Here is a 126,536-nt window from a genome sequence, read left to right as displayed (position 1 = left end):
ACATGCTAATGGCACTTTGTGTAAACAGATGCCTCCTCCGGCATCTGATCCGCTGCTGCATCTGAGGATGCAACATCAGATCCATACACATCAACCATCTCAGTAAGCTTGTAGTGAAGCCTGCACAGAAAAACAGGGGTGACATTCTCCATTTGCTGGAACACAGAGCGTTACCACCCCTGCTCTGCTCAGGGCAACCGAGAGGGGGGGAGCGGGTACAGTTTACCCGGGCCCAGGCCTGTCAGGGGGGCCCGGGTCCGGACACACACAGTTTTTTAAAAATTTGGTGGCGAGTGCTCTGGATCTGAGTGCGCCGGAGCTTAGTAATGGCGGCAGAGGGTCACGAACTTGGGCAGGCTGGGGGGACGGTAACATCATATTGTCCTTCTGAGCGCCATTCTGCTCCCTGATGAGATCCTGCCACGTGACTCGGGAGTTTACCATGGCTCAGCAACAGGAGGATACTTGAATACTTCGCATATGTATTCCCTGGGTGCCGGGAGGAGCTTGGACAGAGAGAGGCAACCTTTCATGGGAGTACCGCCCACTCCATAGCATCCGGCCTGCCTCGCCCCGCTCCGCACATTCTCATCCCAGCCGCCACCAGCTGCAGCTGGTGCAGGTGCCATGTTTCCAGCCCAGCAGTCCCAGACCTGGTTCCCCACCCATGTCCAGGTCACTGTGTTCCAAGGTGGAAGGTGGGTGGCTGGGTGCTCTGTGTCTGCTGCCTCCCTGCATGCTGCTCGGGCTGAGTTCCAACTCTGGAAGTCAGCATGTACCTTTGATAAAGTTACCTGTGGGTAACGAAACGCGTCAGACAAGGTGCTACAGCTCTGATTTATTTGGGACTCCAGACAGAGATTACCTCACTTGGACCAATTCTCCCTTGATCCCCCTCCCAAGTGATCCCCCTTGGGACATTTACAACTGGACACCACAAAGGGACACCACCACCTGAGAATCACCGGAACTTCCAAATCAAGGACTGAGACCAGTGTTCCTACCAAAAATCAGGATCAGGCTCTACTCTTCTCCGGTCAGGTTTATGGACACCCGCCATTCCAGTTCTCCCCACAACAACTGGGAGCATACCCCCCTTTTTCCCTCTGGGAGTCAACTTCTGGAACAAGTGAGAAAAATTGTCTAATGCTATACTGATATTCCCATTTTTACGCAATATATCAGGCTGTACACCATTATTGATTATTCGTGTTTATTATATTGGGCTGAGTATCAGCCATATTAATGTGTTTATTATATGCAATTGCTTTTTTATGTGAAACATCACAGTCTTTTATCAGTAATAAATAATTTGTAATACCCAATTGGTCATATTGTTCTATCTGAGCGCTCCACCATTTTATATATTGATCATAAAGTTAACATAGTCCCACTACAGGAAAACATTTAAATTCATTTCTTCATTTAAGCCCCCCGGGCAATCAGCATGTAAACCCCTGGCAATGGGCATGTAACTCACGGGCAAGGAGCATGTAACCATCTGTTAACAAGCAAAAAAACACTGGCAGTGAATAAGAAACCCCTAACAAAGAGCATGTAACCCCTGGCAAGGCGCATGAAATCCCTGGCAAGGAGCATTCAACCCCTGACAAGGAGCATGTAACTCCTGTCAATGGGCATAAAATCCCTAGCATTTAAGTAAAAAAGTTATAATGTTTGGGGGGGGCAGCACAATAAAAAAAATTTTGGACGAGGGGGAGGAAAATTTCTAGTTACGCCACTTTCTCCGCTCCCAAACTACATGCTACTGATTGAGGTCACTGCATTAGATTTCGCTAAATTAAATCTGCACATGCGCAGTTCTGCATCTGAATGAAGCTCACGGAGCTCAATGGTTGGATGTAAAGCCGTCCGAGTTCAGTGGCCGCACAGGATGCCGGACAAACTTTTTTTTTTCAGAATTAATCCCTTACAAGGCATGATTTTGCCTTGTAGGTAATTGCCCCTTTAAAAAAATCCGCGTTCGGCTGGTATCCCATCCACCCACGGAACCCGGGTGATTTTACATCCGCTGCAAATATTTCTTTTGCGGACGTGTTTTTTCAATTCTGTCTCCAGAAGCAACGAGCATGTTTTGTGAATGATGTTCTGAAATGCAGAGTTCACAATGATTCGTAACCCCTGCTTTTTTTTTAGTACATAAGAGATGAGAATATAGATTGTACAGGGAATGTGTTCTGCTTCACACACTTCTGACCTTTGCTTGCACTGAGGAATTTTATAGCTTGCCAGCAGCACAGTGCAGGGTTACCTCCCTGTAGTAAAGTCTTGACTAGTTTTCCAATGGAACAATACTATTTATTTATTTATTAACAGTCTCTTATATAGCGCATACATATTCCGCAGCGCTTTACAGAGAATAATAGAACTTTCACATCAGTCCCTGCCACAGTGGATATTCCCTACCACATGTACACATACAGACATTCTAGGGTTAATTTTGTGTGATGCAGTTTAAATCCTGGCGTGGCAAGCACAGCGAACCCGCAAGGGGGGGGGGGGGGGTGATCCACGTCCCCCCCTTGTCGGGATTTCGGCGTTTGGGATTCCGGCGTCGGGATTTTGAACGCCGGGATCCCGACAGCCGGCTTTTCATGCCGAATCCAATTTTGTTGGGAGCAAATTGACCTATCAGTATATGTTTGGATTGTGGGAGGAAACCAGAGTACCCAGAGAAAACCCATGCAAGCATGGGGAGAATAGCTAAAGCTAACAGCACCTCCTGTTAGCTTTAGCCCAGTGGCGCTTTAACAGCCTCCTCTGTTTGGGCCCCCTCCTCTCTGCCTGCCAGCACCGCTCTAGTGCACAGCGTAATAGGGTCTGAGCACTAGAGGGCTCAGACTCTACTGCACATAAGTAGAACTTCCCAAAAAAATGTCCACCACGTACAATTTTTGGGTGATTACAGCAGTGCTGCTGCCTTCATAACAGGACTCCGGAGAAGTATGTATTAAAAAAGTGTGTGACTGAGGCCTGTGTGCAGTGCGCACTTTGCACCCATTATAAATATGACACTGCTTTGGCCAGGATCCAAGTGCTGCCTCTGAGGAGACGATTTGCGATGGTTACAGGCAGTAGATAAGGCACACTTTTTCTTCAAACTAATTGGTTTTGACAGGTCCACGCCCCTTTTATACAGTTTGTCCACGCCCCCATTTATACCAATTTGATATCAAACTTGATAAGCCCGTATCACGTTTGATATCAAAGTGGTATAAATAATATTAACCCCCTGTATTAAAATATAATTGGTTTGATACTGTAACTTCATACACTGATATTGGTTATGTGAAATAACACATATATAAAGTACGCTTAATGTTATCTTAATCAGCTGGTAGAATTTCTAAACATAATGCTAAAAAAAAAAAAAGTTGTTAGAAAAATATGGTATACAACAGATATATAATTCGTAGAAATGTAGATCTTGTTTTATATCAAATTTGATTTGTGTAGGATGTCGCGCAACGCCGATCATCAAAACAGCCGGCTGAAAGCCAGGTATTATAACGTATTAAAGCCGGGGAGTCGGATTTGATAAACATTATAAAGCTTTGAAAAATAAATTTAAAAGGGCAATGTGATTTGGTATAGCTCATAGATCTTTCACAGTGAATAATACAGGCAGTTCATTACCAACTATAATAACACTTACCTTAGAACGAGCCAAAAGCGCTACAACGATGTGGCTGACCAAACGTGTATCAAAAATAAATAAAATAAAAATAAAAAGTTATATCCCAACACGATAAAGCATCTAAGGTCCTTCTTGCTTTTAAAATAAATGAAATATCCGCGTACATAACAAAGAGGTCTGGGTATACATATGTTATGCATTTAAAGATACAGAGCCATTCAGTCTGGGGCCTGACATGTTGTAGGCATTTAAATTTAAAGACACACAGCGTGAGAAGTATAGTGTTACTTTTAGAAAGACATCAGATATGACGGATGATTGTAATTTTCAAAAGTGATTTTAAACACCGGATTCCATAGTCTTTGAAGACGTTGACATTTACGTATGACGCAATTAGCGTAGACAGCACAGCAGGGCTGGTAACAATTATATTCATTAGAAAGCACATACCTCTGAAAAAAACATTTTCACACGGCTAACCGTTTAATTAGGTTAGACAGAACAAAGAAAGGCCATGAAATCTTTGCAACAGAGCATGAGTGGCATCTAGTGGCCATGTATTGCAGTTGCAATCAAGTTCCAGACGGAGCTAGAGACTACAGAATTAACTTATATATATATATATAGCTATATACAGAATTAACTTATATATATATATATAGCTATATACAGTATATATATATATATATATATATATATATGTGTGTGTGTAATGTGATGGTATCATTATATTATGTGATGAATAAAATATGGTTAATATGCTATATTAATTTAAATCAAAAATATATTTTAGAAATAAAAAAAAAAAAAAAAAAATAATAATGTCTACCACAACCACGTCACTAATATTCAATATACAATCACAGCTGTGCCGTCAACGTAGTATATATTTTAAATTAAAAAGCATACACATGTATATATAGATCTTATGTAGTCTGTTGATGTTGAAACATATCTGTCATCTATTTAATAATAAGGATAAGTATTTTATACATCACATTTTTGGTTTTATTTTATCAAGCAATATATCCTGAAAACAGCTGTGTTTCGGGTAATATGCTATATATTTGTTATGCCAGTCTTTAACTTTGGGACACAACTCATGAATATTCAAATGAGACAAATGCAACACAGATGTGTTAACTGACTGAAACATATAAATATGTTCTCCATGAGACCAGACAACTACCAGGCATCTGCCACACATTGAGGTTGAAGGTCTTCACACACACACACTATTCAAGACAGAGAACTTGAAGTTTTGACTTGAAGTTTTGTTCCAGAACAGTGGGTAAGTCTAATTTAATTTTCTAAATAAATAAATATATATATATATATATATATATATATACACAATATTTCTAAATAGCATAGTTTTAATATTTTATAATATACATAGCAAAATGTATTATTTAGCGGCATTGTGGGAGTGTTTAGTACGCTTTTAAACAATCTTAAAATATACTTTGGTGCTGTATGCTAGTTATTAAGGGGTGCCTAGGCTGTATAGAGACTTACGCTGGTTTAGTATGTTGTGGAATTACAAACCCCGGCATGGCTGGCCTCAATTTTGTTATTAGGAGTTGTTAATACAAAGGCAATGCATGCGGGTGTTTGTAGTTGATAACCGGCCATTTGTATGTGTAGTTCTGTGATTAGTGTGTTGTATATAACGATTTAAAAATTTATTATTTAGCGACATGGTGGGAGTGTTTAGTACTCTTTTAAACAATCTTAAAATATAGTTTGGTGCTGTATGCTAGTTATTAAGGGCGGCCTAGGCTGTATAGAGACTTACGCTGGTTTAGTATATTGTGGAATTACAAACCCCGGCATGGCTGGCCTCAATTTTGTTATTAGGAGTTGTTAATACAATGGCAATGCATGCGGGGTGTTTGTAGTTGATAACCGGCCATTTGTATGTGTAGTTCTGTGATTAGTGTGTTGTATATAGCGATTTAAAATGTATTATTTAGCGGCATGTTGGGAGTGTTTAGTACGCTTTTAAACAATCTTAAAATATAGTTTGGTGCTGTATGCTAGTTATTAAGGGCGGCCTAGGCTGTATAGAGACTTACGCTGGTTTAGTATGTTGTGGAATTACAAACCCCGGCATGGCTGGCCTCAATTTTGTTATTAGGAGTTGTTAATACAATGGCAATGCATGCGGGGGTGTTTGTAGTTGATAACCGGCCATTTGTATGTGTAGTTCTGTGATTAGTGTGTTGTATATAGCGATTTAAAATGTATTATTTAGCGGCATGTTGGGAGTGTTTAGTACGCTTTTAAACAATCTTAAAATATAGTTTGGTGCTGTATGCTAGTTATTAAGGGCGGCCTAGGCTGTATAGAGACTTACGCTGGTTTAGTATGTTGTGGAATTACAAAACCCGGCATGACTGGCCTCAATTTTGTTATTAGGAGTTGTTAATACAATGGCAATGCATGCGGGGTGTTTGTAGTTGATAACCGGCCATTTGTATGTGTAGTTCTGTGATTAGTGTGTTGTATATAGCGATTTAAAATGTATTATTTAGCGGCATGGTGGGAGTGTTTAGTACGCTTTTAAACAACCTTAAAATATAGTTTGCTGCGGCATTCATTGTATTGTAATGTATTGTGTGTGTGCATGCTGGCATACTGGCGGCTTGTGATGTGCGGTCTGCTGACCACGCATGGATATGATGGGGTGCGGCAGTAGCTTTGTCGGATCACCTGTAATTAATTTTTATTGGCTGAACTATAGAATACAATGTCAGGAGGTATTCATAGATCAGGTCTTTGTGAGAGCGTTAATAGTTTTATGTGATTTTGTGCACGCAAATTTCGTTATGGAAACTTATCGTGTTATCTTTTATTATCAACAGTGTCATCTAGTGGTTGTTGCAGAAAACACCTTTGAACTTAAGCTATCAACAAAACGCCAACATGCAGGTGTGTATATGATATTTACAATAGTTTAACAATAGCTTATTGTATTGTTATTTCAACTTATTATTATTATTTATTACAGAGAAAGGAATACAAAACCATTAATGCAAATAAAATAAGTCTCAGAGACTTTCAAGATTTACCCAGCTTTCAACAGCCGTCAAATGAGCAGACAAATACGTGTAAGTTTACAGATCAAAGACACATTGTTGTTGGTGGTTATAAATGTTACTCTGTTGGTGTTAATTATCAAGCGCCCTATTGGTATTAATGTTACACGTGTTGATTGTATTTTTCGTTCTACAAAATTGTTGTGTTAATTTTTATTTTATTTTTATGTATATATTATTTTTTATTAAATTGTTAATCCCATAAATCAGTTTCAGATGTCACAAATGACGCATCTGAAGTTGGATCATATGGTTCGGATTTCACAGTCGGGCCGGATCTGACGACATTCGAAAACCCATACGCAGCATACTCTGATTTGTCCGAATCACAAAAATGTAGGTGATCATAAGCCGTCAAAAAAAAAAAAAAAAAAAATGTGATGTATGTTAAAAAAATGTGATATATTATTATTTCCAAAAATATGTCGCACTCTCTCTCTCTCTCTCTCTCTCTCTCTCTCTCTCACGCTATCTCGCGCGAACTCTCACGTTCTCACTCATATATATATATATATCCTGTTATATTCATTTTTATACAGCCTGTGATATTAATGTGTTATTTGTTCTCTGTTAGTATCGCCGATTATGTCGAAATCTGATGCAGAACACATAATGGATGATCTCTGGAATTTACCATCGGCAAAACACTATAAACAGCTATACCAGACCCCGGCTATACAAGGTGAATTTTGACGAATGGCTGGTGATGTTTTTATAATGTGTTTTTGTGTTAAATGTTACATATCGTCGCAAAATCATGAATAGTGTCCACAGGAGTTGTTGTTATCATGACTTAAATGACGTTTTTTTTTTTTTTTTTTTTTTTTCTCAAGTCGGCGAATATGTCGTTAATTGATAATATATGTATTACAGATGACATAGCTAGCCGGTATGAACCTACGGTACCTAGGGCCGATACGTGTGAAGCGGGACCATCCGGATACAGAGAACCGACATCGAGTGTTGGATCAAACGCCAAACAACCCAACAGCACATTGGCTAAAGAAGCAAAAAGAACACAGATCAGCGATCAAGCTTTCTGGTCATTGTTTAAAGGAACCATGCCGGCGCAAACCTTTGACAAATACCCGTGTATGTTTATTTATTTGGTTTCTTATATAGCACAACATTTACCACTGTTCTTTACAAATGGAAACCACAGGTATTAAACAGACTGTGTAGATGAAAACCGACAAGGAAGGTGGGGGTTGGGAGGTCTGAAGTTGTTATAAAGCGACTGTCTTTGTGGCCGCGTATGTGTAACTAAAACGGTGTGATTTTTATTACAGTAGGAACCACGCCGATGGAAAGATCTGGCAAATATTCAGGTGTGTGATGTAATGTTTATTTATTTAGTTTCTTATATAGGACCGCGTTCATCATTGTTCTTTACAAATGGAAACCACAGGTGTTAAACAGACTGTGTAGATGCAAACCGACATGGATGGGGTGGGTGTTTTGGGAGGTGGGTCTGAAGGTGTTATAAAGCGGTTGTCTTAGTGTCCGCGAATGTGTAACTAAAACGTTGTTATTTTTTATTTACAGCGGATCCGCGACGATTCGCAAAAATGATAGCAGCGGCCGGGGTTGCTCAACCACTCAATGCTGAAATGGATGGGGGTGAATCAGCTAAAACGGTGATCGACCCACAACTTCAAGAAGATGTATCAAGGGCCGAGATCATGGCCGCCGAGCGCGATGATTTCAAGCCAAGCAAGCGGAGAATTACAAAAAGTCGAGTCGGTCAAGAAAACAAGGCCGATTTATCAGACCTTAAAAGAAGATTGAAATATTCGGAAGGTAGACCCGTGAGAAAAAGAATTGCATTACAAACAGTGCCAACCGTGAGTAATGTGGATTACCCGCACGCATTTACAACACCTGCAACACCTACTGAATCCGACATTGACATTGCCGGTAATACAAAGACTGTGAAGACTCGTAAAACTTTACGACTGTCAAGAGAGAGATACACGCCGCTGACGGATGATGATGTCATCGTAATTTCAGACACGCAGGAACATCATACTACAGAAACGCAAAGCGTGGTCAGTAACACGCCTGCAGATACATTATCCGCTAATGATGAGGACTTAAATGGTCAAACATTTTTTATCACCCCTAGTGAAGAGTCAGTCTCAGATACACCACAGAATGATGATGAGGCTGTAACATCTGTAGCCGGAATCCCTGATAAAGTAATGGGTGATGATTACACAAAACTGCCCAGTGTTTTTACCACGGTCGGCGAGGCAACCGCATCGGGCGGTGTGGATGCCCCGCCGACCGTGGTATCGACAGACATAGTTGATGGGGGTCAGAATGTGGAACAATTAGGACAAGATGCGGAAATACAATACTACGCGGTCATGGGGAGGATGCGTGAGCATATAGGGTACATGCGTAGAAATGTCAATACCATGTTGAACCGTATAAAAGATGAGCTTTATGGTTCAAAAAAGAAGCCAGAGATCATTAAAGAACTTGTAGAAATGTACATGAATGTAACATCAAACCATATAGCAGAGACCGTGAGGACTAGGGATTTTATTAAAGCGAACATGTATCATTTTGCAGAGATAATTGAAACGGATCCGTGACTAGGCATGGTGGGTTATGGATTGAAACGTAATTTACATGTGTGTAAAAAAGTCCCAAGAATTAAAGCAAATGTACCGTGCAAAATCTCACACTTATTTCGCCGTTCAAAAATAAAACAGGCTTTAAAATGCATATACAGGCTGAGAAAGCGTAAACAACACAGGGGGCGATGCACAACCCCAACCCCAGGTGCACAGGCTGACAAATCACCGGACCAACCATTACCGGGTGACGCTGCGTCACCTGACAATGTTGAACACCCCGCAACGCCCATGCATAATGACATAGATGGGGGTGCGCCACCCGGTAATGGTGAAGGTCGGCGAGATGTGTACTTAGAAGCTGTTAACAGGTATGAGCGACACCATCCTAATTTCAGAGCTATTGAGTATCATAATCATTTTCAATTTGTTAATTTGGAAAGAGTTACATCATTTGCAGAGGGTGTTGAAGCCGTACACAACGCTATACAGGTTATGATTGATGAATTCATGGTTGGTGTTGACCCTAATGATCGTGTACAGTTAAGATTGGAGGGGGGTGGTTTACACAACGCCATCTACTCACACCGAAAGCCGCAAGAATCATTAGACGCTGTCAGTTTCTTGAATCAAATTACAAACACTCTTCAAAGTAACGCTGAATTCTTATTAGGCACGGGTTTAAGGTTTGTGATCACTGTTTTTAGAAATAGAGCGGGTGGGGCCCTAACTGGTCGCGGCCTTAGACGCATTCCATACAGCTTAATTATAGAAAGGCGCAGAAGACACCTGTACGATTTCAACAATACGCACAATTATTTGTGCTTTGCGGCATCGATCTGCAAACTTCTGGATAAAGGTAATGCCACAGACGCTGAAATACACGATCGGGCGCTTCAAATTCATAAGGATTTGAACCTACCGATCGATAAAGCAGTCAGCTTTACCGACGTTGTTGTTTTTGAAAAACACTTAAAAACAAAAATTACAATATTATATCATAATAATCGTTCTTGGCATTACTATTCTTCAGATACGCGCTACGGTGATACCCTGTATGTATTATATCACGATTCACACTATTATGGACTGATTAATATCTGCGCATTTCTCGGATCGAGATTTTTCTGTTCCTTATGTAATCGAACTTATGAGCGCAAAAATAGCCACGATTGTCTTTTCTTTTGTAAGGCTTGTCACAGACAAGCGTGCGCTGATGATGGGGCTTCCGCATTAAGATGTTCGGTTTGTAGGGTGTTTTGCAGATCGCGTGAATGTTTAGAGGAGCACAAATCCTTAGCTTTAGATCGCAAAATATCCTGTCTTGAACATGTTTATTGCGACAGGTGTTGTCTCTACCGTCGCAGGTCTCATGAGTGTCAGGGGCTAAAGTGCTCTACTTGCAAGGCATATGTTGATGGGTTTGCGGATCATTTGTGTTACATACAGCCCATCAAAGCGGAAGAACCCACCACCAAATACATCTTTTTTGATTTCGAATGCATGCAGGAGACAGGTATACATATACCAAACTACTGTTACGCTCTCACATTAATGGGTGAGAAATCCTGGGAGTTTAAGGGCAAAGGTTGTATCGATGATTTTGTAAAGACGTTCATGAAACCAAAATTTGCGCATTACACATTCATAGCCCATAACGCTGGGCGGTATGATTCGTATTTTGTATTGAACAAGATCATCAAAGAGCGGTATACAGTATCCCTCATCTCTAATGGCGGAAACATAATGTGTATCACAATAAAAGATCTGAAGATTAGGTTTATAGACTCTCTCAATTTTCTCCCCATGAAATTGAGCAGATTTCCAAAGGCCATGGGATTTGATGGCGTTAAAGGTCATTTCCCGCATTTTTTTAACACAACCGATAACCAAAATTACATAGGGGTCATGCCCTCAATAGAATATTTTGGCCTACAACACATGATGCCTGAGGAGGCCGCTGATGTTACAGAGTGGTACGAAAAAAACAAACACAAGGCGTTTAATTTTCAAAAAGAATTAATACGATATTGTAAAGAGGATGTCAGAATATTGCAAAAAGGGTGCGCAGCTTTCAGATCAGCCGTTATAGCCATGACAGAACAGGAGTTTGTAATAGCGGCAGAGAAAAAAGATGTAGTCGTTAAACGTCACGTTGATCCATTCCAACTGACGACTTTAGCGTCGGTTTGTATGGCTATGTATCGTTGTAAATATTTACAGGCAAACACATTGGCTCTTGTACCGGGTGATAACTATCACAAGACCCAGAAGCGTTACTCAACACCAGCCATACAGTGGTTAATGTACATAGAACACAAAGAAGGTGTGAGTATAAGACACGCTTTACAAGGTGGTGAGAAGAAAGTCGGTAGATACAGTCTGGATGGTTACGCCGTGATTAACGGCGTGCCAACAGCTTTTGAATTCCAGGGGTGTTTTTATCACGGTTGTGACAACTGTTACAAAACCGATGATGAAAACAATCTGACTAAAACAACCTACGGTCAACTGCGGCACAAGACACAGTTAAGGATACAATACCTTAAACGGTGTGGATTTCAGATAAGGGAGATGTGGGGTTGTGAGTGGAAGAAAATGAGGGAGACTGATGAGGAGCTTCAGGTTTTTCTGAAAGGTTTGGAAATCCCTGAACCCTTGGATCCTCGTGATGGTCTTTATGGCGGCCGCACTAACGCCATAAAACTTTATCACAAGACAGAGTGCGATGAAAAAATACACTATTTTGACTTTACTAGCCTATACCCATTTGTCAACAAGACCAAAACATATCCTATACGTCACCCACGCATCATTTATAAGGACTTTGATGATGTCACAAAGTATTTCGGTTTTGTTAAATTAAAAATTAATCCTCCGCGAGGCCTTTTCTTTCCAGTTTTACCGGTTAAAATGAATGGTAAGTTAATGTTTCCGCTGTGCCGCACATGCGCCGAATCTGGACAGTGTGAGCCGTGTGTTCATGACTCAGAAAACCGCGCCCTAACCGGTACATGGTGCACAGTGGAGATAAATCTTGCTATAGAAAAGGGGTACAAAGTGTGTAAAATCTATGAGGTGTGGCATTTTGATGAGAGATCTGATGATCTGTTTTCAGGTTACATTAAAACACACCTCAGAGATAAACAGGAGGCTTCTGGTTACCCCGATTGGTGTACAGACTCTGTGAAACAACAAGAGTACATAGACGCGTATCAAAAAAATGAGGGCATAGCTTTAAGACACGAACACATAAATGTCAACCCCGCCAAAAGACAAATTTCTAAATTGTTTTTAAACTCATTATGGGGTAAATTTGGTCAACGTAGCAACATGCCCAATACTTGTCTAGTGACAGATCCTGATAAGCTTTTTGAATATGCCTTTCAACCACACTATGAGGTGTCTGCTTTAGACTTCATAGACTCAGAAACTGTTATGGTCAACTGGAAATACGCCAAAGACCATTATACCAGGTCTTCAACAACAAATATATTTATAGCAGCATTTACCACAGCGCACGCCCGCGTCGAGTTGTACAACCTATTGGATAGATTACAAGATAGATGTCTGTATCACGATACAGATTCTGTAATTTTTGTCAGCAGGCCCGGTGACTGGAATCCGCCATTAGGCGATTATCTAGGGGAGTTGACCAGCGAACTACCATCTGGTACGCATATAACAGAGTTTGTTTCAGCCGGCCCCAAGTCATACGGCTATAGACTAAGCAACGGCAAGACGAGCCTCAAGGTCAAAGGTATAACGTTGAATGTTTGTAATGAGCAGCACGTTAACTTTGACAGTCTGAAAGAACTGGTCTTAGATTATCCTTTAAACCCCAAAGGCGAGGATCAGAAAAAAATTGTGACCAGGCAGCCCGGTATAGTACGTGTGAAAAAGTACTGGCAGATTGAAACCCGTATGCTGCAGAAAACGCAAAAGTGCGTTTACACTAAACGTAACCTCACGGATAATTTTACAACCCTACCATTTGGTTATTAAGATGGATATCCGTTTTCAACACCCCTTCTCCTGTATTTTAGCCGGACCCTCCAATTCGGGGAAAAGTTATTTTGTGAAAACGCTAATACAACACGCATCCACACATATGACGCATGTACCTGATAATATTGTTTGGTTTTACACCTGTTGGCAACCGATATATGACCAACTTCTGAGTGCTCACCCTGGTATGCGTTTTATAGAGGGGTTGCCCGAGTCATTTAGCGACGACCAGCTTTTTCCCCCTGATAAGATTAATTTAACGGTGATAGATGACTTGATGGATGCTGCGAGTAATAATTCTGAGGTTGAGAAAGCGTTCACAAAGTATGTGCACCATCGTAATCTCAGTGTCATGTACCTTGTGCAAAACATATTTTGTCAAGGTAGAAAGAGCAGGACTATACATTTAAACACAAAATATATGGTCCTGTTTAAAAACCCCAGGGATAAAATGCAGGTTAGCATTCTGGCTAGACAAATGTACCCATCAAAATATCGTTTTTTTCTTGAAGCCTATGAGTCCGCTACGGAGCCTCCATACGGTTATTTACTGGTTGATTTAAGAAACAATGCCCTTGATGATTATCGTTTACGAAGCGGTTTATTTCCCCCCGACACACCAGTAGCTTATGTTGTTAAGAAGCGGGGTTCTAAATAGCTATAACCGCGCATCCTATAGTCATTCATTACCACTTCTAACAGCTGTGAACATGTCGACCAGGATAAGGCGTAATTGGGCCCTTTTAAAAACCCTCATTAAAGCCAAACCGGCCCAAAGAAACGCTATATTATCCAACGCTTCAAACGATTTGGTGACAGCCATATGTGAGATTGCTCTCAATACGCTTAAAGGTAAAATACCCCTGTCACAGCGCCAGTTGAACTACCTTAAAAAGAAGAGGTCCCTTATAAAATCGCTTTGTAATAAGAAATGCGCCATTGGGAAAAAGAAGAGGTTGGTGAAACAGTCGGGTGGGTTCATCGGATCGTTGCTAGGATTTGCCATTCCATTAATTACCGGACTACTGTCTAATCGGTGATGGAATACTCTGAGAAAATGTATCTGGTCCCCCAGCAACAGATAGACCGTTTAAACAACAAACCAACCGGCGATGATATACGCAAAACAGCCACGCAAAGCCTAGATGCTGAGATCATAAGTATACTACATAATAATGCTTTATCAGAGTATGAAAAGGCAAAACGCTACACAGCTGTGTTACAGAGATACCTGGTGTTGAGTAAACAAACTGATAGAGAAATGTCAACTTTAACGCTTTTATCACCCGGTGCAAATGCTGTTGAGGATACAACTAACCCAACACAAGACGATGCTACCGACGCTGTTTACCACGATGTCTTGAACAGTGTTAATGCGCGGTATAAAAAGAACTGTGAAATACTAATGAGTAAAATGGTTCGCTCTAAAGACATTGCGAATTGGGACCGCAAGGGTGTGTTTATGTATAAAGGTGTCACAGTGCCAGGATCCAATGTGTTAGACTTGATAAGGGGTATCACGCAAAACCACAGCGTGACGAGTCATAAAATGCCTAACGGATGGATTGAATTTATGCGCGCTATGGCTGAGTTGAATATCCCGTCCACTGTAGTTGGTAATGCATCAAACAGATTACAGTTAGATCGCTTAAAAGCTGAAATCTACGATGATGAAATTGGCAATGTAAATATAGCCTCCCCAATACACAACATTAAAAAAAGTCGTATAAATGTTTTAAATTCCCCCGGGTTAACAACGCCACACGGATACTTACTACCGAGGAAAAGATCCGTAAATCTGTTTCAGGATTCGCAGTGGTTGAACCTTTAACATATAACTATTTTATAATGTTTTTATACGATGTATTTTTTTTTTTTGTTTGTTTAATTTGTACGATGACGTTTAATTTGTATTGTATCATGTATTTAGTGTATTGTTTTAACTGTAAAGTTTATCGTGTTATTCGTGATTATTTTGCTGTAAATACATTTTTTCTGTACCAATAAAATATGATTATGATTTATAAAATGATGTTTTGTTCTTTGATTCTAACCAGTTTGTCTGCAAAAATATGCAATCACACGGTATAAAGTTCAATAAGCAAGATTTTTTAATAGAAAGTAACCATAAGCAATGTACATACAGCGCTTCAATCACAACATTAGTTACAAGTTACACAAACAATTTTGTATTACACATTATTTTTATCAAACACCTGTTGGTTACTGGTGACACAGGACTGTATACAGTTACCCGTATATCGACTCAAACAATGACTTCTAGGGAGACGTCTTACAAAGTTTGATACATAGCGATCATTACGTTTTGTATCAAAACTAAAACGGCCCAACACATCTGTATATTTGTAATTTTTACACATGAAAAATATAAAGTATATACAATATTGTCCACAAACGGTACTGTTAAAACCTTGCAACTGCTTATTTTGGTGATAAATTCTTTTTGAATTTGAGTTTAAAAAATTTATTATGGCCTTTGGGAATAGGGGGTTGTCAGGTTCTAAACCGTAAGAGTCCAAAAAGTAACACTCGCGCTGGTTGTTAAAATAAACGGCCAACCAATGCTCCCCCGGTTGGGCGCTGGTGTGTGTGTTGATTACAAACGCGCAGGGGTATTGCGATAGTTTACCGCTCGGAAGCATATCACACGGGTAGGTCCCTTTAAAAAACAGGCGCGTCACCGGATTAGCGTACAGTATACAATTTATCTGCAATGTGTTCATATCGCTGCTTGGGGTGATGAATATTGGTAAATATACGATAAATATAAAAATTATTTATTTCATTTATAGATAATCATACAGCACATCGCGCCTCTGGTTGATCTCGATGATATTATCAAATAATGCGTATATTATTATGTTGACTGTCCGGTCTAGTGCTCCTGCAAACCGGAATTCAGCTCGTAGATTACCGGTTCTGATTAGAGACAGATGCTCCGCGCATTCCTGTTCAGGCGACAGATCAAAAGCAAATAGTGTGTAGCCGTTGAGGTACTCTTCACGGTCAATTAGTATACCCGAATCTGATTTCTGCTTATTTGTGATCTGAATGAGCGACATATACTCGCGAACCGCGTTACCGTGTTCAAAGTCTGGTTGAAATGGTTTGGCAGGATGCGGTGTTCCATCCAGGTATAGGGATGCGAAGTTTACATTTTTATGTTCAAACCGTAGAGGGTTTTTGTCATAGGCTCCTGAAAACGCTTCATTATCTACAAAAGCGGCTATAACGGTTTTTGGTACCTGGCCTAAAAACAGGTTTTCTAAATTAAATACGCGGCTCCCCGTCGGTATACTATAGATCTTCATGCCCACTCTATCGATCGCGTATTTGGCGTTGGTGGCCAGTAAGGCCTGGGCGTGTCCAATCCGGACTGCGGGTGAGACCTGAACTCTTTTCACAAACAGGGACGCTGCAACAATCTGAATTTTAAAGGCCTCCGCTTCAGCAGACATTAAGCAGAAAGCATCTTTGTTTCTGATGAGTTTTATCTTCAAGTCCACGGCGTTCAATATTAGTTTATGTTGATGAAAAAGGTCACAGTGTAGCGGCCCCAATAATTCAACCGTTCGACTTTGTGCCGTTGTTCTTGCCCTTTTTATAAACCCTGTGTTTACACCATCCAGGGTTCTTGTGTTGTGTTCTCCAGCCACATCTTTGTAGAATAATCCAGTTGTGTGTTTTGTGGATAACGCATCTGAGCTATAATTCAGTATGGTCTCTATGTAGGCCCTATAAGCGTAAAGATTATTGGACTGCGATATGAGCCTATCGCCCAAAGTGACATCAACCTGGCTAAATAAAGTTGCTATGGGGTAATTAATAAGAGCGACCTTGGCGTCTTGAGCTATAGCAGTGTTATCAGGCCGTACGATCTTGCAGGTCACGTACAGCAACGTGTTGTTCAGATCGTAGTAGTGTTCCCCGCTGGCCGCTATGTAGAATTCAAGCGGCGCGGTCTCGGATAATGCCGCCAAAGGTTGAACTTCGACGTAGAGGCTTTTCTCTACGCTGGTCTGCGTCGGTGGTACGTCAAAAAGGTCAAGTTCAGATTTTGCGCATTCCATGGATTCATTGTGTATGAAAGACATGCTTAAAAAATATCACCGACCCTTCGCTTCGGTTTCCTTTTTTTAATTAAGCCGCGTCTGCTCCGTTTTTTGTTTAAAAGGGGTCTGCACCATGTCGGAAGTCGTATTGCCCGCTTCCGTTTATTTTTAGCCGCCCCTTTCCTGGCATAGATTAAACCTGATCCATCTTGCTTCGCTTGATTTGCGTCGTGTATTTTGCTCACAACCGCCGCTGTGGCTTGTCCGATGACGTCTTTCGCGATGTTGCGTGCTGCATTCTTCACGTGGGGCTTTGCTATCGCCAGTCCTCTTCGGAAAAGCGGTACCGCTTTTCTGAACAGGCTTCGAAAAATTCCACCTAAACCGCACCCGTACATATACGCGCTGCCGTGAAAACCGGGTAATCCATTACCGGCCTGTGTTTTATAATATTGCGCGTAGAGCCCCGGGTCCCCATAATTTTTAACGGCCACCATTGTCTTTAATAAAATTCGGATTTGCGGCGTCTGAAATGTAGTTTCACGTTCGCTTTCCCAAACTTGAATGACATGTTTTCGTTCTGATCATTCTTTATCTCTATGGCTATAGTGTCAAAATGCGTCTTGCACAACGGAACATAATCGGGCTTCTCATACCGTATAGTGACCATCTCGTTGTTACGCCCCTTTATTTCAACGGTGCGCAACAACGGGACATAACTATCACCGACCCTCTGATGTTCGATAATATCTGTGTACACGAAGAGCGTATATTGCCCTCCGCTGATGTCGGCGCACGGTTTTAAAAACTTAGTTTTCGGGTATAACCCCAGTATTCTCGACAATTTAGGACCGGCTGTGATGTTGTACATCGCCTTGTTGTCGATGATTATCTCTCGTTCAAGCGGATCGTACAATAGTTTTAAACCATCCAGTTTATGTCGTTCAATTTCAGCGTTGAAAGAAAACAGTAACGCCCCGATGGTTTCATAAAACCCCGGTTTAACGCAAACCCTCGTTGATGTACCGCTCGTCCCATCCCACTTTGTTATTTTCAACACACAATCACGCACATCGATTGTATTCCAGGTGTGTGGGTATTGTATTTCTGTAAGAGCTACTTCCCAATCTCCACTTAAGTCTATCGGCCTTGCTAACTTTGTGGTATAGTCAGAAATCTTATTTTGTGGAAATGTATCGGCTGAGGCGTTACTCGGCAATGTTATGTAGAAGGGTTTGTCATCCATCTTCCTCTTTGTTTATATATCTTTTATCTCCGATGCAGCGACCCAACTGTTAAATTTTGTGGGGTATCCACGCCACTTGACTAATACGTGTTTCCTCCCTCTAACCGTCTTATTTTTTAAAATCTTCTCCACTTTGTAAATCCTATTATAGTTTTTCGGTATACTTTGAAGTTCTTCGGGGTAAAAACTACCCGTTATAGCCTCCCCGTAGAGATCCTCCAACATGTAAAGCGGCTTAAGTCCTTTAGTGTTCACGCCGCGTATTACAAATATTTCCTCAGAAAAACTCTGTTCGTAACCTTTCTGAAATATATCCTTATATTTTGAGATACGAACGTGGTCCCCGACCGCTAAACAAGCCTTTGTTTTCTTACTTCTAAAGTAATCGCCATATATCGTCTTGAAGACATCCAGCGCATTAGAGCCATCAACCTCATTCGGAGCTCGCTTAATCGTTCTATGGTATGTGTTATTATAACTGGTAATGAACGCTTGTAAAACGTCTATATATCGGTATGTATTATTCGCCGTGAAATATCGCCACATTCGTGTTTTTAAAGTCCTATTGAAGCGTTCTATAACGGCGGCTTTCACATCATTATTGGTTGTGAAATGTTGTATACCGTATTTTTCTAACAACTTTTTTAGGACTTTGTTTAGAAACTCTTTACCATTATCGGTTTGTAGTTTCCTCGGTACGTCCCCCTGTTGGAATAATTTTTCAAAAGCCTTAGCGACAGTCGTCGCGCTCTTAGCAGTCAGACTTTCAGCCCAGGCCCTCTTACTGAATATATCGATGACGGTTAGTATATATTTTACGCCGTCGTTGTGCTTTGCCAGATCTATGAGCGATACCAAATCACATTGCCACTGTTGGTTTATATCCGATACGCATATCATATTCCTTTTATAGTTTTTTCTAGCCGGTTTGTGCAATGTGTACGCGTCTTGCTCTTGTAACCATTTTCTCACATCGGATCTTTTAAATTTATTTTTCAAAGCTTTATAATATTTATCAAAACCGCAAAAACTCCCCGGCTTTAATACGTTATAATACCTGGCTTTCAGCCGGCTGTTTTGATGATCGGCGTTGCGCGACATCCTACACAAATCAAATTTGATATAAAACAAGATCTACATTTCTACGAATTATATATCTGTTGTATACCATATTTTTCTAACAACTTTTTTAGCATTATGTTTAGAAATTCTACCAGCTGATTAAGATAACATTAAGCGTACTTTATATATGTGTTATTTCACATAACCAATATCAGTGTATGAAGTTACAGTATCAAACCAATTATATTTTAATACAGGGGGGTTAATATTATTTATACCACTTTGATATCAAACGTGATACGGGCTTATCAAGTTTGATATCAAATTGGTATAAATGGGGGCGTGGACAAACTGTATAAAAGGGGCGTGGACCTGTCAAAACCAATTAGTTTGAAGAAAAAGTGTGCCTTATCTACTACAGGCCACAGGCCATCTTGCATAGGCTGAAGTTGCAACTAGCTCAGGCTGGTGGCTGGATCCAGATAGCGTGGTCCAGAAAGACTGTACCTGACAATGCAGACCCTGGTCCTGTCTCTTCTTCAAAATGCTGTCAGCAAAACCGAAGCCACAAAGAGCATGAGGTATCCACCTAGAAAGTGGCAACCAGCCCTAACCTATATGAGCCTTATAGCAAGGAAAATTGTCACGTGATATCCCGCCACCATAGTGCCAAACTGGTCCGTGGCCACTTAGCACGCATCTGCCTCCCCCTAGGAAAAAGCAGGTCCTTGCTGAGAACGCTGGTGCTCTTTCCACACACCTGGGAGTGGGTGCGCGGTAACACAAGTGGTAATAATATGTACTGTGTTCCATGGGTAATATAACCAGGATCAGACGCAGGCCCTCGGTTACGTCAGATAACAATTACAATGTGATTTGGTATTTCAGTCTGCTGTACACATACTTTCTCCTAAATCACAAAGCAAATATGTCTCTTGCTTTTCACATAATCATTGACTGACGTCTCACAGGAGAATGTGCACCCGAGCCCCACTAACAACACCTGTAACTACACAATGCACATTGTGGCATCATATTCACTCTATAATACCCCTTTCAGACCGTAAATGCTGGGTCGCACCCAGGTCCATCCCAGGAGCGACCCGGAATTTGCGGTCGGAAAGCTCTGCGTCCGACCTAGCTGAGCAGCGGCACGTCATTGGGGGGCTGGGGAGAAGGCAGCGCTTGGAGCCAACAGCGCTGCCTCCTCCATTCTGTTAACATGGGTTCAGAGCTGTGCTCCACCCTGGTCTTGACTCGGGAGTTTACCATGGCTCGGCAACAGGAGGATACTTAAATACTTTGCATATGTATTCCCTGGGTGCTGGGAGGAGCTTGGACAGAGAGAGGCCACCTTCCATGGGAGTACCACCCACTCCATAGCATCCGGCCTGCCTCGCCCCGCTCCGCACATTCCCATCCCAGCGCCGCCAGCTGCAGCTGGTGCAAGTGCCATGTCTCCAGGACAGCAGTCCCAGACCTGGTTCTCCACCCATGTCCAGGTCACTGTGTTCCAAGGTGGAAGGTGGGTGGCTGGGTGCTCTGTGTCTGCTGCCTCCCTGCATGCTGCAGGGCTGAGATCCAACTCTGGAAGTCAGCATGTAACCCCTGGCAGAGCATGTACTGTAACTCCATGACAACGAGCATGTAACCCCTGGCAGAGCACATATCCCCTGGCAGAGCATGTAACTCCATGGCAACAAGCATGTTAACCCCTGCCAAAGCATGTAACCCATGGCAGAGCATGTAACTCCATGGCAACAAGCATGTTAACCTCGGGCAGAGCATATATCCCCTGGCAGAGCAGTTTAACCCCATGGCAATGAGCATGTTAACCCCTGGCAGAGAATGTTAACCCCTGGCAGAGAATGTTAACCCCTGGCAGAGCATGTAACCCCTGGCAGAGAATGTTAACTCCTGGCAGAGCATGTAACCCCTGGCAGAGAATGTTAACTCCTGGCAGAGCATGTAACTCTGGGCAGAGCATGTAAACCCATAGCAACAAGCATGTTAACCCCTGGCAGAGCATGCTACCCCTGGCATCAAGTATGAAACCCATAGCAATGAGCTTTTAGGTAAGTGGAACATATGTGACATAAAATGTGTGGTATTATATGTACAGTAATAGGCATTAAAGTGTGTTGCATAATATGTAATGAGCATTATGGTGCATGGAATAACATGTAATGGGCATTATTGCATGTGGTAAAATATGTCATAGGTATTACGGGGTGTGGCATAACATGTAATGGGCATTATGGCATGTAGTATAATATGTAATGGGTGTGTGACGTGTAATAGGCATGTAAATTTTTGGTGCGCGCCTTTGGCACGCACTGTCCTTGTATACGCCTTAGAAGCAGCAGCATAACAACAGGTCCGCAGACCCCGCGACTGCTTGCGAAAGCAGTGCCGAAAGAGTGTGTGAGGAGGCCCAGGGCCCAGGATTTCTCTTGGCGGCCCTGCATATGACAGATTTCCATGAGTCCCTGTAATAGTTATAGAAGGTTCTAGGCAATTGTATTGTCTGCTTCCAGCAAGGAGATGAAACCGATGGACAAGTAGTTCATGTTTCAGGCACAGGACCAAATGCACTAAGCAACAAAAGTGATAAAATGGAGAGTGATAAACAGCCAGCCAATCAGCTCCTGCCTGACATTTTTCAAACACAGTCTGTGACATGGCAGGAAGGAGCTGATTGGCTGGCTGTTTATCACTCTCTATTTTATCACTTTTAAAGCTTAGTGCATCTGGCCCACAGTATGAAATTGGTTTTAATTCCACAATTTTCCTTTGGGTTCGGTACCAATATGAGCACGCGGCACAGAGATGATAACTTGTTAACCTAAAGTAAATTGCTGTGAAATCTATGGAAACCTTGCTAGCATTGGATACCACCTGCCAAACGCGGCTTTAATTACTTGATAATGTTAAACATTAAGTGGACAACGTGCTGATAGTGAAGATAAAGCCACCTTATCAAAGAAAAACTCAATTTTTATCTAGAATCCATCTGGAATGAGCCAATAAAACAGGGACCTTTATGAAACTAGTGTTAGACTGACCGGGCAAAGTCAGGTGGCAGACTGCAGGCTCCACGTTCTAGGTCTCTGCTAACCTGGAAAATATCTTCTCACACATAATAACATTTCTATGGGGCATATTTATTTAAATAATAATAATGTGAAAATGAGCATTTTCTTTTCACTTTATTAGGGGTACTGTATACTGTATTTACTGAAGCTTCTAAAATTGAAAAGAGGTGATGTTGCCCATAGCAACCAATAAGATTATGTCTTTCATTATACAAAATGCAATAGAAAAATTAAAGACAGAATCGGATTGGCTGCTTTTTTTCGTTTTTAGAACCTTTAATACATTTTACCCTTATAGAATTAGAGAAATGAAAGATCAGTTGGAGAAAAATTTGCTAAATTCTCCGAACTGATCATTTACACACAATTTTTGTTTAAGTAGTCAGATCACATTTCCCAGATCTGTTCAAATTTAGTAAAAAAAAAAAAATTGTAGGGAGTTCTATGATACTAAAGTCATCTTCAGATGACATTATTACAGCTCTCCTCTGGTACCCCTACTTTTTCTCCGAACCAGGACCTGTAACCGGCCATGTACTGTATGTCTAACTAGAGAGCTTTGCATGAAATATCTATTGGATTTAATTGGTCCCCTGCAAGTTCGCATGGGGGACCGATTTTTAGCATCTGCGCATGCGCAGTTTTGCGCATGTGCAAACGCTTGGTGCGAGCGGACAAAGAGAACTGCATGTTGGGGGGTACAGCCCATGGGAACGCCCAGCTTTTCCTGGGCATTCGCATGAAAACACTGGGCGTTCCCATGATGATGACCCGGTGACACGGGTAAAGGAGCCGGGCAACTGACATCAGTGGATGCCTGCCCACTTCCCGCACAGGGTGCTCGGAGATCTGAGACACCACAGAGGTGTCTCAGATCTGCGAGTGCTGGAGAAATCAATCGATGGTCGCCGACCATCGAATGATTGCTCTCCGCACCCAAGGCTGCAAATGGATGATTATGCAAAGCTGTGTGGATCGCGGCGTGCAAGGGGGCCGAGCAGTCGTGCGGGCGGCATCTGGAGGACTTGCAAGACTGTGAAATTCACAGCCTTGCGAGTCAACCAGAATAAGGGCCTTGGTTCAGTGCACACAATGTGAGAGCAATTAGAGGCGATTTGCATTCACATCGGCATCCACCCCATAGTGCGCCAATGCAAAGACAAGCCTCCGATTTAAATGTAATATTGCACAGATTTCTTTCATGTGTTTAAATATCAGTTAATGAATAAAATATATATTCTCAGGGTGCAAAACGCAAGTGCTGACGTACATCACAGACTCTGCAAAAGGACAGTGAGCAAATAAATTAGATATTAGAAGGAATGAACAAGCAACAGGTGATGGGAGATGACATTTAAGCACATTACATTGTGATCCGCACACACAAAGAAGCAGTCAGCTCAGCGGTCCTACAGGAAACTGAGAATTGGGTAAACGGGCTAATTAAAGCTGGTTGTAGGCTAAGGTAATAATCTGGGGCTAAGGCTGGACCTGCTGCGCCAAGATTAACTGTTGCAATTTGACATTTTGCCTCCCCATTCAGCAGATGTACCAATGTATTATTAATGGGCTATTTTAAGTGTGTGGCTTTGCAGGGTGTCATTGTCTATGTGCGAGTTTAAATATCATGCTAAGCTGGCCTGTGGAATAAATGAATGAGTCTATCTCAGGAAAGAAAGAAGCACCGTGAGGACAGAACAGATGTACTAAATTGGGTATTTTTCTGACAATGGTTATTAAAATATATATCAGACAGATTCATTTACAGCTTTATAATCATTAAGCTTTCACAGAATACCAATGTGGGAGTCAGTTTGCCTTTGAACTTGCTGATAGAGTATGTGACAATATGACTGTTGGAACTGGCAGCCATGCAACCCTGGGGCAAGTGACCTCCGGTACTGTAACCTCTATATAACAGCAAGCACATCAGTGTTTTATTAAATATTGCATGTTCCAATATTTTTGCAATGTTAAAGTCATAGATGAGAAAGCATCACATGGAGTCACTGGCAAACGCAGGATTTTTAGATGGAAGTTTCCAAATGTAATCCAAAATCTCCCACTCTGCAGGGCATCGGAGTAAGTACAGGAGTCTGTTTTTTATACACTGCATACTGCATGGAATACAGTTTAATATTTAACAGTACAGATGGTCTATAGTATAGGCTGTTTTTAATATTTAAATAAGATAAGTGGTCAGGAAAAGGTTAAAAATATTGGTTCTTGTGCAATAGCACAGCGCCCGCTATGCTACGTTTTCAGCGTAGACTAAGCTACACTATCAGCGTAGCCCAACAGCTGCCTAGCGTAGTTAGCGCAGTGACTCCGCGGCAGGCCAACGGCTGCCTAGCGTACTTAGCGTAGTGACTCCGCGGCAGCCCGGCTCTGTCCCCGGCGTCCATGGCTCTGTCCCCGGCATTCATGGCTCTGTCCCCGGCATTCATGGCTCTGTCCCCGGCGTCCATGGCTCTGTCCCCAGCATCCATGGCAAGCCTAGTGAGCGCCTCTCACATATGTCCGGTAACCGTCAGATCACCTGCGCTGCTGGACGCCGGCGGAGAGGGGATCATGCAGGCGCTGGCGGAGAGGCGCTCCAGCTGTCTGTGACGCAGGCACGTCTCAGACACTCCTGCGTCTCAAACAGCTCCTGCGTCTCAAAAATTATTGTGGCAGGGTACGGCAACCCTGCCCATGTCCGCTTCAGGGAGACGGGGTTAGGGGGTTCGGTAGTATGTGCGTCTCGTGCACAAAGGGGGTATGCGGGCGCAAGTGCGTCTTATGCACAATAAAGGAGGCATTTGCCAGTGCTCCATGTTACATACTGGCACAAACACCTCCTTTTAAAAACCCCACTATCCATGCCAGCCCGAAGCCTGGCAAGTGCAGCGAGCCCCATGAGGGGACGCATTACGTGTCCCCCGACCTGTTCATACCCCCACTATCCACATCGGCGTGGAGTTGATTCGAGCCCGAAGCGTGACAAGTACAGCGAGCGATGGGATGTGGAATACATGTACAGTAATTTGTGTCCCCTCGTGGAGCGCGCTCGCCAAGCTTCGGGCTTGGTGGCTCGCTGCGCTTGCCACACTTTAAAAACTCCACACCGATGTGGATAGTGGGATTATGAACAGGTCGTGGGGGCGTGTAACACTTTATAAAATCCACGCTGACGTGGATAGTGGGATTATGAACAGGTGTGGGGGGCGCGTAACGCGCGCGCTCGCCACGCGTGTTTAAGGAACACATTCACACCTGTCATGTCATCCATCTGAGACAGTAATGACAACATGTGTTAACTGGTAACTGGATTTTAGTTAATAATAAAGAAGAAAAAAGCAACTTAAAGTACAATAATACCAAAGAAAATAATTAAACAGTTATTCTTCTCATTCTGCATTTACAGAAACTGCAGCTGAAGTTGATGCAGTTGTGTCTGTATCTGTATCGTCTGCTTTGTCAGCCTTTGGGAGCAGAGTAAGGGCATAAAGAATACGCTGGAAAGCGTTTTCTGCCCCGACAGTTTTTCACCAAATTCCTGGAGATAGGAGTCCAAATTCTGGGGCGCAGTGCCCCTTTGCCTTTTGATATGCCACTTACACGATCCCCAAAGGCGTTCAATGTTTTGGGTATGAACCCAGTGTCCGGATCAACTAAATTATAGCGGTGGTTCACCCGTGCATGGTGGTACCCTGCCTGCTCCAGCTGGCCGACATCAGTGTGCTGGCGCCACGTCTTTCCACAGGCGTTATGAAACAGTCACCGGTGTCTCTGGAAATGCCCCCAAACACCCACTGTTAGGCAGCACGCGTCCGACATGACTTTTCCTCTGTACAAACAGACTCTCATCCACCTCCACTAGTTTACCCGGACCACCAATCCGGCATTGGGGCTGCGACATTAAGTCCACAGTACAGGCCTACTGCATAAGGTTATTGTACAGCACGGTGGTTTTATTCGACAACTTTAGTTGTCACTCACAAAAACATATGCTTGTGAGCGCCTCCGCCCATGAATAAATAAAACGGATGAGGGTAAGAAATGGTATATGACACCCCGGGAACCAATGGGCCTCACGGAGACTGACCATACGGTAGGTTTTAATGTGGCTGTGCCACATGCACTTCTTCATACTCAAGCACATGGGGTGTCCATTAACACAGGTTTGTGTCAGTGGCAGTAAATGGTGCTGCTGAAAAAAGCCATCGACTCCTCCTCTGTCTGCGGCAGGTTAAACATGCTGAGAGGTTCTGCAGCCATTCCTAATTAACAGAGTCAGAAATAATGCAGTCACTTCACGTTCACCTCTGGCTGAATACGGTAACTGCGTAACGCTGACTGACTACGCTGGTCGCGGGAACACTATGCTGAATCTGACAGGGACGCAGACTATGCTGGCCGCAAAAACACTACGCTACTTCTGACTGACTACGCTAACTACGCTGGCTGCGCGAACACTACGCTGATTCTGACAGGGACGCTACGCTAACTATGTAACGAGTGCCGTGCTATTACACAAGTACCAAACTATCTTAATAAATAAATACACAAACATAATAGATACAGTACTGCACTTTCTAAGCTCACAGTCTCCCACTTCATGGTAAGGCTCCTGTCTCTTACTCCTGGCAGCTGCTCTCTGGTCAATTGCAATGTTTGAGGGCTCAGATCCACATATACAGCAAATGTGGTAGAAGAAGCTGGTACACTAGGCATGTGCAGCAGCTTTGCTCTGTCTGTTATGCTCCAGGGTCCTGTCCGGGTCCAGGGGGCCCCGTCCTCTGTGGCATCAGGGTGCATGTGGTCGGGGTGTGCCTTTGGCCAGGCGAAAGTCCCAGGTCACCTGGCAACGATTTTCATCGCCCGGCTTCACTTAGGCGCTCAGCATGCCAGAGGACGTGTGCGTCTGATGTCACAGCTCCGGCTGACTCCTGATTGGGCGGTCTAACTTTAAGTTAGCCAGGCGTCTTCTGTCAGTTGACTGTTATACTTTATGCCTCAGGTGTCTATTGTTCAGCCACTGGAGGGTTCCTTGTATCCCGGAGATATCATGCTTTCCAGTCCTGTCAGAGTTCAGTATCTTGGTCCCGGCCTAGTAGATCCCCTCATTCCAGTCATGGAGATAAGTTATCTTTCTGCTATTTCTTGATTCTTCCACAGTCACATGTGCAGTATAATCTGTGTGGAGTTATATTGTCTCTCTTTCATGCATAGTGTTTCTATCAGCACTGCGTAGGTTGTTTTTTCTTATTATGAATATCTTCATGCATTGTTGCATCCATGTGCCTAGTTTATAGGAATTACTGATATTTTTAACACCTTCATGCATTGTTGCATTTACAATAGTTTGGTAGGAAATTGTATCACTGTTTTTTACTTTACTACCTTCCTTAGTAGACCTGCTTAGGGGTCATCAGTCCAGTAATATTGTACGTTGGACTGCTGGAGGATCCTTTGCCGTGGGGGACAGCTGCACCACATTTTGTTTAGTATGGATTTTAGTTAGTCTTCCTCTTGTCCGTTCTGGAGATGTTGGGCACCTTGTCTCGCTGTAAGGCCTGGTGGCACCGGAGTTGGGGCAGACCTAATTTGCCCCTTCAAACATGGCTATTATAGAGGAAGTATTAGCCCTGCAGGTGCCTATAATCTCTGGAGAGATTAACAGAGTCAGGGTTGGGATTGTGGCCTGTCCTCACCGGTAACCTTGCTTGGGTATCTCCCAGAATCGTAACACTGTCCCTTACACTGCATGATGTGGTGGCAGCTCTATTGATCATATTATATACCAGTGCTATTGTTGTCATAATTTAAGGCACTTGCCAAGAGGAGGAGGGTTTCGGGCAACCAGAAGCCCCCCTGCGTTTGCCTATGGGAGTAAAGAGATAAAGAAAAGAGATGATGGGATGAAGAGAACTGTGCATTTGCTAGCACTAGAATTTGCAAGAGAACTAGCATTTGCAAGAGAGCTAGACACTGTTTAGTTACAATCTGCCTGTTATAAGTAGGCATGTACAGTTTGTAAATAGGCGTTCACACGGTGTACATGCAGCAACAAACTGGTTTCTCTGCAAACGGGAACCTCTGAAGACATTGATGCATTATCAGTCATATTCACTATTCATGTACGAGATCCCAAAGACAACTGCATAGGAATACAACCAATGTCATCATCATCATCATATAGACACCGAGAATTTGGTGGAGGGAGACAAGGTAATTGCAGATCATCTAAATAATTACTTTTGCTCCGCATTCACTATAGAAGGTTAAGTTGCAAGGACAGCCATAAAAATAAGGTAGATTGAAGTACATTTATTAGGGAGAAAGTCCTAACAGAACTTTCAAGACTGAAAGTGGATAAATCAATGGGGCCAGACGGAGTGCATCCAAGGATACTAAAAGAACTAAAAGATGTGTTTATAGCGCCATTAACAGATTTATTCAACCAGTCACTAGATACAGGTGCAGTTCCAGAGGACTTGAGAAGAGCAAATGTAGTTCCACTGCACAAAAGCGGAAGCAAAGAAAAAGCAAGTAACTACAGACCAGTGAGCCTTACATCTGTAGTAGGGAAATTAATGAAAACACTATTAAAAGAAAGAATAGTGGAATATCTTAAATTAAACAATTTACAGGATCCAAAACAACATGGTTTTATTGCAGGGAGATCATGCCAAACATGTCTCATTGACTTTTTTGACTCCGTGAGCAAAATACTAGCTCAAGGGGGGGCTGTAGATGTGGCATATCTAGACTTTAGTAAAGCATTTGACACTGTCCCACATCGCAGGCTGCTAAATAAACTTGAAAGTGTGGGATTGGATTATAAAACAATTAAATGGATAAGAACCTGGTTGCAGGATAGGAAACAGACAGTTGTAGTAAATGGAGTGCATTCTATGGAGAGACATGTTACCAGTGGAGTACCCCAGGGATCTGTAATTGGACCAGTGCTCTTTAATATCTTTGTTAGTGACATTGCAAATGGTATTGAAGGGAAATTATGCCTTTTTGCAGATGACACAAAGATATGCACACCACACCAGGAGGGGGAAATCAAATGACTGATGATCTAGGTAAACTTGAGAATTGGTTAAGAGCATGGCAACTACAGTTTAATGCTAAAAAATGCAAAATTATGCACTTGGGACTCAAAAATCCAAAGGCTCAATATAGTATCAAGGGTACTATAATGGAAACTACTGAGGAGGAAAGAGATCTAGGAGTCACTATTTAAAATGACTTAAAGGCAGGAAAGCAATGTAGCAAAGCAATGAGGAAGGCTAGTCAGATGCTTGGTTGCATAGGAAGAGGAATCAGCAGCAGAAAAAAAGACGTAATAATGCCACTTTATAGGTCATTGGTACGGCCTCATCTGGAATACTGTGTCCAGTTCTGGAGACCATATCTTCAGAAGGATATAAATACATTAGAGACTGTACAAAGAAGGGCAACTAAAATGGTGCATGGCCTACATCACAAAACTTACCTGGATAGACTAAAAGATCTTAACATGTATAATTTGGAGCAGAGAAGGGAAAGGGGGGACATGATAGAAATCGTCAAATATATCAAGGGTTTTAACATAGTACAGGAGGGAAATCTTCTTCAAAGGAAAATAAGTAATAGAACACGAGGACATGCACTGAAACTGGAGGGAGGTAGGTTCAGGGGAAATGTTAGAAAGAATTACTTCACAGAAAGGGTAGTGGATAAGTGGAATAGCCTCCCATCAGAGGTGGTAAAGGCTAAGACAGTAGAACAATTTAAACATGCTTGGGATAGGCATATGAATATCCTTACAAAGAAATAAGGATTAAAAAGGGTTGAGATTACCTGAAGGGTAAAAAAAAGGGGCAGACTAGATGGGCCAAATGGTTCTTATCTGTCGTCAAATTCAAATTATATATAGGGGTTCAGCCAGACAATAAGTCATTGTGCAGTGACACACTAGTGTGTCTTGAGCTGTTCTTAAGTGTGCCCCAGAGCTAGAGATGTCTGCACCAGTTTACAGTCACCACCACCAGTTCAACTGTTATTCACTGGTCTCTCTCTGGGCATATGAGAACCCCCCTTTCCGATGTCAGTGAGTCCAAATGTGGCCCCTCCTCCTCTTGTCATCCGCTAATCACCATTGCTGCTCCCTCTCTCACATTGATGGTGTCAGTGTCAGTTCCGGTGTCCCGCCTCATGGGCTTCTTGCCTATGAAGCTGCCTGTAGACTGCATAGGATATGAATAGGATTTCGAGAAGATGCATCTCAGGGAGCCAGGTGAGGAGCTGCTCCGGTGTCCTGCTGTTATAATGTCACCACTAGCTCCCTAGCAGAACACAGTGGCAGCTAGACAGTGACTCCTATGGTGTTCACATGAGGGCATTTTTAACTCTACCCGGTAGTGCACTACACACTGAGAACAACTGGTATTGGCATAAGGTCTCTCCTGTGTTCTTCAAGCAGATTAGTTTGGCACAGACTGTACTGTACTCATCTGGGGGTCAATGTGTTTTTCTTTTGTGTTCTATGGGGGACAGTTCAATTATTATTATTTTTTGAGGAGACCAATGTAATATTTGTTTTTCTGTATTTATTCAATTTTTCGGTACTTGTTTCCTATCTGGGCGCCCGTCGCGGGCATCGCGGGTACATTTATGCCTGCCCGCGACGCGACCGACGCGATGCCCGCGATTTTCCCATTGAAAACCATGTTAAACCTGAAAAATCGCGTCGGTCGCGTCGCGGCCGGCCATAAACGTACCCGCGATGCCCGCGACGCGATGCTCACGATTTCCCATAGGGAACAATGTTAAAAGTCGCGATGGACCCGATTTTAGTGTTAAATGGCTCAATCAACCCGATTTTGCCATAGGAATCAATGTTAAATGGGCCACAGAGCCCATTAACCCTTAAATGTCCCCCCCAATTTTTGACGCCACCCCACGATCGACGCCAACCCGAAGCGTGGCGAGCGCAGCGAGCCCGCGAGGGGCGGCGGTACGCGTCCTCCGACCTTTTCATGCCCTACTATCCACGTCGGCGTGGTGTGAGAATATAATAGTGTGGCGAGCGCAGCGAGCCACCGAGCCCGAAGCGTGGCGAGCGCAGCGAGCCCCGCGAGGGGACGCGGATACCTTCACAGTTATGCGCGTCCCCTCGCGGGCTTCACAGGTGTCCGTGGCGACCCGGACACCTGTGAAGCCCGCGAGGGGACGCGTCTACCTGTGAAGGTATCCGCGTCCCCTCGCGGGGCTCGCTGCGCTCGCCACGCTTCGGGCTCGGTGGCTCGCTGCGCTCGCCACACTATTATATTCCCACACCACGCCGACGTGGATAGTAGGGCATGAAAAGGTCGGAGGACGCGTACCGCCGCCCCTCGCGGGCTCGCTGCGCTCGCCACGCTTCGGGTTGGCGTGGATCGTGGGGTGGCGTTAAAAATTGTTGGGGACATTTAAGGGTTAATTGGGCCTAATTCAGGGTTAATATGGCGAAATCGGGTCAATTGAGCCATTTAACAGTGAAATCGCGGTCAATCAGCCTTTTTAACATTGTTCCCTATGGGAAAATCGCGGTGATCGCGGTCATCGCGGGCATCGCGACCAACCAATTTTACCCGCGATGCCCGCGATGACCGCGATCACCGCGATTTTTACCCCCGATGACCGCGATTTTGATCGTGGGCGCCCAGATAGGAAACAAGTACCAATTTTTCTTTCCTGTGGGAACCACTGTGACAGGTTTTTTTTTTCATATTAAGACCAATGGGGTTTTTTTTGTTTTTTTCTGTGGGGGCCAATGTGTTTTTCCCTGTGGGGTTCTGAGGGTGTGCCTTGGCCATTTTAAAATCTTTTTTTTTGGTGTGCCGCAAGTTGAAAAAGTTGAAAATCACTAGGCCAGGGATTTCTGGGAATTCTTGGGGCTGTGCTATGCTGGTGCTATATATAATGTTTTTGGAGGAGTGCCCACATCTAGAAAATATGGTCCAGGTAACGGGCAATGGCCCTTATTCTGGTTCAGTCGCAAAGGCAAATTCCTTCTCTAAAGGACAAAACCATGTGCACTGCAGGTGGGGCTGATGTAACTTGTGCAGAGAGAATTAGATGTGGGTGAGTTATTTTGTTTCTGTGCAGGGTAAATTATGGCTGCTTTATTTTTTGCACTGCAATATAGATCTCACTTTGAAGTAAAACCCCACCCAAATCTAACTCTCTCTGCACAAGTTGCATCTGCCCCATCTGCAGTGCACATGGTTTTGTCCATTTGAGAAGGAATTTGCCTTTGTGAGTGAACCATAATAAGTGCCAATCTTCTGAGTATATGCCGAGATAATAGAAAATAATGTCTAGTTCAGGCATGTCCAACGTTGGCCCTCCAGATGTCGTGAAACTACACATCCCAGCATGCTTTGCCACAGTTTTGCTATTAGAGAATGCTAAAACTATTGCAAAGCATGCTGGGATGTGTAGTTTCAAAACATCTGGAGGGCCAACGTTGGACATGCCTGGTCTAGTTAATACTTTCAAGAGTATTGAACTCAATAGAATCCAAATCACTGCTCTGGATCAGGGCATACATAGTGAAGCAGGCCAAGAATCAGCAAGTTTGTCCACAAACCTTGGTACTGTCAGAAGCAAAATCGGCAGGTCTATAAAACTCTTGAAAAAACTGACAGCCAGTCCTTGACATTTATTTTATTGGAAAGTATGACATAATGTGATGCGAGGAAATAGCACAAAAAGAACATAGCAGAAATAGAAGACAAGATATAGGGGTGGCTCCCCTAGTTGAATTTTGGACCATGCTGCAACCCCACACAGTAGTATTAAGTTACTATTCAGTTCAATTAGAGTTGTGATTTATATATCAGCAGTGCTGCATCTTTCATAACTGCCACTGCACTCAGCTTCTAGCCCCTGTGTAACTAGCCAATGGGAGACTGGGGGTGGGCTTATACAAGAAGGAGAACTGAATGTGAGTGCTGCATTCTGAGAGCATCGGCGGCTATGATCCACATATTACATGTAATCCCAGGGCTCAGACGGTCATCACACATATTACATGTAACAATATAAGTATGATTATATGTCTAACCCCCCCACCCCCAAATGCGCTGCAACCCAAGGGGTAGATCTAAGGGAAATCCAATAGAAGTCCCATCTTGAGAGTTTGCCAAGGGCCTTTAAGCCTTTAGTCACACCACTGGTTACAGATAGGGATCTAAAATCTTCATTTACACTGCTTAGAGAACCAAGTTTTATGATCTGCAAATATACAATTCACACACAATCATAAGCATTGAGTTAAATGTGCCACAACTGCATTCACTTGCACTCGTGAGTATTCCGCCCTCCTTTAGGTACGAGCTTATGGTTCGCAGCAGTTGCCAGAAATGCCGGCCTTACTAGAGTCTGCAAACTGAAATGGGTCCCCGATAATGTCCTGTAAGAGACAAACAACAATTTACTTTAGAAACTTGTGCCAACTAACGGTGAACTCCACCAAAGCTTCAGTTCTGAAAGACATTTATTAAATTAAAAATATAATGCTGATTATTTAAGTTCCTCCTGATCCAGTTGGCCTTCATTTCTGCAAGACTCCATCTATGTACTACTAACTTCAACAAACCTTAATTCAAACCGACAGTAGGTTGTCAGTGCCCCTCCTCCATGAACCTACTGCACACGTGAATGTTCACAAAGGCGGGGCATCAACCAGTGGTTTAACTATGCCACCACAGCCCAAGCGTTACCGGTAAGAGTAGATGCAGGAGGGGTGCGGGGCCTCTGTCTACAGATTCCATGTGGGCTGGGTGTCCACATGGAAGCTGCTTAAATTGTCCCTCCAAAAATGGCCACCGCCTTGGAGAAGACAGATGCTAGTGGTTCTACTGCACTTCTAGCATCTGTTAGGGGAGCGCAGTGCATACAGCATTTTCTGGAAGTGCCAGATTCTGGGAGCACTGGGGCAGGTATGACCACCAAACCCCTGCCAACGGGCATGTAACCCCTTTAATGAGAATATAACCCCCAAGCAATGAGCCAGAAACCTTCTGGCAAAAAGCAAGAAACCACTGGCAAGGAGCATGTAACCCCCTGGCAAGGAGCAAGAAACCCCTGGTAATGAGCATGGAACACCTGGCAAAGAGCAAGAAACCCCTATCAATGAGCAGTTTTACCCTAGCAACGACCATGTAACCCCTGCAACGAGCAAGAATACTCCACAACTCTGCGACAGATACAGGCTGATCGAGGCCGAAGCTGACGGCACACACCCTCCCTGAATCACTTGGGAACGCCTGCATTTTTCCTGACACTCCCATAAAATGGCAAGTTGCCACCCACAATCGCTGGCTTCCTGTCAGTCAAATTGGGAGGGGATTGCTATTAGATTATTTGTAGGTTTTTGTCACGGTTTGGCCTTGCACACGTGTACTGTGATCCGTACGCATGCGCATTCGATTATCACACAAAACAGCGATCAGCTCCAAATAACCCCATGTCAGAATCTCATCATGCAAGACTTAGAGGCACTGCTCAACGGTGTCTGGGACTAGGGGTAATTCAGACCTGATAGCAAGGCTGCAAATTCACAGTGGCCAGCATTTAATTGGACACCGTCCCACATTAGTCAAATCCTGCCTTGCAAATTAATGTGCCGAATGGATGTGTATGGCTGCAAATTTATGCATAGCCGTGTAAATATCTTCAAAAGCCGCTCACCATCTAATGATTTTTTCACTGGGCACCAGTCATTGGTGACTATTGATTGAATATTATAAACACAATTACAGAATTACATAGAAAACACTATAAAATTGACACTGTTGATGAATCCTACCCTTTTATAGACTACAGGTGTGGTATTGGGATTACGACAGTCAATAGACCGACATCAGAATCCCGGTATTCCAACAGCAGGGCTAGCGCAAAGAAGCCCCATGTGGGCTCACTGCGCTCACCACGCTGCAGGCTCGGTCGCTCGCCACAGGTTCTATTTTCCCTCTATGGGGGCCACAGACCCCAATGAAGGAGAATAGCGCCTGTAAGTCGGATCCCGACTGTTGGGCATTTAGCCGTCGGGATTCTGATCCCAGTCTACTCGACAAAGATACAGCCGCATCCAGTATCTCATAGACTGGAAGGGATATGGTCCTGAGAAGAGAAGTTGGGTCAATGATGAATATGTACATGCCCCTCGCTTAATTGCTCAGTTCCATTAGGAAAATCCGGCCTCCCAGGCCATCAACATCACTCTTGGCTCCCAGGCCATCTACATCCCTTTCCGGCTCCCACAGGCCATCAACATCTCTCTCCAGCTCCCAGGCAGTCAACATCTCTCTCCGGCTCCTAAGCCAATGCAGTCCCCGGCTCCCAGGCCGACACTATCAACAGTTCCCAAGACAAATGAAGGGAAAGGTAAGTATCAGAGATACCAATTGAATCAATCCCACCACCAGCGCTGTTCAAAATATCTACCATACGTCCCTTAGGAGTAATAGGCATCTCCTCTTCTCCTGAATGGAATGCTCAATGGATATATCCTTGAGAAAGACACTGGAAGGTGTCTGAAACGCGTTGGAGGGCTGGACTGAAGTCACGGGATAAAGGGTGGACTCTCATCTAGCATTACTAGTGGAACAATCCCGGGACTTTAACATCTATTTCCACTCCATGCTTGATTGAGAGCCTGTTTTACCTGGTTCTCCACCTATGTGGTAAACTCCACCCCTTTTCTTGTGGGACATCAATTGTTTTATGTCTATTAATTCACCATTGATGTGTTTTTGTAAATAAAACGGTGTTACACTATTTCTCCTCACATTTCATATACCGCTCCTCCCACCATGTGGAATTGATCATCCATACTGAGGTAGCAACATATATGAAAGTTTCCAGATGGGATAATATCCATAGAGAATTCCATTCAGGAGAAAAGGAGACGTCCATTACACAGAAGGGACGTATGGTAGATATTTTTAAAAGTGGTGGTGGTGGTGGGATTGATTTGATCGGTATCTCTGATACTTACCTTTCCATTCATTTGTCTTTCGGCATGGGGATGCTGTATGTTCTGGATTGAACTTTCCACTAGCTGCTAAAGAACCTTTTTGTGCAGGACTTTCACAGTTGATTACCCTATATTTTGAGTTCCCAAGACTACTCAGTCCATGGCTTCCAAGCCAAGAGTAAACACCAGTCTCAAATTCACCAGCACTCAGCCATCACTACCCATCCCTAAGTGATTGGCCAGTTAGGTGTGGGAACTCTGTCAGAGGGCCGCGACCTGTCCACCAAACGCACTGAAGTCCAAACCTCCTTGCGGTGAAAACCGTCGGTGGTTTTAGACTCTGCGCCTCTGTTCAGAGTCACGTCAACTCCCCCACCTAGCTGTGTCCTCAGTGCCCAGTGTTCTATGAACTGTCCTTACCTCAAACCTCCTGTGTTCCAGTTCTCTGACCCTTCCAATGGCTCACTGCTTCCACAGGCAGGGACACCAGATACCCGAGCCCAGACAACTGCCCTTCAAGCCCATACGTAAAGACAGCCCTGGGCGGAACCTGGCAAGATTCTGTCTTTCGTAATCCCGCTGTTAGTTTTCTGACTATTGGGATCATGACTGCCGGGATTTTGACTGCATTCCTGCCACCCACTTCCTAATGAAGTGAGCAGGATGGGGAGATAATACAAAGAATCGTGGGTCTGTAAAGTATCTTGTCATTTAACTCCACCCCTCTCCCTTATCCACAAGTCATAGCATATTTCTGCGATGGTGATGGAGTTTAATGGCGTGAAAGCATATACTGGTGCACCTTTAATATAATGACCACATGATCCCTTAGGCTCATATGTGTGTGCAGCTCTGATACAAGCCAGTGCCTCCCCAGTCATTGACCTCACCGCGTGTCGCTGCTATAACTTGCCAGGAGTGTCTGAGTTACCTCTAGCTCTCTGCTCCTGCTTCCTGATTACCAGCATTAGCCTCCTAGTCTCTGTACTCACCGAGGGGTAGATTTAATATCTGGCGTTGTGGGGCATCTGCGCTATCCACCTGCGCTAAAGCAGGGGATAGCACTTCACTGCATCTATCAACCCCACTGTGCGGGTACATTAACGGCGGCGATGTGTGGGCGGCGACGTAGCGCATGTACTATTTGAAGTACAGCGCTTAACTGTCATACCTAATTTATGAACGGTCAGCATCGCTGACCGTTCCACCGCCTGCAGCTATCGACAGCTGCAGGCGGCGATGCCCTATGCCCACAGCAGGGACAGCGCTGTCCCTGCTGCTGGCTCTGAGCTGTGCTGGGGATCTCGCATGAGTAGCGAGATCCCGAGCATGCGCAGTCGAGCCGGCCGGGGAGAAGCAGACAGCGCGTCAGTGTTAACTGATGCGCTGTCAGCTGGAGGAGGCATCGCCGGAGGGGGGAGTTAGCGCTCCCCCGCTTCGGCCGGCAAGATCTTAGTCAATCTTGTCGCTCTCCCCTCCTGCTTCGCCTCGCTACTGAGGAGCTTTTAGCGCCGCTATAATAAATCTACCCCTGAGTTTCTACATTGAATCCATATTTCCTGCATACTTCCCAACCATACCTTCGGACTTCATGTTTTTTTTTACTAAGATGTGAGTTCTTCTGAAGATGTGGTGTCACCCATAGCAACCAATTAGAATGTATTTCTTATTTACTTAGAACCTTCTTGGTGGAATCTGATTGGTTGCCCATAGCAACATCTCTTCAGCAATAAAACTCCCATCTTAGTAAATAAACCCTTATGGCTACTCCTTCTTGGAGGGATCAGACAGGTGGCAAAATAGGGGATGTGGTTCTGGAATATGGGACGGTCTGAATTTGTGGAGACGCGATCATGTTATCGAGGCCCCGGTCCCCACTTTGCATTCCAAGTGAATAGTCAAATATAATCCCTGCTGCTCTGAGTCCTATTCTTATGGGAGGATTTGGTGAGCACACACCAGTGCTCTGCATATTCCCCTAGGGCACAGGTTTGGGGACTCATCTTGCGGTGTTCAGCATACTGCGCATGTGCCATAGAAGAACATGGAGGACTGCACATTGGACACGTGCACTCAGACTGGGCGGAATGATTGGATCACTGTCTGTGAAATGGAAGTTTCAGGGTGGTGACCATATGGATGCATAGAACTGTTCAATCCACTGGTACCCCTTCTGAAATTACCCAGGTCCAGCAACCCGGCATTCTGACCTGAGTTAAAAGAAGGGTTAATACCGGGTTGGACCCGGGTTGCTGTGCAGTGTGAATGGGTAAACCGGGTCAAGCTGGGTCGCATTCACATAATAGGAAGGAAGCAGAGTTAGCTTCAAGTGCTGCTTCCTCCCTCATCCCCCAATGACGTGCCCTCGCTCCGCCCTGCCCCCTTTCTGATGTCAGCAACCCGGATCGCTGTGGGGTGCTCATCTCCCAAATGCCGGGTGATGCTTCGGGATGGACCTGTGTCCAAATCTCGGGTGCAAATTTGGCATTTGGAATGTGAAAGGGGTATGGGAGTGTTGTGGGTGTGTAAGCCAGCGTGAGTAGCCTGCGGGCGGAGTCAGTGTGAGCAGCCTGCGGGCGGAGTCAGCGCAAGCACCCTGCGGACGGAGCCAGCGCGAGCAGCCTGCGGACGGAGCTAGTGCGAACAGCCTGCGAACGGAGTCAGAGCGAGCAGCCTGCAGACGGAGCCAGCGCGAGTAGCCTGCGCACGGAGTCAGCGCGAGCAGCCTGCGGACGGAGCCAGCGCGAGCAGTCTGCGGACAGAGCCAGCACGAGCAGCCTGCGGACGGAGCCAGCGCGAGCAGTCTGTGGACGGAGCCAGCGCGAGCAGTCTGCGGACAGAGCCAGTGTGAGCAGCCTGCGGACGGAGCCAGTGCGAGTAGCCTGCGGACGGAGCCAGTGCGAGTAGCCTGTGGACGGAGTCAGCGCGAGCAGCCTGCGGATGGAGCCAGCGCGAGTAGCGTGCACACAAGCAGTTGGCTATACATATTGTGCAAGGGCTTTGCTGTATAATTTACCAGTTTAATTATTTCATGCCGTAGTACCGTATGTTGGATGGAGTAGCAGCTAAATCAATCACATCTTGTGACCTTAGAAGGACCAGTATTTATTAACCTGCTACAAATTGGAATTCACACCTCAACCATAGTCAGGAGATGCAATTGTCAGAATGGCTGTAATGTAAATGTGTACGATGAAATTTTCCTGCACTGCAGGTGCAAGGAACTAATATATTTTGTTATTAATTACTAGAAATGTTTAACGAAACCTGACTCAGTCTCTGGATAAAACTAGTACTTTTACTAGAGTATAGCTGGGGGTTGGAGGTAAACTAGTGAACTTTTGACACGGGCCAGTATTTAAGTCACTTTAATCTATCGGAATTGTTAGAGGGATAACATTTGACATTCTATAGCTCTGCGTAACACTAGGTTGCACACATCTTGGAACATTAAAGGAAAGAAAGCGTAAACTAAAAAAAAAATTAATTTATTCAAATTCAGAAAGTGGGTTGTAAGATTTGCACCTTTCGTACAAGAAGTATCGGCATTTCCTGGCCCTTTACAGTATTTCTGTTTAAATACCACCCATTAATTATAAAATGAAAACTCATTTAATGGTGATATTAAAATAAGTGGACAGAAAACAAACTCAGTAGCAATTTATTTTTAGTATATAGATAGATAGATATGTATATACTAGTTAAAAGCCCATCAAAAACAAGGCTTCTGCAATGTACTTCCACTTTGAGCTGTGACAGTTTTTACTTTCACTTTGAGCTGTGACAATTTTTAGTCCACAAACTATCCACCCCACTCCCAGTACCTATCTGCTCCTACCTCTGATCTCTACATATCCAGCAAGTTTGAAACAGATCAGTGTCCCTGCAACAACAAAAATCACTTTCTATCATGACATCTTTAAGCATACAAAGGAGTCATTTGGCTCGTCGAGTGGCCTCTAGTGGCCCCTGGTGGTACTTCACCTCATAGAGGTATTTATATATAAATGTATTTAAACAGATGGGGCGAGCCTAAGCATTGCAGCCAGTCCGCCATCCTCAGGTTTCTGGTGGATGGCGATCTGGCGGCAGGGGACAGTACACGGAGTGTCTCAAACGTTCGCACGTCCATTGCCGAGAATGGGGCACGCAAAGGCCTCGACATGCACGGACCCCATTCTGGTGCAGGGTGTCGCACGGCGGATAGCTCGATGGTAGCTGCTCTGATGACAATGGCTCCATCTTTACATACTGTACTTACATACATATATACACAAAATAAAATATAATACACAATATAAAGATTAGAAACTACCCTTCTTTCATCAGTCAAGGGTTCCCAAATATCCCAAAAACAAAGTTACAGAAAAAAGTCCCTGGGAGAGCTTATTATAATGTCCAGCGGTGCTCCCCACTCATTCAAAATATGCAGGTTTCCGAATAAGCATGGAATTAGGTTTTCCTCTTGTGAAATAGAACGCTCGCACCAAGATCATCCAACAGATAATATTCAGCGCTAATATTTAAGTTTGGTGGAATCAATAAAATTATTTAAAAGTAAACGATTTAAATGACATCAATAGTAATTTGGCTTTCTGCTTAAAATTGCGTTACGTCCATATTTTGACTTCATCGGGGGCGTTTTACTACCTCTAACTTTTTTAGCAGTGCGGAGGCTGTATGCCTTGTGTATCACCATAATGCTTTTATGATCTTGATGACCCTTGTTTTCCAACAGCCACAAATATATCGCTAATCCCCATGAATATGTTTCATTACAGTCCATAAACATGGAACATTAGATAGATAGATAGATAGATAGATAGATAGATAGATAGATAGATAGATAGATAGATAGATAGATGACCATCTGTAGCAGCAGCTTCATGAACTAAAACAATGTACGGGATGCAGTTAAAATCCCGGCGGTCGGGATCCCGGCGTTCAGAATCCCGACGCCGGAATCCCCACCGCCGAAATGCCGACACATTCTCCCTCCTGGGGTGTCCACGACACCCCTGGAGAGAGAATAAATTAGTGTGCCCGCTGCGTGGCGAGCGCAGCGAGCCCGCAAGGGGGGGCGATCCACGTCCCCCCCTTGTCGGCATTTCGGCTGTCGGGATTCCGGCGTCGGGATTCTGAACGCCGGGATCCCGACCGCCGGGATTCAATACTGAATCCCAATGTACAGTGGACTAACAATAATATCTGTATAATTACCCCAACACCACCTAAAAATAATGGGATTAGCCCATTTAGTACTATCAGCATGGGAGGAGGGGGAATGCTGCATTTCTGCAGTGTCCGGGGTATATGTATTAAGCCTGGTAAAGTAATAAAGTGGTGATAAAGCAGTGATAAAGTGAAAGGTGATCACACACCAGCCAATCAATACCTAGCTGTCATTTTTCAAACACAGCTGATTGGTTGGTGCGTTATCACCTTCGACTTTATCACTTCACCAGGATTAATACATCTGCCTAACTGTTCCTTAGGGAAATGTTCAATATACACTAAATAGCCAGCCATCATCACAATCAAGATGGCCTATCTTGTTGTGATTTGAAAAATATCTTGTATCTTCAAGTGCTGTCTACCAACATACAGGGCGGCCGGTGCAAGAATGTTGGGCACCCTAGGCATATAAACCCAAATGCGCCCCCCCCCCTTGGCGCCCAGGAAGGGGGTGGGGGGTGGGCAGGCAGCAGGCACCGCGCTCCAGGGGGTGGTGGTGCGGGTGCTAACCGCAAATTGCTGCTGTGGTTGACCAGCGGGGGGGCTAGCGTGCGCCAGCCGCCTTTTACCGCTGGATGGGGGTGGCAAGCTGTGAGCGCCGTGCTCCATGGGGGGTGCGGGCGCAGATTGCCGCTGTCCGTTGGGGGGGGTGTGTGTGTGTGCAGCAGCCGCGGCAACCAAGCAGGGTGGGGGCAGCGGCGGGTGCCACCCACAGATTAACTCCAGGGGTAACCCGCCGAACAGGAGCTGCCGCTGACCAGGGGAAGGGGGGGCAGCAGCAACCAAGCAGGGTGGGGGGCATCTGAGTAGATTAATTCCAGGGGGGCGGGGTACGCTCACGCGCTCGCTCTTGGCCTGGTACTTTCCTTCCGGGAGGTGCTGCTGCTCGCATGTTGAAGGCCGCATGCAGCTCACTACCGGCCTCCAGTGGTGGCGCCGGCCCTGCCAACATAGGACCCACATAGCTAAAATGGCCGCTGTGGCAGTGACGGGGTTAACTAAAGTGCTGAGGTGCCATTTTTTAAAGAATAAATTGGCGATAGGCCTCAGTTTCAGATTTTAACATCAAATGTGTTCTTAGTGCCAGGCACCAATTTTAATTGAACGGCGCTAGCTGCCATTTCAAACCCCCGAGGAGAGGGTGGCATCTGAGGGGAAGGGCTATTCTGCTGGATGTTCAGGATAATCCGCATGAGATTCATGACAGTCTCCGAATTCCGAGAGAGCAGGGAAGATGCTTATGACGATCTAGAAATAAATTGTGTTTTGCGCCATACACTGTAAATACACTGTACAGAAATGTGAACGTACAAAATGCAGTGTCTGGGTGGCTTTGTGGTGCACCCAGGGTAAGGGAAGGAGAACATAATATGCTGCCATAGAGAAGATACTTACACCAACCTTTTCAGAACCAGTTCCAAGTGAGGAACATGAAAAATGATCCTTAAATCTGGAATTCTTTAAAATCCCACCTAGTTCTCCATCCACTTCCACAGCTTCACCCACCTTTAAAAAAAAAATAACAATGCAATAAAGTTATTTAAAATCACACATTGGGCCTAATTCAGACCTGATCACTCATCTGCACAGTTGCTGATGACTGCGAGTACATAGCCTCTGCCCAGACAGAAAGAAAACCGGGCCGTGCAAATCTGCGAGAGAATTGTGAATGGATCGCTATTCACTGGTATCTTCAAATCCATATGCAATTCACTCACCATTGAATGATTTTCGCAGATAACCCCCCCCCCCCTCAAAGCAGTTTCGCCTGCACAGGCTGCGAATGGATGTTTACCATAAACATCAATTCGTATGCCTGCGGGTAACCTCCCACATCTTTCGATGGTGCGTACACCCGGCGAACGGAAAGTCTGCACATTCGCAGAAACTCGCCTGCGCATGTCCAGATGCGCAACATCGGTCCTGCGTTCGAATGCACGCAGGACCAAACAAACACACAGCCATTCTAGGGTTATTTTTTGTTGGAAGCTAATTGACCTACCAGTATATTTTTGGAATGTGGGAGGAAAACGGATTACCCGGAGTAAACCTAGCAAGCACAGGGAGAATATACAAACTCTGCACAGTTAGGGCCATGGTGGGTATTGAACCCATGACCTCAGCGCTGTGAGGCAGTAATGCTAACCATTACACCGTCCGTGCTGCAGGGTGAGTGGGACTGGAGGCAACAGAGTGGGGTGCAGTGCTGATTGGTGAGTGGGACTGGAGGGGGCAGAGTGGGGTGCAGTGATGCAGGGTGAGTGGGACTGGAGGGAGCAGAGTACAGGGCTAAATTGGTGAGTGGAACTGGAGGGGACAGAGTGGGATGCAGTAATGCAGGGTGAGTGGGACTGGAGGGAGCAGAGTGGGATGCAGTAATGCAGGGTGAGTGGGACTGGAGGGAGCAGAGTGGGATGCAGTGCAGATTGGTGAGTGGGACTGGAGGGAGCAGAGTGGGGTGCAGTGCTGATTGGTGAGTGGGACTAGGGGGAGCATTAAGTCTCATCCGCTTGGCTTAATGGACTCATGAACTACTCTGTATGTACTTAAATCAATTGAAAATCGGCAGATGCATGCTACAAAAGATAAGTATTTGGGGTCTCTATGTGGCATACTGAGGGCACTGTGTGATATACTGTGGGGCAGTGTGGCATAATGTTAATCTGGGGGCACTGTGTGGCATACTGGGGGGCACTGGGATACAATATTAATATATGTATACTGGGGAGACTGTGGGGCATACTATTAATGCTGGGAGTACTATATAATCTATATGTAATGTATGGCATAATGCCTATACTGGGGGCACTGTGTGCAGGGGCAAACGCAGGATTTTCAGAAGGGGGTTTCCAGAGAGGGGCGGAGGAAAGCATGGAGATGAAAACTTAGGTGACTCAGTATATGCCGGGGAAGCTAAAGTGTTATAGATAGACCAAATGTATATAAATAATAATAATAATAATAATAATATACACACATATATATATATATATATATATATATATATATATATATATATATATATATACACACACACACACATAACAGCAGTGTAGACCCCTGGGCATAGCAGTGTATTGGAGCCCCTACCTATCCTCCAGTGGTAGTGGTAGGGGGTATTATATCAACCGCTCAGCATGTAGGGCCTGTATCAGTAATTTCCACTAATTACCCCTTTACTGCACAGATGGTGGGAGATGGGGTGGGAGAAGGGGGCATTGGACTGAATGAAGGGGCCCTGATACATATTTTCCAGGATGGTAGAGGATGTTTAATACGCAGAGGAGGGGTGTATAGTGGAATGGGCTTATTATTCATAATTTTCTGGTGGGAGGAGAGCTTGCTTCACTGCAGATATCTCAAGTTTCCGGAACTAGGTATGGACTAGGATCAGGGCTGGCCAACCTGTGGCTCTCCAGATGTTGTGAAACTACAAATCCCATCATGCCTTGCCACAGTTTTGCTATAAGGGAGTGTTAAAACTGTGGCAAGGCATGCTGGGATTTGTAGTTTCACAACATCTGGAGAGCCACAGGTTGGCCTGTCCTGGACTAGGTGATCAGAGTTCAGGAGGCAGAGCAATCCACCAACGAGAATATAAAACTACATACCAGGTGTGTGGAGCTGGAGCAGTAACCAGCTGCTGGAAGGCTGATATCTCCGGTTCTGGGCACAGTAGAGACAAGCTGCTAGTGTCCATCAAAGGGGGAGAGTCCCAGCTTTTGGAATATACTCTCAAAAAAACTCTAAGTCAGAGAGAACCTAAAATATCTGACTGGGAATAGCAATTAACAGGCTTGGATGGGGGCCACTGCTTTGAAGTCCGATATCTCCGGTTCCCCAGGGCCAATTTTTAAAATGATTGTACCCATGGAAAGAGGGGACCCTCAGCTTTCAGTCTAAGGCCCTTAGATTCCAGGTGGGGTTTCTGGGTACTCAGAATCCCCCCCCTGCGTGCGCCACTGGTGTGGCATTATTGAATTTTGAATTAGCTTTCTTTAGGCTCCCACAAACCTTCTTATGGCCTGGATCAAATGTATCGCTGCTAAACCATGGTTGCAAACAAAGAGTAAACACCAAGTTAATGGAGCAAGTAAAGGTGTGAAATGTTATTTTATGCCCATAAGTAGGAGTGGCTTATGTGGACAGCAGCCATGTTTTGGATGGCAGCCTTTATGTTTTACATGAGTGGATGGTTGTACCTTGAAAGTGAAGTTTGCGTCAAACTGTATCTCCGTTTCGCAGCCTGTAACTCCACCCTTGTAAATAACCCGGCACTTCTCCTTTACAGCATCCCGTGGGAGTTTGAACAGGCGGAAGGTAGCAGAGACAAGCTTGTAGTCACCTTCTATAGACAAATACATACCAGTTAATGCATGTTTTAACTCAACCACTAAATTGTAAGGGGTTTATTTACTAAGATACAGTAGGAGTTCTATTGAAGATAGGATGTTGCACATAGAAATGAATCAGAATCTACTTGTGATTTATTGATGATTATTATGATTATTCTAGAAGATTATAGATAGTATCTTATTGGTTGCCTATAGCATCATCAAAATCTGCAATCTTAGGAAACTTCCAATCCCCCTGTTAAATGTAGACATTTTTTAACAATTGTTGATAAATGTATCTTTTGGCAATACAATTCCCAATGCACACTACAATATACAGTATTAAAGTGGTAATAAAACGATAGTGTTAACAATATTCCTTAGGGTAAAAATGCGGTACTTATGAGTTATCTGGGCGCCCGATTTTTTGATTGTATGCCTTAAGTTAAGGCATACAATCAGATGCGATGCGATGCGATATCGCATCGCATCGCATGCGACCATCGGATGCGATGACCCGATTTTTTCATAGGAATCAATGTTAAAATGGACAGAGTCCATTTTAACATGGAATTCAATGGGAAAAAGGGGTCCTCTTCATACCCCTACTATCCAAGTGGGCATGGAGTTGGATATAAACCTGTGGCGAGCGTAGCGAGCCACCGAGCCCGAAGCGTGGCGAGCGAAGCGAGCCCCGCGAGGGGACGGTATTCTATGTCCCCTCGCGGGGCTCGCTACGCTCGCCACGCTTCGGGCTCGGTGGCTCGCTACGCTCGCCACAGGTTTATATCCAACTCCATGCCCACTTGGATAGTAGGGGTATGAAAAGGACCCCTTTTTCCCATTGAATTCCATGTTAAAATGGACTCTGTCCATTTTAACATTGATTCCTATGAAAAAATCGGGTCATCGCATCGCATCGCATCGCATCGCATCCGATGGTCGCATGCGATGCGATGTGCCCGATCCGACCCGATTTAGAAATCGGGCGCCCGGATAACTCATAAGTACCAAAAATGCTTTTGAAACCCATCAAATTAACTCATTGTAGCTATTGTTGCTTATTTATAAGGTGGCACCCTGGACCTGTGTTTGCTACATTGGACCACCACCTGCTTATTCGTCTGATAATCTGACCCCACTTATTGGATTCCCTGGCTATATTTATCGGGAGAACTGCTCGCAGAAATTGTTGAGGTTTAAGATTGGTCCTGACCAACATCTTCCAGGACCTATCCCTCAAGCGACACCCGGAAATTTGCTTGCCTTTGGACTTTATCCTATTGGGACTACCACTATTGGATCAGTGCAGGTTACTATTTTATATTCAAAAAAACGAGGGAGGATGACAGAGAGACCCCCAGATGCCCAGTACAATCAGTACCATCATCCCAACAGGTACGAAACCCTCACAAGAACACCAAAAAGGGCAAGAGATTTAGACCAAGAGGCAAACGGGGAGGAAAAAGGAAATCTCAGCAAAAATCAAAGATTCCGTTAGAACCCATAGGAGTATTCAATCTCTCGTCAAAAGATCTTTCTGATGTAGAATTGGGGATTCTGTCTAAAGGCATGAAATTTGCCCCAACATCAGCACCCAATTATTTTGAGCTCTTTATTGAGCTCAATCGCTTTGTAAGGGCACTTTGCCGAACTCGATATTTTGCTATCAACAAAAATATAAATACAAACAATCAAAGTACCGAGGGGGATATTGAGCTAGATACCAATGACGAAATAGGGGTTCAGATGTTAAATGACCTATTATCTGAAAGTCTGAGCAACATCCCTGCAGACGCTATGTCTGAGACTCAAATTTATAATCCAAACAGACAAATATTTAAGAAGAAATCCCAATTCTTCCCGATCCAACACAAATCCAGTGCTATAGACACTTTTTATCAAACTACCCTGGATGAATTCAAAAACTTATGTGATACTAAAACACACCCACGGCAATTTAACCTGGGTATAGAAGAGAGACAAGCCCTCAAAAGATTATCCAGTGACCCCACCCTTGTCATTAAGCCGGCTGACAAGGGTGGGGGAGTTGTAGTTCAGGATTTTGAGGATTATGTTAAAGAGGCCAAGCGGCAGCTGGCTGATGAGGCCTTCTATAAGACCCTTCTAAAGGATCCCACACCCACGTTTAAAGGGGAACTATTAGAGCTCTTACAGGGAGCACTAGAGGAAAAGGCTATAAATAAATATGAGTTTGATTTTCTGCACACACCTTACCCAGTCACCCCTATCTTTTATCACCTCCCCAAGATTCATAAAACACTGCACGATCCACCAGGGAGACCTATTATTTCGGGGATTGGGGGGTTAACTTCTAATTTGTCACAGTTTGTGGATAGTTTTCTTCAGTCACACGCCTCTTCCCTGAGATCCCACATACGGGATACCACTGGATTTATCCAGTTGGTTGAAGGCCTCCAATGGGATCCTGGATATCATTTTGTGACCTGTGATGTCCAGGCACTTTATACCAATATCCCACACCAAAAAGGTGTAGAGGTAGTTTCTAAATTCCTTGCTACAGATGGGGATATCTCAGGGGAGAGGCGTAAATTTATACTAGATTCCATAAGTTTTATTCTTACTCACAATTATTTCTTGTTTGAGCACTGTCACTACCTACAGGTCCTCGGTACAGCGATGGGGACCAGGTTCGCCCCTAGTTTTGCAAATTTATACATGGGGGCATTCGAAGAAAAATTTGTGTGGGAGGGGGACTATGCGGCGAACCTGGTCCTCTATGGTCGCTATATCGACGACCTGTTCTTTATTTGGCACGGTGATCCTTTAACTATTTTAGATTTTGTTTCTTACTTGAACACTAATGATTTTGGTTTATCCTTCACATGTACACACCATCCAACACAAATTAATTTTCTTGATATTTTGGTGGAGGTGGTGGAAGGTAAAGTTACGGTTGCTAGTTATAAAAAACCGGTAGACGTGTGCAGCTTTATTCCTTATTCCAGCAACCACAAAAAAAGCTGGCTCAATAATGTGCCAAAGAGCCAACTGCACAGAATCCGTAGGAACTGTACCTCAGATGCTCAGTTTATAGAACAAGCTACATCTCTATTGGGCGAATTTAAAAACCGTGGATATCCACAAGAAATTTTAGAAGAAGCCTCCGTTTATTCTAGAAATCTTAAAAGGGAAGAATTGCTTAAAAAGGACAAAAATAAGACTAAAAATAAAAATAAGAAGGTACCAACAAGCTTTGAAAATAAAACCCCCTTTTTTGTGTCTACACACAATATAGCAGCGGGTAAAATTGCATCAATCCTTAAAAGGAACTACAAATTACTCAGCACTGATCCCATATTAAGAACTAATCTTGAAGCACAACCCCCTATCATTTTTAAAAAAGCCCGGAGCCTCAAAAACATCCTTGCCCCGAGTATGCTTAAAAATAGGGATCAGGATAAAGGTATATCTAAACAAAGAACTTTAGTGGGACCAGAAGTGGTGGGTACCTTTAGATGCAATCATGCCAGATGCCTCACGTGTGAATTTGTTTGTAATAAGAGACAGACCGTTGAGGCCTCAGTTACAAGAAAATCCTTTGCTATAGAATCGTTTATCAACTGTGCTACAAGCTATGTGGTGTACCTCTTAATATGCCCATGCCAAAAGTATTATGTTGGAAGGACTACACGCCAACTAAAAACTAGAGTAACAGAGCATAGGAGAAATATCCTTAATAAACAAATGAATCATAGCGTGCCTAGACACTATTTAGAAATGCATAATAGTAACCCAAAGGGAATGCAGGTGATCGGACTTGAGCAGGTCAAAGTAACAAATCGGGGTGGGGACCGTTTTAGGATTCTGTGCAGACAAGAGGCAGCATGGATCCTAAAACTGCAGTCACTTAAACCTCAGGGCCTGAACGATAATATAGATTTAGAATTTATCTAGGATAGGCAATTGGTACTATTACATCTTTCAACTTATCCCTTAGTTACACACCCCGCATCGCAGAGTGCACCTGGAGTTGGATCTGTCCAATCTAGATGCATCCTCCCTTTTCTTTCTCTTTTTCCCTCTTCATTTTTTCATTTTTTCTTTTCTAATTTTTTCTTTTATTTTTCATTTCATTGTATTATTTTAATGGGGAAACTTTTCATGCGACTAATAAGCTCAAATAGACCTAATAGAGTCTTTAGTATATGTGATGTGTTCCCATGGGAAACCCTATCATACCCCTATTCCCAGTGTGACACAAAGATCTCTATATATGAGAATAGAAGTACAGCTTCTCCTGTGCAGATATGCACAAACAATTTTATTTAAATTGAAAATTTCCTTTCCTGAGGATTCCACTTACCCCCTAATGTTCTATGTGATGAACAGCAATATAATTGAGGATCCGGATACTATGTATAGATATCATTCAGTATCCACTATAGACCAATGACTAATTATACACACATTTGTGTGAAATAATCGTTGTATTGGAAACTAATGATATTGCTGTAAATACTAATTTCTAGAAGTCTAAATGGCCCTGTAGCCAATTAACTAAGCATCTGGTTTGCTTTGTTATGCATGTTTATTTATTGATTTTGATTATTTATTTATTTATTATTCTTTTGGATGTTTATTAATTATCATTGAACTGATAGATAACTGTGTATCTATCACTTTTCAATGGATGTTTACTGAACCGCTTCCCCTTTAAATCTCCTGATCAAGTACCACTGTTATTATTTGCACTGCGGGGTCTTTTTCCAAGTGTCTTGTGGCGATGGTAATTGTTTACTTGTCCCCTGCTACCCGCCACTTGGTTAAATCACTATAAATTTTCATGTTTAGGAACCCAATGATTTCGTTATGGATGTGAAGATAAAGTGTATAATTATACCAAAAATACTAAAAACGCTATGACTATGAAAATAGAATTAGCGACACACACTCCCTATATAAATGTTTGATAGATGTTGTAGTTGTGTTGACTAATTATGACAAACATGCCTACTTAGCGCTTAGTCTGAAATTTTGCCTGTAACCTGTCTACCCACTCGCAGGTCGACTATACTATAGTTGAGTTCATTTGAGAAATTCCCTTATTTAGCGCATCATCTGAAAACAAGCTTGTAACCTGTCCACTCACTTACATGTTGACCCTATTGTGTATAGAAACCAGCTAGTGTGAAGTCTATCCGCTATAACAATATTATTAATATTATTTATATTTATTTATATTCTTTTTTATTCTTTTTCTTTATATTATTTATGTTTTTATAAAAATTGAATATATGTAGCCATTAGGCTTTTTATTATTATTATATATACCACACTTTATTTCAAAACATATAATGTTTAAAGAAATTGAAACTGAATTATAAGAGTAGCTCACATTTCTATTAAATGAGAAACTACAAGTGAGACCCATAAGGCTATACAGGTGCCTAATTAATGAGGAACACCTGGTTGTACTAATGAGACCAGCATTTAAGGAAGGTCAGGGAGGATGTCTCCATACCCTGGTTGAGAAAGCCGCCCTGTGTGCGGAGAAACGCGTTCCCCTAAAGGACTCCAAAAAAGTACTCCCCGGCTGTCGACTGACGTCTTCCTGCAGAGCTGATCCTTCCCTAATCAAAAGCTGCAGACACACATTGCCCGCACGGACGCAGCTACAGAGCGCCGTGGAAGGTATCCAGCCTGACGTTTGCAAATAAAAGGAAGCAGCTGCTGCCGGGGTAATCCCCTAACACTGTCCGTGTGATTTCAGCGGAGACAGTCCAGCGACATCAGAGGGGTGAGCTAGCGCTGAGGCGCACACATTTCCAACATTGACTGTGCTTATTGTATTGTGCCGTGCAACCAGCATCCAGTGGAGGCAGGACGGACACTGTCACTCAGTCACCTGGCAGAAGTCCTTGCCCTCCACGTGCACGGGCACCAACAGAACAGCGCCAATTGACACTGGTCCTTTATCTACCTCATGGTTCTGATCTGGGAACTTTAAAACAAATCTGGACATGTGCTACTTTATGCAGTAATCATACTGGGACTCAAATACCTCAATTTTGAGGAACCAATTCATAATCTCTGGCCATGAATACTCTCCAGAGTTTAATCTAATGGTGCACCATTTGTGTGGTTCTAAATGAATTGTATGGTTGTTTTGTTGCTATTTTAATATTGTGTTTTGTTTGTTTTTTAATAAATTGTTCATTTCTTGTTCACCCTTGAGCGCCCTGCAATCTTTTTTGTGTATCTTGCCTTTTAGAGGGTGGCAATCCTCTCTTGCGGTGGCTGCAGGGGAACAAGATACAGCACCTGGTTCCTAGCGCCAAAGACCATATCTTCTTTGTCTACTATTTTATATTGGTGGATATACCATTCTTGGTCCATATACTACTCTTGCCATTTTATTATATATATATTTTTATTGTGTATTAAATGTTACTTTGGTACTCTTTACCTAGCACGGCGCCCATCGCGGCCATCGCGGGCATTAAATGCACTTAAAAAATCGGGTGCGACGCGACCGACGCGATGCCCGCGATTTCCCATAGGGAACAATGTTAAATTTCTCAATTGACCCGATTTTTCTGTTCAATGCCTCAATTGACCCGATTTTTCCATAGGAAACAATGTTAAATGGCCCACAGAGGCCAAATAGGCACCCTAAAGTGTGAAATGGCCCCCACAATTGTTAACGCCACCCCACGATCAACGTGAACCCGAAGCGTGGCGAGCGCAGCGAGCCCACGAGGGGCGCGGTACGCGTCCTACGACCTTTTCATACCCCCACTATCCACGTCGGCGTGGAGTTGAGAATAGAATAGTGTGGCGAGCGCAGCAAGCCACCGAGCCCGAAGCGTGGCGAGCGCAGCGGATACCTGTGAAGCCCGCGAAGGGACGTGTTTACCTGTGAAGGTATCCGCGTCCGCTCGCCACGCTTCGGGCTCGGTGGCTCGCACAGTGGCGGCTATTAGGGACTGTCACGCAAAAATGTAGACAGTTGGGAGGTACGTAATGGTGACAACAGAGTACCTATGAACGGAACAGGTTACATTATGTGAGGAGTTGCGATCTGTTATGGTATTGCCTTCGGATAATATCTGCTATGCGGATGTAATGGTAATACCACAATCCTTGGCAGTGATTGCTACTGTCTGCCCAGTGTTTAGTGAATCATATGCTACTACTTGCGGGAAGTCACTTAAGAGGCAAATAAATTAGCTCCTGCGAATCATTTCCAGCATAAGGCTTACTGATATTCCGCGTGCAATACATTCATGTATAAAGCTTACTGTATAACATGCTGTTATTGCAAATCTAATGCAACCTTACAGTATTAGCTTATTTTAATGAAATGTTCTGAAAACCAGCAAGCAATATATTACAGCAAGACTATGGGCCCTACACATGTAGCGACTCTGCTGAGCATTCTACGCAATGCTAGACCGCTCAGAACACTCAGCAAGATCGCTCAGCACACAGCGATATGTCAGCGATGTGTCAGCGCTGTGTGCTGAGATATCTGTCAGGGCCAGGGCCTGATCGGCGATTAACTGGATTTATCCAGCATGCTGGTTCTTAAACACCGGGAGATAGTGACACGCGGGCCGCACATTGCTATCATTATGGCCCCTACACACACACAGCAATGTAGTGCCATTTTCGGAGCGATGTAGTTAAATGAAGTAAAACTGCCCAGAAAATACCTGTATATTGCTACGTGTGTAGACCCCATAACGGTGTGGAAGATTGTTTTAGATTAGACGTAGTATGTATCATTTTGGTAACAATGTAAACCATAAGGAACTTTTATAACCGCACCTGACGCTAAGTCTAAAGCTGTGCACATGGATAAAGCTTGAGATGCCTCTGACTAGGCTTACGCGTGGCACATGTCTTAACCTATGTATGTTCAAGGAGAAAGATGTCCAGCTCAGTAACAGTAGCACACGCAGGGGGGGTTCTGAGTACCCAGAAACCTCCCAGGAGTCTAATGGCCCTGGACTGAAAGCTGATGGTCCCCTCTTTCCTTGGGTACAAGAATTTTAAAAATCGGCCCTTGGGAACCGGAGATATCTGACTTCAAAGCAGTGGTCCCCATCCAAGCCTGTTAATTGCTCTTCCCAGTCAGATGTTTCAGGTTCTGTCTGACTTAGAGTTTTTCTGAGGGTATATTCCAAAAGCTGGGACTCTCCCACTTTGATGGACACTAGCAGCTTGTCTCTACTGTTCCCAAAACCAGAGATATCAGCCTTCCAGCAGCTGGTTACTGCTCCAGCTCCACACACCTGGTATGTAGTTTTATATTCTCGTTGGCAGATTGCTCTGCCTCCTGAACTCTGATCCCCTAGTCCCTAATATCATTTGGTAGGTGGGATTCTCTAGTTTTTAATTCCATTAATATCTAAGAAATCTATTTCTGGGAACTGGAGATATCTGCAGTCAAGCAAGCTGTCCTCCCACCAGAAAATTATGAATAATAAGCCCACTCTACTATACACCCCTCCTCTGCATATTAAACATCCTCTACCACCCTGGAAGTTATGTATCAGGGCCCCTTCATTCAGCCCAATGCCCCCTTCTCCCACCGCATCTACCACCCCATCTCCCACCATCTGTGCAGTAAAGGGATAATTAGTGGAAATTACTGATCCAGGCCCTACATGCTGAGGTTGATATAATACCCCCTACCACCTGCAGGATATCAAAGCTCCCCCCACACCTTTACCGGTGGAGGATCGGTAGGTGCCCCAATATATTGCCATGCCCAGGGGTCTACACTGCTGTTGACACCTTTGTATGTATGTATGTGTATATATATGTGTGTGTGTGTATGTATGTATGTATATATATATATATTTTTTTTTATTATTATTATTATTATTATTATTTATATACATTTGGTCTATCTATAATACTTTAACTGACCCGGCATATACTGGGTCACCTAAGTGTCCATCTCCGTGCTTTGCTCCGCCCCTCTGGAAACCCCCTTCTGAAAATCCTGCGTTTGCCCCTGAGTAAACATAACTTATGTTTTTGTCATTAGCATAACATGAACTAATATGGAGTATTATATCTTATATAATAAAATCATCTTCATTACAACTTACTTAAAATATCTTCCAGTTCCTTGTTATAGATGATATACCTAGAAGTGACCAATCGTGGGCAACAGAACCCAATCTCCGTAGCAATCTGTGATAGGTCCTCCCACAGCAGCGCTCCTCCGATGCCTTCCCCTGCGGCACAGAAAATCATCAGTCACTCAACGGTAGATGCTAAAACAGATTGAAATATTGGAAAAGAAGCATTATACGTGCTTTCCCTGGCTTCCTGTCGCCAGCAGAATAGAACCCGTTTTCGTTACTTCATCTCGGAGGTGGAAGAAAGGAAGCGGCAGCCTATCAAATCACTAGCACTCTCCAGGGAAACTATGTATGGGAAAATCCCCTAATAACCTATTCAAATGTACAACAGGGAGATGATATCCACTATCCACATGAACACTTACACCGAAATCCACAAGCCAGGCAATGGGGAGCATTCCAAATACAGACAGACAACATTGCACAAAATTATATGCTCTGCATGGCTATATATTTTGTAACCTATAATGAATTCATGACGAAGGTTCCGCTCACACATCTCCTGTTCCTCAAGGTGAAGCTATCCACCAATCAGAAGTGCCAACAGACATTCAATGTATGAAAACATGTGTAGAGATGGTGCAGGACCCATGAATGGGTGAGCAGGGGCCTTAATGTACTGCTTTGCCCACGACCTACAATGCTGTTGACTCGCCCTTATACTTACCCCACAGCATTTTGTCTTTCTTCAATTCTTCAGAAAGTTTTTTGTTAATATACATGTCACTGAAGAACATTTCACCCCCATCCTGAGGAACAGAAGATACACTGCTTTAATGGTTACCTATAAATGCAATAATGTTACAGCACTTATCTATAAACTGACTTAGTGATGTGAGATGATGATACAACATACAGGGCTATTTATTCATATAGATTTTTCACCTCCGGTCGATGAAAAATTACTTTTTTCTGTTTTTTTTTTTTTTTTATAGGGCAAAATAGGGATTTGCCCTATTCAATTGGAGGGCCGAATTTTCACCTAGGTGAAAAATTCTGAAGTGGCGAAAAACACCCGGATTGGTGAATTAGCTGCCCGCCAATCCATGTGTTTTCGCTATTTTGCCAGTGAATTTGTGTATGTCACCACTTTTTGAAGCATATTTAGCCAATGTCATTCTGCTGGAAAACTAAGTGAAAAGGGATTGGCGTAAATGTCTTCAGTAACATTGAAAACGCCACAATTGAATTGTTCTGTTTTTCCGCTTACGCGAAAATTTTTAATTAATTGAATACCCCTAGAGTATTTTAGAGGTGTTGGAAAAGTCTAGAAGAATACCCCTAGAGTATTTTAGAGGTGTTGGGACAGTCGATGTGCTCAGTGGCGTAACTAAAAGTTTTGAGCCCCCCCGCCAAAATTTTGGCAGCGCCCCCACAGTTAACCCCCCCGCACAGTAAAGTTAAACCCCCTTCCCCCCCACCTTACCCCATCCAAAAGCCGATGTAGCAGGTTCATTTCCCGCACCTTGTCTGCGGTCCCGGCTCCCCTGTCCGCTCCTGGCTCCAGCATCATACTGCGGTCCCGGCTCCCCTGTCCACTCCTGGCTCCAGCATCATATGGGAACGCCCAGTGTTCCATGGGCGTTCCCATGAGAACGCTGGGCTTTCTCATGGTAATGAGGGCATGACAGACAGGCGGGGGGCAGGCAACTGACATCACTGGATGTCAGCTGCCTGCCTACTTCCCCCCGAGTGGACACACATATGTAAGGTTGCTGAGAGCAACCTTATATATATGCATGTGCCTTCGCCATCATTCGATGGTTGGTGACCATCGAATGATGGGGGTGGGTTCCCAGAACCTGCAAATGGATGTTTATGTTAAACATTGAATTCACAGCCAGTGGGGGCGAACCCGCGCTGCAAGGGGGGGCAGGCGGCCCGGAGTTTGCCAGGTGGGGTTTGGTGGACTTGCAAGGTTGTGAATTCAGAGTTCGAAAGTTCGGCACAATACTGATTCTAAGCAGGTCTTTCTAATGTATGGCCACCTTTAGAGTGCATGCAATGGCAGAAAAAAAAATCACTTTTCTCTAAGGTATCTGCAAATGTTTAACAATTAGCAATTAACTCTTTATTTGCCATCATCCAAGCATCCACCCCCCTGGGACAGCTCCAGGCTTCAGCCCGGGCCCGGCTGACCGGCCAGGGTGTCATGTTTTGGCTGGGGGAACTAATATAAAGTTTCCCCCGGCTATGGCATTTCACTACTGCCTGTTGGAGCCCCATGCTGCTTTCCAAGATACTGGAGACCCCTACTCCTTTTGTACCCCGTATTTTGGCAAACCAGGACTGGGGACAAGAGCCTGGTGCTGGTTATAGAAATACAGGGGACCCCATTTGATTTTTTCCTCCCTGTATTTCTGCAACCAGGAATGAGCTTGGGATTGGTTATACTCAGGAGGGGGGAGCCCATTCCAGGTTTTTTTTTTTATTATTATTATTTATTTATCTATATTTCATACAGAGAAGCATCGTATGGATCTGACTGATACATGCAGGCTTCAGCCAAATACACCTGGAAGATGAGTAGTTTCCAGTCATATTTTCTGCTGAATTACTGTCTGAATTTAGCAATATGAAATGAATCATGGTCATATATTGCCGAGTTCTATTGATAGTGCACTCATTCGTACACCAGAACACGGCTGAGCTTTCCATATATTAATTATATATTATCTGATGCTAATTTACCAGCCATATTTTACATCAAATAGGAACAAATACGTGCATTCAATTCCATTCGATCTTAGTAAATTTCCCCCATAGTGGGATACAGTGCAGGTTGGATACAATGAGAGATACAGAGTGGGTTGGATATAGTGTGGGTTGGATACAGTGTGGGTTGGATACAGTGTGGGTTGGATACAGTGTGGGTTGGATACAGTATGGGTCGGATACAATGTGGTATACAGTGCAGGCTGAATACAATGTGGAATGGATACAATGCAGGACATAGTGGAGGATGGATAGAGTGTGGGCTGGATGAAGATTGGGTGTGGGATACAGTGCGGGGCGCATATATAAAGCAGGTTGGATACAGTGTGGGTTGGATACAGTGTGGGTTGGATACAGTATGGGTTGGATACAATGTGGTATACAGTGCAGGCTGAATACAATGTGGAATGGATACAATGCAGGACATAGTGGAGGATGGATAGAGTGTGGGCTGGATGAAGATTGGGTGTGGGATACAGTGCGGGGCGCATATATACAGCAGGTTGGATACAGTGCTAGATATTGGGTGTGTTGGATACAGTGCGTCTCCCCGCTCTACAGACTAGGTGAGTGCCAGTGGTTTGCCCCCGGTGGGCAAGGTACAGCTGGTACACACCTAGTTACAGCCCTGCATATACGTAACCTTCAATCAGATGCTGTCTGTCAGAAGGACTACAGCGTCTGGGAAAGTATACTTTTCTTTCCCCCTACCCCACAGCTTAACCCTAACCATCCCCCCTAACCCTAACTCCAAACCCCCCCCCATGCATAAACCTAACAGACCCCCACCCCCGCAGCCCAACCTTAACCTGTCTCGGCAAACTTACGATTCTACCTTCTGACGCCGATCTCTACCGATAAAGGTATTTGGCCCTTGGTTGTTTGGTTAGGATTCTAGCATCAATATTTTGACAGCCAGCATTCCGATTGCTGGCATGTGACTGCATTCCCAATGGCTTCCCCACATGTGATGATTACATGTGGGGAAGCTTCTCTCTGCAGCAGTGATCTTGCTTCTTCAACTTGAAATATTTGAAGAGCCTTTCAGCAAAGCAAGAGTTTACATTGTGTAGAAATATTACTGGTGTAACCAGTTACAAGTACTACAACAGATGATGACAGCTCTCCTTGAATGATCCTATACTGCCACCTAGTGGTCTTGTTGGTAGCTACTGGTAGGCTTATTATATAAATATCATCTGCATTGTACCATATTCTAGCTTCTACGGGCTACTGTTGATGCAGCTCATAGAAGCTAGGGGCATGCGCATGCACAGGGCCGCCATTAGGGGGGTGCTGTGTGTACAGCTGTCCCGGGCCTGGCATTTCCTAAAGAGACGGATGGGCCTGGGTAGCTCATTTTGCCCACTGCACTCCCCACACCCTCGGACTGCCTCTGCTGTGCTGCGCTTAGTGCACTGAACGAAGCAGGTCCCAGAGCACAGGCTTCTTCATCTCAGGATGCCAGCGGCCAATTAAAATGCTGCACCGGCTTTTAGGCCAATCAGAGCTTGCATACCATTAGCCAATCAGAGCAGTTGCTCTGATTGGCTCAAAAGCCGGTGCAGCATTTAAATTGACCACCGGCGTCCTGAGTTTAAGCCTGCACTCTGGGACCTGCTTTGTTGAGCGCAGTGCGGACAGCACAGCGGAAGAGGGGATGGAGGAGCAGGAGCTGGGGGGCAGTAAGTGAAGTTAGAGGGGGGGGGGGGGGGGCTGACTGGAAAGCGTTACCTGTAAGACTCTGTAAGCCTCAGCGAGCACAGCCTTTTTATCAGGAGATAGATTTATCACACAGTTAGATCTGCAGAAAACAGAAAATCAACATCAGTAAACTACAGTCATTAATATCTGGGCACTGTACAATGCGCTATTGCGACTACTGTGCCTTGGTGCCCCTCTCCATGAACCTGCCACTGCAACTTCCTGCACCCTGCATCCTGCATGTCACAAAGCAGAATCACTTCATGTATATTTTGACAAAATTATGTTACACTGCGAGCATACTTACAGACCTTTGTCATACTTACAGACCTTCCTCTGGGAGCCAGCACGGAGATGGGCCAGTCAGGGGGCACTGCTGCATGATTCCATCATTGTGACTCTCTACCCCTCCCTATACAGTGCCGTAAAAACAAGCACTGTATGGATATGATGATGCGATTCCCCCTCTGTATGGATATGATGATGTGACTCCCCCTCTGTATGGATATGATGATGTGACTCCCCCTCTGTATGGATATGATGATGCAATTCCCCCTCTGTATGGATATGATGATGCGATTCCCCCTCAGCTCACCGACTTGTGCTCTGTAAGTGGGCGGCTGAGAGAGATGCAGAGGACTTGCACACCTATTTTCTGGAGCCTCCTGGCCATTCTGGGAGAGTAGGCAAGTATGCCTAAAGCCCTGTACACACGGAGCGATTAAAGCCATTATCATTGGCTAAATGGTCGCTTAGGCTGTGTACACACGGGGGGGTGATTTCAGCACATATCGTTGGCATTATGGTCGCTGAGCGACCATATTGCCAGTGATTTTATGTGCTATGGGAGATAAATCGCCAGGAGAGCGCTCCCATTGCCAGCCCTTCATGGTCGCTGGAGCATGCTCCTCCGATTATGGCCAAAAATGGCTGGTCGTTGATGAAAACGGAACACTGAGCAATACTGTATATTGCTGAGAGAAATTAAGCCAAAATTACTCAGCAACCTTATGGGGTATATAAAACACTAGAGGCCAGATGTATTTAGCTTCAAACGTGATAAAATGGAGGGTGATAAACAGCCGGACAAAAGCTCCTATCTGTCCTTTTTCAAACCTAGCCTGTAACATGGCAGTTAGGAGCTGATTGGTTGGCTGTTTATCACAGTTACCAGACCGTCAAAATGATGGAACAACAATAACAGTAATGTCAGCACTGGCAGCTGTTCGCACTGGCAACGAGCAACCCTTGTCTTGCTCCGTTGGGGACCATCTAGTGGTCGCAAGAGCACAAAATACTTGAATTCACCCCATAGAGGTGAGGAGCATTGTTAGCTTTTATTATATACTGTAGGATGAATAAAGCTACATTGTGTAAAACTGAAATGTACAGTAGAATTCATCAATGTTGTTCTTACTGCATGAAACGAAATAAACAATATAACATAACAGATGCAACAATGATATACTGTAGTAACAATATAAAATAACAAACCCGAAGGCTTTAATGCAACTCAACTATCTGTACTGATCATAAGAATCACAGGGCCTAATTCACACCTTTTATCAAGGCTACAATTTTTGCAAATGGGCAAAACCGGATAAGGTGGGGGCTCAGTAATTTTTTAAAACTTTTTAGCTAAAGGTTTTGTGCATGGGAGTGGGGTAGTGCTTTAGCTTCACCTATCTGCCAATGTGACAATGATTAATGGTGCTGAGCATCGGGAGCCAAGGAACACTGACTGCACAAGTGTGCAGTGCATTACTGGGAGTTGACTTCCATGAGACTTTGCACAAGAGGTCAGATCCTGAGAGGCTTGTGCTGAGCTCTGAACGGTGGAGCTCATTATATGCTTCTCAGGCCCATGGAGGACAGCAGCAGCAGTAGCCTCATCATGGTAGGGTTTATAATCAGAGGCAGTGCTGAGCCTGTCAGGGCTCCTACAGAGTGAGGTACAGAGGGACAAACACAGGCTTTTCATGTGGTATTTTATATATATACCCCCCTATATGGCAGGAGAGAGCTGAATGCAGATGTTCATATCATCATCATCATCATCATATAATCATATCTTAGATATAATACAATACAAACATTGTGTGAAGTAATCTATAGTACAGTAAAATATCACCTACATTATAACATCAAAACTGTTATCCTCTAATTTGGCGTCTTTCAGGTTTTCAATGTAGCCTTTGATAAAGTCCACATTGGGCTGTTGCAATCCAAACTTCTCCGTATGATAATCAATGTATTTTCTGGACAGCTCTAACTGGGATACAGAAAAACAGCTGGAGTCATTCGTTTAGTAACAGCAATTCAAATAGTAATAATAATAATAATAATTTAATAGTGCAGTTATTTAATATTAATTGCAGTAAACTTTAGTAACTGCTTTTAGGAATCGACAGGGGGAAATGCAATGAAAGCCCTGCACACATGCATTGATTTTTCCCGATTTTCGATTCGATTTTGCTTATAGAAGCAAAATCGAATCCTAAACGAAATCAAATGGTTTTTGTGTCACTTTCGATCTACTTTCGATTCGATGCGTGCTCCCATTTTCACAAAATCGAACAGAAAAATAGACTGTGCAGCCAAGGAAATATCGAATTCGATCTAGTAAATCAAATGTGTACAATGTACCATGAATGTATATTGAATTCGATATCTAATGCAAAAGTATAGATCTAATGCCAAATCGAATGGAAAAATGTGATGCCAGATCTAATAGAAAATCGAATCTAACATCATTCAAATGCAAATCGGTGTGTGTACAGGGCTAGAGTGTGATGGAGATGATGATATTAAATAGAAAATCACCAGATGTGTGACTTTCAATCACAACTGCACATTCTGATTTCATCAGTGTTCTGGACACAAGCATTCTAAAATTAACAATCCAAAATGATTAGGCTTTGATATGATTTTTTTGAAATCTTCCAATGAAACCAATTTTAGAGTTAACATAATGTAAACACGCAAAAATACTTTTCAGAGAAACACACACACACACCCAAAGAATTAAGCATTAGCACTGGATATGTCACAAGGTTTTGAAGTAAACATGAAGATTAAACCATAAGGTGTTTCTATGTGTATTGTCTGTTTAATATGTTTGTGTTGTTTACTTTTTAATATTGTGAGTGCTAACTGTGTTTTTTTCCTGTCCTATGGGAATGTTGGGGGAGAATCTTGATGCTATGCAGATTTAGCACCTTTTTTCTTATCAAATGTCTTTGTTGTGTGTGTAGCTTACTAAGATAAATACCACAAGCAACAAGAATAAGGAATAATACCAGAGATTCCCTGATAAAAAAACAAACAAACAAACAAAAAAACATTTGGTTTAAACCAGCCAACACTGGTTGCAAGCAAAGCAAAACCATGCGGCACTGCAGGTATGGAAGTCGATATAACGTGCAGAGAGTTAGATTTGGGTGGGGTGTGCTCAAACGGAAATCTAAGTTCAGTGTAAAAATAAAGCTGTCTAACATTTGTGAGCTACATGCAAAAGCAGCTAGTGTTTACCTTGCACATAAAAAAAATAACCCACCCAAATCTAATTCTCTTCACACAAGTTACAGTGCAGCATGGTTTTGCCCAGTTGTGTGTAATTAGTACATCAGTCAGTTTGAGATCTCTGGTCTAGCTGGATGTGACCATTATAGCCACATGCTTTATGGACATAGTACCTGCTCATCAGTCATGTCTATTCCAATGACTCGTCCTCCAGCTCCAACCACCTTGCTGAGCATGAAACAATCCCTCCCACTTCCACTGCCCAGGTCCAGCATCCTGCAGCCCTCCAGACATTCTGGTACCACAAGTCCACACCCATAGTACCTGGTCAGGGAGAATAAATTTCAGATGAAAGTGGGGTGAAGCATAGGAGAGGGAGTAGTATACGATAAGGTACTTGTGTATTATCACGGCGCCCATTACATCGCATCACATCGCATACCTTATTTAGTGGTATGCGATGGTATGCGATGGTATACGATGCGATGCAATATTCACGTTAAATGGCATGCGGTGCCATGTACAAGCACCCTGATGGGTGCTTGCAATGTTAAATGCACCCCCATTGTCAACGCGACCCCCCACTATCAACGCCAACCCGAAGCGTGGCGAGCGCAGCGAGACCGCGAGGTATGCATCCTCCAACCTTTTCATACCCCCACTTTCCACGTCGGCGTGGAGTTGATTTTAGATAGTGTGGCGAACGCAGCGAGCCACCGAGCCCGAAGTGTGGCGAGCGCAGCGAGCCCCGCGAAAGGACGCGGATTACCTTACATGTATTCCGCGTCCCCTCGTGGGGCTCTCTGCGCTCGCCACGCTTCGGGCCTTGGTGGCCATGCCCCCACAGCGTAAAACGGGGGCGTGACCTTGCTGATTATAGACCACGCCCCTCCCATGACAAGCCACGCCCCTAATTTTGTGTGCGCGTCTTAGGCGCGCAACTGTCCCTCTTGGGTTCACCTACAAGTTGGGAGGTATGTAGAGGGAAGAAATGGCTAAAAGGATAGCAGGGAGCGAGAGCTGCAAGTGGGTAAGTAAAGGAGAGAGGGAGGTGATGAGACACCTCTTAGAAGAGAACATGTAAGCAGTAAGAGGGCTATCTAGAATTAATGTGTGTTTTGGGGGCTGGTGTCCTATTACATTTTACAAACCCCGCACTTGTTAATTCCCTCTTTTTGCACTGCATATATATTACTATTAATAAAGCATTACCATATAAGAGAATGGAATATCTGCACTGCCACCTTGTGGCCGTGTGCAAGTATTTCATTTTTATGTGTGGCTGTAACACCCACCCTTCTCTCCAAAGTTTTTATGGATTTATTTATAATTATAATACTATTGATTATCAGAATGGTTACGCTGGAATCCTAACAGCCAGAATCCCAAATGTAGGTATGCTAGGGAGGGTTAAGGTGCAAGGTGGGGGGTTAGGGTTAGGCTGCGAGGGGCTAGGGTTAAGCTGTGCGAAGGGAAGGTTAGGGTTAGACTACAGGAAGGGATGGTTAGGTTGTGGTGGGGGAGTTAGGTTACAGGAGAAAAGGTTGGGGTTAGGCTGCAGGAAGGAAGGGCTAAGTGCCTTGAGTTCTGTTGGAGAAAGTACACTATTGAAATAAATAAAACTTACGTACTATGGTTAGTTTACTTGCTCATCCCTGTCGGCATTAGGGCAGTTGGGATGTTGTGTCGGTATTCTGACCACCGGCATCCTAACTGCCATACCATGATATAAAAGCTTGGTACACACCCAATATATCCCTCTGCCTGCTTCTCCAAACAATATCAATATCCGAGACTTGGTTTACATACTTGCAAAATGCAAACTACTTTGTTACTGGTTTAAATGGCTGTAGGAATGGATTACATCCTCGTAACAGAAAGAAGAGCAATAATATGTGACACTGTATTTCCTATGGCCATATAACAGGATTTATTCCGGGATTCCATACCTTGAAGATATATCCTCATGTATTTGGCTCAGCGCATCCTTTATGTGTTTCGGAAGTGGTTTTGCGGGGGCAGCACAGGCCGATGTTTTAAGATCCTTGGTATTGCTCAGTTGTTTCCCATAATAGTCCTAATTGTACAAGCACAGCAAATACAGAGTCAGCGGTTACTGATTACTGATCCCTTCAAGCAATACAATCTGGGGGCTATTCAGTCCTGATCGCACAGCTGTGAATTCGTAGGCTGGGTGACGGTAGACTGTGAATGCGTACAGCTGGCAGTACACATGCGAAGACCTTCCTGAGATAAAATCCTGCTACTTTTTTCCTGCTGGCCATACGCAAGGTGGTTGACAAAAAGACGGCATTTGGGGGTGGTAACTGCCCATTTTCTGGGAGTGTCAGGGGAAAATGCAGGCGTGCCCAGGCTTATGGGGGGAGGGTGTGTGATGTCAGCTCTTGTCCCCATCAGCCTGTTTCTCTCGCAGCTGCCGAGTAAGTACGCACAGACTGCGCACACTGGGAAAGTCATTTCATGGTAAGCAGCTTGCGAATGGATTTCCAGCGAATCTCCGATTCAGCTACTTTTCATAATCCATACTAAGCAATTTGCAGGGTGGGATTTCCCTCTGACCGGGTGGCGTATATGAATTTAGCAGATATATACAGTATACGTTCAATTGACGGCAACACCCAGAGGCAATAAACACACAAGCACGCAGCTCAGGTAATCAAACATTTTCGAGAGATTGGGGGAGATTCTCTAAGCGAAAAATGCGGTAAAAACCCTGTTATCGGGGTTTTTACCGCATTTTGGGATGCTGTAAGCATCCCCTGCCAGGTTACCGCGGCGGGGAGCATTGCCAGAAAAATGTGGCGATGCCCCATAGAAGCCAATGGGCTTCTACCGCAACCCTCCGCCGCCGCGCCGACCCCCCGCTGCCCCGAATCGCCCCCTCCCCCCTCACCTGTGTCCGGGCAGCACAGAGCTGTGCTGCCCGGACCTCCTCCCTGCACTGATCCTCTTCCGGGTGCAGGGAGGAGGAGAGCCCGGTGCAGCAGCAGCAGCACTGGGTAGGAGAGGGAGGGGGGAGCCGCCGGGACCTGCTGGGACCTGGTGACTCTCACCGCAAAGGACAGCTCTTAACGCAAGAGCTGTCCTTTGCCTTAATTATCGCATATGTTACAACATATGCGATAATTAAATATGCGATAGGCGGCGAAGGGGGCGGAGATTCTTAGAGAATCTCCCCCAGAGAGAGAGAGAGAGAGAGAGAGAGAAACCCCCCACATGAAGATCCTGCATTTGCCACAGTGTACTAATACATACATCCAGAAAGGGGAAGGTGGAAACTGCGTGATGTTGGAATTAGCTGAATGCTCTGTACCTTAACAGCATCGTAGGTTCCATTTGAACTGCAGCTGGCATCTGGTGAGCTGGACAAATGAAAAGACCATTAGGATTTTTCAGCATTGACAATGCAGTAAAGGTCTTGTATAAGGTTATTGAGAAGATGTCACACACGAAATCAAAGACATTGAAAACAAATTATGTGTCTAAAAATGATCGGTATTGATATGAAAATGATGGCTATCAAGTGAGAGTAGTGTGATGAGGCTTATTGCAATATTACACAGCTTCCGTCATCATAATAATTCGACCCCCCCCCCCCAAGACATGTTTTAAATAAATACTGTATATGGTAATATCCTTTTGTTTTATATAGATAGACGTATACAGGCAACATACAGGCAGCAAAAATTGGATTAAGTCCATACCCTGTGCATAACTGGAACCTTTAATAATAAATTGCACTGAGGAGGATGACATGGAAGATGTTTCAAATGACAGGCATCAGACATGTGCGATATACATACACAGTAGTACGGATGGTGTAATGGTTAGCATTACTGCCTCACAGCAATGAGGTCATGGGTTCTATTCCAACCATGGCCCTAACTGTGCGGAGTTTGTATATTCTCCCCATACTTGCATGGGTTTCCTCCGGGTACTCCGGTTTTCTCCCACATTCCCAAAGTATACGGGTAGGTTAATTGGCTCCCAACAAAATTAACCCTAGAATGTGTGTGTGTGTGTGTGAGTGTACATGTGGTACGGAATATAGAGTGTAAGCTCCATTGGGGCAGGGACTGATGTGAATGTTCAAATATTCTCTGTAAAGCGCTGCGGAATATGTGTGCCCTATATAAGAAGATATATAGGGGTGAATTTATGAAGCTTGGAGAAGTGGTATCTATCCCCATAAAGAACGTTATGAGCAAGGTGATAATGGTTCAGCCAATCAGCTCTTACCTGTCAATTTACATATTGTAGCTGATTGGCTGAACCATTATCACCTTGCTCATAACGTTCTTTATGGGGATAGATAACACTTTTCCAAGCTTCATAAATTCACGTGACAGGAGAGGTACTTTGCCACCTGTAATTCCTGTAATTCCTAAGGAATTATTAGTGGCTTGTGCCACCGATAGAGTGCCTGGTGGAAGCTACTCACAGGGTCCCGGGGGTAGATGGGAAGGGTGGATGGACCAGGTTCCCATCCATTGGGCCCAGACTGGGTCGTATGGATTTTAGCCCAAGCAGCTGCTTCAATCAGCGAGCACCTGGCTGCTGGGTTTAAAGCAGAGTCTCTCCCATTAGTCAGGGCTCCTGATGGCAGTTAGTGTCCAGGTGATAGGTCTGCTCGGGATCCAGAAGACTGGGTCACTAGTGTCAGGATGCCGGGACCTGAAGGTTTCCTTATTAAGTGAAACGGAGTGAGGCAGGGCCTAACCTCCCTGGTTGTTTATATGAAAGATAGTGATCTTTGTTTATGTGTCTCTTTGTATTTGAGCAACCTGAATAAAGGGTAGTTGTTTTTGCACAAGCCTGGATTCGGTCACTGGTGGAAATAGAGGGAGCAGGGGATGCAACTGCTATGGGGCCTGAGAGCTTGGGGGGCTCCAAGGTCTGCAGCCTTTAGAATTTTTTCATTTACTTTAAAATAAGTGGTGCCGCATCGCGGCAGGTTCAGGGCCCCTGTTTTTACTTACAGCGTACAAGGAAGGGAGGCAGTGTCCGGCTGCTGACTGCCAATAAAGTGAAGTGAGGAAGGAGGAGCCACTGTCCGGGGTTTAGGGTAGAGACGAGGGTATAGGCCGGGATCTTGCCTGCACCTTGCCTGAGCCGCTGCATTGTGGGGGAGAGTAGAGGGACCCGCTCCGTTCGGGAGGGAGAACCGCTGTTGCTACACAGACCTGTTCCGGTGTGGGCAGAGGGAAGGAGCTGCTGTGTGGTTGGAGAAGGAGCCGTTGCTGCTGCCACTATCAGGATCCACACCCAAGAGGAAGATTTAGACGACTGTTGGAAGCTACAGACCTTGTGATGTCAGCTCCCCCGATCTGTTCCCCCATATGGTGCACTGTCTGTCCGTCTATACCCTTCCATCCATCTATACTGCCCCAGTCCCGTATATCAGTCTGTGCCCCATGTGGTGCTCTGTCCATACATCTATGACCCCCACTCTTCCATCCTTCTATGCTGCCCCCTCCCCATCTGTCTGTGCCCCAAGTGGTGCTCTGTACATATGTCCTATGACTGGCATCCCTAAAAGAAAAACCCCACCAATCCCGGGATTGCCCGCCCTACCCTCCACCCTTCTGTCTGTCTTTTCTGGCCCCTTCCTGTTTGTATATCAGTCTGTGCTCCATGTGGTGCTTTGTCCATCCGTCCATCTATGACCTCCACCCTTCCGTCCATCTACGCTGCCCCGGTCAGTCTGTCAATCTGTGCTTGCATATGGTGTCTGTCCCCTTATGTCTTTGTTTTTCCATCTATGCTCCTATATTCTGTCCGCCCATCTGTCCATCTTTGCACCCATGTCCGTCTGTCTGTCTATGCCCCACATGATATTGTTTGTTTGTCTGTCCATCTGGCCATCTCCAAGGCTATGCTCCCATATGGTGCACTGTACATCCGTCTGTTTGTCCACTCTCTCTCTCTCTCTCTCTCTCTCTCTCTCTCTCTCTCTCTCTCTCTCTCTCTCTCGCTCTCTCTCTCACTGGGCCAGATTCTCTCAGCTTCAAAAGTGATAAAATGGAGAGTGATAAACAGACAGCCAATCAGCTCCTACCTGTCATATCACAGACTGTGTTTGAAAAATGTCAGATAGGAGCTGATTGGCTGGCTGTTTATCACTCTCAATTTTATCACCTTTGAAACTTAGAGAATCTGGCCCACACTTTCTGTCTCCCTCACTCTCTTCCTGACACTATCTCCTTCTTTCCCTCGATGACACACTCTCTACCTCCCTATCTGTTCCCCTGATATGGTCTCTCTCTCTCTCTTCCTTCCTTTGCCTGAGTCTCTCTCTGACACTCTCCTTACCATCTGAAATGGTCACTCATTCCTTCCCCCTGACACCGTCTCTCCCCACCTCTCTCACTGACACTCTCTTTCTCCCTGATTCTCCATGACTTTCTCCCTTTCTTTCTGATACCCCCACTGTCTTATTCCCTTACACCCTTTCTCGCTTCCTCTTTCGCTCCTTGACACTCTCTCCCTATCTCTAGCTCCCCCCTTTCTCACTCCCTCCTTTACATTTTCTCTTACTCCTGCTAGCACCTACGGTGCGCATTGATGTTCCGCCTGCCGTGGATTGGAAGTTGGGAGGTATGGGTTGTTGGAGGCCAAAAGCATAGCTTGCACCAGGGCCTATGAGTCTCTAGTTCCACCACTGCCCACCCTGCTGGTCTATTTAGGTTTGCTCCTTGTTTCTTGTATTTATGATATTTTTTTCTACAATTTATTTGTGTCCTCCTTTTCATTGTAAAAGAGTTGGTCACCTTAATTTAATAAATTCTCAATGGATTCCAGGGGCGAGATGCAATAGGGTGCACATTTTTAGACAAGTCAGAAATCACTTGTGATTTTTGGTAATTTTTTAGTTTCGGGAATGTGTGATTTATAACAACAGAAATGTGCAATTTTTTTAGTAATGAGAGTGTGCAGTTTTTTGTAAATTTTTTCCACCCTACCCCTCAAGCAGAACAATCCCTGGGCTCATTGAGCCGGTCCTGGTTTCACAAAAAGGTGGTAAAAAGTGATGGGTTCCTTACGTATGTAAAAAAAATGGCACTGGGCTCTTGGACTGGTCCTGGTTCCAAAAATACAGGGGACAAAATGACTGGGGTCCCCCCTGTATTTTGGAACCAGCACCAGGCTCCAATAGCCAGCATTGTCATGCCACAGCTCCAGGGGAGTTCCCTACCTATTTGGATGTAGCCACCTCAATGGAGACAGCTACATCCAATCAGGGTTGAGCACAGCCCTGATTGGGTATGAGGAATGGGCAGTGGAATCCCTTAGAACAGGGGTGGGGAACCTCCGGCCCGCGGGCCGGATACGGCCCCCGCACCCAGTTTGTCCGGCCCGCCCGCCTGCCTATATTACAGCCGCCCGCCCGCCAATACTACAGAAGTATCATCCGCCCGCCGGCTGCCTACATTTCATACCAGCCGCCGGGGATGGCTGCTGCTGCTGCCGCCGAGGAGATGTGCAGAAGACGCGCCCGCCAATCACTGCCGGCGCATCCCCTCCACAGCCACTGTGATTGGAGGGCGCGTCTTCTACACATCTCCCCGGCGGCAGCAGCAGCAGCAGCCATCCTCGGCGCCTGGTATGTAATATAGGAGGGCGGGCGGCTGTTAATATAGGCGGGCGGGCGGCTGATACAGCGGGCGGGCGGCTGGTATGAAATGTAGGCAGCCGGCGGGCGGATGATACTTCTGTAGTATTGGCGGGCGGGCGGCTGTAATATAGGGCGATAATCACCCTCCCTTCCCAGGCAGTGACTGACACATCCAGGGGTTGTCATTTACCCCTGGATTCACCCCCAAACAGGTTAATGTGATTATGTCTGATTCTCATAATCAGACATAATCACATTAACCAGTTTGGGGGTGACAGCCCCCCTTCCTCCACACTGTCACTTTTTATGTCGCTGCCCGTGTGTATAATGCCCACATGTATATGCCGCTGCCCTTGTGTATTATGCCCACATGTATATGCCGGTGCCCTGTGTATAATGCCCACATGTATATGCCGCTGCCAGTGTGTATAATGCCCACATGTATATGCCGGTGCCCTGTGTATAATGCCCACATGTATATTCCGCTGCCAGTGTGTATAATGCCCACATGTATATGCCGCTGCCCTTGTGTATTATGCCCACATGTATATGCCGGTGCCCTGTGTATAATGCCCACATGTATATGCCGCTGCCCTTGTGTATTATGCCCACATGTATATGCCGGTGCCCTGTGTATAATGCCCACATGTATATGCCGCTGCCAGTGTGTATAATGCCCACATGTATATGCCGCTGCCCGTGTGTATAATGCCCACATGTATATGCCGCTGCCCTTGTGTATTATGCCCACATGTATATGCCGGTGCCCTGTGTATAATGCCTACATGTATATGCCGCTGCCAGTGTGTATAATGCCCACATGTATATGCCGCTGCCAGTGTGTATAATGCCCACATGTATATGCCGGTGCCCTGTGTATAATGCCCACATGTATATTCCGCTGCCAGTGTGTATAATGCCCACATGTATATGCCGCTGCCCTTGTGTATTATGCCCACATGTATATGCCGCTGCCCTTGTGTATTATGCCCACATGTATATGCCGGTGCCCTGTGTATAATGCCCACATGTATATGCCGCTGCCAGTGTGTATAATGCCCACATGTATATGCCGCTGCCAGTGTGTATAATGCCCACATGTATATGCCGCTGCCAGTGTTTATAATGCCCACATGTATATGCCGCTGCCCTGTGTATAATGCCCACATGTATATGCCGCTGCCCTGTGTATAATGCCCACATGTATATGCCGCTGCCCTGTGTATAATGCCCACGCGTATATGCCGATAATTGATAATTTTGATATGGCCCCCGAAGGGTTTTAAAATTTTCCAAATGGCCCTCGGTAGAAAAAAGGTTCCCCACCCCTGCCTTAGAAGCTGGGGGAGAGTATACACACACACAGCGACTCTCCAGTTCTGGGTTCAGATGTTGCGCTTTTTAATTTTTTAGTAATTCTTAGTAAATAATTTTAGAGTCACTACACAGACAATTGTAGATAAATCAGTCACACCAAAATCTACCCTCTCTGCATATGTCACATCTGCCCCACCTGTAGAGCAGCATGGTTTTGGCCATTTTGAGAACAAATGAGGTGATTCAGACCAATTCGGTGGATCGCAGGCATCCGGAAAGGTAAGTATAGACTTTTCAGAGTGAAGGCTGGAGAAATCATTTGGTGATGAACGACCATCGAATCTCCAGGCGGCTCGCATGCTAGTGCGGGAATTCGTTGGGGTGGTGCAATAGGCAGCATTTACCAAATATATGCTGTCTAGTGAGCAGATCTGAATCATGCAAACATTTGTCCTGCGATCAGGTCTGAATTAGGCCCACAGAAACAGATACTATGACAGATATCACCTAATGCAGACTCAGCTGAAAGTTATATCTGAGAGCTCATAACTATGGCCCTTATTCTGGTTGGTGCGGCCAGAGCCGCACACGGGGCTCCGGCCGCACAAACCAATCCCCGCCCACCCTACGGATCGCCACGGCCGTCCGTACACGGACGGCTGGCGATCCGCATTAAAATGGTGGAGGCTACGCCTCCACCATGGTGGGAGCTGCCCCCTGCATTCGATGGTCGTCGACCATCGAAGGCAGGTCCGCACGCCGCGGCAGCTCCCGCAAGCTAAGACCACACGGACAATCGTCCGTGTGGTAGCTTGTATGGGGGCTGAAAGCTGACATCCGGCGACGTCAGCTTTCCGCCCCCATGAGTGGCGTCATGCCCTCATTACCATGCATACGCCCCGCGTTTGCATGGGAACGCCCATGAAACGCGGGGCGTACACATAGGGAAATGAGGGCATGATGCCTCTCACGCCCCTATCCGCCCCCTTTGCGGCGGACGAAATCCGTCTGCGGCGAAGGGGGCTGCACATGCGCAGATTCACCTCTGCGCATGTGCAGACCAAAAACATCGGCGGTACGGCCGCACGCGGGCCGTACCGTTCCGATCTGAATAAGGGCCTATGTATGTCTATACCCTGCATGTCCAAACTGTGGTCCTCCAGTTATTGCGAAACTACACTTCCCAGCATGCCTTGCCTTAGTTTTAGCATTCTCTAATAGTAAAACTGTGGCAAGGCTGGATGGGACTTGTAGTTTCACAACAGCTGGAGAGTCATAGTTTGGACATGCCTGGCACTTTATACTATTATATTATATACTGTGTAATCGTATTTGAAAATAAAGGGTTAAGTTATACCTATTTCACAGCACAGTTGTATAGTGGTTAGAAGTGCTCTCTCCCTAATCCCTTCTATCTACTGATGGAGCTCCTCTCTTTGATGTGGGTCCTGGCAATTCTATCGCTAACCGCCAGGACCCGCCATCAGATGGAAGCGCGCACCATTCTGTCTGAGCCCTCCGCCGCCTCCTGTCGATTCCTCGCCTGAAACGGAGACGGGCAGGGAAAGCGATCCCCGCCGCCTTGTTGCCGGGGATGGACGTGCATGTGAGACACTCGCGCATCCCCATCAGAAGGAGCGCCTCTCCGCCAGCTCTCGCCAGTGCAGGGAATCTGGCGATTCCCAGCGCTGACTCAGAGGCGCTCAATCTGTATGTTTAATCTCTGGTGGGCTTCTGCCAAAACATGTGTGAATAATGTGCATATAAGTTACATGATGGAAATTAAATGATGGGAAAATGCTGCTTTATACAAATACATTATAATAATCTTAAGGTCATGTCACACATAGGTTTATGTAATTACAAACGATATTAATCATTGATGCAAGATGAATTTACCTTAAGCAATACATGAGCCTGGACATTTAGCAGACTGAAAGCACAAACAGACCTCTTACCTGATATTCGGCATTTCTGAGTTGTTAAGAAGGTGGAATACCTGCACGGACACTTATATCACTGCACAGAATGCCACCCTGCAAGAAATGAGAACAGAAGTCTTCTCACATCACTCACAGACATCTAACATAATGGTATGCTAATCTGTGGGTTCACGGAAAGCAGAGAAAATGTGATATTACACTAAACCTTTACATACAGAGTCACGTGGCCTGAACATTAACCCACCCTCCACACTAATCTGAAAGTAAATACTTGCACCATATATATGATCTTTGGACTATGAACTCTGCATGACACAACATAAATGCAAGAGGAAAAAGCATATAGCATATGATTCAGCATGCCATACAGATCTGCAAATATCGCAGAGCGCAATTTTTGCAGATCTGCGCATGAGCCAGTGCACGTGCACAAGCCTTAACTTTAAGTCAATGACATACCGGGGGGTGCAGCGATGGACCATTGTGGATGGCGGTAACAAGGCATTGGGGAAGGGAAGCGGCAGTTGTGTGACATTACATACAGCCGCAGCGACTCCAAATATGGCCAGCCTGCGCCTGGTTTTCACAGCCATGGGACAGCCAGTGAAATGCAACATCTTTACTGTATAGCGAAGCTTTCGCATAATAGCAATGCACCCATTTGGTGAGCGCATAACCGAGGGCCTTGACCAGTGCTGGTCCCCCCCCCCCCCCTGCAGCCTGCCCGTGGGTGTTGTAATTGTTCTAAACTTCCCAAAGTTACAACTGAATTAGGCCCAATGAACAGAGTAGAGGATTCAGTAAGGCTCGCTACTCAGTGGCAGAGCCCAATCACTGCTTAGCAAAACTTACCGCCCGGCTGATCATCCCTCCCCCCCAAACATATCCCATCACATGTGGCCGTAGGGGAGAGAAATCAGTCTCATTGTCCGCTGAAGAGGGGCGGGTGTTGACATTCTGTGACATCAGCAGCCCGGACTCGGCAGGCATCGGCCCACCTGTGGTCCCAGGGGAAAGCCCAGCATTTTCATGGGGATGACCATAAAACCTTCCCCTGATCTGGCCCCTGAACGCGCCTCTCCCTCCCCTACCTGTACAAACACCTCGGTGACTGTGATAGTCGCCAAAGGCATTCGTACAGCGGCCCTGCACATGTGCATACAGGCGCATGTGCAGAGCCTCACAATCAGATCCTGGAGTGAATACGCCGGGGACCGATTGATCTTGATTCAGGCCCAGTATCCGGATGATAGGTCAACAGTGTCTAGTTTGACAGTCAATAGGTCAACCCCATTCGGTCAAAATGCACTAGGTCAAAATTGACAAAAGGTCAACATCAAAATGTCAAGCAAAATGTCGACTTGGCGATGGTTTTCACATTTTCTTTTTAAATTTTGCCCTTTGATCAACACCCTAATAAACCCAAGCCCTTAAAAAGAATAAATCTGAGATTTCGTAGACTATTCATTTTCTCTGATCCAGTGCAAGTACAGGACACCTACCCAGTGTATACCTAGTGGTTATGTTGTGTCAGAGGTATCAAACCTTCCCGAGATAAAGCAAAGAAGATACTCAAAGCAACTAATCATGGGGCTAGATGCACTAAGCTTCAAAAGTGATAAAATGGAGAGTGATAAACAGCCAGCCAATCAGCTCCTGCCTACCATGCCACAGACTGTGTTTGAAAAATGTAAGACAGGAGCTGATTGGTTGGTTGTTTATCACTTTTGAATCTGGCTCATGGTCTGGCACATGTGAAATGGTTTTCCCACCACAATGGGATTCTCACCAAAGCGTCCCCATGGAATGTAGTTAGCATCCCGGCTATCAGAATCCCGGCAGACAGAAGAAGATTGGTGTTAGAATCCCAATACCACTCTGAATACTGAGGTCAGAATCCCAAAGCTGATATCCCGAGTATCAGGGGAGGTTAGGAATAGGCTGCAACAAGGAGGGAAGTTTAGAAAGAGGGTAAGTATTAGGCTTACCTTTCCCTTACTTCTCACTGCTGGTGTCGGTGTTCTGGCTGCTGGCATATACCGTATCACACCCCTTCTCCATACATTGTAGAAAATCAGGATAGATGAAGATAATATGTGGAATCCCAGACTCTACAGACCAGCTTCTCCTGAGCTGCAGGCCCTGCATGGGTTAACAAAATCCCCTCTGTGACATCACCAGCCCTGGCATGTCCTGCTATTGGATGACCCCTGAACCCAGGGAGAGGGGTCTGAAAGGAACAGCATGGTGAGAAGAGAGTCAGGGGGGTGTATAAGAGAGGGAGAAAGCCTGCCTCATCTACAGACACTGGGCCTGATTCAGACCTGATTACTAGGCTGCATGTATTCTCAGCCCAGTGAGCAGGTACACGCCACCCACTGCCCAGCCGTGCAAATCCCCGCATTAGCATGCCAGTGGAAGCGTGCGCTTACACATCCCCTAGCATGCGACCGCACTAGAGATAAATCATTAGTTTGTCGCTCACGTAGAATGATTTATTTTCCCCTTCGCAGATAAAAAGTCTAATCTGACTTTTATAGCGGCTGGAGATGGCGGTCGCTGATGTCATGTGACGTTAGCCACCCGCACCAAGCCAACATTGACATACAGTACATGCGTGTGCACGCCCATAAAACACTGATAATATACTTTATAAGTTCAAGTACTTCAACTACTAGATTGTAAGCTCCTCCGAGCAGGGCCCTCTTCCCTCCTGTTGTCAAAGCCCACTTCTCTTCACATTTCACTCACAGCTCTCCTATACTCAAACACTCAGTGACCATCTTCGTCTCTATACTCATCTCCATCATTGGCCTCAAGCCTCTAGTTCAGGCATTCCCAACCACGGTCCTCAAGGTACACCAACAGTGCTGGTTTTAGGGATATCCAGGCTTAAGCACAGGTGACTTAATAAGTACCTGAGGTATTCTGATTAAACCATCTGTGCTGAAGCCTGGATATCACTAAAACCTGCACTGTTGGTGTGCCTTGAGGACCGTGGTTGGGAATGCCTGTCTAGTTGTATGTTGATTGGGTCCTCACTACTTACATTTAAGCTGTAATGTGTATTGAACTGTGGTGCTCTTTAGTTGTACTGTATTTTTGTTATTTATTCAATGTTATGCCAAGTTTTGTCTCCCTGTATTGTTCCTTTGTACGGCTCTGCAAAACACTTGTGGCGCCTTATAAATAAAATTATAATAATAATAATAATAACTTCTGACCACTTGTGTTACAAAGGGACATTACATCCAAGCATTGTACTCAGGAGGAGTCCAGTTGATCCTAGGGCAAGGGTCTTCAACACGAGTGGCCCGCTGAGCATGCCTCAGTGGCCCCTCGCCCGCCCACCATGCACAGGTTATATATACGCTGCAGTAATGTAGTCCCTGACAGCATACTGTAGTCCCCAGGTGCCGCCTCCTTAATCTAGATTGGCTGTGGGAGGCAGAGGACGGAAGTGAAGTGGCTGGGGGGGCATGCGCGGACATGCGCATTCTGTGCTTCCTGATGCTGTGTCACCCAGCCTGCCCCCACCCTTTCACTGCTGTCATGGCGGGACACTGAGAGCTGCAGCCACTGGGAGCCTGGTCAGTCCTGCATACAGGCAGGTTCTGTACGGGGGGCTGTGCTGACTATCTATGGGGGGTTATGTCCTGAGAATTGGGGGGGCTGTGCTGGCAACCTATGAGGGGGCTGTGCTGACTATGGTCGGCTGTGCAAACTATCTATGAAGGGCTGTGCATTATGGGGGCTGTGTGGTCTATGGGGCTGTGCTGTCTATCTATGAAGGGCTGTGCTTTATGGGGGCCTGTGATGTCTATGGGGGCCGTGCTGTCTATCTATGAAGGGCTTTGCATTATGGGGGACTGCAATGTCTATGGGGGCTGTGCTGTCTATTTATGAAGGGCTGTGCATTATGGGGGCTGTGATGTCTATGGGGGCTGTGCTGTCTATCTATGAAGGGCTTTGCATTATGGGGGACTGCAATGTCTATGGGGGCTGTGCTGTCTATTTATGAAGGGCTGTGCATTATGGGGGACTGCGATGTCTATGGGGGCTGTGCTGTCTATCTATGAAGGGCTTTGCATTATGGGGGACTGCGATGTCTATGGGGGCTGCAATGTCTATCTAAGAAGGGCTGTGCATTATGGGGGGCTGTGAGGTCTATCTATGAAGGGTTGTGCTGACGTTATGGGGAAGCGGTGATGTCTATGGGGGCTGTGCATTATGGGGGGCTGTGATGTCTATGGGGTCTGTGCGGTCTATCTATGAAGGGTTGTGCTGACGTTATGGGGAAGCGGTGATGTCTATGGGGGCTGTGCATTATGGGGGGCTGTGATGTCTATCTGTGAAGGGCTGTGATGTATATGGGGATGTGCTAAATACCACAGTGTAGCTTAGTCGCCCTTAGGCTTTGTTGAATTTTTTAATGTGGCTTACACTTTCTTAAAGGTTGAAGACCCCTGTCCTAAGGATTAATACCCTGCTCCACCTATCAAAGAAGTAGCGATCTGGACTCAGAGACACTGGCCCAGACAGAGACACTGGCCCTTATTCTGGTTCACTCGCAAAGGCAAAATCCTTCTCAAATGTACAAAACCATGTCCACTGCAGGTGGGGCAGATGTAACTGGGGCAGAGAGAATTCGATTTGGGTGGGGTTTTACTTCAAAGTGAGATCTATATTACAGTGTGAAATAATGCAGTCAGTATTTTCCCTGCACAGAAACAAAATAACTCACCCAAATCTAATTCTCTCTGCACATTACATCTGTCCCCCTGCAGTGCACATGGTTTTGTTCATTTGAAGAGGAATTTGCCTTTGCGAGTGAACCAGAATAAGGGACACTGGGGCAGATGTATGATGTGTCGATATGGGGGAGAAGGGTATCAGCGCACGTTACGCGCCCCTGTCCATATCGGCGCTGCTATCAAAATGATAGCAGGCCGAATGTATGAATGGTCAGCATCGCTGACCGTTCCGCACGAAGCCGGGTTTGGCTTCGCCAGCATCAGGCTGGCGAAGCCCTATCTAAACAGCAGGGACAGCGCTGTCCCTGCTGTTAGGTCTGGGCGCTGGGGATCTCGCGTGAACAGCGAGATCCCGCGCATGCCCAGTGCGGCCGGCCGGGGGACAGGAGATAGCGCATCAGTATTAACTGATGCGCTATGTCCAGAAAGGGACATCGCCGAAGGGGGGAGTTAACGCTCCCCCGGTTCGGCAGACAAGATGTTAATACATCTTGTCGATGTCCCTTCCTGCTTCGCCTCGCTATTGAGGCGAAGCAGGAAGTATCATAGCGGCGCGATACATCTGCCCCACTGGGCCTTATTCTAGCTCACTCTTAGAGGCAAATTCCTTCTTAGCTGGACAAAACCATGTGCACTGCAGGGGGCAGATGTAACATGTGCAGAGAGAATTAGATTTGGGTGAGTTATTTTGTTTCTGTGCAGGGAAAATACTGACTGCTTTATTTTTACGCTGCAATACAGATCTCACTTTGAAGAAAAACCCCACCCAAATATAACTCTCTCTGCACATGTTATATCTGCCCCACCTGCAGTGCACATGGTTTTGTCCAACTAAGAAGGAATTTGCCTCTAAGAGTGAACTAGAATAAGGCCCACTGTGCCTTTCTAAGCACTCCTAGCAAAAGTGCTCCTTTTGGAACTAATGATTGGGATACACACTGAAGTTATAGTGTGTCGTTTTAATGTATGTGATGCTGTGAAACTGTTCTAGCATATGTGAAATAATATTATTAAGTAAATTGTTATACACTCTGTGAAATAATCCTGCAAAGTAAATGACCAAGTCACTGTCCAAACGTGTAGTGACTGTATCGGGGTTCTAGGGGATCCCGCTTTCCATCCAGCACACACAGCCTCCTGCAGATTCCAGAGCTAAAGCAGGTACTGTCACGCCTGGGGTCTAAGTCAACGTGACAAAGGCCTCAGGCATAGGCTCGGACCGATGTATGAATCAGTCAGGCTTGAGTAGACCCTTCTACATTAACAGCACCGTAGTGCACCCAGAGACAGGAAGCAGGCAGTGGAAAAAGTACAACCAGATTTATTGTAGCAGATGATTGTACTTGGCAACTGATGAACAGTAACGTATGCAATAGAATAATTAGTATGCAATAATTATGAAAGACAGGAGTTGTGGTTGCAGTAAAGCGCACTGATGGAAGTCCATAAATGGCTATAAGCCAACAACCTAACAGAGGGCAATACGTTACTTTGTTTGAACTGCAGATGACTTGGAATTGCTGAACGATGGTTAAAACATTGACTGGGAACGATGGTCAGAACATCGAATAGGAATGCGGAACAATGGTTGGAACATCCACTGGAATGTGGAACGATGGCCAGAACATCGACTTGGAATCCGGAACGATGGTTGGAACATCGACTGGGAACATCGACTGGAATGTGTCAGAAAATGGACTTGGAGTTAGGCAAAGCACTGCTGAGGTGAGTATCCTAGACTGGACACCGGATCATAGGAGCTGGAATACCTGGAACAGAACACACTACAGCAGAGAGACACAACTGTACCAACAGGAGACCATTGAAGCACTAGCAATGGGTCTTGGATTTCCCAGCATAGATATACCCACTGAGAAGCTGGGATTGGCTGGGCAATTATGACAGGGAGCCAGACTACACATGATTGGCAGTAGAATATCTCACGCAGAGCTAGGACTACCACAGGTGTTAATTACTAGCAAGCATAGTCTCTCTAGGAAGCATGATTGCAGTCTAATTGCAGCTGGCTGGAATACACAGAAGTTAATAGCAGACATGACAGGCCAGATACACAGGATTCAGGCAGGATTGTGATAGGTATGATCCATTCATTGACATTCACCACAATCAGGGTGTCCCAATACACTTACTAGACACTTGGGGTTTGGAGTACCAAATATCTATCTACCTTTCTGCCTTCTTCCACAGAGGAGAATCCTCATGTTGTCTCATCATGTAAAAAAACTAAAAGTCCTGGCATATCGTTCTACCAATACCTTAAAGCAGTATGTAAAAGGTTTTCAACACTTAAAAAAGGCTCTTGTATCACTATACATGTGCAGGAGGCAGAGCCCACTGTGGATGGCCATATAGTTACATATGGGGTGTCACCAACAGGGTTTGCAAATACATGCTGTAGCGCGTATTTTACCCGTATATGCTGACCAGGCACTCAGTTTTTAAAAAGAGGGGGGACCCATGGGACGCACCCCGCCCGGATGGGTCAACCAGTGCAGGATGGACAAGGGCTCCTGGGCGGCAGCAGCTTAATGCTGGCCACACATCAGACCAACTTTCCTCCAACCATCCAAATGGTTGGTTGGATGGAAAAAAACCTGGTACTGGATGGGAGCAGATGTAATTTGTAATTAAGTCATTTGTTTCCCAAATCTGAAAATGGACAACAACTGTCACTCAGACAATGTACTGTAGTTGGACCTATTTGATTTAAACCATTTCACTGAATGTTTTTGTCCATTCTCCTGAGTTTGTGAGCAAATTGGTTATTGGCATTTGCCCCCATACAGTACCAGATTTTCAGTTTAACCAACAAACTAGTTGGATGGTTGGAGGAAAGTTGGTCTGATGTGTGGCCAGCATAACAGCAGAGGGGGCGGTGGGAAGTGGAACACGCAGGCAGCGCAGGAGCGAGTCACCAGCTGGGAGGGGGAGCCGAGAGTTGAAGATAGGGAGGACGGCAGCAGCGGGAAGTGGAACACGCCAGCAGTGCAGGAGTCACTGGCTGGGAGAGGGAGCCGGGAGCTGTAGATCGTGAGGACGGCAGCCCTGTCAGTGGCCAGAAACACCCCCAGCACCTATTCATTGCCGTGCGCTGCAGTCCCATCTCCTTCCTCTCCTCTCCCCAGGCTGTGAGCGGTGCACTGCAGCAAGCCGCTGGTGGAAGCTGCCGGCTGATCTACCTGAGAGTATAAGTGGCCGGGCTCCCGTGCTGCAGTGGAGACGCTGCTGGAGATTCAATTATAGGCCCAGAGCCGCAGTCCCATCTCCTTCCTCTCCTGCAGTGCACTGTAGCAGGCAGCCGGGGAAGCTACCGGCTGCGATTAGATAGATAGATAGGCACTTAGGGCCTTATTTTAGTTCACTCTTTCTGACAAAATCCTTCTTAGACGGACAAAACCATGTACATACCTCCCAACGTGACCCTCTCCAGGAGGGACATAATGCTCTATTTCTGGACTTCCCTCTGAATGAATAACTGCCATCACCTGTGTTGAAAAAAAACCTTTTTCTTATCAATTACCTTGTTCGGCACAGGTAATGGCAATCATACATTCAGAGGAAAGTCCAGAAACAGAGCATTGTGTCCCTCCTGGAGAGGGTCATGTTGGGAGGTATGCGGTACACTGCAGGTGGGGTAGATGTTACTTGTGCAGAGAGAGTTAGATTTGGGCGGGGTTTTACTTCAAAGTGAGATCTACATTGCAGTGTAAAAATAAAGCAGTCAGTATTTGCCCTGCACAGAAACAAAATAACTCACCCAAATCTAATTCTCTCCGCACATTTTACATCTGCCCCCCTGCAGTGAACATGGTTTTGTCCATCTAAGAAGGATTTTGTCAGAAAGAGTGAACTAGAATAAGGCCCTTAGAGGGCTGGCAAGATGATTATATCTATCTCTCTCTCTCTCTCTCTCTCTCTCTCTATCTCAAGCTAAAAAACATAAGTCCGTGACTCCATAAGGTGGAAAACGGCAGTGCTTTATTATGTCCATGGCGTTTCGGGCTTCGACATAATAAAACACAGCCATTTTGCACCAGAGAGAGACTTTTTTTTTGCTGGATGTGTCCAAGTGAGCACCTGGACAAGTACTGGAGTTGTATGCTGGACTTAGTACATATACAGTATCTCTCTCTCTCTCTCTATATATATAGATATATAGATATATATAGATATATATATATATAGATATATATATATATATATATACCGTACTGGTATCTATAAAGGTTCCCTTTCAGGTCCTGGAATAGAAGAAGAGGCGGCACTCAAACGGACTTTTCAAATCAAGTGAATCTTTGTATTAAGTCATAAATGTAAAAGCAATTCGACGACGTTTCAAGACCAAAACAACGGTCTTTTCATCAGGTCCATACAATCATTACATCGTGCAAAATGTAACCACATTTTGCACGATGTAATGATTGTATGGACCTGATGAAAAGACCGTTGTTTTGGTCTTGAAACGTCGTCGAATTGCTTTTACATTTATGACTTAATACAAAGATTCACTTGATTTGAAAAGTCCGTTTGAGTGCCGCCTCTTCTTCTATTCCGGGACCTGATATATATGAAAAGCACTTACCCCCCTTGGTTGTAGAAGGATAGGAACCGTCACACGGGTGGATGGTGAAGAAAAGTTGATTTATTGTACAAACATGATTGCACACAACGACAGCTGTACACCTGACAGCTGTTTCAACCGAAATAAACGGTTTTCATCAGAGGTGAGGTACACAGTAAAAGAGCCTGCTTAAATAGCTGAAAATTGCGCCAAAATGCATATGTAAATTGGGCCAACCAGGCCTCCACTGACGTGCGGCTGACTTCAATTACAGTCAGTGACAGCTGGAGTGGGGGGCGCGGCTCAGGCAGCATCATTGGGATTTCCCAGAGTGTAAGCACTAGGCTAGTTCCGGGAGTCCCATATCTGCCAGTGTGTGGCGGACGGCAGCTGCCTGTGTGCGTACAGACAATGCCGCTTGACACGCCAAGAGAGGTGTTGACAGGGCTGGTGGGGACAGTGGGTGTCAGCCGTGGTGTTGGGCTATAACACCGCTGTACAGGACCACCTAGGTCTGGTCCTGGGGAGCGTGCAGGATTGGTTGTCCATTAAACATTGACAGTGTGTTCAGAAATAAACATTGCGTGGGTGTGTAGACAGGTTAGCATGTTGACCACCATAATAATACATGGTATTTGTAGACTCTGAGGCATCTCGTATTTGGAGACATAACAAGGGCATATGAGCAACATGTTTTGCATAGATGAGCCGTCAACATGGATGCATGCCGACTATATACTCTCAGCCTAATAATATCTGCGTGTTCACTCAATCGAATAATATATGCATGTAGCTCCAGGGCACTCTGAGCCTTAAAGTCTCCTGATCACTCATATGAGCCATATTGTGTCAACACTCATGGTATGTCGACCATGTAAATAAAAGCTACAACACTCGGCGGTGTCGGAAATCCGTTACATAGGATCTTTAACTCCGCAATGACTACAACACTCGGAGGTGTCAACATACACTTATAGTCAGCAGGGCAGCCGAGAGGAATGCCGGGCCCTGGTAAAATTTTGGGGGTGTGGCCTAAGTGTGTGTGGTGCGGGCACCTCCCACACTTAGGCCACGCCCCCAAAATGTTTAGATGAGGGTGAAAGAAAACTGTAATCTCAGACGCAACACACACCTACAGCATGTGCTGTGCTGACAGCAGGCTCAGCATGACCTCTCACGCTGTCAGTGAGACACTCATACTGAGCCTGTTGTCAGCACAGCACATGCTGTAGAAGTGTTTGCTACTGTTGCTACCCAGGAGGGATGGAGGGGGAGGGGTCGGGGTCGAACCAGGGCCCCTGCGGGGCCCCTTCAGCAAGCCTGGGCCCGGGTAATTAGTACCTGCTCCCCCCCTCTCTCGGCTCCCCTGATAGTCAGCTATATGGATGCTTGTACATATAGCTGACTTGGATGCCCCCCCCCCCCCCCCCCCACACACACACACACACACAAAAGGGGAAATGGCATCGGTGAAAATGTACTCGCAAAAAGTGGGCAAAAATGCCAGTGATTGAAAACTGATCGGCATATTGTTGCTGATTTTTGTGGCTTTTATTTGTAAGTAACATTATTCTGTAATATTTCACGTTGAGGTATATTGTGATGTATTGTCATTTGTTGTCATCAAAACGTATTAGTGTCTTCATAATGCTGACTACTGTAAATGGTATACTGTAATCTGTCCCATTCTTAGGAATGGTATACTGTATCTGTCCCATAGGAAACATTCCTAGCAACAGCCTTTTGGTCCACAGCAGTTGCCGGAACTGGGAGGTAGAGGATTTTTGTTCTGGTTTTCCGCCAATAGAAATGGATCTCTGGGGATTTCCTAAAAAGAAAAAAAGGATTTAAATTGGAAGTATACACATTTTGGAACAAAATAATTGAATCTTTTACGGTGATCCTCTAAGCAACGTGGGAAAATGAATGTTCACATCAAGTCACATCAGAGGTGACCACACTAACTGGGCGTCCCCGTATATGGTTATATCTGACGTGGGGTGTCAGATATACCAACCAGGGGATAATCTCCCAGCAGACCCCAGTCACAGTGCACTGCTCTGGGCTAGCCCCTAAACCAGGGGTTCTTAAACTCGGTCCTCAGTTCTTAAACACAGTTTACATTTTCAGGGTCACCCGGCAGGTGCACAGGTGCATTCATTCGTCATTGACACATTTTAAAAGATCCACAGGTGGAGATAATTATTTCACTGTGATTCTGTGAGGAGTCCTCCAAAACATGCACTGTGTGGGGTCCTGAGGACCGAGTTTGAGAACATGTGCCCTAAACAATCACTACACTAAATCATGATTTTTTTTTTTTATATTGTTAATACTTCATTACTGGTCTGTAACACGGCAACGTACCCCTCGTATTCCCTGCGAACGGTATTCAATGTTTCTTTACTTCATTTTAAAAGTGCTTAGTAAAAGTTGTGAAGGTACTATGGGCCTGATTCGAACCGGTTTGCTAGGCTGCGTACGCTCGCAAACAGGTCAGCACCGTGCTGGGGGACTACCATGCAAGGGGATGTCTATGAAAACACATCGTCTCGCCTGCTGCAGAGGGGAAGCCAATTCATCTAATGATTTCTCTCCCCTTCAGTCAGCCTGAACTTAGCACCGCAGATCGGCAAAAAAGGGGGCGGGCACTGACGTCTGCCTGCCCTGTGCAGGCCTCGACCCGTCTGCGTTCCCTAGTGAATGCCCAGCGTTTTCGTGGAAAGAAATACTGTAGGTCAACATGAAAAAGGTCATTGGTTTTTCATGTTTTTTTTAACGACATAAGTGTACCGCTTTGCTCGACATGCTTCGGGTACGGCGTCGCGCTGCGCTCTGCACCTTCCTACGCTGGCCACACTATTATATTCTCTCTCTGTCCACAAGAATAGCGCAGAATGAAAAAGCACACCTTTTTTTGGGGGGGGGGGGGGGGGGGCACTCATGTCGACCATTTTCCATGTCGACCTATTGCTTGTGTCGATATAGTGCATGTCAACCTTTTTTCATGTTTTTGACCAATATTGGTTAACCTATTGATGGTCAATTTACAGGCAGTGTTTATAAAATGACTGGAGCTGATTGGCTTGTACTTTATCACTCTCTGAGGCTTAGTACATACGCCCCTCGATGATATTATTAGGAAAATGTAACAGAGTTTGTCCTTTGGAAGTTCGTCCTCCATTACCCAGCGCACACTACAAGGCCAGATTAGAAGAAAAACGATTCAGCATTTTTACAAGGAACATTCTTTTCTTGTGCTGTCCGTACACAAGGTTCTGTAGTCCCTGATAAACCCGGAGCTTGGACAGTGTGGTGAACATCTGCCTATTATCCCCACTTATTCTGTATAACTGTAATGGTAACATAATGTGCTGCTCCATCCACATCTCCCTGCACACTCCTTCTCACCTTTGCCTATGGTCAACACTCTCAATTCAGAGGTGAGCGTAGTTAAGCATGACCACCCAGAAACGCCCATACAAACGGCGATTTCAGGCTGCGAATCCCAGTGGTAAACATCAGCATACTGTACATGCATGTGGGTAAAACATTGTACATTCTGATGCATTCCCCACAACTTCTGATGGCAGCCCTGCAACCTCCATCAAGCTAGATCAAGTTACTTTTATCATTAGGAGCAACTTTTTATTTCTTTGCAGGTGCCACCTGTAAGTTACCTTTCGTGATTGGTATATTGCCTAGTGGGGGTGTTTCTGGTTGACACGCAGCGCTGCGTTTCATTTTTTTGCTGCCATCCCCCTTCGCAGGGCAAATTTCCCCACACAGCTGCAAATGGGTGTATAGCAAAAAAATCCATCCGCAGCCTATGGGGAGACACCCACATCATTCAATGGTCGCCTTAGCTTTGCATGTATTCTGGGCAGCTGACACCCGGTGATGTCAGCTGCCTGCCCCCAGCACCCATGTCACTGGGTGATCACCATGGGAACGCCCAGCGTTTTCCTGGGAACGCCCATGAAAAAGTTGGACGTTCCCATGCACGTGACTACCCGCTGCTGCCCATGCCCCCCTTCTGTTCGCTGTGGCCGCTAGCACCCGGCGTGTGCAAATGTGCACAATTCGGTGAGAATGAACCAGAATAACCTCCAGTGTGTACATAGCATTAGTATACAGAAACTGTATGACAACAAATATACAGACTGCAAAGTTTCTAGACCTTGTGCAGTAACCCCAATTGTCTTGTAGGCCTCTAAACTAATGCTGGGTACACACCAGAACGATTTGGCCTCAATTCGACCAATTCGACCAATTGTATGTAAATGGGCATGTTTTGGCATGTTTCAGATCCGATTCCGATGCGCATCCCCACTGGTCGTTTTGCAGATCCTACCTGCTGCAGGTAGGATTTGAAAATGATCCCTTCAACTGGGTACAGGTCATGATCGGATCTGATGCAGATCGTGAGCAGATCGTGCGACCGTCATATTGTTGTCTCACGATCTGCTCACCATCATGCTCCTTCTAGTGTGTACCCAGCATCATTTCTGCAAAAACAACTATGGAAAATAATATTTCCCACTGGCCAATCGCCAAGAAACAGAGGGGGAAATTTACCAATATGAAAAACCTAGTTTTTCGTATTGGTAGTTTCCCTACGACTGCATACGACTGTTTAAGTCGTATGCAAAGTCGTGTTCCGGAGGATCAGTTACAAAGCAGTCAGATACGACTGCTTTGTAAGCCTCCGATGGTGTAATGATTCGTATTAGCGGCCGTATATACGGCCGCTAATACGAATGTTTCTGGCAGTCTGCACGGATCAGTCAGATCCGTGCAGGCTGCAAGGTGTAAAAAAAAATAGAAAAAATAAATAAATAAAAAAAAAACCGGCGTGGGGTCCCCCCCACAGCCGAAACCAGCACCAGGCTGAAGGAGCCGGGGCCGGTAATTAAAAATCAGGGAACCCGACAAATAGGGGTTCCCCGATTTTTAACAACCAGCCCCAGGCTCCAGGTCCGGGGCTGGTTCCCAAAATACGGGGGACAAAATGACTAGGGGTCCCCCGTATTTTAAGAACCAGCCCCAGGCACAACCAGCCGGCAGGGTAATGTCACAGCCAGGGGACACTTATAATATAAGGTCCCGCGGCCAAAACATTCTCCCTACCGACCAGTCAGCCTGGCCAGGGGCCCTGGGGGAGTGGGGACCCCCCCAATGAAGGGGTCCCCCCCCTCCAGGACTTACCTGACCAGGCTGAAGCCTGGTGCTGTCCTCGATGCCCTGGGCGGTGGGCATCGAGCTGATAAATGGTGTAAAAAAAAGATGAACCTATTGTTTTTTACTGTGGCACTACAAGTGCCAGCAAGCCTCCCCAGCAAGCTGGGACTTGGAGAACCACAAGTCCCAGCCTGCTGGGCATTAAAGGGCCCGCTGGCACTTGTAGTTCTACAGTTAAAAAAATAGTGCACAAAACACACTGATACACTTTTAAAATAAAACTTTATTACACACAAAGCCCACACATACTAATACTTACCTATCTTCTCTCCGTAGGTAGCCCTGATGTCCTGTGTCGGCGTCTTCTGGTCCTGTGTCGTCTTCTTCCTCCATGTCGACCGTCGCTGTCGCCGTCCGGATCCGACGAAATCCATTTGGGAAGCTGTGGAAGGAAACCATACTCACCTGTCCCAGCGCGACGTAGTCCAGGTAAGGGTCTTTGCAAAAAAACAAACCGACACCCCGAAACCAGACCGGACTGACGGAGACGCACTGTGTTTACATCGTGCGGCTCCGCCTCCCGAATGCCGCTATTGGCCGCCTTGCGGCCTAGCGGCCAATCAGGAGCCGCTAGGCCGCAAGGCGGCCAATAGCGGCATTCGGGAGGCGGAGCCGCACGATGTAAACAAACACACGTGCGTCTCCGTCAGTCCGGTCTGGTTTCGGGGTGTCGGTTTGTTTTTTTGCAAAGACCCTTACCTGGACTACGTCGCGCTGGGACAGGTGAGTATGGTTTCCTTCCACAGCTTCCCAAATGGATTTCGTCGGATCCGGACGGCGACAGCGACGGTCGACATGGAGGAAGAAGACGACACAGGACCAGAAGACGCCGACACAGGACATCAGGGCTACCTACGGAGAGAAGATAGGTAAGTATTAGTATGTGTGGGCTTTGTGTGTAATAAAGTTTTATTTTAAAAGTGTATCAGTGTGTTTTGTGCACTATTTTTTTAACTGTAGAACTACAAGTGCCAGCGGGCCCTTTAATGCCCAGCAGGCTGGGACTTGTGGTTCTCCAAGTCCCAGCTTGCTGGGGAGGCTTGCTGGCACTTGTAGTGCCACAGTAAAAAACAATAGGTTCATCTTTTTTTTACACCATTTATCAGCTCGATGCCCACCGCCCAGGGGCATCGAGGACAGCACCAGGCTTCAGCCTGGTCAGGTAAGTCCTGGAGGGGGGGGGACCCCTTCATTGGGGGGGTCCCCACTCCCCCAGGGCCCCTGGCCAGGCTGACTGGTCGGTAGGGTTAATGCTTTGGCCGGGGGGACTTGCATAAAAAGTCCCCCCCCGGCTGTGGCATTAGCCTGCCGGCTGGTTGTGCCTGGGGCTGGTTCTTGAAATACGGGGGACCCCTAGTCATTTTGTCCCCCGTATTTTGGGAACCAGCCCCGGACCTGGAGCCTGGGGCTGGTTGTTAAAAATCGGGGAGCCCCTATTTGTCGGGCTCCCTGATTTTTAATTACCGGCCCCGGCTCCTTCAGCCTGGTGCTGGTTATGGCTGTGGGGGGGACCCCACGCCGTTTTTTTTTTTATTTATTTATTTTTCTATTTTTTTACACTGCAGCCTGCACGGATCTGACTGATCCATGCAGGCTAAAACGCAAATACGACATGAAAATGGTGTTCTATTTTCCTGTCGTATTTGCGTGGGTGTTTCACACCACTTAGCAGCCGTATTGTCAGTACGGCTGCTTAGTAAATCAGAAACCACCATTCTTTTGAATGGTGATTTCTGTCGTATCCTATCGATGGTGTAGACATTCGTATTTGTAAATACAAATACGAATGTTCCATCTTTAGGACTACGAATTGTTGTATTTTTGGGATTGTAAATCCCGAAAATACAAATTCGTAAAAAAAAGGTGTATTTCTGCCTACGAATACACCTTTTTTCTACGAATCCATTTTGGTAAATTTCCCCCAGATTATCACCAATATATAAATCCAATTTTGCATAGAGCTTAGAATGCACCTTTTTCAAGCAACATTGTGTTGCCGTTCCTGAGGGCTGAAATATAAAGTCACCCGAAAACCTGGACGTCTTCAGGATGCTGAGCAATTCCTCATCGACATCCACATCTTCACCTTCCTGCAAACGACAAGGACAGTATTTCTATGCTGCAATTGTGTCTAGTTCAGTTCAGCCAGATGTAATAGTGTTTGAGTTCGGCAGTGGTGTCGGTAGCCGGCGGCCGTATTCGGATGTTTTTTTAAAGTGGCAATCATTTACAATGCAAAACCTTGGCCCTTATTCTGGTTGGTGCGGCCGGAGCCGCACACGGTGCTCCGGCCGCACAAACCAATCCCCGCCCACGAGACGGATCGCCACGGCCGTCCGTACACGGACGGCTGGCGATCCGCATAAAAATGGTGGAGGCGTACGCCTCCACCATGGTGGGAGCTGCCCCCTGCATTCGATGGTCGTCGACCATCGAAGGCAGGTCCGCACGCCCCAGCAGCTCCCGCAAGCTGAGACCACACGGACAATCGTCCGTGTGCTAGCTTGTATGGGGGCTGAGAGCTGACATCCGGCGACGTCAGCTTTCCGCCCCCATGAGTTGCGTCATACCCTCATTACCATGCATACGCCCCGCGTTTGCATGGGAACGCCCATGAAACGCGGGGCGTACACATAGGGAAATGAGGGTATGAAGCCCCTCACGCCCCTATACGCCCCCTTTGCGGCGGACGAAATACGTCTGCGGCGAAGGGGGCTGCACATGCGCAGATTGACCTCTGCGCATGTGCAGAATAAAAACATCGGCGGTACGGCCGCACGCGGGCCGTACCGTCCGAACCAGAATAAGGGCCCATGTTTGGTTTGTAAATGATTGCCCCTTTAAAAATGTGGATGTTATAACATCTGGCCCTTCATATCAATGATGTCAATCCTAAATAAGAGAAAGGCAGTTTAAATACCTACTGTTAAAAATATAATTCCAGGCCCCATTAAAAAAAAAATTGATTTAAACAATATAAATTATCATTTTGTAATGTTTAACATCAAAGGTGTCAACTCTGGTGAAGGGTGGTTAGGATTCATGAGACTGTTGCAGAATTTAGTGTTCCCACTAGGCTGTTTTAGCTCCCTCTGGCAGTGCCCCGCTAAAACAGCCTGCCTCCTCCTCTTATTGTGATACCGGGGAAGCCCGGCGCTGCAGTATATAGCGGTGCCCAGCGCTTCCCCAGCAGTGGAGAGCCTTCGGTGTGGCCGGGCCCGCCCCCTTCAGTGACGAAGGTGGCCGGGCCTGCCCCTTTTTATGATGACGGCGACCGGGCCCATCCCTTTTTGTCACGGCGAGGCCCGGGCTCGCCCCTTTTGTGACGTCGGCGGCCCGGGACCACCCAGAACAGTGACGTTGGCGGGCCCGGTTCACTGCCTTGATGCTGCCCCGTGCAGTGGCGCCCTGCCCGCCCCTGTTCCTAGAAGGAACAGTAGAATTGCAAGTCTGTCATGCGTACATTGGGCCAAATTCAGGCCTGATCGCAGGAAAAATTGTTCTCAAAATGGGAGATTTGGGTGGGGTTTGTTCAAACTGAAATCAAAATTGCAGTATAAGAATAAAGCAGCCAGTATTTACTCTGCACAGAAACAAAACAGTTAACCAACATCTAACTCTCTCAGCACATGTTACATCTGCCCCACCTGCAGTGCACACGGTTTTGCCCACTTTGAGAACAAATTTGCCTTGCAATAAGGTCTGAATTAGGCCCATTGCTCCCAAGAATCTTGATGGAAGAAATTGGTATATTCACCCATTTGTAGAGTTGTATGCATCTCAACATGTGTCAGAATCCAGAGGCAAAACAGGGCAGCAATGCCCCACCCAAATGTTACTCGCTCTGCACCTATTACATCTGCCCCACCTGCAGGGCACATGGTTTTGTCCATTAGAGAGAGAATTTGCTTTTGCGAGTGAACCAGAATCAAGCCCTAAACCTGAAAAGTGATAAATTGGAGAGTGATAAACCACCAGACAATCAGCTTCTAACTGCCATGTCACAGGAAGTGTGTTTTTAAAAAATAAAAAAGAAGGAGCTGATTGGTTAGTGGTTTATAACCCATCTCACCCTAAAAGAGACAAATAAAAACAGAACTAGTGAAGTTCTACTGATAACAGCCACCTAAGAAAAGTCCTGTATTACTAAAAGTACATATTATTATTACGGTCTTGTTCCCAGCTGTAAAGCGCTATGGCATATTCTGGCGCTATATAAGTAAATAGCAATAATTATAATCTCTAAATTAGCATATACAGAGATTGCGAACTCTGCATCCATGGCAACGCGCCCATGAATGAGGCAGTCATACCTTGAATGTGTAGTTTGCATCAAACTGCATTTCAGTCTCGCATCCCGTCACTCCTCCATTGTAAATGACCCGACCCTTTTCCTTCCCAGAGTTCTGAGGGAGTTTAAACAAGCGAAACGTGGCAGAGACAAACTTGTAGTCACCTAGAACACAGATGGGACAGGATAGGCCACACGCACTCACATACAGTAATGGAAATGAACATCTCAAGTTTATTGAATTGTGTTTAAATGCATCTATATCCAAGGGGCAAACCAATTTGGTCATGGTTACTATAAAAACAGGCAAGTGGAAAGAGTAGTATTGTTATTACAGGTACACCACCGATAATCCGGCAACCTCGGTTCTAGCAGTGTGTCCGAATTATCTGTTGTGCCGGATATCGGTGGTATCCCCCGGAGGGCAAGCGCTTGTCTCCTTAATGCAGTGCGACCTCTCTCTCTCAGTCCACCCCCCCCCCCCCCCCCCGAACACACACAATGTGACTCCCTCCCCCTCTGCTGCCCCTCTAAACCCCTTCCACAGCCTAAATTCCCCCAATACCTGTTGTGTCCAGTTTAAAAGAGGTTCCAGACCATCAGGTTTTGGAAAAACAGTGGTGTACCTGTATAATAACTGAATCCCAGGGCGGAACAACCATTGGTGCAGCAGGGGTATTGCCCCTGTCACCCTCCCCCTGTCACCCACTGCCTTGTTGCATACTGTTAACTTGGGTTAGGGTGGAGGAGGAGGGGGGGGGGGGGTTATATTTTTGCACCTGGGCTCACCACCCACAAGTTCCGCCACTGGTCACTACCCTTTATTTTGTGTATAAAACAAAGGGAATGTTTGGAATATAAGATTTGTCTCATTTTGAGTGACAAATGAATTAAGGGGGTTATTCTGGTTGATTCGTTCAGATGCGAATTTGCATCCTTGCGAGTTAACCACAACCCGCCCTGCGAATGGTGGTACGCTGGCCCACTATTTTCACTGTGCGTATGGATGATTTACATATACATCCATTCACATGCCAGTGGGAACCTCCCACATCTTTTTATGGTCGCCAACCATCGAATGATGTGGTGCGCACACGCATATATAAAGTGACTCTTCTATATGTGTGCACGTTGTCACTGAAATGGGCGGGCAGCTGACATTCGGTGATGTCAGCTGGCCGCCCACGCCACCAGGTGATTACCATGGGAACGCCCTGAGTTTTCATGGGAACGCCCATGAAACGCTGAGCGTTCCCATGGGTGGGTACTACCCCTACCCACCGGCCACAGTTTGTTCACCGTGGGCGCACGCACCCAGCATCTACGCATGCGCAGAAGATAAATATTGCCCCCTAGCACTAGGGAATGGATCTGAATAAGGTCCTAAATCAGTCGATCTAGGAGCCTGAAATCCTGGAAAATAAACATTACAGGCTAATTAATTGCAGTGGCTGACCCAGCACGGTGGAACCAAACACAGCACCTGAACCAGAGGTGCACGTAATACCGCCACATTTATTTTTTTTCTATGCTAAAAAACAAATCAGAAGGGTAACCAATTCAGGCACCAGATTAACAGCATGCAACCTGGGTGAAGGCTTATGTTGGGTACACACCAGGACGACCCACTCACGATGCACATCGTGAGCGGGTCGTCAGTGTTTCTTCTGACCCGCTCACGATGACGCGGGGGGCACAACCCGCTCATGATGTGCACCGTGAGCGGGTCCGATCCGATGGCGACCCGCACCCTGCTGCAGGTAGGATCTGAATAACGACCAACCGACCCGCGGGACCGCGCATCGGATCGGTATCGGTCCACACAGGACAGAAAAGGGCCCAATCCCCACACAATCTACATCCATTCGGTCGGAATTGGATCTAGATTGATGGGATCGGGCCCTAGTCGTCCTGGTGTGTACCCGGCATTAGTTAGATACTGTAGAACGTTGAGTTTATTTCTGAGAGCGCTTGTCCTGAGTTGTTGCTAATTGACCTGCATTCATCTTACGCTTATACTACTTCATGTACCACAGCTTTACTGCTGCAATAAATACATGTAGTCAATGTGCAGCTGCACAACCATATTGCATGTATAGTAAATGAAGGAACCAAAGATTAAATCATGTAGACTCTGCTAAATATAATTATTTGTACATTTACATGTTGCACCTATATGAAGCAGGGGGTCACCCAGTGCTGTAGCGTGTTTGGTGTCTCAAGGCTAGGGATGCTTACTCTCACCGACATATAAATCTTTCAGCATTCTCCTACGTACATTATTCAGATAGCGCACCAAGGTCTCTGTCTGGAGTGTGGGCTGAGAGATTCCAGATGAGAATTATGTGAAAACCAAACTAACCCATGAAAACTCAACAGCATTCTATCATCTATGGATTATGAACAGAACACAAAAGACGCCCTTAGAGTATACCAAAGTGTTCTTACTGAAATTAAAGGTTACTGTACACATACATGGCAGCCTACCGATGCTGAATCCCAATGATTGCTTACTGCATCTGTATCATCTCTAGACCAGCGTCCTATGAGAGTCTCCATAAGTACCTGGAAAATCTGCAGATCAAGGGCCAGATGTATCAAGTTTCAAAAAGTGATAAAGTGGCGAGTGATAAACAAGCAGCCAATCAGCTCCTACCTGTCATTTTGCAAACCCAGCCTGTAACATGACAGGTAGGAGCTGATTGGCTGGCTGTTTATCTCTCTCCACTTTATCACTTTTTGAAGCTTGATACATCTGGCTCCAAGTGCTAAATCATATCAGGATAATTTAACACTTCGGACACCAGCAGAAGTATACAATTAGGCTAAGAGGGATATGCATCAAACCTTCTAAAAAGGAGAGGCGGAGAAATTACCCATGGCAACCTATCGTTTTATAAAATGTACTTGATAAATGTTAGCTAGAAGCAGATTGATAGGTTGTTATGTTCTATTTATAAGGTTTAAAAAAGAACAAATAGAGTCGCACTAAACCAGTTTGATTTTGACGTGTAAATGATTGCCGCTTTAAAAAATACCTGCAGATTTCTCTCACTTTCTGAATTACTTTCCTATTACATTTCACCCATAATCTTTTTTACACAACATTTTTTTATTTGAATTTATATAACAAATGTGAGCGACGCTGGCATTTTTAGCAGATATTTTGCACATCTCCTACAGAGGGTTAAGCTTTCATAAAAAACAAAACTATAAACATACCAACAAGGTCTTCCAGTTCTTTATTATTTACTGTGATGTAACTGGATGTGACTAGACGTGGGGTGCTAAATCCAATCTCATCAGCAATCTGATACAGATCTGTCCAGCAGAGGGCTCCACTGATGCATTCTCCTGTATCACCAAACAAAAGATAGAAAGATGAACAATCACAATATTCCAGATACTGCCCTGCTCAAACGTTTCCAACCAGAGTTGCCCCAAGTGTTCAGTAATGACATGTGTAAGTAGGCTATAAATGAGGTTAACGAAGCATTTATTTTAGGAAACAAATCATCTATATCACAGGTTCTCAAACTCGTAGCACACAGTGCATGTTTTGCAGGTCTCCTCACAGAGGGCCTTATTCTAGTTCACTCTTTCTGACAAAATCCTTCTTAGATGGACAAAAGCATGTGCACTGCAGGTGGGGCAGATGTTACTTGTGCAGAGAGAGTTAGATTTGGGTGGGGTTTTACTTCAAAGTGAGATCTATATTGCAGTGTAAAAATACAGCAGCCAGTATTTACCCTGCACAGAAACAAAATAACTCACCCAAATCTAATTCTCTCTGCACATTTTACATCTGCCCCCCCCCTGCAGCGCACATGGTTTTGTCCATCTAAGAAGGATTTTGTCAGAAAGAGTGAACCAGAATAAGGCCCAGAATCACAAGTGAAATAATTAGCTCCACCTGTGGATCTTTTAAAATGAGTCAGTCAGCCGGGTGACTTGGAAAACATGAACTGTGTGGGGTCCTGGGGACTGAGTTTGGGAACCCCTGCTCTAAGTAAACCAAAGTATTTACCTAAAGAGAGATTACTAGCAAAAATTCTTACCCTAATTTATTCACAGAACCAGTAGTAAGCAATGGGTCAGTGCACGACGGCTTGTCTGACTCTCTCCTGTCAAGGATTCCCACAAGAGGGGATAAAGAACAGGAGCACCGGAGTAGCTACAGCAAATCACAGTGACTACAGTAAATAACTGTCCTTGCGGGAGATTTGGAGTACGATGCAAGGCAGCAGGAGATTTATGATTGAAATGAGAGCATCATGCAAGATGCAGGAGAGTAGGCAACTATTCGCAAACACTTTTAAAAAGGCCAGAAAATAGATGTGTACCCCCAAGAACACTGGCTAGACAGCGTCAGCGATCGCAGGAGATTCAGGGGTAGATGTATGAAGCAGTCATAAGGGAGAAGTGATAAAGTGCTTGGTACTTCATCACCGGCCAATCAGCTACTAACTGTCCCTTTTTAAACCCATCCTGTAAACAGTCAGGAACTGATTGGCCGGTGATGAAGTACCAGGCCCTTTATCACTTCTCCTCCCTTATCACTGCTTCATACATCTACCCCACAGTCTCTCACAGGGCCAGACGTATCAAGTTTCACAAAGTGATAAAGTGGAGAATGATAATCAGCCCCTAATTGTCATGTTACAGGCTGGATTTGAATCAGGCTCACAGTGACCTGTGGACAGAGTGAGCATTTGTCAAAAGCTTCAAACAACCGTAATTTTCTCAATGTACGCAGCAGACTGAATGACTAAAGGGGCCCATACACTATGCGATTTTGAGCCGATTTCACCCGATTTCGGCACTTTAGGCAGATAAATCTGGTGAAATCGGCCCAAAATCTGAAGTTTGTGACATCTGATCTGATGCACGTTCCCGCGCGCATCGGATCAGGGCGTCGGGCCTGCTGAACATAAGATATATCGGAATCTGACCCATCATGGGCACATCGTGGGTCATCGTGTTTCAGATCCGATATATCTATGGGTACCTTGTGTGGCCGCGGGCCCTAGCCTGACCCCCCTCTCGGGGACCAGTCCGGAGGAGCGGCAGGAGCAGGCTGGGAGTGGGGAGTGGCAGGAGATGTAGTGGCAGGCGGGGACTGCAGATGCAGAGCAGAGACCGGGGGCGCGACGGGAGAATAGGAAGAAATCCTATTCAAAAGACTGGGCGGCCGCTGATTGGCTGAGCTCCCAGCCAATCAGCGGCCGTCCAGTCTTTTGAATAGGATGGTTTCTATTCTCCCGCCGCTACCGTGGTCCCCACGGCGAGCGGGAGAATAGAAACCATCCTATTCAAAAGACCGGACGGCCGCTGATTGACTGAGCTCTCAGCCAATCAGCGGCCGCCCAGTCTTTTGAATAGGCTTTCTTCCTAGTCTCTGCTCTGCGTCCCCCCCCCCCCCGCCGCTACATCTCCCGGCACTCCCCCGGTCTCTGATCTGCGTCTGCAGTCCCCCCCTGCCGCTACATCTCCTGCCGCTCCCCCGGACTGGTCCCCTCTCTTAGCCTGCTGCTGCCGGATGCCGCTGCCGAACTCCCGGACCTGACCCTGCTCTCCGATCCCCGCCTGCCTCTACAACTCTCCAGCAGCTGGACACTCCTCTGCTGCTGCTTCCCCAGGTTTTTTTTTTGCATGTGATAAATCGCATCCGATTTATCACATGTTATAATTGCACATCAAGTGCCAAATCTGATTAAGCTCCCCTGGGGAGCTGCTTGGGGGAAGTCGGGACGACTTGTCCTTAGGACAAGTCGGCCAAATGTATGGGGGCCTTTTTGTGTACAAGGCCTCTGAGATGTGCTCAATCCTGAATCTCATTGCTCATTGAAAATATTCAACTCCTAATATAATACTTACCCCAAAGCACTTTGTTTTGCTTTAATTCATCAGAAACTGGCAAGTTGGAATACACATCACTAAAGTACATCTCTCCGCCATCCTAAGAAACAAAATGTTCTCTTTAACTGCTGTGACATTGAAAGAAGATTAACAAGCAATGTCATATGCATCTGTTATGTCAGAATATCTCAATGTGGAGGAGGTTTTCAATGAATGATAAGATTGTATTCTCCCTTTCATTTACAGTACCTTATTCATGGCCAGTACTATGTCAGCTTAAAGGGGGGAAAGGCATTTAAATACCTTAAAGGGGAACCTACCAAAAAAAGACCTCTCTTCTATAAGCTCTGATCAAGGGACTAATTCAGACCTGTGGATAAAACCATGCTGCACTGCAGATGGGGCAGATGTAACATGTGCCAGGGAGTCAGATAACAGTATAAAAGTCAATAAAGTTTAGCATCTGATCAGCCCTCAGCTGTCCCACAGCATTTTCCCATAATAAGATGAAAGCACAATAATGTATGCATTATCACAGGAGTTATAGCTTCATAGTTATTTGTACAGAAGTGCCCAATTACCTTTAGCACTCGGTATGCTTCTCGTAGCACAGCCTTCTTGTCAGGAGAAAGATTGATGACACAGTTAGATCTGTAATAGAGATAATGTAAAGCATTGCTCAGATTGTATATTACTTGTGGTCAACACTTATATTCTAGGCTCCACTGCACAGCTGCAATCATGATTGGAAACACAGTCTGCAAATACTTAATACATAGCATTACTGTTAACTAGGAAACGGCTTAGATTTTAATGACTTATGCTACCCATACACTTGTGCGATTGCATTCAACGCGATATCGGGTTTTGATTTCCCTTGAAGCTCATCTTTTGCTAAAATCGCATCAAAAGTGCCCTTTTTGGAGTACAATTGTGCATACAATCATGCGATTTATCGAATGCCTCTTGCAATAAGAAAATGGGTAGGGATCGCATGATCGAATGTGATTGCATCGAATGCTGTAAAAACAAAACACACCAGATGATCAAACAGTCCTGTGCACAGTGGGTGGAAGAGGAGTGGCCAGGAATAGAACATCGCATTGAGATGATTGCATGCAATATCTCACAAGTGTATGGTCAGCATTAGCCACAAGATTAAAAGCAGCAATAACGCAAAAAAAAAATAAAAAAAAAATACTGCTTTAAATCTTGATGCTAAATCGTAAAAATGTCAGAACTGGCCGCAACTCTCCGGCTACTGGATTTGGGGACTAATTCAGGAACATTCGTTTGGGTCCAAATTCGTCCAGGTCCCAGTTCCAGGTTGTGCAACCCCCTGGTGCGTGACCATGGAATGATTTCCCTCCCGTTCGGCTGCATGCACGGGGGAAGTGTTAGCGAAGACATCCCCACGCATGTTAGAGAGGGGATTCCTGTGGGCGGGGCAAACAGGTCTGAATCAGGAGCTTGGCCCAAATCTGGCCTTATTACACAGAAGGGAATTCAGACAAAAATGAATTGCTGAAACCAAGCTTTCAACTCTCCGACCTCTGTATCCCTGGTTCCCTATCCTTGAAAACCTGCAACCAGCCTGGATTATTTCACTTTCTTTGAACTATTAATAATACTATAATACTATACTATCACAGGGGAATTTGGTGGCGGTGGGGGTGGTCGTTCAGCCGGGCGGCATTTCAGGGCTCACTAAGCAGAGAACGATCACTGCTTGGCGAGCCTGGCTGAAATCAGGCCCATTGTACATTGCTTATAGTCTTGCCCCTAGAAACTACATTTTTGGTTGGCCTTAAAGGGTTACATCACAGGCCCTTTACAAGTATCCTTTAAAATTGAAAAATGCTTGGCTTTCGGGGGGATTTATTTGAGGGACACCTCCACTGCTGTATGAACAGGTAATTTGGTACTTGTTTCCTAGCACGGCCACAATCGCGGGCATCGGGTGTAATTTTTAGTGGTCTGCGACGCGACCGACGCGATGCCCCCGATTTTCCCATTGAAATGCATTGAAAAAAGTCAAAATCGCGTCGTATGCGGCTAAAAAAGGCTTAAATGGTCCAGACGCGATGCCCCCGATTTCCCATAGGAAACAATGTTAAATGCCTCAATTTACCCGCGATGCCCCCGATTTCCCATAGGAAACAATGTTAAATGCCTCAATTTCACCAAATCATCATAGGGAACAATGGTAAATGGGCCAGAAACCCCCCAAAACACCCATGAACAGTGAAATGTCCCCCCAAAAGTAGTTTACGCCACCCCACGATCAACGCGAACCCGAAGCGTGGCGAGCGCAGCGAGCCCGCGAGGGGCGGCGGTACGCGTCCTCCGACCTTTTCATACCCCCACTATCCACGTCGGTGTGGAGTTGAGAATAGAATAGTGTGGCGAGCGGACGCGGATACCTTCACAGGTAAACGCGTTCCTTCGCGGGCTTCACAGGTATCCGCGTGCGCTCGCCACGCTTCGGGCTCGGTGGCTCGCTGCGCTCGCCACACTATTCTATTCTCAACTCCACGCCGACATGGATAGTGGGGGTATGAAAATGTCGGAGGACGCGTACCGCTGCGCTCGCCACGCTTCGGGTTCGCGTTGTGGGGGGCATTTCACTGTTCAGGGGTGTTTTTGGGAGTTTCTGGCCCATTTACCATTGTTCCCTATGATGATTTGGGTAAATTGAGCCATTCAACATTGTTTCCTATGAGAAATCGGGGGCATCGCGGGTAAATTGAGGCATTTAACATTGTTCCCTATGGGAAATCGCGGCCATCGCACCCGATTCTTTAGTGCATGCGATGGCCGCGATGCCCCCGATTTTTACTCACGATGCCCACGATCATGATCGTTGTGGCCGTGCTAGGAAACAAGTACCGGTAATTTAATTATCTTAAGGATAGCTCCTGATGCCTTAAGTGTGTAACTTCTCCATCCTAGAATATCGTGTTTGTTTACCACGGATTGGACGGAGACGTCTGTGAGAAAACAACATAAACTGACGGGAAAAAAATCTTGCCCGACAGCATTGAACAGGGATCTCGGCAGAACGGACCTGACTTTAAAAGCAGACGGGCCCATTCTGCCGAGAACGGCCGTGGATTGTCCAGCTCCCGGCTATAGCTCGGCGATCTACGGCCGTATCTCACGACCACTCCCCCCTTTTGGTGTTCAGCAGGCGGGACATTGAATCTGAGAACAGTGCAGGGGCTCGGCTTTCGGGCCTGCCAGACAGTCATGACCCTAGATTGAATATCATTGATTAAATATCCCCCTAAAGATTTGAAAAATTATTTGATATCTGGCTTCCTTATGAATTAAGGAATTACTGTAGGATTTTAAAGAAACTTTGAGAATGTCTTTTCGTTAAACTGAACGGTATAATCTGGAATCTCTCAGTAATGGGCCACTCTTTTTATTGACCCGGTTTTCGGATGCTTACTACTGTAATTCCTTGTATGTTGTCTGGTCAAGGTGTCTATTGTTCTTTTATATGTTTCGATGAGACTGATTACTGTATTTTTGTCAACTCCCTTATACTGTACATTGTTGTTTTTATGATTTAACCCTTCAATTAAAATGTTTAAAAAAAAAAGAAATCCACAGGGACATCCCCTTAAACACCACCGCTCATAAAACCTTAGCAAGATGAGCTGATATATACATCTTCTTCAGGTAACGGCCCACTATTCACAGCTGCTTGAAACGCATTCCCACTGCAGCCTATATTTGTGTTATTGGTAGGTCTTCCCTTTGCGAGTGCTTGAAGATGACATTTCCTAGCGCCTGTGAGCTTGATCTGCACAAGCTTTTAAAGGTTATGGCCTTATGGGACCCATTTATTTTGCAGCCTTAGCCAAGTCCCTCCCAGGTACGAGGTCCAATCGGTCGGAATTGGATCTAGATTGATGTGATCGGACCCATGTCGTCCTGTGTGTACCCAGTATTAGACCCGGCAACAGTCTGTGTTATTGCAGCAGTGGGAAAGTGTTTTCTTTTTCATTTGTCCACTACTTGTGGACGTGTGGTTTGTATTTTAAAAATAGTTCCCCCTCCAGGCTAAAAAACGATTTACTCCGTTTATTTTTACTGATACAATAATAAAATAATACACATAATACTAGAACTGCTATAAAAAGAAACTTGGTGCGACAATCTATACTTACATTATGATGTCATAGTTCTGATCCTCCAAGCCAGCAGATTTGAGGTCTTCAATATATCCATTCACAAATTGAATATTGGGTTGCAAGTAATTAAACTGCTTCATATGATGGTCCGTGTACTTTTGAGATAACTCCACCTAAACAAAATGTGTGTGATTTGCAGTTAGAATGAAGTTTGGATGTAAATACTGTACTTACATTCTATTCAAAGTTATTATGATGAAAAGATCCATATGATCCGGTGTCGTGTGAACAAAAGTTTTAATACTCTAATGTGTCAGTGTTTTATTTCACTATTTGTTCTGTTGTAGAACTACAAGTACCAGCGGGCCCTTTAATGCCCGTATGCTGGGACTTGTGACTCTCCAAGTCCCTGTATGTGAAACAGCGCCTGGCTTCAGCCCGGGCAAGGGATATCCTGTAGGGGGGACCCCTTTCATTGGGGGGTCCCCATACCCCCAGAGTCTCTTCCTGGGCTGACCAGTCAGGAGGATAATGCTTTAGCCTGGGTAACTTGTATAAAAAAAAAATTCCCCAGGAGTTGCATTACCCTGCTGGCTGTATGGGCCCGGTGCTGGTTGTCAAAATATGGGTGACCCCTATTCATTTTGTCCCCGTATTTTGGGAACTAAGACCGGCCCTATACTGATCCGTGCAATGCTGCCGCTTCATACGTATGAATGGATATGTCCGGCTACGACATTGGAAAATACGAATCAGGTGAATACGGCAGATTACTAAATTTGCCTATTTACGATTTGTATTTTCCCCGGAATACGGCCGATGCCAGTCGTATCCATTCATACCTGGGATCGGCCATATCCCGATGTTAGTAAATTTCCTGCTGTGTGTTCTGGCACTTTTCCATCATAACTTGCAAGTTTTTCTGCAATCTGTGCTACAAATCTATCCCATCTGTGGAATAGAACAATATGGGCGAGCCACGTGCCTCAATGAACATTAGGGGCGAGATTTAGTGGGTTTACCGTTTTTGAGAAAATGCGTTTTTTTCTCAAATCGCCCTAATCGCATTTTTGCCGCGAATTCGCATATTTAATGAGGTGTGTATTCCGGCATGAAAAGTGCGAGAGTGCGATATAGGGTGATTTTCGGAATTAAAAGGTGCGATTTTGGTGAAATGTGCGATTTTGTGATAAAAAAATAAAAATGGCGTGAGGTCCCCCTCCTGTACATAACCAGCCCCGGGCTCATTGAGCCGGACCTGGTTCCAAAAATATGGGGGACAAAAAGCTTAGGGGTCCCCCGTATTTCTGAAACCAGCCCCGGACTCTTGGACCGGTCCTGGTTCCAAAAATACGGGGGGACAAAAAATCTGGGGGTCCCCCGTATTTTTAAACCAGCACCGGGCTCTAACAGCCCGCAGTGTCATGCCACAGCCGGGGGACACTTTTTGCATAAGATCCCCCGGCTGTACCATGAGCACTGTGGCTGGTCAGCCTTGGATGGGGTACCTGGAGGAGTGGGGACCCACCCAATAAAGGGGTCCCCCCCTCCCAGGCTTCACCCGTCCAGGGCTGAAGCCCGGGGCTGTCACTGGCGTCCCTGGCCATTGGACGCCGGCCTGATAGGGTTAAAGTCACATTCCTAACATTGCTTAATACAGAAGAACTACAAGTGCCAGCAGACCTCCCCCGCATGCTGGGACTTGGAGAACCACAAGTCCCAGCATGTGGGGCATTAATGGGCCCGCTGGGACTTGTAGTCCACCTGTAAAAAGAATGTTAAAAGAAAACACACACACACAGAAAAGTAAAACGTTATTACATACACACAAGAAAAAAGTTTGGTACCGTGTTAGCCAGTTGATAAGAAAAGTTTTATTGTTCCTCAGTGAGAAAAACAAAATAGCAATCTAGCAAATATGATACCTTTTAATGGCTAACAAAAATAAATGTTGTTAAAATGCAAGCTTTCGAGACTTCTTAGGTCTCTTCCTCAGGCATGGTATAACAAGGTGTGTGAAGAACCACATATATATACACAGCAGAGTAGGAACAAGATGTGATAGATGGACATTCTTAAGATCAAAACAAAACAAAATAACAGAATGAGCTTGTAAATTGAGTCCTTAATTGGTTTGTAGATAAGTAGTGTGAAAGTTTTATTGTCTCTAAGTTGATGACAGACCAGAGTTAGAGCTCCGATGCCCTCACTCTCTCTGGGCCAGATTCCTCAGATGTTGTAGTGGGCCATAAATCCCTCGGATAGATTCAGTCCTGTGTTAAGGGTGTCAAACGTTGTCATTAATTTGTATTCCCAGACCCTCCTGTCTCTTTGTGATTTGAAATTTCCTTTTAGTATAATCACTTTCATATGATCCTGATTGTGTCCTGGGCTGCAGAAATGTTTGGCCACAGGAAAGTGTGTCTTTTTTTCCTTTATTGTGTGGCGATGGGACCTCATCCTTGCCTTAAGTTTTTGTCCTGTTTCTCCAACATACAGACCCCCAATAGGACATTTGGTGCACAGAATCAGGTACACTACATTGGTAGTAGAACATGTGAATGTCCCTGGGATCTTATAGCCCTGTTGTGTGTTGGGGATCCGTACACTGTCTGTAGTGAGGATATGGGCACAGGTTTTGCAGCTCCTTACATTGCAGGGATAGGTTCCTCTTTGTGTAATGGATGGCAGTGAACTTCGGATTATAATATTTTTCAGGTTTGCAGGTTGTCGGTAACATAGTAGTGGAGGGTCTGGGAATATTGTTTTCAGGCGGTCATCTTTGTGTATGATGTGATGTAGTTTTTTTGCAGTTTTTCTTAGCACCTCAAGCTGTGGGTTGTAGGTGACTACCAGGGGTACACGGTTGTTTCTTTCTCTTTCTTTATATTGGAGAAGTTGATTTCTGGGTATCCTGATGGCTCTGATAATCTGATCGTTGATTGATGTGGGATGATATCCCTGATTTAAAAAGGTCCCTTTAAGTTGTTTTAAGTGGACATCTCTATCTGCTGGGCTGGAGCAGATGCGATGATATCTGATGGCCTGGCTGTAGACAATGGATTTTTTGATGTGTTTCGGGTGGAAGCTGTCCCATCTGAGGTATGAAGGCCGATCCACGGGTTTTCGGTATAGGGTTGTCTGTATTGCGTTGTTTTGAATTGTTATAGTGGTGTCAAGGAAGTTTATCTCGGTATATGAGTAATTCATTGTCAGGTTTATTGTTGGATGAAATCTGTTAAATTTTTCATGGAAATGTATGAGTTCTTGTTCAGAATCAGTCCAGATGATCAGGATATCATCGATGTAACGGAAGTAAGCCAAGGGTTTGATTGAGCAGGATGCCAAGAAGTCACTCTCGAGTTTTGCCATGAACAGATTGGCGTATTGCGGTGCCATTTTACTGCCCATGGCGGTCCCGGTGCGCTGTAGAAATATTTCTTTGCCAAAGGAAAAATAATTGTGTGTAAGGATAAATTTTGTAAGCTGTGTTGCAGGACCCGGAGCAATCCCATTGGACTCAAGATATATCTGGCATGCTGTCAGTCCATCTTCATGATGATATCCTGATCATCTGGACTGATTCTGAACAAGAACTCATACATTTCCATGAAAAATTTAACAGATTTCATCCAACAATAAACCTGACAATGAATTACTCATATACCGAGATAAACTTCCTTGACACCACTATAACAATTCAAAACAACGCAATACAGACAACCCTATACCGAAAACCCGTGGATCGGCCTTCATACCTCAGATGGGACAGCTTCCACCCGAAACACATAAAAAAATCCATTGTCTACAGCCAGGCCATCAGATATCATCGCATCTGCTCCAGCCCAGCAGATAGAGATGTCCACTTAAAACAACTTAAAGGGACCTTTTTAAATCAGGGATATCATCCCACATCAATCAACGATCAGATTATCAGAGCCATCAGGATACCCAGAAATCAACTTCTCCAATATAAAGAAAGAGAAAGAAACAACCGTGTACCCCTGGTAGTCACCTACAACCCACAGCTTGAGGTGCTAAGAAAAACTGCAAAAAAACTACATCACATCATACACAAAGATGACCGCCTGAAAACAATATTCCCAGACCCTCCACTACTATGTTACCGACAACCTGCAAACCTGAAAAATATTATAATCCGAAGTTCACTGCCATCCATTACACAAAGAGGAACCTATCCCTGCAATGTAAGGAGCTGCAAAACCTGTGCCCATATCCTCACTACAGACAGTGTACGGATCCCCAACACACAACAGGACTATAAGATCCCAGGGACATTCACATGTTCTACTACCAATGTAGTGTACCTGATTCTGTGCACCAAATGTCCTATTGGGGGTCTGTATGTTGGAGAAACAGGACAAAAACTTAAGGCAAGGATGAGGTCCCATCGCCACACAATAAAGGAAAAAAAGACACACTTTCCTGTGGCCAAACATTTTTGCAGCCCAGGACACAATCAGGATCATATGAAAGTGATTATACTAAAAGGAAATTTCAAATCACAAAGAGACAGGAGGGTCTGGGAATACAAATTAATGACAACGTTTGACACCCTTAACACAGGACTGAATCTATCCGAGGGATTTATGGCCCACTACAACATCTGAGGAATCTGGCCCAGAGAGAGTGAGGGCATCGGAGCTCTAACTCTGGTCTGTCATCAACTTAGAGACAATAAAACTTTCACACTACTTATCTACAAACCAATTAAGGACTCAATTTACAAGCTCATTCTGTTATTTTGTTTTGTTTTGATCTTAAGAATGTCCATCTATCACATCTTGTTCCTACTCTGCTGTGTATATATATGTGGTTCTTCACACACCTTGTTATACCATGCCTGAGGAAGAGACCTAAGAAGTCTCGAAAGCTTGCATTTTAACAACATTTATTTTTGTTAGCCATTAAAAGGTATCATATTTGCTAGATTGCTATTTTGTTTTTCTCACTGAGGAACAATAAAACTTTTCTTACATACACACACACCTCACTTTTACACCAATATACTTACCGATCCAGGATCCAGCGCTGGTCTCCCTTCTGTAGCAGAGCCGGATCCCCCCGCACTGACAGCGGGGACAACCGGCTTTCTCCGATGCAGCTAACAGCTTCTGTCGCGCTGTCCCAGCGCAACAGAGTCTGAGAGCGTCTTCGGCTTATGCGTCTCTATCAGACGCATCGCCCAATCACGCTCTCAGCCTCTGTTGCGCTGGGACAGCGCGACAGAAGCTGTTAGCTGCATCTGAGAAAGCCGGTTGTCCCCGCTGTCAGTGCGGGGAGAGCCGGCTCTGCTGCACAAGGGAGACCAGCGCTGGATCCTGGATCGGTAAGTATATTGGTGCAAAAGTGAGATGTGTGTGTATGTAATAAAGTTTTACTTTTCTGTGTGTGTGTTTTCTTCTAACATTCTTTTTACAGGTGGACTACAAGTCCCAGCGGGCCCATTAATGCCCCACATGCTGGGACTTGTGGTTCTCCAAGTCCCAGCATGCGGGGGAGGTCTGCTGGCACTTGTAGTTCTCCTGTATTAAGCAATGTTAGGAATGTGACTTTAACCCTATCAGGCTGGCGTCCAATGGCCAGGGAGGCCGGTGACAGCCCCGGGCTTCAGCCCTGGACGGGTGAAGCCTGGGGGGGGGCCCCTTTATTGGGGGGGTCCCCACTCCTCCAGGTACCCCGTCCAAGGCTGACCAGCCACGGTGCTCATGGTACGGCCGGGGGACCTTATGTAAAAAGTGTCCCCCGGCTGTGGCATGACACTGCAAACTGTTGGAGCCCGGTGCTGGTTTCAAAATAAGGGGGACCCCCAGAATTTTTGTCCCCCGTATTTTTGGAACCAGGACCGGTCCAAGAGTGACAAAATCGCCAGTCAGGATCAGGTCTATTTTTTTTGTGATGTTTAGACCATTTTTTTTGGGCGATTCCCAAATTCGCATCTCATTAAATATGCGAATTGTATATTTTTCAATAGGAAAACATCTGGATGCGAGTTCCGGAGATAAAAAAAAAATCACACTTTCAGAAAGAGCGATTTCGCGGCAGATACCGCATTTTTGCCGATTTTTGCATCTCATTAATTATGCGAATTCGGGAAAAAGTGCGAAAACGGCCGTTTTTGCGATAAAAATCGCCAAAAACCCAACATCGACCTCTAATAAATGTCACCCTAGGTGCCCATGACCATGTTGCCAGTTCACCAGTTGTTCCTCCTTGGGACAATTTTGGTAATTAATAACCTCTGCATACCAGGAACACCCCACAAGACCCGCCTCTTGAAGATGATCTGACACAGATCCACAACGAGTTTTCCTGCTTCAAAAAATCAACTTTAAGAATGTGTTAATTTGCTGTCTAATATATCCCACCACTTTACCAGTGCCGATATCATGAGACAATCAATGATATTCACTTCACCTATCAGTGGTATTATGTTATAGAACACGGGTGTATATATATATATATATTATATATAAGGTCTTGCGATGTTGGTCTTGTTTATATACTTCCTTTTCTGTAAGTGTTTTATATAGAGACTACACTTTCTTATTGGAGGTAGCAGTCATCTGATCTTCTCTTGTGACAGACTTCATGGTTGTCATGGTGTTGGAGTATTAGAAAATACCTGCTCAGCGGTCATGTCTATTCCTGTGACAAATCCTTTAGGTCCAACAAGTTTGCTCAACATGAAACAGTCCCTCCCGCTCCCACTGCCAAGATCCAGGATCCTGCAGCCCTCCAAACATTCTGGTACCACAAGTCCGCAGCCATAGTACCTGGTCAGAGAACACACAAGTCAGATGCCTTTAAAGGTTGTCAATTCAAAACATATAATGGAGAGTCCACTCAGACTATTACGCATTATCACCCACTGCAGACTATTGCGCTTTTCTGTTAGAATTACTGTGCAGGGCCAACGGGGAGGTTGAACTACAGTAGTTCCGCCTCACCATTACAGGTGGTGGAACTCAGTTCCACCCTATTCCCCCCACTTTAACCCCTTTGCTTTTCAACTGCATACCGAGAAGAGACCTCTTCATGAACTTCATTCAGTGCATCTCGGATATATTTTGGTATGGGCTTGGACGGGGTGACACACGCATTGGTTTTCAGATCTTTTGAGCTCTTTAAATGTTTCCCATAGTATTCCTGATATATGGAAAAAACAAACACAAGTGTTATAAGATGCATTTATAAAACAAACATATAAAATGGGGAGTGATCACATTATAAGATGAAGCAGTAAGGTGCAATAAAGATTCAATTTACTTACACAGAACCAAATTTGCAATTTCCATAAAATTCCCATCCAAATCACACAACGGGAGTTGTAGTTTTGTAAGAAACCCCTTCCACTAGCATGTGAGGAGGGGGGGGGGGGGGGGGGGGGCACCTTGCACAGAGTATGCCGGGTCCCTCCCCACAATGCAATTGCAAAGTTTTGCCATTATATCACTTAGTTATATTGGGAAGCGCTTGCATCTTTACTGTAGCCCCTTGCCTGCGTAGCCTAGTTTGGGCCGCAGTGGCATTATCTTCAAGCAATCAGAGTAATCTTGGTCTACAGACTGGGCGGCATAAACAAAGACATTCTAGGGGGAATTCAGTTGTTTTGTGGGCACCCAAATGTAACTGGTACCCATCAGAGCAATACAACTGTTCCTTCAATTGGGTGAGCCTGCATGCAAGAAGTACCGGGTTTCGCCACATAATCGGCTAAACACATCTAAAGTACTATTTTGGATGCCCACACTCCCATTTCGGTCCCCAAAGTGCCGTCTTATCATGCACTTCAGCTCGCACCATTTGAATTGCTCCGCCAGGCGTCACCTGGTTGTAGCCTCGGTGTTAGACAAGTGAATTACACCCATTATGTCTTATTATAAATAGCTATAATGCTATTACATCTGTATATAAAGTATAATGTGTTCAACGCAAATCATATTCGTCTAGATCTTTTTCTTTTTTTTTTCTTTTTTTTATATAATTGAAACACTGATCCTGAAATGAAAGCGCTGAGTGTAATATGCGAAAGCATGAGATAAAAACTTGGACCACGAATGGCAATACCTTGACATCATCGTAGGTCTGAAGGCCTTGTGAGCAGCAGCTGGATGTGGGAGAGCTAGACAAATCAAGGCGGAAAAGAGTATTAGACATCTTCAAGGTTTTTTTTGTCAATCCAGTGTTAAACAGATTGAAGCAAAGGGAAGAAAGAAACACAAACGATGCTGTCTGGGAGGTCACTACGTACAAAACCCTATCTTCCAAAGTGACTTTTCTACCAAAGACAAAATGTCCTGCATCCTAGATTCCCCCTGCTATAGAAGTCAGATTCCGTTTACTATAGAAGTCAGCTGCATAGCCACCATTCACAGCAGAACGTGATCAGGTGGCAGGCTCGAGGATGTTTGGGGCGCATCGGGAGGACTCAGGTGCCCGCACTCCCGAGCCCCCCCTGAGCCGTAATGGCCCGAATTTGTCCTTGTCCCCGATGTTCATGGTTTGTGTATCCGCAAATATGTTTCACATTCGCCAGGCCGTTCGCTCCAAAGTGGGCGGATTGGAGGTGGGCAGGAGCCGGAGCAGGGGAACGGCCAAGCCTCTAATGGGCGTGCCTATAAAAAAGCTGGGTGTTCCCCTGCACATGGGTATCCGGAATGATCATAGACAAAAGGTTGACAGGAATTGGTCAACATGCATTTTTTACTAAATTTTCAGCCGACATGTGCCGACAGGCGGTAATTCATGCTCTACCATCCACTACGGCATGGAGGGAGAATAAAATAGTGTGGCGAGCTCAGCGATGCCCCGAGCCCGAAGCATGGCAAGCGCAGCTTGTCATCCGAGGGGATGCGGTACACTTAACCATGTCAACCTATGTCGGCACCCTAAAAACATGTAAAAATCATGTCAGCATTTTGGATGTCGGCCTTTTTATTTCAACCTTTTACCTGTCGACCTTTGGACCCTGTCAACATTGTGACTGTCGACCATTAGTGGTCGACCATATGATTGAAGACCTAGACACTGTAGATGATTTATACCATAACCCACATGCAGGCATATAGATGCCTGCTTGGGGTTGGCAGCTGACATCACATGGCGAAAAAAAGAATTTGATGGTGCGCAGTGCACTTTAAACTGTGTCCATGTCGACTGTTGACATTCAGGTAAAAAAGACTGTGAAAAATCCCATGTTGACCTTTTGACTGTCAATCTAAACTTTGTCAAACTAATGACCTGTCGAACTAATGACCTGTTGAACTAATGACCTTTCGACCTAGAACCATGTCAACCTTTTCCCATGTCAACCTAATGGTGTTGACCATCATGCTGTAGACCAAATGATCCCAACCTGCCCAGCCTGCCAAGTTACCCACTATCTAATACCAGGCAGACCTGATCATTTCACTAGTGGTCTCAGAAACTTGCAATGTGACAAAAGACACATAAGACAAATGATGCATAAATAAGATACATACACAGTTATACATCCAGTCTTAGCATACTGCTTCCCCAATAAGGACTATATGGGAGATGTATGACCTTCTTTCTAATAGCACTGTACACAAAGCATTTCCCCCACAGAGCAGTAAGTATAGCCACAGCTGCCTGTATTATGTACACTGGCTCCGCTGTGCTGCATTCTACAAAGTACTGTACAAGTGCTCAGCTCAGCCAGATACAGTATACACTATACGTTACCTGCTGCACTGTGACATGTTACAGCTGCAGAACTAAACAGCTTCCTCCTCTGTCCCACAATGCAACGGGCTGGGTCACAGTTTCCCTCCCCAGCAGTCTGTACTATATATACTGGATGTATGATGACACAACCTCAGGGACCTCAGCTACTCAGTGACATTGCAAATGGTATTGAAGGGAAAGTATGCCTTTTTGCAGATGATACAAAGATATGCAACAGAGTAGACACACCAGGAGGGGTAAATCAAATGACTGATGATCTAAGTAAACTTGAGAATTGGTCAAGAGAATGGCAACTACAGTTTAATGCTAAAAAATGCAAAATTATGCACTTGGGACTCAAAAACCCAAAGGCTCAATATAGTATCAAGGGTACTATAATGGAAACTACTGAGGAGGAAAGAGATCTAGGAGTCACTATTTCAAGTGACTTAAAGGCAGGGAGGCAATGTAACAAAGCAATGAGGAAGGCTAGTCAGATGCTTGGTTGCATAGGGAGAGGAATCAGTAGCAGAAAAAAAGACGTAATAATGCCACTTTATAGGTCATTGGTACGACCTCATCTGGAATACTGTGTCCAGTTCTGGAGGCCATATCTTCAGAAGGATATAAATACATTGGAGAGTGTACAAAGAAGGGCAACTAAAATGGTTCATGGCCTACATCACAAAACTTACCTGGATAGACTAAAAGATCTTAACATGTATAGTTTGGAGCAGAGAAGGGAAAGGGGGGACATGATAGAAATCTTCAAATATATCAAGGGTTTTAACATAGTACAGGTGGGACATTTTCTTCAAAGGAAAACAAGTAATAAAACACGAGGACATGCACTGAAACTGGAGGGAGGTAGGTTCAGGGGAAATGTTAGAAAGAATTACTTCACAGAAAGGGTAGTGGATAAGTGGAATAGCCTCCCATCAGAGGTGGTAGAGGCTAAGACAGTAGAACAATTTAAACATGCTTGGGATAGGCATATGAATATCCTTACAAAGAAATAAGGATTAAAAAGGGTTGAGTTTACCTGAAGGGTAAAAAAGGGGCAGACTAGATGGGCCAAATGGTTCTTATCTGCCGTCAAATTCTATGTTTCTATGTTTCTATGTTACTCAGGATGATGGAGGATTCTGCTGTGTCATAGTCTCCCTCCCTCTGTGCTATACATACTGTTTAACACAAACTCAGGGTCAAGGTCTCCAGCTATTCAGCATGGTAAAGGACTCTGCTGTGTAATGGTCTCCCTACCATGTCTTATAGTATATGTAATCTCTGTCACATCAGCTACACATTTACAGTTTCTTATATAGCGCAGCATATTCCATTGCGCTTTACAATTGGAAACAACAGTGATTAAACAAACTGGGTAGATACAAACGGACATAGAGTTAGGAGGGCCCTGCTCGCAAGTTTACAATCTATAGGGATAATAGGAGGGATACATAAGGATATAATTCCATAGCATGGCAGTCCCACCAGATTACTAGACAGTCCTTAGAGGATGCAATTAGATCTGAATGCAGCTGTGTACACACAGTCATTGCTGGTCTTGGGTGTGTATCACAAGCCATACTTGCCTACTTTTGAAAACTAGTTTCAGGGAGATTATAGTTGGTAATAGAATTTTGCACAGCACCCCACAGAGGGGCGTGTCATGCTACACCCAAAGGGTGTGCCTAGTTCCATCAATGGAGAGATTGTGAACGTGGCACCTACAATCATTGGTGTGCATTTAGGGAAGACAATCCCGGGGCATTTTTGCTCAATCCCGGGATCTGCTTCCCTAATTTGAAAAAACCGCCCCGGCCACCCCGCACATTCACAGTACTTACATTTGCGGGTGCTGGGTGGGTAGGCGAGCGTGCAGATATTGCTGGGAGCCGGGTGGGCGTGCAGGTATGTCCGGTGGTCGGGTAGCTGTGCGGTCGGGTAGCTGGGCGGGCGGTCGTGTAGCTGGGCGGGCGGGCGATCGTGTAGCTGGGCGGGGTGGGCGGGTGTGCACTGTGCTGATAGGGTGATGAGCCGGGTTGCTGGGTGTGTGGCCTGCGCAGCGTGACATCTGACCTCATCACGCTGCGCAGTGCTGCACTGCCGGGTATGGGAGAAGCCGGGCAGCGCCTGAGCGGGTGCTCAGACGCTGCCCGGCATTAGACTGCACATGTGAATTTCTCTCTGTGGACATATGTGGGATAATTACAGACCCAGCCAAGATAACTTACCTGTGCATGACTAAAGAAATCCTGAAAACATGACCTGTTGGCATACCTCCCAACTTTTGAAAGTCTGCAGGCGGGACGATGCTCCTGCGCACCGGAGGCGGGACGGAATTTTCGGGGGTGTGGCCTAATTTGGGGGCGTGGCCTATACTCGCGGCTCTTTCGCGAGGCCACGCCCCCATTTTGCCGCTATGGGGGCATGACCCAGAGGCTCTGTGAGCCTCTAGCCATGCCCCCAGTCCCCTGGCTGCGGGAATAGACGCTGTGCGCATGCACACAGCGTTTATTCCCCGCTGCTTAGCAGCTGACAGGGGGGACTCCCAACAGCCCCCCCACACCGCGGGACACTGCCGCCCACGGGTGGGACATCGGGACAGGCCCTGACAATCGGGACTGTCCCGATAAAATCGGGACTGTTGGGAGGTATGCCTGTTGGGGGTACTTGAGCAATGGAGTTTAAAACCTGTAATAAAAATAGTAGAGATAATGAAAAATATATACTGATAAGAAACAATGGGTGAAATGTAATAGGATGAGAGATTTGGTAAGAAATATACAGGTTTTTTTAAAGCGGCAATCATTTACACTGTAAAACCAGTTTGATTTTGCCGTGTAAATGATTGCCGCTTTAATAAAACGGGAGATTTCTTACCAAATCTCTCACTTTCAGATTCTCTCACCCTATTACATTTCAGCCAATACATTTTAAAAAAATAGAGAGGGGAACGAAAGTGAAAGAATCATTTAGAGTTCCCCATATCTGCAATAATATGAAACAGAGGGCCTAATTCTGGTTCACTGGCAAAAGCAAACTCTCTCTCTCTGATGGAAAAAAGCATGTGTACTCAGGGGTTAAAGTGAGGGGGAACGAGGTGGAACTGAGTTCCACCACCTCTAATGGTGAGGTGGAACATTTTAACCTTCACATTGGCCCTGCACAGTAATTCTCACAGAAAGGCATTCTAGTTTGCAGGGGGATGCCAAAAACCCTACCATTGGCCCTGTATCTGCCTAATGGGGGCTGGGGAGGGGTAGTAATTAGGTGGCATGTAGAATTGAGTTCCCCCACCTCTGCATGACCACTTTAAGCCCTGTGTGAACTGCAGGTGGGGCAGATGTAACATGTGCACCCAAATCTAACTATCTCTACACATGCTACATCTGCCCCCCTCCCTGCAGTGCACATGGTTTTGTCCATTAGAAAGAGAATTTGCTTTTGCAAGTGAAATAGTATCAAAAAAAGTAAATGTATGTTATCTGACAAATCAACAGCGCAGACTCCCCTGCAATCCTCCTGCCCTTTATACAGACCTTTGTAGCAAATCTACAAATTGTGTTGGCTTGTCACCATTATCATTCGATAATCATGGCATAGAATTGCAGAGCAGCCATGAATCAGGCATCAATTATGGTGTGTACACACGGGGGCGATAGGCCGTGCTATGCGAGTCCTGATGTGATCAAGTGGCACAATTTAGACTATATAGTGCAGGTCTGCATAGTCTTGGCTGCCCTCTCTATTTGGCTGCCGATTTGCGCTCACACAGGTGCGCGCATCGGCAGCGCATCGGGCTCGCAAGCCCTAAAAAGGCATGCGATCTGCATGCAATCTGGCTTCCGATGTTCACTATAACGGCAACATCGGAAGTCATATCTGCCTATGTGTACACACCATTAAACACTATTTCTGAGGTTATAGATCATTTGATCTACATTATCATGTAATAATGTAAGAATGGTTACTGTTCCCAGCTGTAGTCATAGGGGGTATTCAATCCCCCAACATTATTTCCAATGGGGGAAATAGCGGCAGGTACCTATTCAATGCTGTCTTTCCCGACAGCATTGAAGAGGCATCTCGGCAGAACGGACCTGACTTTAAAAGCAGTGGTGCCCATTTTTGCCTAGAACGGCCGTGGATTGTCATGATCGCGGCAGTATCTTAACGACCCACGGCCGTTTCTCGCGGACACGCTCCATTTTCGTCATTCGGTAGGTGGGACATTGAATTCCACCTGCCGAATATCAGTCTAGAGGGCAGAGAACGGGCCATGGTCACGACTGTCGGGACCTGGGATTGAATATCCACCATAGTCTGAGATGTCAATCTACGCATTTAAGGATGTTCATGACTTTGTATCGAATACCAGTTTCCCCGAGCTTTCCATTCAGAAAATAATGAACAAATGAACGGGTACTCTTTACCAAGCACGGCGCCCACGATTTTGATCGTGGGCATCGCAGGTTAAAAAATCGCGGGCATCGCGGGCATTGAATGCACTAAAAATCGGGTGCGACGCGACCGACGCGATGCCCGCGATTTCCCATAGGGAACATTGTTAAATGTCTCAATTGACCCGATTTTCATGTTCAATGCCTCAATTGACCCAATTTTTCCATAGGAAACAATGTTAAATGGCCCACAGAGGCCAAATAGCCACCCTGAAGTGTGAAATGGCCCCCACAATTGTTAACGCCACCCCACGATCAACGTCAACCCGAAGCGTGGCGAGCGCAGCGAGCCCGCGAGGGGCGGCGGTACGCGTCCTACGACCTTTTCATACCCCCACTATCCACGTCGGCGTGGAGTTGAGAATAGAATAGTGTGGCGAGCCACCGAGCCCGAAGCGTGGCGAGCGCACGCGGATACCTTCACAGGTAAACGCGTCCCTTCGCGGGCTTCACAGGTATCCGCGTCCCCTCGCGGGGCTCGCTGCGCTCGCCACGCTTCGGGCTCGCTGGCTCGCTGCGCTCGCCACACTATTCTATTCTCAACTCCACGCCGACGTGGATAGTGGGGGTATGAAAAGGTCGTAGGACGCGTACCGCTCGCCACGCTTCAGGTTGACGTTGATCGTGGGGTGGCGTTAACAATTGTGGGGGCCATTTCACACTTCAGGGTGCCTATTTGGCCTCTGTGGGCCATTTAACATTGTTTCCTATGGAAAAATCGGGTCAATTGAGGCATTGAACATGAAAATCGGGTCAATTGAGACATTTAACATTGTTCCCTATGGGAAATCGCGGGCATCGCGTCGGTCGCGTCGCACCCGATTTTTTAGTGCATTCAATGCCCGCGATGGCCGCGATGGGCGCCGTGATAAGTAAAGAGTACCACTGAACGTGCTTCATAGGAAATGAGTACTCTGAAACATTGGGCCTGCTGCCACGCTGCTGATGTTTGCACCACTGAGCGATTATTTCACTGCGTGAATAGTCTGTGTGAAGAATATACCACGCCTGCAAGAATCATTGTCTGCTTATGCCATCACTATGACTTGAGACAGCTTCTGCAACCCATGGATGTTTCGGGTGGGGGTGACCTGAAGTCATCACAAGACAAAGCATCATAGGCGTGTTATAGGAGAGCCATGAGCGTGTTTTGGCATGCAGCTGCCACAGTGGCCACTTTATTTCCATCTTTTTTTTTTTTTTTTTTTTATAATCTTTATTCAATTTTCTCTTTTTTTTTTTTTTTTTCCATATAAAATACAATTTCACAACATATACCATCAATATTATTTACGTTGCTTTACACAATGTTAATTTACAATACAAACATACATTAACACCTGCAATACTTGGCCCCACTGCTTATTATGACCTATCAATTTTTATACCGCTAGGATCCACAATCACCGCCACACAATTTTTTAACCACCAAATTCCAAATTCATTTATTAATGCATTGTCTGAACTCCCCGAAATACAATACTACCACTATAATAGTCCTTTATACATTCTTATTTCATATCCCCTTGGCTGGGGGGAGGTATATGAACTTTCCACAGTTGCTACTCTTCATAATAATTATAGACAATATCCTTCTTTTTTTACCCATTGCATCTCCATTAGAATCAAAAATAATTTTCAACAGTTAATACTTTGATAATTTTTACTCTTGTGACTAGTACAATACAATTAATACTTATTTAACCGTGATTATGCACCTCTATACATTACTCCCATATCTTATGGTTTTTTTTTTTTGTTTTTTTATAATAGACGTGATCCAGTTGACCTGTGATTTTTTATATTACCAATTAAACCTTTAATATATATTTAAATGCGTGTTTTGTTTTTCTTTTTTATAGTACTTTGTCTTATACCACCCATCCCATACCTCAAAAAACTTTTTTGTGGTTTTACGTGTGATACTAAGAAATCTTTCATGTTCATACGTGACATTTACCAAATTAATCCAAATTCCACTTTCTGGGCTTGTCTTAGCCATCCATGTGCGTGCTATAATTACCTTTGCAATTGAACTCAAATAGATCGCCAACTGTCTTTGCCCATACGTCATCTGATCCTGATTCCATACCCCCAATAGATAAGCCTGAGGAGATGCATTTTGAACCGGGACACCACTTATCTCCAATATTTGTTCAATTTCTTGCCAAAATCTACAGATATGCTTACATTCCCATATTAAGTGAAAAAATCCTCCCACAGCATTTTTACATTTTGGACAGTTCATAGTAGTTTCTGGTGAAAATTTGCAAATTTTTTCGGGGGTCATATATGTTCTATGCAATATATTGTACTGAATTTGTTGTATTCTAGCTGAGTTTGTTGCTACTACCGGTGACTTAAGCGCAATTCTCCATGCCTCTGTGTCTAAACCTGGTGCATCTTTTTCCCATTTGGACCTAAGGGACTCCAACCCCTCCTGCTGGATGGCCTCCAACAGGTGCTTATAACATCTTGATACCACTTTCTCATTTTTTTGTTCCTTCAAATAAAGCTTAACAGGTGAATCCACTATGTGAAACCCCTGCTCTCTTTGATAGATTGAGAATGCGCTCCTTAGTTGCAGGAATCTAAAAAACATATGTTTCTGAAGTTTATATTCTCCCTGCAGCTGTGCATATGATTTAAGCTGATTATTTACATAAAGTTGGCCAATAGAGTCCACACCATATTGTCTCCAGAGTCTTACCCCTTGATGTTTCTTAATATTTACAAACTGGTTCTCTGAAAATATGTATGTCTATACCCTCCACTCCCATAACCTTATTAGCGCATTTCCAAATTTTCTTGGCCTGCTTTACTATTGGCGCCTGACTCCTAAATCTATCCCTCGTGAGCAAAACTTGTAATGGCGTGTGCCCAGGGGCAACACATTCTAGGAGTCTGAGCAATTCCGGGGAGCATTGTTGTTGATCTATCCATCCCTTTAATTGTGCTAGTTGTGTTGCACAGTAGTATATCCTAAAATCAGGCAAGGCCAGTCCCCCTTTTTCTCTTGGTCTTGTCAAGGTGGCCATCCTTACCCTTGGCCTTTTGTTGTTCCATACAAATGTTGAAATAATACTGTGAATTTTATTAAACACAGTTTGCTCGATGTAACATGGAGCATGCCGAAGCACATACAGTATCTTAGGCAGGATGACCATCTTGACCAGATTGACCCTGCCAATCACCGTTAGGGGCAGTTTTGACCAATTTTTACATTTTACTTTTACTTCTTTTATTATTGGTTCTAAATTGTTATCCACATATTTCTCTGGGTCCTCCGCCACATAGATACCCAGATATTTAAACTTCTCAACCCTAGGTGGATATTGGGGAGGAATATTAAGTGGATTAGCCGCTCCCCCAGAGACCAGAAGTTGGGATTTGTTCAGGTTGGTTGTTAATCCAGAGTACTTTCCATATGTGTGTATAACTTCGAGAACCCTATCTAGATCCTTTTGGTAGTCTGACATACCAACCAATAGATCATCAGCATATAGTGCTACTAAGTTAAACACCTCTGACCTCCCACCATGATCCAATACTTCCCTTAGCTTACAGGCAAGGGGCTCCACTGCAAGTGCAAATAACTGCGGCGACAGCGGACACCCCTGCCTGGTTCCCCGGGAGAGACTAAAGGGCTCAGATATGTAACCATTTACTTTTATCCTTGCCGTAGGTGACTGATAAAGCAAGAACACTCTTTTAATAAAGCTGGATCCAAACCCAAACATTTCCAAGAGCTGCCTCAAAAATGACCACTCTACTGAATCAAATGCTTTATTGGCATCAAAAGCTGCTACTCCAGCGCTTTTTTTTGCTACCCCAGCCCATTGTAGATAAGCAAATACTCTTTGGATGTTAATTGATGTAGATTTACCCCCAATAAAACCGGTTTGGTCCGGATGTACAATGTGGTGTATTACTTTACTCAGTCTATTTGCCATTACCTTAGCATATACTTTAGCATCTACCGAAATCAAGGAAATGGGTCTATATGAGTCGACCTTCAGGGGATCCTTTCCCTCCTTGGGAATGACACTGATAACTGCCTCAGTCATTGAGTGGGTCAATCTACCCTCCAATTCCATCCCCCTAAATGACTGAAGCATATATCCTGCCATGTCCTTCCCAAAGAAGCTATACGCCTCTCTTGGAATTCCATCCACCCCTGGAGCTTTACCCTGGGGCATGCTCCGAAGGGCCTCCTCTACTTCTTCGAGGGTAAAGGGTTCGTCTAGTAATTCTTTACTATCCCCCGGCAGTTGCGGCAATTGGGGCTGGCTTAAGAAGTTATAAGGGCCTGTATGTCTGTTTCAATTTTGGACCTATAAACTTCCTTATAGTGTTTTACAAAAGTTTCAGTTATTTCAGTATTGGATGTTACTATTTGCCCGTTTTCTGTATATATTCTAGTAATAGTACCCGAAGATGACTCTGCCTTGGCTAGATACGATAGAAATTTACCAGATTTATCACAGTTCATATATAGCTGGTGAGAATTTTTTAAGATTCGGTAACTGGCCATTATCTGTAAATGTTCCAACCATTTTTGCTGTTCTTTTAACCATATTTCTTTAGCTATCTCCCCTCTATCCATCAGATACCTTTGTTCGGCCTTGATCATCTCAGACTCCAGAGTCCTTGATATTACCCGACATTCTTTTTTCTCCCCTGCAATCTCTTTCATAAGGATCCCTCTGAAAAAAGCCTTAAATGTTTCACACACTATAGGGTCACTAGCTGTATTACTGTTTTGTGCGAAGAATCCCTCTATTTCCTCACCCATTACCTGTTTTGTTTTAAATCTGGGTAACCAGCCTGGATCAAACCGCCAATATGTAAATCCCTTCTCAAGGTTCACCTCAATTTGCATTATTACTGGGGAGTGATCTGAGATGCCCCTTGCAGCGTGTTCTATTTTTTTAACCTGGTTTGATACTTCAGGTGACACCAGGATCATGTCGATCCTTGAGAAGGAATTATGAGGGGTCGAATAGCAGGTAAACTGCTGGACATTGGGGTGTCTTTCCCTCCAAATATTACACCACCCCATCTGTTTCACAAAATCCGCTATTCCGCAACTCTGTCTGCCCTTACTTAAATTCATCTGTAATCTATCTTGTCTAGGGTCCATAACTGCATTGAAGTCCCCTAAACATATGATATGCGCTGTAGGCCTTTCTGCTGCAAAATCAACAGCCTTCCTAAGGATTTCAAAGGTGAATGGAGGAGGTACATAAATTGCCATTATACAGAATCTATTAGTCGCTATATAAGTGTCCAGAAATACAAATCTCCCCTGTGCGTCAATTTTAGACAAGATGCACTCAAAACCAATGCCTTTCTTAATTATGATCGATACTCCCCTGGAGGATGGAGAAAACTGGGAATGGTAAGATTTTTCAATCCAGGACCTCTTTATCGCCATAATCTTATCCCCATATAAGTGTGTTTCTTGCAAGCATATTATATCTGCTGCCAAGTGTCTACATTGATTCAACACCAGCGCCCTCTTTACTTTCTCGTTTATCCCCCTGACATTCCAAGTCAACACACTAACCATTACCAGTTTTCTCTCTTTCCTCCTCAATATGGCAGTGATTGACCTCCCCGTTCGGTCTCCATACAGGCCAAGCATTGCAGTGTTTACATAAAACTAACATCACACAATATACAATTAATACATCAACCCATCCCCCCACCCCCCTCCCTGTATAACCTATCCCCTTAGGCATACCTGTAATATCCCTTACCACTAATTACCCACTAGCTTACTATCCACCCTTGGGGGCTCTTACAACCTACCACTAAGGCTAACCTTTTTTTAGGCGTGCTCAGCTCCCCAGCACTTTGATGTCACCGGATTATGTACTACATTCTGTCAATTTTTTACCAGCAATTATCTACCACTCTGACAGAATAATATTCTACCTCTTATCCCCCCCCGCCCTCCCCCCCCCCACCGCCACACATCCTGAACTTTAATTTACTATTATTTGCATATATAGACTTGCCACTCATTTGGCTAATAGCTGGGTACGACCCGGATGGGCCTTATTCAGCCACTCCGCTGCGTCTTCTGGTGAAAAGAAGACCTTAGTCTCATTTCCATGGAGAACACGGAGTTTGACCGGATACATCATGGAATATTTCATATTCAGTTCTCTTAGCCTTTCCTTGACCTCTTTAAACCTCGACCTCTCTTTCTGAATTATATACGGAAGGTCAGGAAAGAACAATACTTTCTGTCTCCTCCCTCCTGCCGCTGTACTAGTCCCACGATTTGCCAATTGCGAACCACTAGGTATAGGGTGTCTGCGGACGATGACAGCCGGATGTCTCGAGCTCTGGCTGGGTCAGGATTCAGCGTTCAGCGTTCAGCATGTACGGCAGGCGGGGATCATGGAGCGGGCAGAGGATAGACGCTGGGGAGCTGAAACTCTCCTCCTCTCACGCACACGCCGCCGTGGCTACGCCCCCTCCATCAATATTTTTTATTTACATTTTTAGTTCCGCTAACCATGGAAGGGTTACAGAATAGAAAAAGGTGGGAGAGATAGGGGGTGACAAATGTCAAAACAGCAATTCACAATAAGCAATCAAAGAATAATAAAACAAACATTCCAAGAAAGGCAAGACATACAGTACGTACACGAGGGGTATTCCAATAAAGTACAATAATCAAAACACTGATCATATACCTCCCACAAGAAACTAGAAGTAATGCAGCACCCTCACCATCTGTTGTGAAGTCATGCCAGCTGAATCATGCGGTCTGCGAGCGCGTTAGAATTGGGCCCATAGTCTGCCCCAAACAAAGGGCCTGATTCAGGTTTGTAATCAAAGCAAAACAAAAGTGGCCAAAACTATATACAGTAGCACTGTAGGTGGGGCAGATGTAACATGTGCAGAGAGTTATGCTGGCACACTAGATAATATTTTAAATGACTTTGCAGATTCTGACAGGTTAGAACAACAAAATCTTAAGAGTCCGGAGCATGTGCTCTATATCACTGAAGATGCGCACTCCTGTTCGCTCATCATCTGTACATGCGGTACGACTGGGAATATCGCTAGTGAGGACCATGCTCTGGAATGCAACATGGCATCTGCTGTGTTGCTGCTGGCATTCTGTCCTGTTAATTTTCTTATTGATGGCTGGACACAATTGATTGAAAGGAAGCCAGCGTTTGTGGGTGGTAACCAGCCATATAATGTGAGTGTCAGGGTAAACGCAGGTGTGCCCAAGTGTTTGAGGGGAAGTCGTGTTACGTCAGCTCCGGGCACGATCAGACCACTAGTATCACAGCCGGCAAGTAGCTTGTGGGCTACACACAGCCTGGACACAGTGGGGAAATCATTAGATGACGAGCCATGCTAACCAAATCAGGGGTTTGCATGGGGACAGGATTTCACTCTGGTTGGGCGGCATATACCCCACCACAGGGCTCTGTATTTTAGCAAAACAGCGATCAGGTCCCATTAGCCCCCACAGCTAACATTGTGTGCTACATGCAAAACTATCCAGTTTCTAATCTGCACAGAAATAATACCCATCTGAGTTCACAGCTCTCGACACATTACATATGCCCCACCTACAGTGCAACATGGTTTTGCCCTGTAGTGTGCTTTTACCCCTGCAGTGGTGGGTTTTGCTGGGGCAGGACAAAACCTGCCCCAGCAAAACCTACCACAGGAGCCCCCCCTCACCTCCGGTGTTTGTATCCCGGAGCTTCCCTGCCGCCAGTCACAGTCAGCAGTGATGTAGGCGGCAGGCTCGGGGATGTTCGCGGCAGCTCAGGGGGACTCGGGCGCCTGAACTCCTGAGCGCTCCCGAGTCCCCCAGAGCCACGCCGAACATACCAGAGCCTGCCGCCAACGTCACTTCTGTAAAATGAGTGGCGGCTGGGTCAGGGGGAGCTCCATTGTACGATCGCTGGAACAGAGGTGATAAGGGGGCTCTAGAGGTGGTGCACACCTGGACACCACTGGCGCACACCTATTCTATATTAGTGGTATGCCCGGAAATTTCCGGGACAGCCTGCTACCACCCAAGGGGTTAATGCTTTGCTCACAACCCTTAGCAGGCCCAAAGTGCTGTTTATGCATGCTTACCTATTTTCTGGCTATTCCCTGTGGGTGGGGGCAGCCAGGTCGGACCAGCAGGGGGCAGGTCTCATCAAAGGTTGGTGGTGTGGGGATATTTATGCCATATGTCATCGTGTCCCATCCCCGCTATTCAGATTAAGACTTAATTTGGTCCTGAGTAGCATTGAATGGCATTAGCCCAGTGGTCCCAAACCTTTTCAAATCACGTCAGTCTAGAGCAGGCATGTCCAACGTTGGCCCTGCAGATGTTGTGAAACTACACATCCCAGCATGCTTTGCAATAGTTTTAGCATTCTCTAATAGCAAAACTGGGGCAAAGCATGCTGGGATGTGTAGTTTCACAACATCTGGAGGGCCAACGTTGGACATGCCTGGTCTAGAGTCTGAACATTTTTTGTGGCACCTTAAGCCAGTATTATTAAACTAAGTAAATATAATTATATGTCATCCTTGGAGTCATGTTATGTGGTGAAGTGACAGGATTCACTTCTATTTTATTATTGGAAGCCACAAGCACTGTTTTTGCCTATTACATTGACCATAATGCAGGGGTGGGGAACCTTTTTTGTGCCAAGGGCCGTTTGTATGGGGAAAAGAACCTTCGGGGGCCATACGTAAAAATGTCTCCTACAAATTGTCCTGCTGCAGCCGTCCCACGCTTTGGCGGTTGCCGCTGAATAGGACTGACAGTCTCCGGCTGCTGTTGATTAAGAAGAATCTTGCTTGAACTACTGACCTCTCACAAGAATTCCCCTGTACTTGACTCCCGGCAAAGCCGCCTGGTGGGTGGGAGGGCCACTCAGACAGGCTACGGGGTCCGCATACGGCCCCAGGGCCTGAGGTTCCCCACCCCTGCCATAATGCCATCCCACGGCACCCCTGCAAGTGTCCCGAGGCATCCCAGGGAGCCACGGCACACAGTTTGGGAACCACTTCTTAAGCCTGTCAATGCTTTTACAGTGACAAAACTGTTGCATTGATTAAAATATACCATTACCA

General features: G+C 45.3%; 3 protein-coding genes across 5 annotated transcripts; 1 reads left to right on the top strand and 2 right to left on the bottom strand.

Moving 5' to 3' along the window:
- Nucleotides 1-4,485: 4,485 nt before the first annotated feature.
- LOC146009160 (uncharacterized) lies at nucleotides 4,486-9,359 on the top strand. Of its 2 annotated transcripts, XM_083149251.1 has the most exons (8): nucleotides 4,486-4,949; nucleotides 6,526-6,592; nucleotides 6,672-6,771; nucleotides 6,970-7,095; nucleotides 7,334-7,441; nucleotides 7,633-7,851; nucleotides 8,049-8,087; nucleotides 8,305-9,359. In XM_083149251.1, the coding sequence occupies exons 2-8, from the start codon at nucleotides 6,587-6,589 to the stop codon at nucleotides 9,357-9,359; spliced, it is 1,653 nt and encodes a 550-aa protein (XP_083005377.1). In that variant the 5' UTR covers nucleotides 4,486-4,949; nucleotides 6,526-6,586. The 2 variants fall into 2 exon arrangements, with proteins under 2 accessions (XP_083005377.1, XP_083005376.1); XM_083149250.1 differs by lacking the exon at nucleotides 4,486-4,949 and having other exon boundaries at nucleotides 5,061-6,592.
- A 24,179-nt stretch (nucleotides 9,360-33,538) lies between these two features.
- Nucleotides 33,539-76,508, bottom strand: LOC146007259 (arsenite methyltransferase-like). 2 transcript variants are annotated; one of them, XM_083145609.1, is made up of 12 exons: nucleotides 76,365-76,508; nucleotides 74,392-74,469; nucleotides 66,815-66,863; nucleotides 65,430-65,557; nucleotides 63,654-63,804; nucleotides 62,094-62,230; nucleotides 59,989-60,058; nucleotides 56,207-56,288; nucleotides 55,504-55,632; nucleotides 46,265-46,410; nucleotides 43,458-43,568; nucleotides 33,539-34,259 (listed from the first exon to the last, which is right to left on the bottom strand). In XM_083145609.1, exons 2-12 carry the CDS (start codon nucleotides 74,403-74,405, stop codon nucleotides 34,185-34,187), a joined length of 1,092 nt encoding a protein of 363 aa, XP_083001735.1. In that variant the 5' UTR covers nucleotides 74,406-74,469; nucleotides 76,365-76,508; the 3' UTR covers nucleotides 33,539-34,184. The 2 variants fall into 2 exon arrangements, with proteins under 2 accessions (XP_083001735.1, XP_083001736.1); XM_083145610.1 differs by having other exon boundaries at nucleotides 43,464-43,568.
- An 8,681-nt stretch (nucleotides 76,509-85,189) lies between these two features.
- On the bottom strand, nucleotides 85,190-113,212 carry AS3MT (arsenite methyltransferase). The gene is made up of 11 exons (XM_083149249.1): nucleotides 112,975-113,212; nucleotides 111,337-111,391; nucleotides 110,288-110,415; nucleotides 109,892-110,042; nucleotides 103,282-103,418; nucleotides 99,685-99,754; nucleotides 99,122-99,203; nucleotides 96,467-96,598; nucleotides 93,267-93,409; nucleotides 90,927-91,043; nucleotides 85,190-85,540 (listed from the first exon to the last, which is right to left on the bottom strand). Exons 1-11 carry the CDS (start codon nucleotides 112,989-112,991, stop codon nucleotides 85,442-85,444), a joined length of 1,131 nt encoding a protein of 376 aa, XP_083005375.1. The 5' UTR covers nucleotides 112,992-113,212; the 3' UTR covers nucleotides 85,190-85,441.
- Nucleotides 113,213-126,536: the final 13,324 nt, after the last annotated feature.

Source organism: Crinia signifera, chromosome 6 (assembly GCF_055691185.1).
Source record: "Crinia signifera chromosome 6, ASM5569118v1, whole genome shotgun sequence".
In the NCBI taxonomy this organism is placed as follows: domain Eukaryota; kingdom Metazoa; phylum Chordata; class Amphibia; order Anura; family Myobatrachidae; genus Crinia; species Crinia signifera.
This window is presented reverse-complemented; position numbering and strand designations above follow the sequence as displayed.

Bases quoted from the DNA above. Each gene is read 5' to 3' on its own strand.
- LOC146009160 (XM_083149251.1), top strand. The intron at 7,096-7,333 runs GTAGGTGATCAT...GTTCTCTGTTAG, and splicing joins TTTGTCCGAATCACAAAAAT to TATCGCCGATTATGTCGAAA. The intron at 7,442-7,632 runs GTGAATTTTGAC...TATGTATTACAG, and splicing joins CCAGACCCCGGCTATACAAG to ATGACATAGCTAGCCGGTAT.
- LOC146007259 (XM_083145609.1), bottom strand. The intron at 62,231-63,653 runs GTACTATGTCCA...TCTGTATCCCAG, and splicing joins TAGACATGACTGATGAGCAG to TTAGAGCTGTCCAGAAAATA. The intron at 55,633-56,206 runs GTAAGTATAAGG...TCTGTGCCGCAG, and splicing joins GAAAGACAAAATGCTGTGGG to GGGAAGGCATCGGAGGAGCG.
- AS3MT (XM_083149249.1), bottom strand. The intron at 93,410-96,466 runs GTATGTTTATAG...TCTGTGTTCTAG, and splicing joins AGAACTGGAAGACCTTGTTG to GTGACTACAAGTTTGTCTCT. The intron at 91,044-93,266 runs GTATGACTGCCT...TGTCGTTTGCAG, and splicing joins ATGCAAACTACACATTCAAG to GAAGGTGAAGATGTGGATGT.